Raw genomic sequence first — 139,152 nt, 5'->3', positions numbered from 1 at the left:
ATATGTATTCCACTATAAATACGTTTCCGACATTAACTAGAGAGTAGAAACCAAGAGAGTTCAAAATGCCTACAAAACTCGGGGCGCCTGGGTGGCTCAGTCGTTAAGCGTCTGCCTTAGGCTCAGGGCGTGATCCCGGCGTTCTGGGATCGAGCCCCACATCAGGCTCTTCCGCTGGGAGCCTGCTTCTTCCTCTCCCACTCCCCCTGCTTGTGTTCCCTCTCTCACTAGCTGTCTCTATCTCTGTCAAATAAATAAATAAAATCTTTTTTAAAAAATGCCTACAAAACTAACTTTAATACAAGACCCCTTGCGCCCGCCTCTGCTGGGCAAGCCACACCATTAGCAGGTGCACTTGGCATCTTGGGATCTCGGGGTTTCCCTCCATGCTTCCCACTGTGAAACAGAGACACACATACACGAAGGGGTGTAACACGTCTACGAACAGTGTAGCAAAACCAGAGCTCAAACACACACCCAGGTGAAAAATTAAAAGACCACCAGCACCTGAAACCCGCCCTTGCCCTGATCCCTTGTAGGTCAAACCCCCCTTCTCCTACCGAAGCGACCACTGCCTACTTTTCGTGGCATTTTGCTTGCTCTTCATTCACAGTTTTATCACCTAAGGAAGCGTCCCTACACGACACCGTCGAATTCTGCATGTTTTTTAACTTGACAGAAACTGGAGTCACCAGTGTGTGCGTTTTCTCCGCCTTCTCTGGACACTCTCAGCAGAGGGTGCGGGGACTGAGTTCTAACATTTGCAAAGGTCCCCGACAGGTCACCTAAAGGCATCTCCCAGTTCTCAAAGCCGGATAACGGAGTTTACAGAAACTCTGATTCAACTGCACGGCCAATAACGGCGATCACCTCTAGGGTGGGGGAACTAGCTCAGCGGGAGACAGGCTTTGCTTACCAAGTGCAAGCTGAAGGACAAGTTTTACCATTGGTGCAATGCAAAGAATCATTTTCTGAAAAACAGGGGAAGAGTATCTTTAACACAAATGGCATGACATTAGCACTTTAGAAGCACAGAGAGCTTGATGCATTATCATGCAGGCATTCAACAGATAATGACGAAAGCTATTTTTAGCAGTGTAAAAAGAATGTGCAGTGAAAAGACCAGGCTATGACGTGTATATACACGTTATGAGGATAGCCACGGAAAAAACACATACATGGGAAAAAGGAAATAGAGTTGACCCTCAAGCAACAGGGGGGTGAAGGGCACCAACCCCCGCCCCCCCCACCGTACTGCTGAAAATCTGCATATAACCTCCGACTCCCCAAAAACTTAACTACTAACAGTCTGCTGTTGACTGGAAGCCTCACCGATAATAAAAGGTCAATTAATACATATTTTGTAGATATGTTATATACCTGAACCTTAAATAACCTAGAGAAAAGAAATGTTAAGAAAATCACGAGGAGAACACGTTTACAGCCCCGCGCTGCATTCACCGCACACGGCTGACACTGTGTCGCTCACGAGTCAAGTGCACGCTAAAATGCGGCGGTTGTGTTGAAGGGGTGAAATTACGGGTGAGCTCTCCGTTTCTAGAATGCTCGGACGTGCAGTTACGCACTCTCCTCCAAGTGCCGATTCTCATACAACAGCGCAATGTTACTGGTTTGATTACAGCTCACTCGTAAGACTGGGGTAAACAAGCTTCCCCAGCACAAATCAGTTATGAAAGATCTTCGGGAGACCCACGTAAATGGACCTCTCGGAGACACAGCACCTAACCCACAAGTGTCTCCGGTCCATATCGAGCTTCCCCGGAATTAACCAAGCATCACATAATTTCCCTTCGCGTCTGCTGAGCACACAAACTCCAAACTGGTCAGGAGCCCTCGAACACCCCACCGAACACCTGCTCCACACGCAGAAACGGCCAACGTGCTCTCCTCCGGCAACGCAGCCAACAGAAAGCGTGAAGGGTGGCGTCAGAGTCCCCTGTGAGTCAAACGACAGGACGTGCATCTCGGGCCATCCTTGGCCCCCTGCGCTACAGCGTATTTTCATCCTGACTATTTTAACAAAGAGCATCTACCCTGAAGTCTGGTTATGGTTTTTGAGTGCTTCTATAATAAAAACACACAGAGAGCGAACACACTGCAGTTCTTCAGAGGGTAACAGGATCAGGAGTCACGGTCTCCGCATACCCTGGGGTCCAGGCGTCCTTCCTGTGCCTCCGGCAGGCCCTGCGTCACAGACAGGCCACCCCTCCAGTCTCTCCCCAGCAAGCAGGACGGGCAAACGCCTCTTTTTGTGTTGCCTTTTTCTTAGGAAGGAAGAAATAATACCAAAACAGAATTCCCCCACCCGGAACACATCACTCTCTTGCTAACCACAAATTCTGGCAAAATCTGTTCTACACAATAGTGACTCAGTTAGTTCCTCTTTCTTCAAATTGACACATTTTACCTTGCAAATTGCGTATGTCTGTATGTGAGGGAGAGTTTAAAGACCAATAAAGCAAACTTAAATAATATTTCCACAGCTACCGTTATCAAATTAAAATGGGATACTATCCCTAAAAAAAGTTTCGATAAAAATTCTTTTGAAACATTTAAGCCTTTTCTACAGAGCCGATCCTACTCTAGATCCTGGGAGGTAAAGAAAAATAAGTTTCTGCCTACTGGAAGTTTACAACCAGAACGTGTGTAGTGATGGGGAGGAGGATGGCCAGGAAGAGTTTTTTCCTGAATGCAAACAGCACTCTGAGGTATAATTTAACCCAAATGCACACATCTTACATGACAGCTCAATGAATTCTGACGAACATACGCCCAGAGAAGAAGCAGGCGAGGGGCGGTGGCTGGGGCCGAGAGAGCAAGGAAACCGCCCAGGCATGCAGAGAAGGTGGGGGCCGTCTGCAGGAGCTCAGATGATGAGCAGAGCTCAGCCATGACCCCAGAGAAAACCAGGAGGCAAATGGCCGGGAGCTTCCTAACCAGATGGAATGTATGGAATGCCGTCAAGTGAGCCACTCCAACAGAAGTGAAGCGGATTCTCCCCTGTTCTAAAGACAAGTTTAGGTCCATCGGATTGCGGAAAGCAGGGCCATAATACACCGCGGTTGTTCGTGTGTATCTTTATCAGGGTATGATGCAAGCTCAAAAACTCAAATTACACAGTCAAGCATGCGTCACTCATGCCTTGCCATTCTTACTCCATGTCCCAACTGCTGCGCTTTAGAACCTCAAAACAGGCCCTGAAACGAAATCTCACCCTGCACAGAGAACAGAGTGCTCCCATAGGATACTGTGAGACAGTAATAACGTTAACATAAAATTCCCAAAGGGTCTATGTTCAAATGAAAAAAAGAAATGCGACAAATCAATAAGGAAAAAGACACACTCCTAAGAAAATGGGCAAGAGATATGAACAGTGAGCTCAGAGAGGCCGCACAAGATGAAACTATGATAAGAAAATAAACCCCACTAATACTAGAGGAAACGAAGTCCAAACAAAAATGAAACACTTTCTGAATGTAAGTCCGAAGGGAGTTTATAAGAATGGTAGTTAGCGTCCAGGTTATGAGGAAATAATGTTCTTAATACAGCATGCTGCACTCACAGGAATGCCCCACAGAGCATAAGGTGTGGGTGTCCGCTAAAACAATAGCTGTGCACATCCCATGAGCCAGCCACGCCACTGCCAGGGCAGCTACTTGTGGGAGGCACAGTAACACCCCCCCCCCCCCACCCAGCAGTCCACAACCTAAGCCCTGGAAACTGAATCTGTTGTTTCCATGGTAAAAGGGAACTAAGGTAGCGGATGAAATTCAGGTGGCCAACCAGCAGACCTTAGAACAGGCCACAGGCTAGGGATTATCCAGGTGGACCCAATATAGTCCAGGGATCCTCAGAAGTGGAAGAAGTAAACAAGAAAAGGGGAACCAAAGACATGACAGCATGAGAAAGACGGGACCCATGGCTGCTGGAGAAAGGGGACCATCAGCCAAGGAATGTGAGAGGCGTCTGCAAGCTAGAAAGGCCACAAAATGGATTTTCCCCTAGGGCCTCCAGAAGGAACGCAGCCCTGCCCACACCTGAGACTAGCCCAGGGGAACCTACTTTGGACTACGGACCTCCATTCAGATCCATGAGACAGTAAATGTTCAAGCCGCCACGTTGCAGTGATTTGTCACAGCCCGGCAGAAAACTGATCCACTGCCCTAGGGGAACACGGCGGGCACCTGTGCGCAAGGGGGTACACGTTTCCTAAGCACGCATACATACAAAATAGAAAAACAGGACACACAGAATCCATCCCAAACCAGTAACAATGTCGCCTCTGGTAAAAAGAAGGTGACGGCAATCAGTGTGAGCCTTTCACTCAATTGATAATTTTCTACTTTTTTTTTAAAGAAAACACGTTTGTCCGCATACTGCTTAATTGGAAGTTAAATTTTTAGGGAGTTACCATTCACAGATTAAGCTTCAAAGCATTAGAATGTGAGACTCTTAATGCTGAGAACCAGGGAACACAATTTTCTCTGACAATCCCAAAGGCACTACAAAGACCGAGACCTCACAGTCCCCACAACTAATACCAGGAGCAGGGTCTGCCTGTGCAGACAGAACACCAGAAAAGAAAAACTTCATGCTATATCCCTAAGCACGAACCCTTCATCAAATCAAAATCAGCCTTGGCTAAAGTGTGAGCCAGACGTTCACGGTCTACAGGCAAGATTCAGTCTCAAAACCTTAGGTTTTCTGACTCCAACCCACCCAACCATGACTACCACCTGGACATTCCTCCTTAAAAGTGGGCAACTCACTTGCCTCTGGGTCCTATTTATCCCAGTGTAAAAAAGGTCTGTTCTCGGGCGCCTGGGTGGCTCAGTCGGTTAAGCTTCTGCCCTCAGCTTAGGTCATGATCCCGGGGTCCTGGGATTAAGCCCTGCATCAGGCTCCCTGCTCAGTGGGGAGTCTGTTTCTCCCTCTGCCCCTCACCCTGCTCGTTCTCTCTCTCAAATAAAATCTTAAAAAAAAAAAAAAAAAGTTCTACCACTTCCCCTGCTTCATAGGATGGTCAAAAGGTTTTAAATGGAATGAAATGACAGGCTACATCCCAACAGTCCGTGAACCCCACTTTGAGACTCAGTCTCTGTGAACACAAGTGCTACACTGTCCACATGGTGAGCACGCCTAATAAAATCACCACGACCCCAAAGAAGGCCAACTACCATGGTTATTCGTGGTGAAGTCACAAGGAAGGCAGGCTCAAGAGCTCGTGCCATCCACAAATGGCCAGTGGGTGAGTCCTGCATGACACATCCACCACAGTACCCACGTGTGCAAAGAGACCCCGGAGCCACCAACACATCCAGCGACTGTGAACTGCTTCACAGTCTGAGCGGAAATAAGCCAATGCGGCCTCCCTTGCCCAAGAGTGACCAGCCAAGGGGTCCAGGCTGGGGCGAGGTATGGGTGAGGCTGACTGCCCACGCTGGGCTCAAACGTGTGACCTCGAGAACACAGTGTTCTCATCAACAGCAGAAGCCATCACATGCTTCCCCTTACACAGCTACAAATGAAATGAAAAATAACTAAAAACCAATTCTGGAGGTGGAGGACTTCTTTCTAGACGCAGACTCACCCAGGAGCTTTTATACCAATGAGTCCAGTCCAATGCCCACCCCCCAGCTGCTTCCCTGCCACTCCCCTCCCTTCTCTCCCTAATGAATAAACACTCTGGGAGCGCTCCAGAACTCACTGGAAGCACAGCCCCCTGGGGACACCTCGCCAGACACAACCACCCAGGCGAAGCCGCTCAGCCTTTTGCCCCCCCCCCCCGCCGACCCGCGCCAAGCAGCAGCAGTAACTCCTACCAACACTGCCCCCCAAACTGTTCTCCAGTTAGAGGACTAGAGAAGGGAACTTTTCAAGAGGGAGCATCCTAGAAAAGCCAACACTAGCGCACGCTTTTCCGTGTTTATGCTCATCCACTGGAGCAGAAGCACTGATAGCGAAGTCTGTCCGGTGTGCGGATGAGAACGCACAAGTCCTGGACGGCGCGATTTCTTGTCCGAGCCCCACGCGGCCGGCCGGGGCGGCACCGCGGGGAGCCGAGTCGGGGGACCGGACTCCGCCCCGAGGGGCTTGCACAGGGAGGCGCGGCCAGGACAAACCTGAGCAGGTGCTCGGGTCCCCGGGCTCGCGGCGCGCTCCTCAGCGTGGCAGGGGCGCTCGGGGCGCCAGCCGACAACCAAGGAGGCGAGGGCCGCGGGGTCCCGGGGGAGGGAGGGCGGGCCCGGGGCCGCGCGCGGGAGCAGGGGGACCGCCAGCCGTACCTGCCGCCGGCGGATCCGCCTCCTCGTCAGCCTCCGCCTCAGCTGCCGCCGCGACTGGCGCCGCGCCTGCCTCCCCCGGCAGCCGGTCCATCACGCCGCCAGTCATGTGAGCGCGAGCCACGTGACTTCCTCCGCGCCCGCCCGCCCGCCTCGCCGCGCCCACCTCGGCACGCCCCGCCCGGGCCCGGCCCAGTCACGCCCTCGGCACGCCCCTCGAGCTGCCTAGCCACGCCCACTCCGGGCCTGCCACGCCCCTTACCCGGGCTCGTCACGCCCCTTGCCTGACCTCGCCCCGCCCCGGCCACGCGGCCACTCGGAGGACTAGCCCGCGCTCCCGCCCGCGCTCCGGCTCCCCGCCGCGGGCTCGCCGCCGGCGCCGCTCGCCCACTCATTTAGCCAGTCGCTCGGCCCTTCGTCGTCACACTCACCACCTTGTCCGCTTACTCGGACTTCCGCGTGGGCCGCCCCCGCCCCCCGCGCCCCTCACTCACCCCTCAGCCCTTCCCTTAGGCTCCCCCCCCGCCCCTCACTTACACACCCATCCCCCACTCATTTGTTCCCCCACTCGCCCCTCTCATTCATGCATTTATCCACCCCGCACCCCCACTCACTCACTCACCCCCTCGCTGGCTCGCTCATTCACTCATCCGTCCCCCCCCTTGCTCACTCACCCACACACTCATTCACCCCTTCGCTGGCTCACTCGTTCACTCATCCGTCCCCCCTCCTTGCTCACTCACTCACCCACACACTCACTCATTCACCCCCTCACTGGCTCCCTTGCTCATTCACTCATCCGTCCCCCCCTTGCTCACTCACCCACACACTCATTCACCCCTTCGCTGGCTCGCTCATTCACTCATCCGTCCCCCCTCCTTGCTCACTCACTGACTCACCCACACACTCACTCATTCACCCCCTCGCTGGCTCCCTTGCTCACTCACTCATCCATCCCCCCTCCTTGCTCACTCACTGACTCACCCACACACACACTCACTCATTCACCCCTTCGCTGGCTCGCTCATTCACTCATCCGTCCCCCCTCCTTGCTCACTCACTGACTCACCCACACACTCACTCATTCACCCCCTCGCTGGCTCCCTTGCTCACTCACTCATCCATCCCCCCTCCTTGCTCACTCACTGACTCACCCACACACACACTCACTCATTCACCCCCTCGCTGGCTCCCTTGCTCACTCACTCATCCATCCCCCCTCCTTGCTCACTCACTGACTCACCCACACACACACTCACTCATTCACCCCCTTGCTGGCTCCCTTGCTCACTCATTCATCTGTCCACCCACTCGCTCACCTGCTCTCTCACACTCCCACCTTACCCATTCACCACACCACACTCCCAGGGCCCCTCGTTGCCCAGAGGGCAGGCCGCCCAGTGCTGGAAGCAGAATACCGGGTGCATTTGGTGCCTCCCCAGATCTGGAGTACAGGGCAGTAACTGTCCTGTAAGGCCGTGGAGGCTCAGGGAAGGGATGAAGGGACCCCTGGGGGGGTAGAGCCTGAGCTGATGCCGGGGATAAGGAGCTAAGCAGGAGGAGGCAGTGGCCTCCGGCACAAAGGCTCTGAGGCGTCAAGCCTCTGCAGACGCTGCAGTCCTCCTGGAGCTAAAAGTGTGGGTGCAGAAACGGCAGAAGAGGAAAGCTGCAGCACCAGGAAGGGCTCCATCAGGGAGGGCGTCCTTTCCAAAGCAAGGAGCTGGGACCTCCTGATTCTGATGCGTACCGATGCCCCCTGGGAGCTGGTTACGGTGGTCAAGAGCCCAGCCGCCCCAGCTGCCCCGTCTGGGCCCTTCCCCAGGAAGTCCCTTCAACTTGCTACAGCTACTGGACCCTGCCACGGTCACACGTCACCGCACCAGGATGTCCCTGCGAGCCGACACACAGTCAGAGACGCTCCATCTAGCAAGTGCTAGCCCCTGCTCCACATGGGCTTCCCCCAGTCACAGGGGGACCCTGCAGGATCCTGTGATACACAGCCCCCCTCTGATGCTGCTTCCTTCCGCCACCGGCCTTCCTTTCAGCTGCTCTTGCGTCAACTGATGCGCTCAGCACTTTCCCTGACTCCGCATCTCTCCACCCCCCAAACATACACACTCCCTGCTAACGTCCCCGTATTAGTCAGCACGGATCTCTGCCCCTTGCTAGATGATTCTGGTCTTTACTAAACGTCTAAGAGGTCACTGCACTTTCCAAACCGTAAAGCGTTATGCGAGCACACAGATGTTATCCAAGAATGATAGCATGTATGTATCATTTTAACACCCTTTCACAGGCCCACACAGCCTCTAGTTCAGTTCAGTTCTGGATCTTTGCGGCACTTTCCAATCACCTGGGGAGAGTTCGAATATTCTCAGCCTGGAGCCCACCCCAAGAGGCTCTGATTTAATTCATCTGCGGTGTGGCCTAGACTTGAAATTTTTTTTTTAAACCTCCCCAGGATGACCCTAACGTGAAGACCACTGCTCTATGTTGAAAGTTTTATTCCCACAAACATTGCCTGAGCATTTCCGAGGTACCGAGTTTGGGGGGTGGGGCGGGGGAGCCCAAGGATACAACAGGATTCTCACAGCAGAGCAAAGCAGCTGTTAGGGCTGAAACCTAGGTGTTGTGGGAGGAAAGGGAAACAAGCCGCAGGTTCTGACATGACCATTTCTGAATGCCTCCGGGAAAGGGAGCTCGGTCCTTACGGGCTGTGGGCTCCATTGCCAGATACCTCCAACGGTTAGAAAGTTCTTGGAAATGTGCACTGAAATGTGTCTGCCTGCAACTTCTTCAGATCCTCCGCAAAGAAGATTGCTCCTTACATTATTTCTGTTTCATTCAGGGAACAGCAAACAGAAAACCAGAATTTCTGACTTTTAAAACCTTTCAATTAATGGCAAGAATCCAATTATATTAAGACTGTTCATCTGCTGCTCGAGTCACATTAACCGCTTTCCATTTAGGAAACTGAGAGCTACACAGGCAAACTGACGACTGGGAACACACCGCGGAGTCGGGACTCGGGACTTCACGTCGCAGGTGAACACGCAGAAAGGGGCTATTATCAGCTGTCCTGCCAAAATGCAAGGATTTCCACGTCCTGCTCGGGACCTTTCAAAAGAACTATTAAAATGCTTTGAGTAATGTATCCTCAACTATGCATCCAGCTGACGTCTTTGTCGGGATAAGTGATATTATGCCGCGGTATTTCCGAGACCTGAAATAACAAGGGGATTATGTTCACCATAGTCCCTCGGAAACCCAGGATGATGGAGCGGCCGCCGTCTGGGATCTCTGCCATCGTGCCGAACGGAAAGCGCCCTGGAGGGTCCAGCGTGACACGGAAATGCTCTGGCCCAGAAGTGACCCAACGCTCCGCTCACGACTCCTTGGCCGGAACTAGTGACGTGACTACCCAACTACGAGAGAACCAGGGGGTTGACACCACCATGTACCTGGAGGACAGAAAGCCGGGAATATTTTGCAAACAGCAGTCAGTACTAGCCACACTAACCAAACTAGCATTTCCTGAATGCCTACCAATGATGTACCGGGCAATTTTCTACGTGCTTTTTATTTGGAAACTCACCGACTCCTGACAATAAATCTACAAAATAGTAGTACGATTGTCTCCATTTTCCAGACAAGTTAGGCAGAAAAGTCCAACACGCTGAGATGGCAGAGCTAGTCCATAGAAGAGCCGGAATTTGAACCGGGCTGCCCAGTGCCGGAGACCGTCCTCACAGCCCCTGTGGCATGACCCAATGCCATAAAGCCAGCAGTTGCCCTTCAACACTCTCCCCATGGGAATCCCAGTCCCCCCAGAACCTCTCGTTTGAGGAGGCTTGGGGTGCCAGCGGCCAGTGCCTCTGTAAATCATACTGGGGGGAAGGGGAGGGACTACAAGGCAGGGAAAATGATAACAATGTCATGAATAATATTGATACCCCCAAACATTTATTTATTTATTTATTTATTTATTTATTTATTTTAAGATTTTATTTATTTGACAGAGATAGAGACAGCCAGCGAGAGAGGGAACACAAGCAGAGGGAGTGGGAGAGGAAGAAGCAGGCTCATAGCGGAGGAGCCCGATGTGGGGCTCGATCCCGTAATGCCGGGATCACGCCCTGAGCCGAAGGCAGACGCTTAACCGCTGTGCCACCCAGGCGCCCCCCGAACATTTATTAAACCCTAATATGTGACAGGCAGTGTGCTAAGTGCTGAACCAGTATCATCTCACTTAATACTGTGAAGGTCATGAAATCAAACCCTCCAGGGGCACCTGGGTGGCACAGATGGTTGAGCATCCCACTCTTGATTTGAGCTCAGGTCATGATCTCAGGGTCGTGAGATCGAATCCTGCACCAGGCTCTGCTCAGCGCAGAGTCTGCGTATCCCTGTCCCTCTGCTCCTCCTCCTCTTCCTCTCTCTCAAATAAATAAGTAAAATCTTAAAAAGAAAAATCAAATCCTCCTGTGACACTATAGGATATCTTCCCAAGCACCCATACTAAAATTCCCACCTGAAGTCAAGAGATTTGCTCACATCCTCCATGAGCCCCGGGAAGGTTTAAATATCTCAAAAATGTTGGGTTCTCCTCATTGGACTTCGGACAAGCTCCTTATCTCTCTTGAGCTTCATCGTGCTTGTGTGTGAAGGGGAAGTATCAACATTATTTCAAAGGTTTGCTCCTCAAAGGGTAAGGTTTACATAAGAGACTTCTGTTAGTCTGAACGTGCGTCCTTCCCCAAACATACCGATGTGCTGGCTAAAATTTCTCCCCCCAAAGACGTTTTTAATACGTGGCTGGCATCGAAAGCAGGAAAGCGGACCGGATACAGGGAGGACTCTAAGTTACAGGAATGAACTAAAGCAGAGGCCAGATGACCCACAAAGCTTTCAGACATGATCACAAACTTAGGAGCCCGGGCTCGACGGCAGGAGGGCAAGGCATGGGCCCCCGCGAGGATGGGATATGGCCCGAACTTCCCAGAGAAGGTCAGACTGACGAGGAGCCAACCGGCCCACATTCAGAAGCAGCACGGGAGCTGGCCGTCCACCCCAGACCAAGAGTGCAAAAAGAACGACCCTTGAGGCGACACCACTCCTAGATATTTACGCAAGGGAAATAAAAACATACGCCCACCAAAAAAGGCTCGTTCCTCGAAGGCTCATTCAAACAGCTAAAAACTGGAAATACCCCAAATGTCTGTTCACAACAGCCTGGATGGGCATCTTGCCGTGGAGACACACAATGGCGTTGCCGCACGGCCGCGGAGGAGCACAAAATCCCGGGCACACACAGGGCGGGCTGTGGCTATCACAAGGGCTTCGGAGGTGGGGGATGGGTGGAGACGGGAAGGATTTCGAGAAGCATAAAAGGAAAAGCGTAGACTGCCGTGAACAGATCGTCAGCCGACATGTGCATGTTAACAGGTCGCCTGGGGAGGACTAGGGCATAGAAAATCTGCATCATCTTGGATGGCAACACCCCAACCGCCATAAACACAGAGCTGGCAGAGCTTCGCACGTGACGGGCACTGCAGGGGCGGCCTCAGAAGGAAGCGAGGAACCCGGTGCTGGAAACCGGGGGAGAAGAGGTCCTGCGTGGCTAGACCATGCCCTCCAGGTACACGGAGAAGACCCTATCCAGGTGGCCAACGATCAGCAAGTTAGGGGGCTCTCGGTCAGGGAAGTGTGCGCTGGAGAGAAAGCCCGGGGTGCGTGTGGACCTGGAAGAGGGACAGAAGCCACAAGAGTCCTCACACAGGGAGCTCCCGGGAGAGACTCGGCGTGTGACATTTCAGCAGGAGCGAACACTAGAGACAGAAGACCCGTGCAGGAGCCTGTTTTCTGACGGCGCGCACGGAGGGCCCATACGGTCCCTGAACATCCTGTATCAGCAGAAACGCGCCCAGCTTGGACGGAGAGGGACAGAGGAACATGAAATGAAAGAAAGCTGTCTGCCTCTCAAAACAACGCAGGCAGGAAACAGGCGGAAAATCGGCCTCAGCGGTAGACACGTGCTACCCTTCACGAAAAAGGAAGGAAGACTCCGGGGGGGGGGGGGGGGAGCGGTGGGCCCGGACGCTAGAACTCTGAGCCACAGACAGCCAGCCATTCCCAGACCTTGAAACCTGAGTTTGCTTCACTGGATTTCAAGATTGCTTGGGACGGCAATCCCTCCTCCCTTGCATTGCCTTCCTGTTTACATGGGAAAGTTTGTGCCTATCACACCCTGGTATTTGGGGATTAGGCCATTGGTCCTCTAGGTGCACAGACGGAGACGAATTTTGCCTCAGGATGAATCATACACAGACACTTCCCCATATCTGATTTACCTTATTTGGACGAGGAGATTTGGGATTTTGGGTCGTGCTGTCAAGGGTTGGGACTCTGGGGGATAGCGGGACGGGATGGATGCATTTTGTATATTGGATGCATGTGAATCTGGGAGCCAGAAGGTGGGCTGCGGTAGACACAATACCAGCCCCTCGACGGGCGCCTAGTCCCCAGAACCTGTGAATGTATTACCTTATAAGGAAAAAGGGACTCTGCAGATGAGTCAAGTTAAGGCTCTCTTTTTTATTTTTAAGATTTTATTTATTTATTTATTTATTTATTTATTTATTTATTTATTTATTTGAGATAGAGTGCAAGAGAGTGAACACCAGCTTGGGGCGACGGGGACAAAGGGAGAGGGAGAAGCAGACTCCCCACTGAGCGGGGAGCCCGATGCGGGACTTGATCCCAGGACTCTGAGATCATGACCTGAGCTGAAGGCAGACACTTGACCCACTGAGCCCTCCAGGCGCCCAAGTTAAGGCTCTTGAGATGGGGAGAGAGTCTCCTGAATTATCCGGGTGGGTCTGATGTCATTTCGATGTCATTGCCACTGCCAGCGTTGGGGAGAAGGCCATGTGATGTTGGAGGCAGAGACTGGGGTAATGCAGTCATGAGCCAAGGAATGCCAGCAGCGCTTAGAAGCTGGTAGAGACAGAGAATGGATTCTCCAATGGAGCTTCTAGAAAGAACTATTCCTACCAACACCTGGATTTCAATTCATTTCACACTTGTGACCTCCAGAACTGATAGACAACACATTTTTCTTGTTTTAAGCCACTGAATTTGGGGTGCCTCATGATGTTGAATTTCATACTTAAAAAATGGTTAAGTTGGTAAATGTCATGTATATTTTACCACAATTAAAAAATTATTTTTGGGGCGCCTGGGTAGCTCAGTTGGTTAACCTCCAACTCTTGATCTCAGCTCAGGTCTTGATCTCAGGGTCGTGAGTTTAAACCCCACGTTGGGATCCACGCTGCGTGTGGAGCCTACTTAAAAAAAAATTATTTTCAGTAAAAAAAAAATCACACACAAACACACAGAACTTCCTCACAAAGAAAACTCGTGGTCCGGATGGCTTTACTAGTGAGTACTACTGAACTTCTAAGGAAAACAATAATAGCAATATTATATAAGCAGGAGTGGTGTTGTTTTAACTGGTGGAATAATAATAGCAATATTATATAAGGAGTGGAGTTGTTTTAACTAGTTGAAAAATCAGTGTAACTCACCATGTTAGCAGAAGACCATATGATCATCTCATATGCAGAAAATATAAATTGAAGAAAAAATAAATCATGCAAAAAATGCCCCCCCAAAACGCAGGGGGGAAACGGACAACGTGCCACACCCAACACCCATTTACGATTATAACTTCTTCAAGCTGATAAGCAGTATCTTTGAAAATCTAAAGCTGAGATCATGCTTAACAGCGAGGAACCAAACGTGTCCCCCCCACCCCCGCCCCGTGATTAGCACTAAGGAGAGACATTCACTCTCGCTACTAGACAACACTGCCTGGGAGTCCCAGCCCGCAGACGGGGCAAGGAACGGGTATGTGGAAGTATCTAGGGGAGGCTAAGAAATCTAAAACCCCACCACCAAGCCAGAACTAGAGCCAGTGAATTTACCAAGGTAGCAGGAGACAACACCATATACCTACTCATCTGTGTTTCTGTATCCCAGCAACAGAGAGAAGCAGAATGAAATTTAGAAACAAGCCATTGCCCCCAGGCGTCTAAACCCATGGAATGCACAGCATCCGGAGTGAACCCTATGGAGACTACGGACGGTGAGTGATTCTAATGAGTGAGGGTAGGTTCACTCCTGGTAGTGAGCGCACCATTGTGGTGAGGGATGCTGTAAAGGGGGGCGGGCAATGCGTGTGTGGGGGCGGGGGGATAAGGGGAATCCCTGTACCTCCCTCCTTGTTTGTTGTGAATCTTAAGCTGGGCTAAAAAATCACCCGGAAGAAAAAAAACGAAAAACATTTCCTCAAACTTTTGCTGTAAAAGTCTGATATCCAAATCAAAGACATTAGAAGAAAATCATCTTGATACCCAAATCAGACAAATACGTGGCAAGGAAACTACAGATACGATTCCTCATGAACACAGACACAAGAATCCTTAAAGGGGCACCTGGCTGGCTCAGTCAGGTCAGCGTCGGGCTCAGGTCATGATCTCAGGGTCCTGGGATCAAGTCCCACATTGGGCTCCCTGCTCAGCAGGGAGCCTGCTTCTCCTTCTCCCTCTTCCACACTGCCCCCTGCTTGTGTGCTCGCTCTCTCTCTCACTCTCTCAAATAAATAAAATCTTTTTAAAAAATCCTTAACAAAGTATAAACGAGTCTAACCTAACACATATAAAGTGGATAAAATAGTGTGATTGAGTGAAATGCAAGTTTGGTTTAATGTCACAAAGTCCATTAAGGTAATTCAGCACATGTATTGTTTTTCTAGGACTGGCCACGGAGCACCACAATCTGGGAGCTTAAAACAACGGAAACTTCCTGTCTCAGAGCCCTGGAGGCTTGAAGTCTGAAACTGGTTAGGGGATAAGACTCCCTTGCCTTCTCCTGCTTCTGAGGTTTACTGCCGAGCCTTGGCGCTCCTTGGCTTGTAGACACATCACTCGGACCCCTACCCCTGTGGTAAAACGGTGGTGTCCTCTCCTCATCTGTCCCTGTCTTCCCAGGGCATTTCCTTCTTTTTACAAGGACCCCAGTCACACTGGACGAGGGCCACCCTGACGACCTCATCTCAACTCGATCACATCTGCAAAGACCCTCTTTCCAAAGAAGGTCACGTTCCTAGATACCGAGAGTTAGGACTTCCAACCATCTTTGGGGGGGACACAGTTCAACTCATGATACCATATTGATAGAACAAAGGAGAAAATCCATAAGCCATTTCAATAGATGCCCAGAAGCATCCATTCATGATAAAACTCAGCAGACTACCAATAGAAGGGACCTTTGTCAACCTCATAAAGGCATCTTCAAGAACCAAGAGCTAGCCACCGGGCCAGCATGATAAAACATTGAATGCTTTCAATATTTGAATTAAAATAGTGAACGTCTGGGAACAAGGCCAACAACAAGTACGCTGTCATTGCTCACAGCTGACATTGAATCGGAGGTCCAGCCAGTGCACGACGAGGCAAGAAACAGAAAAAACCACACACAGCCAGGAGAGAAAATCTGGTCTTAAAAAGATGATAGTGTTTATAGTGAATCCTATGGAATCCACAAAGCCACTAGAGTTTGTAAAAAATTTAGCCAGGTACAACATCACATATCAGTATCTATTATATTTCTATATGTTAGCCATGTACGATTGGAAAATAAACTTAAAAAAACCCAAAAGCATAAAAAAGGGAAATATTTATAGATAAATGTTTAAAGATAAGGGCAGAACTCCAATGACAATTATAAAACATTGCTGAGTGTAATTAAAGAAGACCTAAATATTCATACTGACATATTGTCATGTCAGGATGTCAGCTCTTCCCAAATTGGTCTATAGATGTTCATTTCGAGTCGTACAGATAAATTATTGCACAGTCGTATGACAGAATCCTGCCCAGCAATACAATGGAACAGACTATGGACCCAGACAACACCAGGGGTGAATCTCAACAAAGCCAGACATAAACTAGATTTTTTCCAATCGTCAAAAACGCTAGAATAGGAAAAGCGTACGACGATCCAGGGAAAGGAGATTTAATTTGTCATGAAAGAAGGCATGATGGCGGGTCTGTGCCCCGAAGAGTGCATGGGGGAACTGTGTGGGGTGATGGAATGTTCTAGCGTTCCGTAAGGGTATTCGCTGCAGTGGCGTGTGCGTTTGTCACGATTTTTCGATCTCTAATACGTAAGATATGTGCATTCCCTGTGAGTAAATTTCGCCTCAATAAAAGCTGGTAAAAAACCACCAGCTGAGACTCCCCTCTATGTGCAAAAGTATAAAATAATGCATAATGAAATACAGATTATTTGGAGCCGATGATGAAAGTCCTGCTTATCAGAACTCAAGAGAAGCAGACAAAGCCATGTTTAAAGGGAAACGTATAATCTTAAATGCACAAGAGAAAACATGAAAGATGGAATATTAATTAGCTCAAGGGTCACCTCTAGATACTAGAAGAGAGGAAACCCCTCTGTTACTTGGGGAAAAAAGGAAAAAAAGAAGAATTTACACTTGCTTCTATTGGGTACTGAGACAGACCACTAGTCTGAGAAGACCAGTCTGAGACCACTTTGCTTTTGAAGCTCAGGGTTTGAAGACCCCGGGTTTGGACTACAGCTCTTCCCGAGGGCAGGGGTGTAGTCGGGCTCTGAGAGAAGCCTCCTCCCCCAGGGAAGCCCCCCCTGGCCATCTCTGCGAGATCAGCCAGCTTTCCTCTTAATTCCCTACTGTGCTGTCAAAGGTCAGGTTTAATTTTGCTCTCTTCTTGCCCTGGATATATACACAGCCTTTGGGGTCCCAGTTTTAAGGGACAGTGGCTTTCTATTATCTTCGCAGGAGGGTGCAGACCCCGGTCCTCAACCTGCCGTGCACCACCAGTGCATCCTCGGAAGCTCACGGTCACCCAGGCTGGCAAATGTCGTTCGTGCTTTTCCTACCTCACGGGCAGTAATTCTGCATTATCGCCTCACTCTGCTCCATGCTTGTAATGAGCCGGTTTGTACATGTTAGCTAGAATTCACTTGTTTTCGGCAGAATAAACCCAAAGACCCCATCTAGCCATATTCTCAAATTGGGGAGGCACAAGGGACACAAGCAATAAGGACAGCGTTTGATAATTGTAGTGCCAGCGTGACAAAGGTGTGTGATGAAAGACACTGCGAAGAAAGGAAAAAGATTAGCTGCCGGCCGAAAGAAAATACTGGAACTCATGTAATAAGTTTAAAGATTATAAACAGGGGCACCTGGGTGGCTCAGTTGGTGAAGCGTCTGCCTTTGGCTCAGGTCATGATCCCAGGGTCCTGGGATTGAGCCCCGCAGCGGACTCCTTGCTCAGCAGACCGCCTGCTTCTCCCTCTGCCTCTGCCGCTCCCCCCCAGCTCATGCTCTCTCTCTCTCGCTCTCACTCTATCTCAAATACATAAATAAAACCTTTAAAACAATAAAGATTATAAGCAGAGTTTATAAGAGCTCATACAGTCAATATGAGGCAAAAGATATGTATGGATAACTCACTCTGACAAGGAAATCTGAGAGGTCGAAAAACATACAAAAAGACGTTCAGCTTACTACTAATTAGGTATACGGGACATTTGTCATTTTTGGCCATTTGGTGGACAAACTTTCATTCTGTGTTTGAGGAACTCCCTGCTCTGAGAGTCTTTTCCCACAACGTCACGGGCGCCTGGGTGGCTGAGCTGATTAGGGGTTCAACTCTCGGTCTCAGCTCAGGTCTTGATCTCAGGGTCGTGAGTTCAAGCCCCGCATGGGGTTCCACGCTGGGAATGGAGCGTACTTAAAAAAAAAAGAAAAGCAGAAGGTGCGACATCAGGCCCATATTTCCCAGCTGTGCCCAGGTAGGCTTCCCTCAAGAGGCCGTGGGGTCGTAAAGCAGAGCGGCCTCCTGATGGCGGCAGTTCACGGGGGCCGCAGCACCTGCACCCCCACATCTAAGGGGAGGCGGGGCAGTGGACTTCCACCAGAATCCGGGGGCTATTGTCCGTGGTGTTGGGTGCTGACATCTGTGCCTCGGCCACAGCACTGCGTTGGACGGCTCTTGGCCCATCGGCACATTTCCACCTGCCTAGCTTCGAGCCTGCTCTCTCCACTCTCCCGGGGATTTCAGTCGCTTTTAATCATTTCCTGTTCTGCTTTAATCAGGAATTTACTTACATCAGGGAAATGCAAGTTCAAACAGCGATGAGATAGAGACCCTCTTCTGCACAGGAGATGAAGAGAAACAGAAATATTTGGACAGTGCTAGAGGGAGTGTAAATTGGTACAGGCGCTTTGGAGGACAATTTGTGGGTGTCTAATGAAGTGGAATGCAGGTATCTCATGACCCGGAAACTCCACTGCTGGTCACATTCTCTAAAGTATAGCTTGTGGCGACAAGTACAACACTCTTCACTGTAGAGCTATTTATATCACACACACACAAAAAAACCCAAAACCCTACTTTGATGTCAATGTGGAATGAATAATAAATTGCAGTATATTTATACACGGTGTGAACTAGAACAGAACGTACCAAGATGGAGAGATTTTGAGAAGGACGCAAAGCTGCAGAAGGACATGTATAGAGAGTATACTGTTGGTGCTCATTCAAAGACGTAAGGGACAGACATGGATGAGGACAGGTGACAGGAGGGAATCCGAAGATACAGGTGGATTGTGTCAATGACAACATCCTGGTTAGGACAGGACACTACAGCTTTGCCTCATTAGGGGAAGCCCGGCAAACTGTATTCTTTCCTACGGCTGCCTGCAAATCTGCAACTAAATTAATAAAAATTTAATTTAATGCCAAACAATGTATCTATTATTTATAGACACATGACGGCTTCTTCCCAGGAGAGGGGAGAAAATGGAATTTGGGAGAGATAGACAGGGGACCAATCAAATCTTCCCCACCCCCACCCCTTGGAAAGAACATGTTTGAAGGAAATAAGACAAAACATCAACACTTGAAATCTGCATCTGGGTGAATGAGTGTTTGTAAACTACTCCACGCTTCCCTTCGTATTAAAAAAATGCCACCAACAGCAACCTCTACGACATCGGCCAAAGCAAACTTTTTCATGACACATCCCCAAAGGCAAGAGAAACAAAAGATAAAATGAATTTACGGGACTTCATCAAGATTAAAAGTTTCTGCACAGCCAAGGAAACAGTCAGAAAAACTAAGAGGCAGCCCACGGAGTGGGAGAATATATTTGCAAATGACACTACAGATAAAGGGCTGGTATCCAAGATCTACAAAGAACTTCTCAAACTCAATACACGAGAAACAAATAAACAAATCAAAAAATGGGCAGAAGATATGAACAGACACTTTTCCAATGAAGACATACAAATGGCTAACAGACACATGAAACAATGTTCAAAATCATTAGCCATCAAGGAAATTCAAATCAAAACCACACTGAGATACCACCTTACACCAGTTAGAATGGCAAAAATAGACAAGGCAAGAAACAACAATTGCTGGAGAGGATGTGGAGAAAGGGGATCCCTCCTACATTGTTGGTGGGAATGCAAGTTGGTACAGCCACTCTGGAAAACAGTGTGGAGGTCCCTTAAAAAGTTAAAAATTGAGCTACCCTATGACCCAGCCATTGCACTACTGGGTGTTTACCCCAAAGATACAGACGTAGTGAAGAGAAGGGCCATATGCACCCCAATGTTCATAGCAGCAATGTCTACAATAGCTAAATCGTGGAAGGTACCGAGATGCCCTTCAACAGATGACTGGATTAAGAAGATGTGGTCCATATATACAATGGAATATTACTCAGCTATCAGAAAGAACGAGTTCTCAACATTTGCTACAACATGGACAGCACTGGAGGAGATAATGCTTAGTGAAATAAGTCAAGCAGAGAAAGACAACTATCATATGATTTCTCTCATCTATGGAACATAAGAACTAGGATGATCGGTAGGGGAAGAAAGGGATAAAGAAAGGGGGGGTAATCAGAAGGGGGAATGAAACATGAGAGACTATGGACTATGAGAAACAAACTGAGGACTTCAGAGGGGAGGGGGGTGGGGGAATGGGATAGACCGGTGATGGGTAGTAAGGAGGGCACGTATTGCATGGTGCACTGGGTGTTATACACAACTAATGAATCATCGAGCTTTACATCGGAAACCGGGGATGTACTGTATGGTGACTAACATAATATAATAAAAAATCATTAAAAAAATAAAAATTTAAATTTAAAAAAAAAATGCCACCAAGATTAAGCGAGATGACACTTGGAAAGGGGTGAAGGCAGGGCCTGGCTGGCTGTAGGTGCTCCGTAAATCTTAGTGTCCATGAGAATTACTGGTCTATTAGCCAGTGAGCTGCTTGCTCGGCTCCAGCGAAGTATGCTTTCCGTCAGTTCATCCGTCTGTGCCGGGGTTGAGACCTCATCACGAGCTCCACTTTCCGTTCTTGCCAGCCTTCCTCGGGAACAGACACAGAGAAGGCATGGTGTCCAGCAGAGGCTGGCCAACACGATGGAGAGGAGTGGTCCACACACGGGGGCACTAGCCGTCCCTGCCTCCACGGCTGTCCCGAGGACCGCGTGAGCGTGAGCTAACACGTGTTAAGCACGTACAGCACGGCCTGGCAGCTGGGGTCTGGTCAAGCCGCGCGTGGCTGGACCGGGGCAGAAATTCACCCCCCGCCCAGGACCCCCGTGATCGTGTTTCGAGGTCAGCTTCTCAACCCATGTTGCTGTCAGGATCGGGTGCAGAGGAGACAAACGACGTGCCCAAGGCCCCTGGAGCTGAACGGGGACTGATCGCTGACCAGGCCCTGAGTTTAAGCAGGTGCACATCTGAGGCTGGAGGCAGAAGGGGAGCTTGGTCAAATGAGAAGGGGGAAGCGTTTGGAGCATTTGGGGATATTCGACCTCTTGAGCTCCTCTGGGAGCAAAGCAAGTTGAGGCTTCCTAGGATGTTAGGATTTTGAAAAGGAAAGGAATGGACAGCAGCCCCCCCCCCGCCCCCAGCCGCAAAGGGAGGGCCGAGGGCTCCCTCTGCAGGCAAGTGGCTTCTTCTGCGACATCTTCATCCTTCCCGGTACCGACACATAGCGGGGACCCCTGCACACTGCGCCCACGGAAGACCAAGGCTGTCAGCTCCGCGTCCTGTTCAAGGGTACTCAGCCAGCAGCCAGCAGGACTGTCCCAGAAATGGTGCTTTCAATAGTAACGTCTTTTAAAAAAATTTTATTGTGGTAAAGCTTGTACAATATAAAATGTGCCATCTTAACCATTTCCAAGTGTCCAGTTCAGTGGCATTAAAGACATTTACACTGCTGAGCAGCCATAACCACCGTCTGTCTCCAGAACGTTCCATCCCCCCCACACTGAGACCCTACCCTGTCCCTTTTACACGCTGACCCCCCCTTCCCCCAGCCCCCCCCCCCCCGCACCACCATCTATTTTCTGTCTCTGGATTTTGACGACTCCGGGGAGCCCTGAAGAGCGAAGTCCTGCAGTGTCCAACCTTCTGTGTCCGGCTCTCCTCCCTCAGCATCACGTCCTCCAGGTTCACCCTTGTTGCAGCAGGTGCCGGGATTGACTCCTTTTTAAGGCCGAGTACTATGGGGATATGCCACACATCGTTCACCCACCCATGCATCGATGGACACTCGGGGGGCTCCCCCTTTTGGTTGTGAATAGTGCTAGGCATGTGGGGGTGCAAAGTCTGCCTCCCGGTATATTTTTGAATCAACATGTTTTAGAATAACTTCAGATCTACAAAAATGTTGCAAAGATAATCCAGGGAGTTCTCATTAAAAAAAAAAAAATCTGTGGAAAGCTGGTGTCATTGAAACTTTGTACCAAACGTGCCGTAACAATCTTGGGAGACAGGGAACACGATCACCTATGTCTTACAGGTGCAGAAAGTGAAGGGGACGTCACCCCAGCCAAACCCAGGTCCCTGGGGCATCCCTGCCACTGCAGCCGTATCCAGCTGTACCTTTCTCTGGAAAATTGTTCCCAGCTCACGCCTGAGCTCCTGCTCCCCCTCCCGGTAACCCTCGGCCCAGAGCTGACGGCGTGGGGTCCACTCTGGCCCCTGGCCTCCAGCTGCCATTCCGACTAAAGAGCTCCCGGGGAGCCAGGTGAGGCTGGACCTCAGCTCACCTCCATCCCCACCCTCCTCTGCACCCCTCGCTCCTCACCATCCCCTCTGAGAACACCCCCTCATCAGCCACCTGTCCAGGGTTGCCGCTGAGGCCCTGCTTCTGGGGAAGCTGGCCTACGACATTTAGGGAGGCCACTTCCCGTTGCTGCTGAGTGAGAGGCTAGCTCAGCCTTCGGAGGTCTACCCCAGGGGCTGCACTCCCCACTCCTGCTCCTCACCGGCAAACTCAGCCCGAGGGCCGGGACGCGAATCTGAGAGCTGACCTAACACAGTAGTGACCCCAGCGTGGCAGGACCCAGAGGCAAGGCGGCCCCAGGATGCCAGACCAAGCACGGGGCAGTCCATTTTGAAGTTCTGCCACAGATCCAGTCCTTCCACCGAGTTACAGGACGAGCCACTCCAGATGACATGGGACCATCAGGCCTGATGGCCACGAGACTTTTCTAGAAAGTTCTGAGGACCCATGACAGAGATTGGAAAACTCAATAGTAGTTCAAACAGCGCAAAAAACAAAAACAAAAACCCAGAATCCAAAAAAACCCGTGGCTCTTGACTGTACTTATTTTCCATTTTTAAATGTGCTTTTGCTGATTTTGAAAGTTTGATTTTGATTTAACTGTATATGTTAAAGTGATAATATTTGAATACGTTGGGTTAAGTAAAATACTGCTAAAACAGAGTTTACCTTTTCTTTTTATACTTTCAGGGTAGACAATTCTAGTTACACACGTGACATATTTTTATCGGACAGTGCTGATGTCCTGTGTGGTAGGAGCGAGCTGGGCCGTCGTCTGATACCAACCTTCATCAGAAAGGTCAGTATTAACACATGGAGTTCTCCCCAACTGTGGTCCAGCCCACATCTCATACCCTTTATGTAGTTACCCATTTATTCTGTCATTTACTTATTCAATCGCACACTCATGTCAACAGACCTCTGCAAACACCTGTTACCTGCTGGGCCTCTGTCGAGCTCCGGAGCTGCCTAGAAAGGAAATCGCAGCTCTTGCTCCGATCCTCCTGAGTGACTGAGGTTTCCCACCACTTCTGTTCCCCGGCATTACCACGGAAGCCCACGTGCTTCCTCCTGCAAACCGTGTTTATACCTCAGGGTCAGCCGCGTGCATCGTGTCCCTCCACCTCTAAATACCCCCAGACACGTTGCCCCAGAAGAGTGATGCTCTCCTGTGTCCCCTTAGCACGGCCGGCAACTTCAGCAAATGTAACCTGCTTAATAGAGTCTACCGAATCTTCTGTTTGTCTTCAAATTTTGTCAGTTTTGTCGATGCATCTTTCCCTCCTGGACAGGATCCGGCCCAGGTCAGGCACTGGAGGTAGTTGTCTTGTCCCTTTGGTTCCCAGGGTCCTTCGATGCGTCATTTTCTTCCCCATTTCGCAGGTGAGCACACCGCGGTCCACAGAAGCGTAAGGATCCAACCAAGGCCACTCATAGGGTTGGGAGCAGATGTTCTGGTCAGCAACGGGGCTCCAAACTCTTGTGACGTCCAGTACTGAGCCGCAGCCTCCTTACCATTGTTTTAAGTAGACGTCACGCCCACGTGGAGCTTGAACTCATGACCCTGAGATCAAGAGTTGCGGGCTCTACCGACGGAGCCAGCCAGCCAGGCCTCCCCACGCTGCAGCCTCTCAATGACGATATCATTACGAGATTTTCAAATTTATGCACACTGATGGTGGAAGCTTTCTTCTGAGGTCTCCATGGAGATCAGACGACCCTGCCACACGCTTATTTTGGAAAAATATGACATCATCTTATAAAGCTGAAGACACCCTACCCTGGCCCCATCCATTCCAGCCCTAGATGGACACATTCTTCAGGTAAACTCGTGCACACGTGTGAGGACATCCTTCGCAACACTGTTTCCAGAACCAAAAAGCTGACACAACCCAAGTCTCCAAGGGCCAGAGGAGGATAAAGAAACTAGGGTGGGTCTACAGCAGACTGCCGTCCGCAGGGTGTGAGCGAGCTGTGGCTTCGCACGGGAAAATGCATTACTCTCACAAACGCCATGGAAAAAAAGCGCAAATTCCAGGAAAAGACGTATAAATGAGGACCACAAACATGCGTTATGTTCTCTAATATATGGGACACACATACAGTACTAGACATGTTTGTACACTGTATGTGTATTTTTATATTTATGATGTCCTTGCCTTTCTCTATAGATGTACGATTTTACTATATGTGGTATTTTATACTATATGTGGAGTGTAAATAATATATAACTTGCATAATATAGTAGCTTACGCATATTACATATAAATACATACTTACTATACATTTTACTATATATTTATCACTCTATGTATTTACTCTATGTTTACTATAGATAGCATTTTATATATAATTTTGTCTTATAAATAAGTTTAAACACTGTAAATACAATAATATATAAAACATGTCATTTATATAGTAACTTTACTAGTCACGTAATAGATACTGTATAAAACACTATATTTAGATGAAACACTACATACGTTATATATATTTTGTCCATGTATCCCTATGTTACATCATATATAAGTCTATATTATAGATCTGTAATGACAGACAAGGGCGTGATAAACAAACTTTATTGCCCTCCTCGGACTGTTTTAAATGTTTTGCAAACCGGAGTGTCCGGTGCGCGCCGGCCCGGCGTTTGGCCACCCGTGGACTCCTAGCGCTCTGAGCATCGGTGCCCAACGACCGCGGGACAGGCGGCTATCTCAGAATGTACCCGCTGAGGTTCCGTTTTTAACTGGGTAGGAAAATCACAGAGAAAGTGCAAATCCGTTCTAACACCCGGCCTCTCTTCAAATGTACACACAAAGCAATTTTGCAAAAGCAGAAACTTGGAGAGCGCCCTGCTGCTTTTCAATTTTCCCTCATAAGTCACTTGTTTAGTTTTCGTGTTCATTTTCTTTTCCCACCACTTAGCTTCCTCCTCCCCAAAGCAGGGGTGCCTGGGCTGGGCGCAGGGGGGTGGATGAACTGAAGAGGGGCTCAAGGAGCCTGCTGGGAGGGACGAGGGACCGAGGGACAAGACTGTGGCCTCCAGGATATGCAGACCTGTCGGAACTCACCCACCTGCTCTCTCCGGAGGGAAGCTTGCAGATGGGCAGGTCAGCGCCTGCCTGCAGTATGTCCTGGGTGATCGGGGTCGTGCACCTCACAGCACTTCAAACCACACGACGGGGCTGCCCGTCCACAGAGCCGTGTCACGAGGGGAGACCAGAGCCTCTGCCGGGTGGCTCTCCCTCCTCATCCCCTCTGGCACAGACGTCTCATTCCTGCTGTATTAGGGGAACAGGGTCGCTGCCCGCGAGGACACATCCACAGAGTAGGCCGTGGCAATGCCATCGATGCATTTCCCCGGTCCCTCCCCCCTGTGCAGGTGTGGCTCTCACCCAAACCCCACAGCCACGGGACGGCACCCGTGCGGATCGCCCAAATCGCGCCGTCGGAGCGCGGACATGTGCCAAGTGTTGAAGGACAGCTGGAAGGCAGGCAGGACAAGGGGCCTCTGCCCTGAGAGGAAACCACCATTAAACCTTTTTTTAAAGATCTTATTCATTTATGAGAGAGAGAGAGTGCGTACGCATGCAAGGGAGACAGAATGAACTGGGAGCGGCAGAGGGAGAAGCAAACTCCCCGCGGAGCAGGGAGCCTGATGCAGGACTCGATCCCAGGACCCTGAGATCACGACCTGAGCCCAATGCAGACACCGAACCGGCTGAGTCACCCAGGTGCCAAAACCACCCTTTAAAGGATTTTACACCACCCTGGAAGGAGCCTTCCACCCTTTCCCACGTGATAGATAGGTGACAAAAACCTGATTGGATGACAGGCACAGAGAGGGTTAATCAGATTAAAACAGACCCTAAAACCCCCTAGACTTAGAAACTCCAGTGACAACCCTCTTGGTTCCCCTCCCTCCTCGGGAGCTTTGTACTATCACTTTGCTATGGCTCCGTAAACCTTGCTTGGCTGCCCACCCCTCTGTCTGGCCTACCTCCTCATTCTTCGAAGTGGGAGGACCGAGAACCGCAGGCACAGAGAAAGAAATCCCGTAACTCAGGCACTGTTCTTTCACGTACGGAAGACATGCACGAGCATCTCATTTCATTTTTACAAATCACAATAAATCAAGGAACAGGCCTCCACTCACCTGGCTAACACAAAATTCAATTTCACATTTCTTTTTAGGGGTGGTCCTTCAGGCCGCAGAGTTTGGGCCTCGATGCTGACAAAGCAGCCCAGGTAAGCCCGCGGCTGGGAGGAAAGGCGGAAAGGTCGGCGCATAGTGGGTTCCTGAGACCCCGCCTCCACCCTTCAGAACCTGGTCTGCGGTCTTGAAAATACTTCTCATTCTTCTAAGATAAGCCTACAAGAAAACAAAGGTGTGCATTATCCACATTATCCTACAGGAAGCCCTCCCAACCTCCCTCCGAGTGACCTACCATCATCACTCCAGCTTCAGGCAAGGAGACAGGCTCAGTGATGCGCAATGAATTGCCCCACATCACCTCCGGGCCTCCACCCAGGCCTCTCCCACCCAAGCCCCAGGCTTCCCGAGGGGGGACGTGGCAGAACACTTAGCCCATCAAACTTGTGATTTCGTGGGAACTCTAAATTTTGCCTATAAATGAATTTAAGTTTTAAAGTAGGGTTTTGAGGGGCGCCTGGGTGGCTCAGTCGTTGGGCGTCTGCCTTCGGCTCAGGGCGTGATCCCTGCGTTCTGGGATCGAGCCCCACATCAGGCTTTTCCGCTGGGAGCCTGCTTCTTCCTCTCCCACTCCCCCTGCTTGTGTTCCCTCTCCCGCTGGCTGTCTCTCTCTCTGTCAAATAAATAAGTAAATAAATAAAATCTTTAAAAAAACAGTAAGGGGGCGCCTGGGTGGCACAGCGGTTAAGCGTCTGCCTTCGGCTCAGGGCGTGATCCCGGCGATCTGGGATCGAGCTCCACGTCAGGCTCCTCCACTATGAACCTGCTTCTTCCTCTCCCACTCCCCCTGCTTGTGTTCCCTCTCTGGCTGGCTGTCTCTATCTCTGTCGAATAAATAAATAAAATCTTAAATAAATAAATAAATAAATAAATAATTTTAAAAAAGTAGGGTTTTGAGGTGTTGAGAAAACTTTCTGGGCCCAAGATGCACGGAGCCGCTACGGCCCAGGAACCCAGTCTCTGCAGTCCCCACACACCACCCACCCCGGGCTCGGTCCTTTACTTCCCCGTTCCTTCTGACCCCAAACAAGGGTGACTGTGTGGCCTCCACCCATCTGAAACGTTCTGTTTTTCTCTTCTTGTTCTCTTCATTCTATAGAAGCTGCCTGTCTTCCTCCCCATTTCGCGGTTCTCCGAAGGGAGCCGGTCCGCCTTGTAAAGTGTTAAATTAGGTTCGCGTCACCTACATCAGCTCCTGTAATCATTTAGCAGATGAAAATGAGAAGGATACCTCTGTGAGGCAGTGAGCCGCGCTGCCTCGCAGCCCGCCGGCCGGGAGCTGAGCCCCGTCCCGCACTCTGGCCCTGGACTCCAGGTCTCTCTCCAAGTAAACATTCTTCGGCCTTGGTTTCTTGGGAACCATTGTCCATTCACTGTGTCCCTCAAATGAGTCCATTTAACTTGCACGTGGGGAACACTCACACATCCCAGGTCTCCGATCATCCGCTTTGTGGTAAAAAAGGAGGTCATTGGATCAGGGCCCGCGCTAATCCAGTGTGACCTCACCCAACTTGACGACGACGTCTGTGAAGACCCTATTTCCTGTAAGGTCACATTCACAGGTCCTGGGGGCGGGGACCAGAGCGTGTCTTTTCGGGGAACACAACTGAAGCCATGACACTATGCAAACACTGATCAAAAGCAGGCTGGAAGTTAGCTCGGTTCGCATCAGACACAACAGACTCCAGACCGGGACACGTTAGCGGGAAGAAAAAGGAATATTTAAAATGGTAAACGGGGTCAATTCATCAAAAAGGCAAATAACCCTCACTGCGTCTGCACCTGCTCCGAACGTGACAGCCCATGAAGAAAGGGACAAGACAAAGGGGAAACAGACAAACCCATCACTGGAAGTGGAGATTTCGACATCTCTCTCTGAGCAACGGTAGAACCCGGGCGCAGAAAGTCAGAAAGGTTTTCGAAGATTTGCACAGTGCTGTCCACCCACTTGACCTCACACGTAACACTCCCTCCGGCAGCCACAGCACCTTTTCCAAATGTACAAGGACCCTTCACCAAGGTGGGCCACGCTTCGGCCCTGAAACGAATCTCAAATATTGTAAAGGACTGAAATCCTGCAAAGGATGTTCTCTGGCCGCCATGTCATTACACGAGACACTAATTTTGGAAACCTATCTGGAAAATCCTCAAATATTTGGAAATCAATGACACGTTTCCAAATACGCTGCGGGTCCGAGAAGAAATCATCATGGAAATTAGAAACACCATTTTCAACGGAAAGCACCACGTCATTGCGGGGGGTATGACTAAAGCAGTGTGTGGAGGGAGAAGGACAGCCTTCAAACTGGGTGTTGAGATTCGGACCCTCGTCCCTCCCAGGACAGAGTTCCGACACCCTCCCAGGGAAAATTGTTATTTTATAAGGGTCATGAAAGGTCGTTTCTTTAATTTTACTGATCCTTTTGCACTTGGGAGCTGAAATTCTTCTTGATAGAACCAACTATTTTACCTTGAAGTATAAGGTAAAATAAGAAAGGCAAGACTAATTCTTTTTGCTTGAGTCTTTGATTTATTTTCAGAGTCATGACACAACACTCAGCAATATTCATCAGAGATTATACACGGATTTTTTATTCTTTAGAAGCTCACATGGTCCCATCCAGGGGGTGACTCTTGAAGCTGGCTCCTCGGTCTCCCCCGCCCCAACAATTTACTATAAAATGTGCAAACATATAGAAAAGTTGAAAGAACTTTAGCCGGTCACAGACGAACATGGACGCCCACCTTTGGGAAGGTTCGATTCCTGGAACTGTTGCGGCAGGGCGCCCCAGGCCTTCGGGGGTGGTGGGACAACTGGTGGTCTGGGGGCACTCTCTGCAACCCACAGAGATGTCTTCTGCAAACATACAGAGGTTGTTCTGCATCAGGGAGCACATTCACATCACCTACGTTAAAGGACGTGACAAGGCCGGGGGCACTGGGCTGGCTCTGTCTGAAGAACATGGGACTCTTGATCTCGGGGTTGTGAGTTCAAGACCCACGCTGGGCATAAAGATTATATACATAAATAAATTAAAAAATATATATATATATACATATTAAGGGTGCCTCAGTCGGTTAAGCATCTGCCTTCTACCCAGGTCACGATCCCAGGGTCCTGGGATCAAGCTCCAGGCTCCCTGCTCAGCCGGGAGTCTGCTTCTCCCTCTGCCTCTGCCCTTGCTCATGCTCTCTCAAATAAATAAATAAAATCTTTAAATATATATACATGGGAAATTAATAAACACCATGACAAGGCCCCTCCCAGGGAAACAGTAACAAGCAGCCAGTGGCTCCATGCCACAGTGTGTGCCCCAAAAGCATTCCCCAAGACACACGGAGGTGCCCAACTGAGGTCAGCTATTTCTAAGCTTTTCTGTGAGTAGCTGCTGCCTGTTGCTGGATCTGTCACCTTCAGCACTTTCTACAAAAGAAGGGCCGGCAGAGCGCAGATCGATGGATGAAAACCGCGGATGTAACTAGAAATTAGGTGAACTCTGACCTCCAGGGGAAACCGGTCTGCCTGCAGATGGGGAAACTGAGGCAGAGAGGCCACACAGCTGGAAGGAGGACGGTGAGGGTTCAAACCCAGTGTCAGGCAAGCCGAGAATCTTCTGCTTAAAACAAGCCCCGTGTTGTTTCGACCGAGGGAAAATATATCTGACGTTAAATGTAGCTCTGGGGGCTCTTCCGTGCGCAGTGGAGGGGCCCGAGGCACACCGGCGCGGCTGTGTGGCCTTCCCCACAGTGCGTCTCCGGACGTCCCGCGTCCCCAAGCTGAGCCTCGGTCCCCAGTACACACCGATCCCCAACCGACCTCCCCCTTCCCACCGCCGCCAACTAGGCGCCCAACGCAACCCGGCCACACCTAAGAGCGCCGGCCCCGCCCCCGCGGCGTCAGGCCCCGCCCCCGCGGCGTCAGGCCCCGCCCCGCGGCAGCCCACCCCGCGGCGGCAGGCCCCACCCCACGGCGGCAGACCTCGCCCACCCACGTGACCCCCTCCCCAAGGCGCGCTCCAGAGTGTGAGGGCGGAGGCCTCCCGCGGGCCGAACCACGGTGCCCATCGGAATGGGGGAAGGCGGAATTACCGCCGGCGCCGTGGGCTCCGGCGTAAGTGATTCAAGCGAGTTTCCTTCATTTTGGTGTGGCGCCAGACAGGAGTCTTTCCGGCAGTGCTGGCCGTCTCTGGGCCTCCGGGAGTTCCTTTTCTATTTTGGAATCGTCCATTCTTTTGCCCAGTCAGTGGACGAGTCTAAAAGCCCACCCGGAGAGGGGGAACTTACCCCGTCAGCGACAGTATTTGGGGAAAGGCTGAGGCCGCACAACCACGCGTGTTCGCGGAGCCTGTAACTTTTCTAGGGTGTCCTGTAGAGCACTGTGTCCGTGCAGTTTCAGTTAGTAGGCCGGGCGCTCGCCCCCTCCCCGGCCTCAGCAGTGGTTTAGCCCGCGGCGCGGCGCCCGCCGGGAGAAGGCAGGGCGTGGCCGCCATGTTGGACAGAACCACCCGGCAGCACGGACGGGGGGAGCCGCGGCTCCCCGTGAGGCTGTGGACTCAGCCCTGCGAGTGTGCTGCGGGGCTCCAGGCGCGCGCGCATCATGAGCGCGTTGTCGTGGTCCTCGGTGCCCATGCTGGTGACCCCCGGCTCCCTTGGGGCGCGCTGCCAGCATCGGGGCGTGGGCGCCCCCCCTCCCCGAGCCCCGTGGGGCGACCCGCCGCACGCACATGGCCCGGCGGCAGGAGCCGCGCGGTGCGGCCTGGGAGAGTCGGAAGCGCGGCGAGGCCGGGCGAGGCGGCAGCGGCGGCCCCATGCAGGACGCGGAGAACGTGGCGGCGCCTGAGGCGGCCGAGCCCGGGCAGCAGCCGCAGACGGCCGCTGAGCCGCCTCCGGGGGAGGAGCCGCCGCGGTCCACGGGCCCCGGCGCGCAGGAAGCGGCGGGCGGCGAGGACGCGGAGGCTGGGCCGGAGCCCAACGTGCTGGCCAAGTCCGCCGAGCCCGCGGCCAACGGGGAAGAGAGGGCGGCCTCGGTCCCCGGCTCGTCCCCGCCGCCGCCGTCTGAGGAGCCCCTGGCCGCGGGCGAGGCCCCGGCGGAGCAGGCCGGGGACGCGGCGGCCGAGGCCCGTTCCGAGGGGGCGGGTGGGGAGGACTGCGGCGCCGATGAACCCTCCTTCAGCGACCCCGAGGACTTCGTGGACGACGTGAGCGAGGAAGGTGAGGCGACATGGGGGTGGGTGGGCGGCAGGGGCGTCCCCGCGCTGCACTTGTCGTACTGCGCGTACGGACGGCCTTCTGGGGACGTCTGGGTTTTCTTTCCTGTTTCTTTTCTCCACGATAAGGCGGGGGGTGGCGGGCAACTTGGGACAACTTGGGGGTCTCCCGTGTGAACTGGAACTAGGATTGGACGGTGGTGATGGAGGGGCAGCGCTCAAGCCGGAGCCGCGGCCGTGTGTGGCAATTAGGGTCGAGCCAAGCGGGACGCTCCACGTGTCGCACTATTTCGGGTGACAGTTCCTTGTCTGCAGGCCGGGGTGCCCCGAGTGACGAACCACACCTGTCAGAGGCCTGGGACTGACTTCGTGTGGACACCTGTTGGGCTTAGAACAGGTTGCGGCAGAGTTGGGTTCCTCTGCCCCTGCTGCACGAAAGCTTCTGCCTCCGGAGAGTTCCTTCGCAGGACTCCGGAGCTGACTGCCACATTCCTGTTTGGTTCTAAGTGTGTAGTCAGATTACTGTCCTGATGTTGGCAGATGATCTTTTCAGAATTTACTGTCGCGCTGTAGTTTGCTTTACTTTCCTTTCTACCTTGATTCAGTTTACAGGTATTATGTCTGCTTTTGTCCTGAGAGCTTGTCTCCTAAGGACTTCTGTAGGTGGCTAAGCTCATTTGTTTTTGTTCGTTTATGTTTTGTGTTTAGCCGTTTGAACTCTCCGGGCTCTGAGGATGTCAGTGGATTCCTCTACGTTATAGTAAAATAGTAAAGATAAACCATCAGTGAAGTTGTTCAGGCTACACCAAGAACTTAAGATGTCACATAAAGATACGTTTTTTTGAAGTATCATCTCTGATAACACTGAGACTGAGTCAGAATCAAAGAATCTCAAGTAAAACAAAAAACATAAGGAATCAACAGCATTGTCTACTTTTAACTTAAACACAATATTGAAGAGCTAGCTGCTGTTGTCACTTTCCTTACGGTCTGTTTCATAAGAGAGCGTGGTGTGAACAGCAGGAAAAGCTGTACAGCTCAGGAACACTTGGGTCGCTGGTCCAGCCGCAGCCCCTTACCTGCGAGAAAATGTGCTCTTAGTGGTGTGGTGGGTCGCTGAGAATTTACAAGGAGGCGGTGTCACCGGGACCCCCACCACACTCTCCCGCCCTGACCAGCATTCATTTTTACTGCACCAATTTTTCTTATATTTTAAAATCTACGTTTTGAGTTGAAAGTCCATTTTGAGTCCTTGAGTGTTTTACTCTGTAGTTGTTTTTTTAAAAAGTAATTGTTTGAGCACAAGATTACTACCATGAGAATTATTCCCAGAACTGGGCTATGTGACAGTCAGGATGCTAATGTGGGCACAAGCCAGCCAGGCCGAGCGACTGCTGGGAGGGCCTCTGGGGGCCCTTGTGATCCTGATACTTTTGCAGAGTGCCCCAAAAGGCCCATGGTCGTGGGGATCTCAAGCTGAGCACATCGCTGGTGTTTTTGAGTCCGTCTGGTTGTGGTCAGTAGCCCAAGTACAGTTTGTGTTTAATGAGAACTGCCCTGTGGGGTCAGAGCGAGATGCAGAAGGTATGGATGGGTTCTTTTGAAAGTGGACCGGGTGTCAACGAAGAGCCCTCTTGAGGTGCCAGCAGCTCCAGCGTGGTCATCCTGACTCCTGATTCCGAGACGCTAGACTTGCCCACTTGCCGTGTTCCCAAAGTCATCAGTCATCCGTTTAAATTTTCAGCTGCCTTTGATGCTCAGCCAGACAAGTACATGACAAAGTTTTTTGGTTTTTTTTTTAAGATTTTATTTTTATTTATTTGAGAGAGCAAGCAAGTGAGCAGAGGGAGAAGCAGAGACGCCCCCCCCCCCCCCCCGCTGAGCGGGGAGCCCGACGTGGGACTCCATCCGAGGACCCTGAGATCACCATCTGAGCCGAAGGCAGATGCTTAACTGACTGAGCCACCCAGGCACCCCCATGACCAAAGTTCTTAGCTCAAGATGGTTTCTTTTGGGGCCTGTCAAATATTATTTATCTTTACGTTCGGTATTTAGTTTTGAGAATTGCTTCTTCCTGTTTCTCCTGGAGCCAGGTTGGGAATCCATTCGGCAAGAGTAACCAGACGCTTGGGCTGGTGATGATGAAGGCAATGTGTCTCTTCATCGTGCCGTTGCTGTGTTTCCTCACTCACCGTATATGGGCACGTTCTTATAAGCTAGACACTTAGAGATTGTGGGAAGGAGTCCACAGTTTGTATAAAAGCTGAGCTTTTTATTGTAAACCTTGTAAATTCAGATCAGGCTAAACAGGCCATTTAATTGTATGGTAAGTGAGCTTTAAGAATGACCCAGGAGCTGACTCCAGCCTCTCTGGGGAAGGTGTCTCCCATCACAGCAGCGACTCTGGTTGGCCGGTTGGCCGCTTTCCTTCTTTTTGCTCATGGCTTGCTTTCAGTTTTAGCCTCTTTGAAGTTTAAGAGGCAGTTCTTTTTTTAGAGTTATGTTTTCAATATCATTTATGAAAGTATTGAAATTAATTAGAGTTTATAGCAGGGTTTGCTTCTTGAAATTAAAAGATTTTTTTCCTTTTTGAAAGACCTTTTTAACTTTTTTTTTTTCCTTAAGATTTTATTTGACAGAGAGAGCGAGCCAGTGAGAGAGGGAACACAAGCAGGGGGAGTGGGAGAGGAAGAAGCAGGCTCCCAGCGGAGGAGCCTGAGGTGGCGCTCGATCCCAGAACGCTGGGATCACGCCCTGAGCTGAAGGCAGACGCTCAACGACTGAGCCACCCAGGTGCCCTTTTTAACTTTTTATTAGGGGAAATTTGTAGTACAAAAGTGGAGAAAATTCATCTTAACTTGTGGGAATGAAATGCAACAAGGGATATTTTCGGACATGGATCCTGTTTAGCCTGTTGAAATTCTTAAGAGTAGAGTTCAAAACTAGGGGTAGCAGTTAGGTTCCAGGACACACAGCACAGAATTAAAAGCCACCACCATTCCTCAGCTGGACTGTATGCACTGAGGTAGCGTCATCTGACCCTGTGCTTTAATCTGTTTTAGCTCTTCATGTAGCCAGTGCTTTGTAACTTTATAGCTTTCTTAACTAGCTAACTGGGTTGAGGGTTTGTGCAGGATTGGTGTTAGAAAGATCTCCTCCGATACTCTGTGACCGAGGAATGTCCATCTCCAGCAGCAGGCCAGGCGGCTTATTGGTGCTGTAGCCTCATGGTCCAAAGACCTCGAGGCCAGCAGTGGGCCGCAGGTCAGACTGCGGCGGGCCAGCCCCAGGTGGCACTGCATCTCCTGGACAGACTGCGCCCTGTCCGCTCCCACACCTGTGTTCCGTTCCCGGCACGCTGTTTTTCCTGGTCCCCTTTCTCTCATCCAGCCAGTCGCCTTATGGAAAGGAAGCCAACCTAAGACCTTTGAGTATTTAAGATTTGGGCTTAATGATCTTAATTTTTAAAGTAGGTGACATGAACATAATACGTATTCAGTTTTGTTTTGTTTTTACATTTTCAGTTTTTTAGTGTAGTTGTGAAAAATAATGATTCACTCCTACTACTTACTGTGTCCCAAGCACCCTGGGGGGCATTTCATGGCTTCAGGACGCTGTCCGTAGCGAGGGGCATCGCTGTTTGTCCTCAGGAGCTTGTGGATTCTGTCGTCTCCTCGCTTACAAGGTGTTGTAGAGAGCGTTGGCTTCCAGTTGTTTGTTTTGTCTTAAGCTGAGTGGGGAGAAAGTGCATGCTGGTGGGTTTGATTCAGGGCGGGTCAGAGAAGGCTCACATCGAGCGGGTGCCGCCCCGCTTCCCTGGAGCAAGGCCCCGTCCTCTGTGTTGGCATTTTGTTATTAAGTCTTTTTAAAAATTCATTTAAAATCTTCCATTATTTTCAGGAATGAATGGACATATTGATGGACAAAGGGAACATTAAGAGTTAAAATTTTCCTAACTTTTTAAGTTTAAATTTTGATTCAGTTCAGGGCCATGATTTCTTTTGTTCACAGTGAAAGCGTTTATTCATTTTTTTACTTCTTGGAAATTTGTTCAACGTGCTAAACCAACGTATCAGTGTTTTGCTTGGTCCAAAAAAAGTCATTTGTCATATCTTCCACCCGTACAGAACTGCTGGGGGACATTCTCAAGGACCGGCCCCAGGAGGCTGATGGGATCGACTCGGTGATCGTGGTCGACAACGTCCCTCAGGTGGGGCCCGACCGCCTGGAGAAGCTCAAAAATGTCATCCATAAGATCTTTTCCAAGTTTGGGAAAATCACAAATGATTTTTACCCGGAGGAGGATGGAAAGACAAAAGGGTGAGTGGTGTTGGTCCCTCACACGACGCCGTGGTCCCTGCGGACGCCCACTGGGCGCACCTCGCCTCCGGTTCTGCTCTTTGTTGATTCCCCGCCCCCAGCTGAGGGCTCCAGACAGGCAGCCGGAGATCCCTGTGGTTCTTGAATTCGGGTATTGTGGGCCAGCCGCCACAAAAGATTTCGATCTTCTGCCATCAGAGCGGTAATTGACACAAGGTGCATCCTGGATAAAGAGACCGGCAGATAGGAAGCTGGCAGATTTCAGGAAAATTTTACATATGGTATTTTATTGGTTCTGAAATGAGCTTCCCCCCCTCACATTTTCAATCTCTGAGATGGGGACACTTCTTACAGTCGAGGTGAAAGCTGTGTGTCACTGCTTAATTAGCAAGGTTGTCCCCTCCTGTTACCTTAACTAGCACATCTGTTAAAAATGGTACCACGAGGTACGTGTCCTACAGTTTGCTTTTTAAATTCAGCGTGAGGTTTTGTGTGTTGTAAATGTGACTCTGGTTCCTTCATTGTCGGTGCTGTGCTGTTCTCTCCTATCACGCGGCTATTCTAGGAGTTGATGTTTGGCGTTTCACAGTTAGGAACAGTCTTACCCCTTCAGGACAGGTGTGAGCTTTTCCTTGTTGGATGCTTTGAAGTGGAATTGGCTTTGCTCCATCTGCGGTCCCACGAGACAACATCACGTTGTGCTCGGGTGGTTCTAACGGTTTCTGGTCGACCAGCAGAACACGAGTTCTCTCTGCTGCTCCACAAGCTCGTCGGACTTCTCTCTGTTAGAATTTCATGTGGTATCGGTCTCGGGAGAGTACAGGCAAATCGTCTTTTACAGGATAGGAATGAGAAGATGATAACATTTATGCTGTTTTAATTCAGATTTTGAATCTACCTAGGATAGCTTTTAAGAAATCTTTTTTTTTTTTTAACTGCCGAATGCAGGTTATGCCCCTTGCATTTTCTGTCTTAGAAATCAGGTGGTGGAAGGATAATCTCTTTTTGACCAGCAAGCAGTTGCTTGTGTTGTATGTTTTGTTACAAGAAAGCATCCTCTGAAAGCCTTTATGATTTTGCTTTTTATAAAAGATTTATTTATTTGGGGGGGAGGGGCAGAGGGAGAAGGGAGAAAGAGTTCCAAGCAGACTGCGTGCTGAGTGCGTGGAGCCCGACATGGGGCTCCATCCCACGACCCCGAGGTCATGACCTGAGCCAAAACCAGGAGTTGGACGCTTAGCTGACTGCGCCATCCAGGCGCCTCTGTAATTTTCCTTTTAGTACACAGTATCAGACTACGCACGTTCTCAGATTTTTTCAGAGCTTTGTTGCCGTGCAGTATACTTGCGTGGTCTTAAAGTGCGTAACCTCATAAGTTCTGACACGTATGCGTCCGTGAAACCATTACCACGGTGAAGCTAGTAAACGTTTTGGTTTGTTAATTGTCTGATTTGTGGTCATGGCATTAGGGATTTTGGATCTTCTGTCAGGATTTCGTGTGTGTTTAGGGAACCACTCTGCTGGTGACTTGACTCCGGGGATGTGGCAGTAGATGGGTCCCAGGCCTCGACGGTGCTCACAAGTCCTATGGACGGGTCTCGGTGCGTTGAGCGCAGCCCGCCTGGTCTCCCAGTCTGCACTTGTGTGTGTCTCGTTTCAGGTACACGTTCCTGGAGTATGCATCTCCCGCCCACGCGTTGGACGCCGTGAAGAATGCTGACGGCTACAAGCTGGACAAGCAGCACACGTTCAGGGTCAACCTCTTCACGGACTTTGACAAGTAAGTTCCGTCTGGGCGAGAGCCTGGGCCTTCACCGGGCCTGGGAGGCTCCGCGCTTCTGGGGCCGCGCTGCTGGGCTTTCAGGTGGCTCTGTTCTTCAGGCATGCCGCCACGGGACTGTTCCCATCCCAGCCGCTGGCACTCCTGGCCAGTGGCAGCCCTCACCCACCCCCAAGGGGGCAAGGGGCGGCGCCGCACTGACTGTGGCCTAGAGCCCCCAGTGTCGCTGTCCCCCCTTGTCGTCGTGCTGCGTGTTGCTAATCAGTTCTTTGTTTTCCTCCAGGTATATGACTATCAGTGATGAGTGGGATATTCCAGAGAAACAACCTTTCAAAGACTTGGTACGTGGATGGGAAGGCTGGGCAGCCCCTTGGCTTGCGGGGCAAGCCCCTCAGGGGTTGCCGTTGCCAGCCTGTGTCGATCAGACCTCCGGGAGCACGAGGCAGGAATACGGCTTCTGGGATGAAAGTTGATGAGACATACTCTGTCCCTTGCCTTTGGTTCTTTTTCCAGGGAAATTTACGTTACTGGCTTGAAGAGGCGGAATGCAGAGATCAGTACAGTGTCATTTTTGAGAGTGGAGACCGTACTTCCATATTCTGGAACGATGTGAAGGATCCTGTCTCTATCGAAGAGAGAGCGGTGGGTATTCGCTGCCCGTGGGGACTTAATCTGTCTTTCCGCAGCAGGAAACTAGGTACCCGAGCATGGTTTAGTGTCATGTTCTTCCAGACTGCATCCCTGAGAACAACATCCTTTGCTCTTCTGGTTTTGAAATAAGCCATGAGACGTGAGGAGGCTTCTTGTGTTTTCTAGTTAAGAGTCTGAGGAGTCAGCTCCTTACAGAAGGAGGAGTCTTTGTGCTGGTGTTCTGTGGTCATGTTAACACCGGCTACTTTTCCGCAGCGATGGACGGAGACGTATGTGCGCTGGTCTCCCAAGGGCACCTACCTGGCCACGTTCCATCAGCGAGGCATTGCTCTCTGGGGTGGAGAGAAATTCAAACAAATCCAGAGATTCAGCCACCAGGGGGTTCAGCTCATTGACTTCTCACCTTGTGAAAGGTAAGCGGTGAGGAAAGTCAGGTGGAGTCCGTTCTTACTTTGTGCCGGCCTCTGCGTAATTGTACAACTCAGATTTTGCAGTAATTTCAAACCTGATGGAAGTATTGCAGGAGGCGTAGAGGGAGCTCGTGTGTACTCTTTACCCGTGTTCCCCACTTACTAGCACTTTGTGGGGTTCGCTTTATCGTTTCTCCGCTCAGACACACGTGACTTTGTCCTAAGCTGTTGGGCGTAAGTGGAAGCATCGAGTCCCTGTCAGCCCGTGTGCATTTCTAGGGACAGGGAAAGCCCTTCGCCTGTCCACGGTGCCGCCCCGACTGCAGTGTCTGTCTGCTACTTCTTAAGTACCACCGTGTTCCCACATTTCATTCGGTCCAGTAATGGCCTTTGTAAAACTTCCGTCCCCTCAGTTCTGGATCTAGTCCAGGCTTGTGTCTTGCATCTAATGTCATTGTGAATGGCGTTTCCTCATGCGTGAGGCCACAAAGGTTTGTGGGAGCAGGTGCAGGACCAGGAGCTTGAAAGAGCACTTCCAGGGCCAGGCAGGGTCTTCCTGACCGCTCACGATGGCTTCAGAGCCTGACACGCCTCCTGCACCGCTCACGGCTGTCCCCGGGCCTTCCCTGTCGTGTTTCAGCCTCCTACCATTTGGTCTGCCTGCATCGTGGGCTTGTGACGGCCCCTCACGTCCCCAGGCTCCTGAGACGTGGCTCTCCTGCACCTGCTCTGCTTTTGAGTTTTTTGGTATAAAATTTTTCTAACGCTGGGAAAACTAGAGAGAGGACTTCAGTAACGTTTATATGCTAAGTATCTAGTCTTAATGGTTTTTCATTTTGCTGTATTTGTTTCAAAACGGTTTAGGGCGGGGCCGCCTGGGTGGCTCAGTCGGTGAACCATCTGCCTTCAGCTCAGGGATCCAGCCCTGCGTCGGGCTCCCTGCTCAGTGGAGAGTCTGCTTCTCTCTCTGCCTCTGTTCCTCCTCACTGCTGTCTTCCCTTCTCTCTCTTTCTCTCAAATAAATAAGTAAAATCTTAAAAAAAAAAAACCCACAAAAAACTGTTTTGGGCATTTTGAACTAGTGCTGGGTTCCTCTAGGAAATAGGCATCGGTCCAAGTGAAGGTGTTCCTTCTCTGTGGTTACGATTCTTTTCTCCCGCCCGGCAGTCCTGACCAGTTCCCTCAGTGTCTTTTAATGTCCATGCGCACTCAGGTTCCCCAGCTGTCCTGCAGTCGGCATCATTGGTGGCTAGTGTTCAAAGCTGGGTCCGGCCCTACCTAGCGCTCGAGTGTGCGGTCCACCTGTTGCCCTGTGCGCCGGCCCTTCCTGTGTGGTGCTTTGGTGGTGGCTTGTGAGGAAGACAGGGCTGGGGCGACGGGCGGGGGGGGGGGGGGGGCGTCCGGTCCTTCCTCAGGGCATCACGTAACTGGTTCCTTCCATCTTTGTGTTTCCGTAAACCGCGAGTTCTATGTGATGGGCTTTTCCTACTTTTGATAAAGTCGTTTTTCTGGTGTGTGTTCCTGGAGGACTCACGAATTCACAAGCACTTGGCATCTGCTTGGTACAGACGCTTGAGCCGCTTCTTCCAGCAGCCGCGTGTGAAAGCCCGGTGCGCGTGGAGGCTCCTGAACTCTGTGCACAGATGGCATGTGGGGGGGGGGGGCAGTCCGGCTGGCGGGTGGTGCGTGGCTGTCATTTGCGTGTGTCGACCTCTGTCCGCTCACGGTTGGCACCTGGGCCGTCTTACTCATCCTCGTGTCCCCGCTGTCCGCAAGGTGCCTACCACGGGAAACCCTTGCATGTGCGTGAGGCGGCGAGTGCTTGCTTCATGCTGCAAGTTAGTGTGCAGAGTCTGTTTTTCAGATAAGCGCTGGATCAAGCAGTTTCTGTCGTTCAGCGTGGCGACATCAAGTTCACGCGGGCGGACAGGATAGGTCTCTAGAGGGAACTTGGTAACTTGTGCGGGGGTGACGCCGGCCCTCATTGTCAATCAGCGCATCTGATGATTAGGGGGCACCTCGAGTTTGCGTCTGCCTCTCCTGCCTCCGGTTCTGAGAGGACAGCCTGGCTCAGGTGGTAGCGCTCCGTGTTAGCAAAGTGAGCGGGTGCCCTGGGTGTGGACGAGCCAGCATTGTGTGAGCGAGAAGGCCCTGGCACAGAGCTTGGGCTAGATAGAAGTATGCTGGCTTTTGAAACCACGGGGCTATTCCTTTCCCTTTCTCCTCTACCTAAACGTCCGTGACCATCAAGTAGGAGAGTGGCACCGCGCTCCTAGAGCGTACACGCAGACTTCGGCTTGGAGCCTGTTGGGTCTTCCAGCGTCCTGATTTGTGGAGACCCTTTAAGGGGGGACCCCGTGGAATGCCCTGGTGCCGCGGAGGTGGTGCGCTCTGTGGTCGGAGCGGGTTCTGGTGTGAGAGCCTTCCTGGAAGCCGGGGTTTGGAGGCCGTGCTGGCTGCCAGAGTCCTGCTTGTTCTGCCAGCCCCGCTGGGCCTGGCGCAGCCTGGAGCGGAGGCTCGGTGGGTGCATGAGCTCACCTTGTCCGCACACAACACGGCGCTCGGGGAAGAGAAGCTGGGGCAGTGGACAGGATTATCAACAGCATCCCCTCTGTGACAGATACCTGGTGACATTCAGCCCCCTGATGGACACTCAGGATGACCCTCAAGCCATCATCATCTGGGACATCCTGACTGGACAGAAGAAGAGGGGTTTTCACTGCGAAAGCTCAGCCCATTGGCCTATCTTTAAGTGAGTAAGCCACAGTGGCCCACAGCGCACTTGTGGGAGCCTTTCTCCTGACAGAGCCTGGCACTTGTCTTCTTTCTCAGGTGGAGCCACGATGGTAAATTCTTTGCCAGAATGACACTCGATACTCTTAGCATCTATGAAACTCCCGTAAGTGACATGGTTTCCTGAGTGGTGGCCTCACCCGTGGGAGCTGCTGGGGGCGCAGTGCTTCCCTTGTCTCGTGGGCGAGGGGAAGGGAAGAGCAGCGTCCTGTGTGCAGAACAAGGGGAGCTCCGGCCCCAGATATGCTTGTGCTGCTGCCGGCGGTCCGGGACGGGAGGAAACAGAAGGGGCTTTGGAGATGGGTACTTTGCTGCTGCGGGTGAACTATTTCCTTGCTGTGTGTCCCCCGCTAGGCTTACTTGCTGGGCTCATTCTAGAAGCTCTTCTTTCCTTTTTGTGAAAACGTGGGTGTGTTATGGAGACAGTGGCATGATTTAACTCCGTTGTAACCCGTGTTTTTCTGTAGTCTATGGGCCTGTTGGACAAGAAGAGCTTGAAGATCTCCGGCATAAAGTAAGTGAGTGTTTTTACAGGCGGGCGGTAGGAGCTGGCACCCCCTCTTCTAGCACTTGGCTCTTCTGCAGCTGTCCTAACTGTAGCCACAAGGGTGCCACGGCAGGCCCAGGCCCGCCACCGCCGGCCTGCTTGTCGGCACACCGCAGCTCTGCCGGCCTCATGGCCCGCGTTTCCCTCTGTGTAGACCCATCGTGAGGCCACAGGCTCTGTTTTGTGTCCTGCTCCTGCCTTGGGACCAGAGACCCGGGCTGCCGTCTTTGGGGAAGGTGGGGGGCGGAGGTTGAAGGACTCCACTTAGTTGAGAGGCTTCTGTGAGCTCCGCTGACCGAACAGGGGCCTCAGGTGGCCTTTGGTGAATGGCCGAGGCAGGCACACCTGGCTTTCGTGCCGTCTCGAGGGTGGCCTGTCTCTGTAGAGAGGTGCCAGCCGTGCGGGGACACGAATGGTTCTAACTCCTTTTGCATCGAGTTCTCGGGCACAAGGGTGGCTCACGATACAAACTAAACCAGGAATTGGTTCTCCGGCACCGTCACAGTAAAGGTAGTTTTCGTGGTTCGTGAGGGTGCCTGGCCTCTGGGTAACTGCACGGCCCAGGGCGTTGTCCTCGCGCCCTCTGAGGTGTGCTCTCCCCTCTAGTGTCGTAGAGAGTATCGGGCATCCGCCAGGGTCCAGCAGCCACAGGGTGTGGTGGGGGGGAGCCCCACCACCTCCCCTCGCTGGCAGAGTGAGCGCACTGATGCTCCAGGTGGTGGGGGAGCAGACGGGCGGCCACCAGCTCTCAGGGAGGCTGGCTGCTGCCCTGTGGTGTGAAGTGCCACGTCGTGCTGCTTTCCGGCTGGTGAGCCCATTCTCCGCTGCGCTCCCTTCCTGGCAGCGTCTTAGCCAGTCCTTGGCTGACGCTCTGTTCTCTCTGTTCTGCAGGGACTTCTCGTGGTCTCCTGGCGGTAACATCATCGCCTTTTGGGTGCCTGAGGACAAAGATATCCCGGCCAGGGTGACCCTGATGCAACTGCCCACCAGACAAGAGATCAGGGTTAGGAATCTGTTCAACGTGGTGGACTGCAAGCTACATTGGCAGAAAAACGGGGATTACTTGTGTGTTAAAGTGGATAGGACCCCCAAAGGGACCCAGGTGAGTGGATGCCCCGAGCAGAGGCCCCTCCTTCCAGCTCCAGACCCACCCCCAGTTTGAAGGTGTTAGCAGATTATTTGTTCGAGTTTGTGGGTCATCTTCAGACCCGCTGCTTATCGAAAGTGGGTAGCTGGCCTGTCCTAGCTGGAGCTCGTCACCTTCTGGCCGAGGAGTGGGTGATCCATTCACAAGGTTGCGAGGATGGGTCCAGGCATCCGCCTGTCTTCTCACGGAGGGTGAAAACAAAAGGGTTTTTCTCTTAACTTCCTGTTTAAGCACAAAGAGGAGCCTGCTGGACACAGTTCTGCACCCATGTTGTTTTTGTTTGTTTGCATGATTTCATGTTCTACTTATCAAATTGCATGATCTGCTCCTTCTCGTGGAAGTATTCCTCCTCCCTGAGCAAAAGAGACCGTTGAGACGGAGTTCCCATGCCATAGCACGCGGCCTGCAGAGTGCACAGTTCAGTGGCTTTTCGGTCCATTCACAGACCTGTGTGGCCCTCGCCATGATCTTAACTCGAGAGTGTTTTCATCACCCAAAAAGAGCAAGTCCACACCCGTCAGCACTGCAGTGCCCCACTGCCCCGGGCTCCCGACACCCGCTCCTGCACCTCCTCTCTCTCTGTGGGTTCGTCTGTCCGGGACACTTGGTGGCATACAGCGTGTGGCCTATGGTGGCTGGCTCCCCTCACTGAGCACGTTTTCAGGGCTCACCCAGGCCGTGGCAGGTGTCTGCACCTTGTTCTGGGTCAGGGCTGAGTCGTGCTCTACTGGGTGGCTGCGCCCGTCCGCGTCCACTCGCCTTCGGGTGGACCTGCGTGTCATTTCCACCCTGGGCTGTCCGGGACGATGCAGCAGCCTGGTTTCTGTTAAACGCCCGTGTCCGGAAGGTCGCTGCAGGGTGTTCCCCTCCCCGTTGCTGGGCCTCGAGGGCACTGCGGATGGGCAGACAAGCTGCAGTGTGTAGCCCTGAGCTTCTGTGCAGGAGTGTGGCGGGAGGGCGGGGGGGGGGGGGGCCCGCTGTCCTGCACAGAGACAGCACCCGGAGGCGCCTGTGGCGGTGGAGCCTGCCGGGTTGAATTGCGTCATTAGACGCGGTCCCGTCTTCAGGAACCGCGTACACATTCTCCTCCGCCTCCGTCCTGTTACGTTGTCCTTGCGGTGAGTTTCTTCGTGCTTTCAGCTCTTTGTTTCACCCCCTTGTTTTCTCTCCTGAACAGGGTGTTGTCACAAATTTTGAAATTTTCCGAATGAGGGAAAAACAGGTACCTGTCGACGTGGTGGAAATGAAAGGCAAGTTCCGCGTGGTTTTTTGTGGTTGGCGGTCCCCATGTGAGGTCTGTTCGGCCGGGTGCCCCACGCTCCCCACCTGAGCAGGTGGCCACGGCCCTGACCGCGTACTGTCTGCCTCCCGGGCTGCCATGTGGCTCGCCCGCTCCCTCTTCACATGCCTGCACGGCAGAGGAGCAAGGGTCCCCGCCGGTTTCCCGCTGTGAGGGCGCACAGGGAACAGGTTTTCCTGACGCTCGCAGTGACCGGCAACAGAAGGGCTTTTCATGTGACAGACGGGTTCTCGGGTGAGGAGAGCTTTATTCTGGGCCTACAGCCACGCAGGCGCTCGCTGCTCCCTCGAGGTGGGAATGGAGCCTGTGTTGCTGGTTGAGTTTTCTATCTTAGTTTGTGTTCTGGTTTGCAGGGGAGAGGAGGACAGAGAGGAGGGGGAGCACAGAGTGAGAGAGGGTACAGCCTGGCCGCCCTGTGCTCTTATATCCTGGGGGCCATGGAGTCCTGTATCGGTGGCGGGCACCAGCCAGTGGAGCACGTTTACATGGCATTCCTGCCGGGCCGGGGTGGTCTCATCCAGCTCCCCGCACCCTTGTTCCTAGGCTCGCTGTGTGGTCTTTTTAACAAACTTAAGAATTTGGGGCGTTTCCTCTCGTTGAGTAGTGAAGGCTGTGCAGGAATGTTGTTTGATTAGGAACACTATTTCATTAAACGACCAAGAGAACATGGAACTTACTCTTTTTCTTGATTGCAGAAACCATCATAGCCTTTGCCTGGGAGCCAAACGGGAGTAAGTTTGCTGTGCTGCACGGGGAGGCTCCTCGGATATCCGTTTCCTTCTACCACGTGAAGAACAACGGGAAGATTGAGCTTATCAGTAAGTAGCCTTGCCCCGTTGACAGGCACCCGGGAGGGAGGATGGACGGACAGGCAGACGGGCCCTCTGGAGGGTTGCTCCACATGCGTATTCCACTGGCTGGGAGCTGCTGCTCAGGCTGTCCCACAGCCGAGAGGGCCCCGTGGCTCTAGCTTTCCTCGTGGTAGCCACGGGCTGTGGTCCCTCTGTGAGCTCCCACTGGGCCCTTCAGGAGGGGCTCTGAGTGGACGTGCTCTCCCTCTCGTGGCCACAGCTATTGTCTCTGGGCTGGGGGCCCCCCGTGCCTGCCATGCTCTGCTCCTGCAAGGGGCCCCCCCTCGTTCCCTGGCCTCCCTTGGCGACCTGCTCCTGCCCGCAGCAGGCTCCTCTGGGTCGTCCTGTGTCGTTAGCACAGAGCTCAGGGTGCAGTAGGTCCTCGTGCACACTGTGGGGTGAATGCTTGCTTGCTGCGTCATGTGGGGACGGTGGCAACGGACATAGGCCATGTGTCCCTGTACCCGGCGGCTCGGGTGCTGAGCTTGACCCAAGAGAATGCCACGAGCTCCGCTTTTATCTCCTGAGCTCAGCGGTGTTTGCGGGAGACAGGCTGTTACAAAGCCGACTGCACTATTAATTCCCTGCGACGGAGGAGGAAGGAGGGGCTGTTCTAGGCTGCCAGAAGGTTGGCACCATCTGTGGTTAGAAAGCAGGTTTGTAAACAGCCAGCGTAGAAGCACCTTCCACCCGTGAAGGGTTGCCCACCTTGGAAGGATGACTGCGTGTGTCCTGCTGACACATCCGTAGTTGTTCAGGGACATCTTAACGGTTTTTGTCCCACCTTCATCTTGGTCTGAGAATCCTGCCCGGCAGGCCGTGCCACCTTTCCAAATCTCCCTGTCCGTGCCATCCGCTGCAGGCCCAGGTCAGGCTTGGGGGGTTCACTTTGTGCCCTTGACTGGAGACCCAAGGGTGAAGCCTGATCGCTAACTGTCCGCCCTCCGGGGGCCCTGCGGGATCCTCGTAGGATGGAGGCAGTCTGCGTGTTGTGAGAGATGGTGGCTTTCACGTGTTTTTATAACCACGGTGTATGAAAAAGGTGTTTGAGTCCTTAGAAGAATGGATCTTGGGCTTTTTAAAAGGGTCACGCGTCTGCACTTGGTGGGGGTGTGGGTTCCTCACCCTCGTGTGGAGACCCCGCGACCGTGTTTACGGTGAGTCCTCCCTGTGATTTCCCTGGGAAGTAAATTGTTTTGAATATGAACGGTTCCTGCAAACGGTAACGTGGTTTCAGAATGTCTCCTCTCTCTTTTCTTGAAGCGTAGGTCGTGACTTATAAGTGCACTCAGCCCGGGGGTTTTCCACAATTGTCCTTGTGGACCGCAGGCCGGTGTGGGTACTGTGAGGACACACACCCGCAGGGCAGCGTGAGCCCGCCGCCCGTCTTAGCCGAACCCTGCCTCCGCGCCTTCACAGAGACTTAACAGACGCTCTTTGTTTTCAGAAATGTTTGATAAGCAGCAGGCCAATACCATCTTCTGGAGCCCCCAGGGACAGTTCGTCGTGTTGGCTGGTCTGAGGAGGTGGGTTTCTGCCGCCTGCTGCTGTACTGAGCACCACTGTGGGGACCCTGACCTGGGGCCCTGCGGGTCATGGCGGCTCCTCGACACCGTGATGGGGTGTCCTTGCGTGAAAGGACTGTCCCCCTTTTTTTGGTGGTTGGGAATTTATCGTGTTTCCATCTTGCCCAGACTTGGGCTGGAAGCAGTCCCTCGCGAGTGTTTTCAGTCTGTGCCCTGGCAGACGAGTGAGTGTTGTGCTTTCCTCGGGGTTGAGCAAGACCTCTTCCTGGCAGAGCCGTGAGCCTGGCGTGAGACCCCCGTCTTGTGGGAAGGCCGTTGGGGGAGACGGCCGCGAGCCGGTCTCTGCGGCGTGACCAGGAGCGTGGCCGTGTTCACCCTCCTGTGCCCCCCGCTGCCCCAGCCGCGCGTGGGAGCGTGAAGAGCCTGTGTCTGGCTGCGCGTTAGCAGAACGCACAGTCGCCCCCTTTCCTGACCTCACCGGGGATGCTTAACAGTGTTTGTAGAGGTTCTGCCTCGTCTGGCACGCTCGCCATGGCTCTGTTCCCGGCACCCTCAGAAGGTAGAGGGCTCCGATCACGCCGTCCTTGACGGCGAGGCTCCGGCTCCGCGTCTGCCCTGGAGCCTCTAAGGCGCAGGCCGCCAGGAGGGTGTGCGCGCTGACTCTGCTCTGTCTCCCCAGTATGAACGGCGCCTTGGCTTTCGTTGACACCTCGGACTGTACGGTCATGAACATTGCAGAGCACTACATGGCCTCCGACGTGGAGTGGGACCCCACTGGGCGCTACGTTGTCACCTCTGTGTCCTGGTGGAGCCACAAGGTACGGGGCCCCATGTACCTTGGATGCGGTGTGGGATCTGGCTGTGCCGGGCCTGGCGTCCCCAACTCCCCTCCCGGGTCTCCGTGGGGTGGGCACCGGTAGTCGCTCGTCGCTGCCCTGCCCGGCTGCCCCAAAAAGCTCTTCAGTAGCGCCCCTGAGTCAGCCAGATTTTCCGTGAGTCGGTTGGCATTCCTTGATTTCTCTTTCCTGAGTCGGACCGCGTCATAGGCCGGCTTCAGCCTGAGTCCAGGCTTCCTTCCTCTGGTGTAGGAGCCGGGGAGCTTTCTAGGTTGTAGTTTCTCCCGGCAGCTGAAAGCTCACCTGCCCTGGCCTCTGTGGCTCAGAGGCAGGGGGAGGTCGTGCCGTGCTGTATACACGCTTTCCCAGCATGATTATTTTACCGTCAAGAAGTTCTTGGTGTGGACCACCTTTATCTGGAGCCCAGCTCGCTGGGCCCTCTGTGGCGGCCTTTGCTCGTGTGGCACGACCATGCGTGGCCCATGTGTGCGCCTCCCCTGCCCGGAACGTGGTTCCTATGCACGTGGTGCTTCTGCCTCGGGGTGCCGCTCACCGGCCGTGCTCTGTTTTCCCAGTGCTCGGGGGCACGACGGCCCCTCAGCTGTTAGCAGTTTCTTTCTTCCTTTTTCTGCGGGAGCGCAGTGTCATATGGGCAAGGGCCTTTTCTCTGGCCCTCCCTGGCACGTGGTCCTCGTTTAGTCGGGTTGGCTGGGTGAATGCGTGGCACACGGGAGCCACCGGAGAGAGGACTGCATGCCCAAGGGTCTGGGACTCTCCGAAAGGACGTGAAAATGCGTGTGTGTACACATTTCTTCAGTCTCAAACATCCATAACTTGAAAAATGAAAGAAATGCCATACTCCAGAAGTGCGAGAGGCCGTGTGCAAAGCTGGTTCCTTGTGGCATGCGTGTGCGGGCGTGTCTGCCGCGGTGTTGCCACGCTCAGTGCTCCCGGGCTGTTGGTGAGCTCTGGCAAGCCTTTCTTTCATGTTTAGTCTTTCTTGCTGTTGGAGGTGCTGAGACTTGAACCAGCTCGTGCACGTATGCAGAGCCTAAGATACCAAGTTAGGGCGGTTCTGTGTAACAAAGCACGAATGTGCAGGAGTTCAGACTCCACAGATGTCACTGAACACAGTGTCTTGAGAATAGTCTCTGTATTGGGACCTGCGCATGGACCATGCCCAAGTGTGTTTACACATGTTTAAGTGCCGTCTGGTGCTGAAATCCTCTAGACCGTGGGCCGGCGTCAAATGCTGCATGCTCCCGAAGTGCTGGAGTGCCGCAAGATCGCACCGGAACCGCTCCCCTTGTCGGGACAGACGGCGGCCGGGCAAGGCAGTGGTCTCATGGCGTAGTTAGTGGTGCCGAGGCAGGAGCACCCCTTTGCAGGCCGGTGGAGCGGCCGTGCCGTGGGAGCCCATCTGGGCTGCTGCACGTCACCTCTTGTCGGGTTTATGGACCGCATCCCCCTGCCGCGTGCAGGCGCAGCGCACTGTGGTCTCCCAGGTGCCGACAGTGCGGCCACGTGTGGGCGCTCGGCGCGCGTGGCTGAGGCCTGGGGTGTGCTGGGCTCTGGGAGGGTTCAGGTCCCAGGAGCCCACGTCCTGCCGGGGCTCTTGGCAGTGAGAGCGCCTGGGCCTCTGCCTCTCGCAGGTGGACAACGCGTACTGGCTGTGGACTTTCCAAGGTCGCCTTCTGCAGAAGAACAACAAGGACCGCTTCTGTCAGCTGCTGTGGAGACCGCGGCCTCCCACACTCCTGAGCCAGGATCAGATCAAGGTCTGGGGCCCCCGGGGCCGGGGGAACGCGGACGCCCTCGTGGCGCTCACAGAAGAGACCTCTCTGCGCTGTTCTGGGTGCTCTCACCTGAGCAGCGGAAACGGGATGTTTGGGGTCCCGTTTGAAGAGATGCGAAAGCACTGGAGAGACCACGGGGAGGAATGGTTTCAGGATCGTGAACGTGGGTTTGCAGGTTGTGCCCGGCCGTGGCTGTGCCCTTCTAGGACGCTTGCACGGAGCCGAGGGCACGTAAGCCATGCAGGCGGTGCTGGGAGAGGGTGTCCGCCTGTGCACAGTCACGGTGAAGTGCGGCATCAGGGCCAAGCTCGCGGGACGTGGCTCCCGGGAGAGGTGGGTGCTAGCTGCCATGAAACTTGCGGGACAGCCTGGCGCGTGCTCGTGGGCAGCCACGTGCTCACAATGCTGAGGAGTTGCACGTTGGCAACTGTGAAGATGCTTTGAACGTTTAAATCCTGAGTGGTTTGTCTTTGTCTTTATTTCAGCAAATTAAAAAGGATCTGAAGAAATACTCTAAGATCTTTGAGCAGAAGGATCGTCTGAGCCAATCCAAAGCCTCAAAGGTCAGCCTGCTCCCGGGACTGAGGGAAGGGCTGGCGTCAGGCCTGGGGGGATGGCAGCGTCTGCAGCGGGCACGCGCTATGCTGCCCCCGTGCGCACATCTCCGGGTGGCTGGCCATCCAGATGCCGGAGGGGTTGGCCCGAGTGAGGGGAAGGAGGAGGAGAGCACATCTCTCTATTCCCGTCTCGAGAGCCTCTCTAAATAGAGGAGTCCTCACGGTACCCAGTGCGGTGGGCATTACTGCCGGCCTAACCTGCATCTGTCAGCCCCGTGACCTCCCCCAACTCCACGCACAGGAACTGGTGGAGAGAAGACGCACCATGATGGAAGATTTCCGAAAATACCGGAAAATGGCCCAAGAACTCTACATGGAGCAGAAGAGCGAACGTCTGGAGTTGCGAGGAGGTAATTTAGCTGAAGATGCGTGTTTCAGAGTGTGTGTCTACAGAGACGTTTCTCTGTCCTGTCGTGGGAGTTTTCAAGTTAAGTGTCCAGTGTTGCAAAGATCCTTAAATTGTTGAGGAACCGAGTTTCCCACGGTCGTCTGCAGGGGACCTTGCTGTGTTCACCCCAGGCTTTGGGCTGATGCGGGTGTGCGGGTGCACGTGTGTGGGTATCCACGCCGTGTCACCCTCCTCCCCCACTCGCAGGTGTGGACACGGATGAGCTGGACAGCAATGTGGAGGATTGGGAGGAGGAGACCATCGAGTTCTTCGTCACCGAGGAGATCATCCCCTTGGGAAATCAGGAGTGACCCTAGCACTGTGGTAAGATCTCTTTAGATGGGGACGAGTAGGACCCTGACGTGTTGTGTTGTCCCTCGAGTGAGGAAGTTCCCAGGTTCACGTCCTTGGGGTCAGTGTGGCCCTCGTGCGGGAGCTGCAGAGGGCCCGGTGCACATCCCGGCTGTCAGAGCTGGAGCTCTTCCTCTGAGAGCACCGGGGCCTTGAGCCCCAGATTGAGGGCAGGGCGCCTTGTGAGCATGGTCTGGTTGTGGATAAGACACGGGGCTGGGGAGGGGGAAGGAGGCCGGCTGCGGACAGTCTCTGGTGTCTGGCCGAGAGAAGGCCTCTTGGACTGCCCAGGAGCCTTCAGGACCCGGTCAGTCGGGTGAGGCGGGGCACTCCCGCTTCCTCGGTAAGCGTGCGAGGACCCAGAGTCACGCGCACGGGGTGGCTTGCAGGGGAGCGTGGCAGCTCAGGCGCGGCTCTTGGCTGTGGCGGCTGCTCCCCCGGGCCGTCTGCTCCTGCTCGTCTCCGGCATCAGGTTGAAGTGGACCTTGGGGATCCCTTCCAAAGGCCTCCTGAGACGGTGTGGTCGGTGGCCGCCCGCCTGGGCGCGCGTCAGGGGTCGCTGTTGCTAACGTGCCTCTTGTCAAGGCCTGGAGCAGAGAGTGAAGCCCTGCTCCCTTCTTGCAGCGTCCCTGCGTCGTGTGCTGGAACCAGGCCGTCCTTCTGCAGGAAGCCTGCACGATGCCTGAATTCTCATCTGTGCTATCTCTCGCTCTAGACTGTGCGTCCGGATTCCCCCATCGCCACACGTTTCTGTGCCTTTGACCCCTGGTCTCCACCACGGGGGAGGGGCGAAGGCACTACTTTCAATTTTTTCTTGTTTGGAGTTTTTAAAATCACGCCACCAGTGTTCACACTCGTGCACTGCCGCGGTGGCCCCTCACATCTTCCTGAGGGGCCCAGCCTAGCGGTCTGTCCTCAAGGACTCGTCCTGCCCCGTGCGCGGGCCGGCGTGGCAGTGTCCGGGCGCCGCAGGGAAGCTACACCCCGCGGTGTCCTGGTGTCGTTCACATTGTGCTGGCTTCTCCCAGTGGGCTGAGCGTGGGAATAAAAGTAAACCTGTACGGAACCATCGTCTTTCTGCTGTCTTTACACGTACATAGCGGCCTGGCCCCCGAGGGCGACGTGGCGAGGAGGGGGGCCTCCAACCTGGTCGTGTGGCTGTGTGTGTGCAGCTGAGCTCTGTAGAGTAAAGCAGCAGCCCCACCAGTGCAGAAAAAAGGTTTTCAGCTTTTTTTGTTTTCTGAGCTCATTTTACCTGGTGAGAAAAACCCCTCTAGACTTTTCCTTGGAGTTGTACACATTTGACGCTGTCCCTGAGAGTTGTCACTTTAGCCACTATCGTGTGGTCCTCTGAATATCTAACTTGATTCTCCTGAAAAGGGGGCGAACGAGTCCGTGTAACCTCAGCCCCTGTTTATTTGCAATGTCTGCTACGCGTCGGTGCCTTGTCAGCTGCCGCTGCTCCACGTCTATCTGTCCGGGAGCCCAGCGCTTGGTTTGGGAAGCAGCGAAGCATGGGACGGGCACGCCGCAGACGCGTGGCCGGGGCTCGCGTGGACCTGAAACGTTCCAGGATTGGAGGAGCAGCTGTCATCTGTGGGGCCCAGGCCGTCCCTGACACGTGGGGGCCGCGCTGGAGGAGCGGGCAGGTGGTCTGCCGCCACCCCGGGCCCGGCTGCAAGGCACGCTTCGTGCCCCATCCCCGGTTCTCGTCGCCATCCTAGCGGCCCATCGACACACCGGTCCGGTGTCTTGTTTGCGCTCACGTCCTTTAAACCTCAGCATGCCGAGTCCTGGGGTTTACATTTGATGGCAGTAAGAAGGAAGAGGTCCAGGGGCGCCTGGGTAGCGCAGTCGTTAAAGCGTCTGCCTTCGGCTCAGGGCGTGATCCCGGCTCCTCTGCTATGAGCCTGCTTCTTCCTCTCCCACTCCCCCTGCTGTGTTCCCTCTCTCGCTGGCTGTCTCTCTGTCACATAAATAAATAAAATCTTTAAAAAAAAAAAAAAAAAAAAAAAAAAAAAGGAAGAGGTCCAGGCTTTGATCATTTTCACAGATTTTTTAATAGAGCTTTCAAAACATTTTCTTTTGACTGTTTTAAACTTGCTAGTTATAATCGTTTTACATAATTTGTTAATAAAAGAATTTCTGAAATATGTGCCCTTGTTTTGCTCTCTTCTGCTCTAGAAATGGGTTTCCCAGGCCAGGCCCAGGCAGAGATGGCCTGACCCATGCTGTGAGGCCAGGGCCAGGGACGGCCCCTGCGCCCTGGCTTCTGGCTGGGCCATTAGGGTGGGTGTAGCCCCAGACCCCCATGTGGACCTGCCGCCCTGGTCCTGTCTCCAGAGGAGACATTTGCCCTCGTGTGGGAACCAGAGCCTTGGGCACTCCGGCAGCATCCTGGGGGTCACAGGCTGGAGCATTCGTGGAAGGGGGACGTGGGCCTCACGGTGGGTGGCGCTCTCGTCTGATCGTCTTGCGTCATTGGTGGGGCAGGGACGTTCTAGCGTGCAGCACTGACCTGATGCCTGGAAGAGAACGGGCAGACCCGGGGCAGCCGTGCTGACCAGAGGGCGTCACCTGGGCTCAGGCCCGCCCCCGCCGCCGCGGGCTGGCCTCTATGCCTCCGAGCACGCAGCTGCAATCTCCAGGTCCGGTTTCTCGGACGTGAACTTGCCGGATCGCCTCTGTGATTTTTACCAAACGTAGGAGGGACCTGTTCACGCCAGTTGTTCTCATCACGAGGGCACACTCCTTCAGGACCTGGCAGCGGCTTCCCCGGAAGCTGCCGCGGAAAGTGGGGTGCAGCACAGCTCGCCCGCGCAATCGGGCCCAGGGTATTACGCAGATTGGCAGCCGGCCTGGGAAAGGCAGCAAAAAACCATGTCTTGAGCAGAAACCACAAGGTCACTTCAAGGTTGTTATAGAAACATCCATGGCATTCATTGTCGAGATTAGTTTCGTTAAATGTTAGTTGGTGGGATTGGTCCTCTCTTTGGTGGAAACTGGTGGGATCGGCCCCTCTTTGGTGGAAACGCTCCAAGGCCAAGCCTTGTGGCTCTGAGGCTCACCTGTAGACCAGGTGAGGCAATCTAGGAGCTCTGGGGTTACCATGGCAACGGTGAGGGCATAGCCATAAAGGCTGGGCCACGGTCTGGAGCCCGACCCCGTGTGCCCAGCATGCAGCTGGCTTGCGTCCGCCAGGGCCTGGGCCACCCAGCTGCTTGGGGCCTCCCGAACCACGTGTATAGTCCCACGTGTGCGGTCCCACGTGTTCAGACAGTTAAGGACTGGCTGGGCTCCTGGGGCCTGCTGATGTCACCGAGGCGGGGGAGGGGGGGCCACTGCACAGACAGGTCGCCTTACCTTGCCTGCCAGGAGAGCAGGGAGTGCGTCATGCCTGCCGGTCCCGCTGCCGGTCCCGCTGCCGGCCCCACTGCCGGCCCTTCTCTGGCCCAGGGCAGCCCAGCCATGAGAGAGATGGAGCCCAAGGACCAGCAGCTTGTGGTGAGCACCATCCCTCGTGTTCCCAGATGGCCCTACGGCTGCGTGTCCCTGAGGCTGCCTCCTCCTGACCCACCGCCCCTGCTCCCCGCTTGGCACAGGTCAGGTCTCGGGGCTGCTGGCCCTTGTCCAGGACCCTGCCTCTGCTCTCCTGTCTCTACCTCTCCCCACCCCCCGCCCCGCCCCGTGATCTCCCCAACAAGCTCCCGGCCCTGCAAGGGCTGGCCAGACCCGTCTGCTGGGGCACTTGGAACTTCAGCCCACTTGGTGGTGGATGAGCTGAGGCCTGGGCCTTGCTCCATACCCGTCAGTTGGTTATAGAGAGACCCTGTCGTGAAGCAGGGGGCCCCAGGTGCACTGGGAGTGTGGGGAGCAGCCTCAGTGGGGCCCCTGGAAGGCAGCTGCCATGGTGTCCTGCCCACAGGTGGCACTTCGGATCCGCCCGCTCAGTGACTCAGAACTGGAGGAAGGGGCCGCCATCATCGCCCACAAAGTGGGGGACCAGGTGAGACCGCGGGGGCACAGGGCGCATGTCCACGGGGTTGCGACAGTCACTTTCTGCCCGTGCTTCACTGACCTGCTCCCTCCCTCATGGACTGAGTGCTCGCAGTGGCCCAGAGCTGTTCCAGACGCGGGCTGGAGCCAAGAGAGACACAGGACCCATCCCCACCCGTTCCCTTCCTAGTCCGCCCAAGGTTAGGGAGTTCACTGTCACGGAGGACCAAGCAGGGCAAAGGGGGTCACTCTCTAAGAGCTGGGGCAGTGCCCAGAGGAGGTGGGAGGGGGAGATCCAGGCAGAGGGGGAGTCAGCCTGCAAGGCAGGGGCGGGCCTGACTGTTCAGAGGACTTGGGGCAGGAGGGGCAGGGCGGGACAGGCCTTCCGGGACCCCTGCTCCTTGGAAACGCTCAGACGCTTGCTGCGTTGTCAGTGTGGGTTACGGGAGTCACGTAGTAGAAATGCCAAACGTGGGGCAAGACGGATGTTGTCAGACGAATTGGATTTTTTCATTCGTGGTTAGAAAGGCAGCTCTAACGAGGGATGGGATCGAATGTAGTGCCTAGGAGAAGGCTTGCACTAGAGAGGTGAAGGGCCAGCATGTTGGGGAGCCCTGGCTGCTGCTCCCCGCCAGGTGGGGGTCCCCAGTGCTGACTGGGCAGGTTGGAGCTCCCAAGGACGCTGTGGGGAGAGGAAAGGGACAGAGTGTCTCGGCTGTGCAGACACCTCAGGGTGCACTGGGCCGAGGCCGCAGTGAATTCGTGCTGACTTCATGGATCAGTAAGTGGCCCATGGTGATGGTGTTTACGCTGGGGGGACAGTTGTGCAGGAAAGAATTTGGCTCAGGTGTGAAGAGTGTACGTGTTCTCACTCTGGAAGCAGCAGTGATCCCACTGAGTTCATGCTGTGAGTGCCTTGGGGCTCAGACATGCGGCAGGAGACCGAGGCCGGGCCATGTCACGTGGGCACCGGTGGCCGGCCCGAAGCAGGGACTGCCGTGTGCACGGTCAGAGGAGGAAGGGAGTGCCTTTCCCTGTAACTTTGAAGGCAGGATAACAATTTGCTGGAATGGACGGTGGTTCTCAGGACAGCGTCAGTAGTCCCCAGAGCTTGGTGCTGGCCCATCTGGGGCCTGATGGACGTCCTCCCAGGGAGCACCCCCGCTGTCCCCAGTGCCTCCCGTCCTCTCTGGTACTGAAGGTCAGAAGACCCCCTCTTCGTCCTGCTGGCCTCACAGCTGGGAGGTGGCTCCGTGGGCATGAGGGCTGCCCAGGGCTTCCCACAGTTCACGGTGAGAATCTCTCCCACTCCCTGACTTTGAGGGTCTGGTGACTTTAGGAAAACAAGACACTTCTGGATGGTGGGAAGGAAGTGGTGTTTGTGAGTTTGAACTTCACGATTCCCGGGCCGTGGTCCTTGCGAAGCCTCGGACGTCATGACCCGGTTGGTCTGCTCGGCAGAGGTGGGGACGGCCTGTCCCCAGGCCCCCCAGGCTCTCACCGCCCTCCCTTCCCCCACATCCCCACTGCTCTGCCCATCCTTCCATTGCAGAGTCCTTCCAGAGCCCACCTGGGGCCTGGCTCCAAGGCGGCCTTGCTCTGCGCCATAGGAAACACAGCCAGGTTTTTAAAAACTGGAATGGAGTCCTGTAACACTTGGTTCACTGTTTTAAACCGAGCACGTCTGTGGCCGTTAGGACGTGTGGCATTGTGCAGACACCACCTCTGTCTGGTTCGATGTGTTTCCATCTCCCCAGAGGAGCCCCTGCCCCCTCGGAGCGGCCCCATCCCCCCATCCCCGGCTGGTCGGTGTGCCCACCGAAGTCCTGCGGGGCGTGGCATGCCCCTCCCCAGCCTGGGGGTTTTGAGGCTCATCCATGTTCACAGTGCCGTTTAACACCGTGTTTCGATGTGACTTCAGACCAACCGGAGGCGGTGAGACCCGCTAAGAGCTCCTGTGTCATTTGCAGCCACGTTTCCCACGCGGGGGCGCCTGGCCGTGTCTGCTCCCTCTTTCTCTCCCTGTGTGTCCACACTCCTCTTCGCTGGGCTCCTTGAGACATCGTGCCCCTTCGCGCCCAGAGATGTCTGTGTGTGTTCCTCGGAAACAGAGATGTTCTGTGACCCCAGGACAGCCCCCAAAGTCAAGAAGTTAATATTGATATTACCCACTCTGCACGTGTGTTCACGGTCGGCTGATTTCTCTCAATAATGTTACTTATAGCAAAGGAAAAAAATATTCTTTTTTTAAAAGATTTTATTTATTTATTTATTTGATAGAGAGAGAGAGAGCACAAGCAGGGGGAGCAGCAGGCAGAGGGAGAGGGAGACGCAGGCTCCCTGCTGAGCAGGGAGCCCCATGTAGGGCTCAATCCCAGGACCCTGGGATCATGACCTGAGCCGAAGGCAGACACTCATCCGAGTGAGCCACCCAGGCGCCCGAAAAAAATACTCTTTTCGGGTGCAAGAGCCATTGCAGCTGATACTTCTTGGACACTGAGCATGTGATCGCTTGTACCCCTTATGGCCGTGCGTTCTGCTTCCATGTCCGTCTTACAGATGGGAAAACAGAGCCCCGGTTGGTGGGGAAACTTGCCCAAGGCCTCCCCGGTGGTGGGAGCCTGTTCTGAACCCACCCGGTCCCCCGACATTCTGGCTTGGCATAAAGGGCGCTCATCCAGCGGGAACTGGGTGCACAGGGGCTGCCCCCCCCCCCCAGGTCCCTTTCCTGAGATCCTCTCCCCGGCTGGATGGAGAAGAGCATGAAGTTTGAAAATGGTTAGCTTATGTCATGGAAAACGTGCTGGCCTGAAGCCGGGGCAGGCCCCCGGGGGCTCCCGGCCCCGCCTGACTCCCCAGGAACCTCTGGGCAGCCCTTGCCTCCTGAGACCTCTGTTTCCAAAGCTGTGGACCAAGGGAGGGGGTGGCCAGGTGGCTGGACAGGGGGTGGTGACACGGAGCGGCCAGGCTCTTGGTGCCCAGTTGTGCCCCCAGGACTCCCCTGGCGCCCATGACCCCCACCAACCCAGGAGCTCCTCCCGGAGTAAACAGAGCTGATTGGTCTCTAATTGCCCTGCCCCCCCCCCAATCCCCAGAGGCCCTCCTATACTTTGCTTCATAATTACGTATTTGTGTGAGATGGGAGAGGCCCCGGGGAGGGGGCCGCTGTACGCTGGCTTGGAGAAGCAGAGAGGGGCCTGCAGAGCTTGGGGGTAGACAGGTGGGGCACGGACGCACACTCAGGAGGCACGGGGAGGTGAGCATGGAGCCCAACAGCTCCTGCCATCCCTTCTTCCTTCAGTTCATCAAAGGGCCCCGTCCCTGTTGAGTGGGTGCTGGGGGCAGAGCTTAGCAGGCCTGAGGAGTGTAGGAGTGTGGACGGGAAGGGGAGAGGAGGCCTGGGGATGGAGGATCCCCTGCCTGGCTGAGCACAGAGGCCTGCAGCCCTCCTGGGATGCAGACCAAGCCCCCAGGGCATCCTCGAGCAAGGGCCAGACCTGGGGTCCTTTGGGGTGCATGGAGCCCACCCTGATTCTGCGAGCATCCCCTCCTCTGACGCCTCCCTCTCACTGCCCCTAGATGGTGGTGCTCATGGACCCTGGAGAGGACCCCGAGGACACGCTGCGTGCACACCGGTCGCGGGAGAAGACCTTCATCTTTGACACTGTTTTCGACCAGCATGCGTCCCAGGTACCCCGCGCCCCACCACTCCCTGCATCCTCCCACAAGGTCTCACCAGACCCTGGCCCCCTACTTGGTGGCCAGGTGGTCCCGTCCATGACTTGTTGTAGGAGTCTCCCTGCTGAACAAGGAGACTGGCACTTGGGTCGTCCCAGGGGCAGGTAGCAGGAGGCCCCATTCACAGGGTCCCGGGGTTCACACACGTTCTCGTTCATCCATCCTGACAACAAGGCAGGGTCCCCTCTGCCATGTGGCTGGAGCTCGCTCCCCACCCACAGGGGCCCCCATCCAGTGAGGGAGGCGGGTGCTGAGTGAGCACTGTCATGGGGACCAGCCAGGCACAGTGGTGAGCTAGGACCTGGAGGAGGAGCGAGCCAGCCGGGACAGCAGCAGGGGACGGTCCAGGTGCAGGCTTTAGGTGGCCCCGTCCACAGACTGAGGGCAGGAGTTCGGGCCCAGCGTCAGGTCGCACTCACCGGTACGCTTAACCAAGGACAGAAGGCTGTCCAGAACGTCACGAGACCCTCGCCCCAAGCCACAGAGGGGAGCCTGGGGAGCCTGGCAGAGCAGGATTTGAACCTGGGCTTCTGGAGGTGGGATGTCACACCGTCAGGGTGATGATGTCTGGGGGATGTTTGGCCCCGAGACCAACCCAGCCCTGCCCTCCCTGCCCCTGCAGCTGCTGCCCTCTGGGCCCCGGCACGGCTTGTCTCAGACACACTAGCTGCCCAGGGGGCACTGGGAACGTCCCCTCACTCGGGACGCAGCCGTAGTTCTGAAGAGGCCCCCGGGTTTGCTCTGCGTGGCCGACCCGGCTGCTGTCTGAGCGGACACGCGGCTTTTACTCCCGAGATCTTCATGGGGCTGGAGATAGGAGGGAGCTGGTCATCAGCATCTGCCTGCCAAGCGCCGTCCTTGCATGCATGGTCTTGCCAGCCTGTCAGCACGCCTCTGAAACGTCCTGTGACGTCCCCATTACACAGACGGACAAACCTCAGGCTTGTAGCCCGAGGTCACACAGCTGGAGTTGCAGGCCAGGTCTCAGCCCCTGATGGTGTAAGCGCAGAGCTGAGGAAAGCAGCGCCTGTGCTCACATGCTGCCTCTAGCCTCTGTGAGCCGTGTCACCAGCCAGGGCTCCTGGGACAGTTCAGTGACGTGGACAGCAGGGTCCAAATGGGCACCCAGGAAGGGCAGCAGAGGTGGGACTGTTGTTTCTGTCAGGTCCAGCCACACCCACACACCTGGAGGTGTCCTTTCTTGACTACCCCTGTGGGCAGGGAGCTCACTACCACACCTGTTGCTAGGCATTGCTGCCTTACATGGGATTCTGCTGGCCTGAGATGCTCGGGCCTTGGTCCTGGTTTTGTCCCATGAGCAGGAGTCCTAACGCTCTTCCCAGACTTGCAAGTCCTTTGCTGCCTTCCAGTCCCAGGCACTGTGTCTGACCTCTCTCGGCTCTTAACAAGCCCTGGAGAGGCCCCGTCTGCATCCAGCACCAGACGCATGTCAGGCCTCGTGGCGGGAGCTGTCGCACATGCTCTTGTGTTTTTCTCCTGGCGGCTGCTCTGGGGGCCCGGCTCCGTCTCACCCCCCAGGGCGGCACAGTGGCAGGACAGGGAGCAGAGCCCACGCCATGTCTAGACTGGCCTCCTCCTGAAGGTCCCTGGCCACGTGCAGACATCACACGCGTGTCCTCTCCAACAGTCAGTGCCCGACTCAGGCTGGGCCACGCGTCCCACCGTCTGTCCTTCCGTCCATCCATAGGAAGACGTGTATCGTGCCACCACCCAGCACCTAGTGGAAGGTGTCGTTTCTGGATACAATGCGACGGTGTTTGCCTATGGCCCCTCAGGTACCGCCGAGGGCAGGGTCCCAGGAGGGGGCGGGGCTGGTGGCAGCGGAGCTCTCCGTCCTGGCACAAAGCACCTCCATGCGCCAGCGCTGTGCTGGTCTCCCTGCGCCCATTGGCTCCTTCCATCCTCGTGGCGGCTCCCAAGGGCAGGTAGAGCCACCCCCTTGCCACACACGGGAAAGCGGAGCCTCAGAGAGCTCACAATGGCTGGTGAGGGTGCGTGTGGGATCCAGCCGCACCTGCACCTTGCTGCCTGCGAGAACCCACTTCCCCGCGACTAGCAGTTGGGCTCGACAAAGGTCCACAAAGCTGAGGCACCTCGTGTCCTGAAAACTAGGGTCACAGAGGGTCGGGGCGGATGGGGAAATGGAGGCCTGGAAAGTGCCTGGCCCGGAGTCACAGCCTGTGGATGTCTTTCATTCATTCAGTAGACGTTGGCGTGCACCTACTGTGTGCCAGGCTTTGGCAGAGAGGGGGCCGTCTGGTCTTTGGGGAGCAGAGGCGGGGGGAGCGGTGTCCCTGTTGACAGGCATGAGTCGAGTCCAGAGACTGTAGGAACAGCTCCCACGCCTTCCAGAGAATTGGGGGAGGAGCCCGTGCCCGGTGGTCACCCCCCATCATTCGGCCCGCGACTGCGCTTCGGTCCCTGCGCCCCCGCGCCCGCAATCTTTTCAGCAGGGGCGTCACCAGACTCTTGTGGGCTTCCCTGCTGGTTTCCGATACGGAAAACGAGCATGTCTGAGTGTTCAGGGCCGTTCGCCCAAGCTGGCGGAGTGTGAACCGTCTCCTGGTGGCGCGTGTCCAGGCACGGTCCGAGCTGCCTCATGAATCCCCACCTTGGTGGCTGTCCCGCCCGCCCGCAGGCGCAGGGAAGACCTACACCATGCTGGGCATGGACGCAGAGCCCGGCATCTACCTGCAGACCCTCACCGACCTCTTCCGGGCCATCGAGGAGACCCGCGGCCACGCGGACTGCAGCGTGTCCATGTCCTACCTGGAGGTGAGCCTGCCCGCCGGGCTCCTGGGAGACCACGGCCCTCGGGGCGTCGGGGGTTCCTCTGGACCCCTACGACCTGCGCTGCTTTTGCCCCAGAGCTACCGCGTTTCTCGCTGTGCCTCTCCTCCCAGATTTATAACGAGGTGATCCGGGACCTCCTGAACCCATCCTCGGGGTTCCTGGACCTGAGGGAGGATTCTCGGGGCAGCATCCAGATCGCAGGCATCATGGAGGTCTCCACCTCGAACGCCCAGGAGGTGAGGGTCATGGGGGCCCATGGGGGGACGGGGGCCTCGGCCTCCGCGGCCACGCTCACCAGAGCTTGCAGAGCGGAGCTGGACACGCAGCCCCACGTTGTTTCCCGGCTAATGGAGTGGCGAACGGTGCGCTCCCAGTAGATATCGCTGATAGACCACCGTTTTTCCCTCCACGCCCAGACGCGGGCTAGGACCCCCTTCCCACGCGGCGCCTCAGGCAGTCCCAGCCCGCCTGAAATCCCGCACACAGCAGGCGCCCCGCTGAGGCTCGCTGGCACACGAACGGGTTCCAGCCCCCCCCCCACCCCGCCAACCCCAGCGAGCCCATTCACCTTTGGGGTTCTGTGGTGGAAGGTTCTGGGACTGGCCCTGGCTCTGTGGGGAAGACGTGGTAATCCAGTGGCCGGGTCTGCCTGGGGTAGAGGAGGGGGAGGGCGGCACAAGTGTCCACCCTCTGCCATTCCGGCTGGATTGGTCGGCTCCATCAGTCTGTCCCTCTGTGCGCAAACCAGAAGTTGCTTCCACTGGACGAGGTTCTGTTGCGAAGAGCTGCCCGAGAGGCCTCGGGGACCAGCCCTCCTCTCCGGCCTGCCTGGTTCTGGAGGGAGCGTGTGGCCTCGTGGGGGCCCCTGGTCACCCACCGCCTCCCCCTGTGTCCTCAGATCATGCAGCTCCTCACCAGAGGCAACCGGCAGCGCACGCAGGAGCCCACGGCCGCCAACAAGACGTCCTCCCGCTCCCACGCCGTGCTGCAGGTCACCGTCCGCCAGCGCAGCCGCGGTGCGGACGTGCCGGAGGAAGTGCGCGTCGGGAGGCTCTTCATGGTGGACCTGGCGGGCTCGGAGCGGGCGTCACAGGTTCTCTGCCGGCCCCACAGTTACTCCCCTTGCAGTCTGCGAGCGGGGCTGCCATTCCCCGACCAACCACGTCTGCAGCTCCTAGGGCAGCGCTGGGCCCACACAGGCGCCCGCTAGCGAACCAGTTACGGACAGAGTGAGGTCTCAAGTGCCGAGTGGCAAAGCCCACAGAGCCAGTATTTACAGATTTATAATTCCCACGTGGCGGACTCTCCTGATGGTGAACGGCGCCCAGACCCACCCTCAGGGAGCACTGAGCCTCTGGGGGGAAGACGCACGTGTGAGCAGATAATTATGGCTCAGGGAGGCCTGTGCTTGGAGATTCAGGGTCCTCACAGAGGCTGTGGGAGCCCAGAGGAGGGCAGGGTGGTGGCGTGCGGTCTCAGGGCTGAGCCTGAGACGGTCATTAGGAGTTTGGTGAGGTGCAAGGAAGGGCATGTCAGGTGGAGGGAACAGTGTGTGCAAAGCATGGCTGTTGGGAGGACGGCGCCCAGTGTACTCCAGCCCGACATGGCTGTAGGCCCTGACAGTCCTTCCAAGGGTCCCACCTGCCTGCCCCCGAGCTCTTGGCTCACCTGTCCTTGGAGGCACCTGTCGCTGAGAGTGGGGGCTGGGCTTACCTTCTGCTGCCGCAGTGGCCTGAGTGCTCCTTGAGGGCAGGACCCAGCCCAGGGCCGGGCACAGAGCAGGTGTGCACACAGAGGCAGTGTCCACACAGTAACGTTATCACCAAACGACCAGGCTCTTAGCAGGTGTAATCCACGTAATGCCTCCAGCACAGGATAAGGTGGGCAGCAGATGCGGGGCCGGGACCCAGGCGGTGCTGTGACTTGGCCGTGCACGGGTGTGTGGTGCTGGACCCAGGCTTTGCACCTGGGGGTGTCTTGCCCAAATCATGCCATCTGCTGCTGTGGTGACTGTCCCCTGGTTTGCACCAGGTGCTCTGTGTCTTTGGGGTTTGATCACTGAGTCGTCTCATTCGTTCGCTGCCCTGCCCTCAGTGTTCCGGTTGCTGAAGTGAGGGGGGCCGGGCCAGCAGCTGGGGGTAGACCAGTGTGAAATGTCGTGTATTCATAGACAATTTGATGCACAGTAGGGCCAGGAGACCAGGAGATGACCACCATTGGAAAGATAGTCCTATTCACAGTTCCAAGACGAGGGGGCACAGGATGCCACGCGGGGCCATGCAGGGAAGTGCCAGGGCTGGTCAGGAGGCAGAGGGAGGCTGCCCTGGGGGCGAGAGCCCTCTTGTGTTTTCCCCGGGAAGGAGCAGGTGAGGCCGGGGGAGCAGGCTCAGGACAGGCTAATTTGGGTATTCCAGTGGCTCTGGGGTATAATGGCTATTTGTCTAGTCCCTGGCCCTGGGGGGTTAGGACAGGGGGTGGGGGGACAGTGGCCCGGAGGGAGGTGGCCGAGGTGTGGGCTCAGGGCTGGTGGTCTGCATTTGAAAGGTGGTTTCGTATCTCCAGGAATTGGCTAACACTGGGAGGGGCAGGCCCTCCAGGGTCAGCAAGGACTCCAGCTGTCAAAGCATCAGAGCACGGAGAATAAAGGACATGGCTGACCCACAGACAGGTGTGGGTGCAGACAGGTTCATGCAGGGGGACCCCGTGTGACGGAGGTCCGAGACTCTGGCGTGTTCTAGCTGGGCCTGGCTGCGTCCTCGGGACAGGATGGAGAGGGTTGCAGGGAGGGGATCCAGGGCCTGGGTCCTTGCTCTCGCTCTGCTCTGACTTGCTGTGTGCTTTTGGGTAAGCCACTGCCCCTCTCTGGGCCTCGGTTTTGGTAACTGTATTCAAGTGGCCTACGTGGGCTACTTCTGCAATCTGCTTGGCTCTCACAAGCTGTCATTTCTTCATAGTAAATCACTCGTAAAAGAGTTCCAGGGCACGAGGTCTCTGAGAAAGCCCCGAACTCTGTGACACAGACACGTGACGGGAGCGGCTGCCTTGGCTGTGGCCACACCAGCAGCTGCGGTCCTGCCCAGCACCGGCTCCCACGTAATGAAAGTAGTAGCTGACATTTACCGTTGGCTCTGTGGGTCTAGGCCTGAGCTGGCCTGTTGCACATGTTGTGCACTGAATCCTCACTGTAACCCCGTGAAGCTGGGAGATTGCCCCTTTTGGCAAAGAGGAAGCTGGGACACACTGGGAGATCTGTCAGAGATTCTCAAACCATGCTCCAGTTGGCTCCAAAGCCTGTGCCCTGAAAGAGAATTTTTTTTTTCTGATTTCAAATGTATTAAAAACACTGTGCGGAAAATGTGGCCCATATGGAAAGGGGAAGAAAGTTAGAGTCCTTGCTGTGCTAGCAGTCCAAGGTTTTCATCCGGAGGGCATTTGGCTCCTTCATGCGGCCCCTGCTACAGGCTGGGCTCTGGGACATTTGGCCGCCATGGAGCCTGGGATCCAGTGGGGAGTGGGTGGGAAGATGCGGAACACGGCAGAGAGCAAGGCAGCTCCTGGAGAGTCAAGTGGGGGAGGAAATAGGATGGGGGCTGGCTGCCGCAGTCCCTGATTCCGAGAGTGGGGGGGGTGCCCCCGCAGGAGGGGACACTGAGCCACAGCCGAAGGACGGAAAGTTTTGGCATGGGGGGGCTGCCCAGACGAAACCCACACGCCCGTCTGTGTCTCATAAAAGTGGTGCACGGACAGCCCCCTACCCCTTTCTAGTCTCACTTAACGAGGTGCATGTTGTCACCATCAGTACACAGTTCTGCCTCGTCCCCTCCCGTGGCCGCATCGCGCTCCCCCCAGAGTCCTGTCGCCTTGGAGCCCCAGTCAGTGTGGTGCATGTGGTCTGAGCCGCTCAGGCCCAGGTGGGATGGGTCAGTGCACCACCCAGACCTCTCCTCTCCCGCCCAGACCCAGAACCGCGGCAAGAGGATGAAGGAGGGCGCCCACATCAACCGCTCCCTGCTGGCTCTGGGCAACTGCATCAACGCGCTCAGCGAGAAAGGCGGCAGCCGGGCGCAGTACGTGAACTTCCGGGACAGCAAGCTCACGCGCCTGCTGAAGGTACAGCTGTGGGCCCGGCGGCTGCCTGCCTCGTGTGGGAGGCCCAGACCTGGGTCTCAGGGCTCCTCCAAGAACCCCTGAAGGCACGAGAACCCCGTAGAAACCATGGCTGGTCACTGCCTGACTCCTGCTCCATCTGTCTGAGTAGGGGGCCAGCCTGGGCTTGCATACCCCCAGCCACAGGGAGCTCACTACCTTACTGAGGCTGCCTGTCCCATCTTGGACTGCCTGACAGTAAGACATTGCCCTTTATTCTGAGCCAGACACTGTCCTCTCTAGGGTGTAGGTGGACAGACAGGCAAAGTGATCTGTAAACGTCCCCGTAGATTCAGCTTCTCAATCTACTCTGTTCTCAGAGCGGAAGTCCAATGGGGTGGGCCTGGAACAGATCTCACTTCGTCCTAGCGTCCCCTCCCCGAGCACCAAATCCTTGTCCTGGCATCACCTGCCTGTGTCAGGGTTTGGAGCAGGAACCGCAGAGGGCTGGCCCCCGTTCCCCTCACCCCCACCCTGGACCTTCCGCTGAGCAGGACGCCCTGGGAGGGAACAGCCGCACGGTGATGATCGCGCACATCAGCCCGGCCAGCACGTCCTTCGAGGAGTCCCGGACCACGCTGCTGTATGCCGACAGGGCCAAGAACATCAAGACGCGGGTGAGGCCCCACATGCGGAGTCTCACCCAGCGCTCCCCTGGAGCCCCTAGGGGAGGGTCCCTTCCACCCCCAGGCTCCTGGCCGTGCTGGGCGTGCGGTGCCGGACTTCTCTGTCCCTCCCTTCTCTTCTCTGATGAGGAGGACACTGGCCTTGGGTTTCGGGCCCCTCAAATCCAGGAGGGTCTCACCTCAAGATCCCTCCTGACATCTGCAAAGACCCTTTCTCCAAATGAGGCCCTAGTCACAGGGTTTGGGGTGTTTACGGCATGGACTTACCGGTCCTCCAGGCACACGGTGGGCTCTAGATGTCTTGATTTAATTCCTTACCACCCTCTCCCCGGGAGGTGGGGCCTGTTATCATCCCGTCCTGCAGCCGCGGCCGCCCGAGCAGAGCTGGCACTGCAGCGTAGAGCGCCTGGCTCCGGAGGCTGTACCGCTGTGCTCGGTGCAGAGGACGCGCATCGGAAGGCTGGACGTGCGTTCAGGGACACATGTCTTGTGGTTGGCGAGTGGAGGTGTGATCCTCGCCAACAAACCTGGGACGAGCCCTTCCCACCACGCGGCTCTGAGCTCGGCGCCAGGACAGCCTTTGCCCTCAGCCAAACTTTGAGCTTCGCTGGGGGGCGAGGCAGAGGGCAAACACGACCCCCCACAGCTCAGCGTGTCACTTCCAACTGTGGTCAGTGCTCTAAACGGGAGCCACGGGGTGCTGCAAGGGAGAGCGGCCGAGAAGATGGAGTTGAGAGGCTCGGTCGAGGACGCCGGGCCCCGAGTGAGAGAGCGCGGGGGGTGCAGACGCAGGGCGGTCAAGCGCCTCTCTTCAGCCTGAGACCAGCACTTCCACCCTCCAGACCCACCAGAGAGAGACTCGTACCTGGGAGCTCCAGGAGGCACGTCACTCAAAAGCCCCAAAGTGCCCGTCAAAGGGGGTGGGGCGTGCAGACCGGTGCGTCCCTCCCGGGGGCCGCTCTGCAGCTTCGGAGAGAACGGGGCAGACCCGTCTGTGCAGGCGGACGGCCTTCCGGCCACAGCGCTGCATGAGGAGCGCGCGTGAGAGAGGAATAGCTCTGGGGGCGCCCGGCATCTCAGTAGGTCGGGTGGGCGCCTCTCAGGGTCGTGAGTTGGGGCCCCACGTCGGGCTGCAGCCTACTTAAAAAAAAAAAAGAAAGAAAAAATAATAGCCCTGGTCTGACATAATTTACATAAGAAAACCACAGACAAGCCTATACCAGGAAACTCCTGTATGTGTCTCTGCAGATACGTATGTATGCACAGAAGTGCACGGAGGACGGCCCGGAGGGCACAGATCAGTGATCGCAGTGCTTACCCGCGGGCAGGGGTTATAACAAAACTGACAGATCATTTGAAATTTCTTGACTGTGGCAAAATATGCTTGACATAAAATTTGCCGTCTTCACCGTTTCTAAGCGTCCAGTTCAGGGGCACTGAGCACATCCACGTGGCTGTGCGGGCATCCCCCCGCCCGGCTCCAGAACCTTCCATCCCCCACATGGAGACCCTGTGTCCGTGACGCACGGACCCCCACCTGTTCCCTCGGCCCCGTCCCCGCCATCTACTCTCTGTGTCTGTGAGTCTGACGACTCCGGGACCTCATGTGAGTGGGGTCCCCGTGCGTGTCCTTCTGTCTGTCTGGTGTCCCTCCGCCTCCCGTCCTCAGGGCTCGTCCCCGTGGGGGCAGGGGTCTGGTTCCCTCTGTCTTTAAGGCTGAGTTGTATCGATCTGAATTTCCTGACAAAATGTGCTGGCGTCCTCGTAGCCTGAACACATCCCGTGGCGGGCAGTTCCCGTGAGCTCTGACCTTGGCCGTGGGTCCCGCCCACCAGGTGAAGCGCAATCTGCTGAACGTGTCCTACCGCATCGCGCAGTACACGGACGTCATCTCCGACCTGCGCAGGGAGATCCAGCGCCTCAAGTCCAAAATTGAGACGCAGGAGGAGGAGAAGAGAGGTGAACCCGGCGCCCAGAATGCACGAGGTAGAGCTGAGCTCCTGGGGCCTCTGGGGTTTTGCCGCCCCTGCTGGGGGCATGTGGTTGCGGCCGTGGGCGTCAGTCCCAGCCCACCATGCGCTGCCTCCCATTTCCTGGCCTGCCGCACGGGGGGAGCGGCTGTCTTCCCTGCCTCCTCCTGAGCTCCTCCTTTCTGCCTTTCCTCTCCTTCCCACCCTCCCACTTTTTTGTTTTTTCCTTCCTCCCAGATCAGTTTTTACTTAAAAATATAGTCTTCTGTTCCAGAATAATTTTAGATTTATGAAAGAAGCTGCAGACATAGTACAGAGAGTTTTCCACTTCCCCTAATGCCGGCACCTAAATTTGTATTTGTTGACTGAGGCAAAGCTCATGCAACTTAAAATTCACGCGCACAGTTCGGTGGCATTCGTGGCTCGTCCACAGTGCTGTGCGGCCACCACCTCCATCTGGTCCCAGAGCATTCCCGCCTCCCCAGAGCAGACCCCGTGCCCATCACGCGGTTTCCTCCATTCCCCCCTTCTCTCCAAACCAGGCCTAGGTAGGCCTCCCTTAGGGGTGAGCGTATCATAGCTTTTCCAACAATTACAGAACAATTCAGTAAGTTTAAAAGGTCTCCTTAAAAACACCAGTAAGAAAGTCGTGTACATACATGCCTGTGTACCTACATACGGACGTGTTCTTTGGGCTGATTAAGATAAGCTTTGCCACAATAAATAAAGGACTTCTGAAAATCAATAAGAAAGAACCAACAGTCCAGAACTGAGTGAGGAAATGAATAGGGGATTCAGAGAATTCCTAGTGGCCAATGAACATAGGGAAATGTTCTTAATTGCATCAGGAAACAGACACACATAGAAGCCATTTTTGCTTACTGTGTTGGCCAAAGCTACGATGTCAAGTAATAGTATACGGATGTAAGTGGCAGCGTAAAACCCTTCCTGCGCGTGTGACTTACCCTGTGTCTTTGGGAGGCCGGCTTAGCGGCGTCTGCTCAAACTCACAGCGTGTGCGTTCCGTGCCCCAGATGCTCACTCCGGATTTGCCAGGAGGCAGGTGCCCTCCTGTGCCCAGGAGGCTGTGGGACAGTACTGTGCCCCCCAAGGGGGTCCGGACGAGCAAACTGGTGCGTGTCCTCCACCCCCTCGGCGGGTCAGGGAGGGCGGGGCAGGCCCGTCTGTGCTGCCTGACCCCACACAGGCATGTCGCTCACACTTTTTGTTGCGGGAATTTCCAACACTGGCAGAGGAGAAAGGCTGGAATGGCAGACCCCGGCCAGAGCCGCCACTTCTCACCAGGATCACTCGCTCTGTCCTCCCATGCGGCCCCCATCCCATCATCTCAAAGCAAATTCCAGACATGGTATCATTGTATTCAGAAATATGTCAGGATGTCCTCCCTAAGAAACAAAGACTTCACCAATACATAATGACCGTGCCTTTTGCAACCTGAGAAGACGTTTCCACATTTGTTGGTGGCGTCAGACGGTTGGTGGGCAAGCCCATCCGTGTCATCGGGCCACACCTTGAATGTGGTCTCTTCTATTCTGTGGGCAACCCCTCTTCCTCTTTGTGGCTTTCCTTTTGGTTCTTGCTGAAGAAACTGGGTCATTTGTCCCGGGGATTTGCTGACCGCTCTGTGCTCTGAGTTCCTATAGATCAGTAGTTATATCTGAACGCTGGGAAGAGCGGGCGTTCCCTGAGGTTACTGCTGTCCTTTTGACCTGAGCCTGTCTGGACTGTGTTCTGTGCAGCGCCGTGGACACCGGCGTGTCCAGAGAGGGACACGTGGTTTGTGTGCATGTGTGGGGGGGGCAGGGGGTGGACTCTTATGTAAGTGACACCAGCCCATGGCTGTTGGTCTGTTCCTTGTTTTCCTTACCCAGCGGTGTGTCCTGGGGGCCGTCCACCTGCTCGGTGGGTCTGCCCCACTCTCTCTAACAGCCGTGGAGCGTATCTCATCCCCTTTGATGGGCACTTCGGGGTTTTCTAGCTATTCAGGCTTCTTGGGCACATGGGTGCCCGTTTGTCTTAGGTGATTCAGAGGGCTCAGGGTTCTGTTAGAGCAAGAGCATGAAGGGAGTGTTCAAAGAAAAGGGGCTGTTGTTGATGGCAGACTGAGTCCCATGGGGCCAGTGGAGGGCTGGGAGGCCGGTGGGGGTGGAAGATGGGGTTGTTGTAGAGAATTTGCAAAGCTAGGTGGTGACCAGGACCCTTGGGCTTCTTTGGGGTCAGGGGTCAACAGGGATGCGTGCCTCAAGGGCCTTCACCCTGATAGCCTCTTAATTATTGGGACTGGTCCTAGGTGGTCTGTACTGGGGAGGCGGGCAACGTCGTCGTGAGCCCTGAGGGCATGACCGGCTTCCCTTGGGTCCTGCTGTGACATGACTGGGGCTGCTGTGGGACACTGGTGTGCACACCTCTGCCAGGAGCATTATGAGTATTTCCAGGGTACCAAGTACTCCCCCAAAACCTTGTTTTGATGGCTACAGTGGTCCAGTCTCTGGACGCATTGCTCACTTTGCCATCTCAGATCCCTTGGCATTTAAGGAAAATGTGCCCCTTGACCACTGTCCTGCAGACAGGGGAACAGACCGTGCGTGGCCAGGGTGGAGCTACCAGTGGGGCAGTTGGGGAATATCATCAATTAATCACGGACAGCTATTAGGTAGAGCTCACATGGGAAACAAAAAGATAAAGCTGTTTGCTCTATAGAGCTCATATTCTAGCAGGAAAGAGGTGTCAAATGTATCACAAAATGTTTATCAATTATTACTATGCAGAGGACTGTGAAGGAGAAGGCAGGATGTTATCAGAACAAGTGGCAGGTGGACCCAGATTGAGAATCTGGGAGGGTTCCCCTGAGGAAGTAAGGTCTGAGCTCAGATGGCTAGCCCAGCCTCACCCCTCCTTGGATGCCTGAGACTCAAATCCAGGTAATCTGACCCCAAACCAGGCAAAGAGATCATCTAAATCATCCATCCAATTATCTACCCATCCATCCATCCATCCATCCATCCATCTCTCCATCTATCTACTCATCCATCCGTTATTCACCGCCCATTCATCCATCCATCCATCATTTACCCATCCATCTGTTCATCTGTCCATCCATCCATCCATCACACGTCCATCCATCCATCATCTTTCCATCCATCCATCCATCCATCCATCCATCCATTATCCATCCATCCATCCATTATCCATCCATCCATCCATCCATCCATCATCCATCCATCCATCCATTATCCATCCATCCATCCATCATCCATCCATCATTATTCACCCATCCATTATCCATCCATCCATCCATCCATCCATCCATCCATCCATCCTTCACCCACCCATTCATCCATCATCTCCTCATCCATTCATCCATTATCCATTATCCATCCATCCGTCCATCCATTCACCCATCCATCATTCACCTACCCATCCATCCATCCGACATTTATCCAACCATTATCCATCCATCCATCCACCCATCCATCCAGACGTGTGTAGGGTGCCTCCTTGGTGCAGACCCTGGGTTAGTGGGCAAGCATGGAGTTCAACCATGGCTCTCTTCCTGCCCCCAGTCATGATCCCCCCCCATGATGGAGAGGAGGATAGCCGCCTGCAGATGAACAAGATCCGGACACAGCTCATCGGGGCCTTCAAGGAGCAGTTGGAGATGCGGCGCAGCCTGGTGGAGCTGGAGAACGCCAACATAGAGCTGCACGTTGACACGTCCCGCCACCTGCTGACCATTGCCGAGTGAGTGTGCCCACCTGCCATCCCCACGGGCAGGGAAGCCAGCCAGGACATGAGGGGCCACTGGTGGGAGCTCCTTTTGTGCTCTTGTCCAGCTTCTCTCTACTGCCTGCAGGTCCCCAATGGGGACTTCAGTGAAGAGCACCCTCTCTTCCCAGGCAGGACTCCTGACTCAATCCATCCCTGCTCTCCTGCCCCTGTAGCCAAGCTGGGCCAGGTGGGAGAAGGCTTCTGGGTCCCTGTGCTCTTTCTGTCCCAGGCTGGAGTTCAGAGCCAGCCCTGGCAGGTTAGGATCAACCCCACTTCACAGAAGAGGATGTTGAGGCTTAGAGGGGATGTGGGTTTGCACGCCCACCAGGCCAGGCCTCTTCTGCCGTTCCACACGTCCTCGCTATTTGTACCTACTGTGAATAGACTGACCACATATGGAGGGACGGGTGGCGCAGTCTGTCATCCGGAGCGGGACACGTCTGGGGGGGGGCTGTTTACAGTCACACCGGGAGCAGGTGTGTCTGGCTCTGCCCTGTACCACCTGGGAGGCCTGGCAACCCTGCTTGCGGTAACTTACGCTGACCGCTTTCTTCTCCCGTCCCCCAACATTTCTCCTCCTCCTGCTGCTTCCTTTCTGCTTATTTTCTGAGTTATACAAACAGCACGATATCTGCACCGGAGGAATTCTTACGCCAGGAAATGCCCTCCATCCACGTGCCACCCCCAGCCCTGCCGCTTCTGTCCTCCCTTCCTGCTGTTCTCCCCCCACGATGCCCGTGGTGGTTCACACCAGCCTGGCGCCCTGTGGTGCCCCTCTGAGGTTTTGCCCTGAGAGGGGTCATCACGCTAATCATCAGAGCGCTGCTGCACCGTTGCCCTCCGAACCCTGCGGCTGAGGGAGCTGGGCTCAGCGGGGGTGCGTTTGCGTACAGGAGACCCGCGGTCCCCTGGGGCAGAGCCGGGGCCGGAGGCAGAGGAGCCCCGCGCTTAGTCGTCCGTCCGGCGATCCCGCGTGATGTTCACTGCCTCTATTTCCTTCCAGTGTTTGCTCATGCCTTTTTGTGTTTTACGAGTAGAGAAGAGATGAGGCAGCCGACCCGACTCTGCCCAGGCCACAGGTAGACCAGCCCGGGCATGGCTTGCACCCTGACCCCCGACCCTTCTGTTGCGGCTGCAGCTGGGAGCGGGAGAAGACCCACCAGCACGTGCACAGGGACAGGATGCCAGAGAGGGACACAGAGCCGGCAGAGGCTGAGGCGGACGGGGACGAGGGCGAGTCCACGGAGCCGCATGAGGTGGCTCTGGCCAGAGAGGAGGTCAACATGCTTTTGGCCGAGCAGCGGAAAACCTCGGCCCTCAAGGTGGGGGAGGGGGCTGCACGTGCGTGGTCACAGCCGCGGTGTGACCATAGCACACAGGGTCGGGCCCACCACGACCGTCCTATAGATGGGGGCCAGGCTCAGGGAGCTGAGATAAACTGTTCCACATCCCCGGGGGCAGGAGGAGCCGTGGTGGGACGGGACCTGGGCTGATGGCAGAGTCCATGCCCTTCATGCTAGTGACGGCTTCAGGCAGGGGCCGGCAGGGGTCAGCGTGCAGGAGGGGCGGCAAGCGCTTCACGCTGGCCCATGTTTGCTGTCAGCCTTTCGCTCAGTCTTCCCCGAGTCAGGTCTGGGGCACAGGATGGAGGGACAAGGGACACGGCCAGAGGAAGTCAGTCTGGTTCCTCCCTGGAGAAAGGAGACTGTCACGCTCCTTGAGCTGTTGACGTGGCAGCTCATTTTCTCGCGGTCCCGCTTCAGGAAGAGGGCAGAACTGGCGTGGCTGGAGGGCCACAGCGCGGCAGTCACCATGGAGGCATCTGATGAGGCCGCGCTGCTGACAGCAGGCGACACCGTCACCTAAGAGCTCTGTAGCCAAGCCGAGAACTCATACTGTCGCATCTCCCGGAGCGGTCTGGAGATTATGTGATCTCACTTCCAATGTCCTCCCACTTTTAAAAAAAGAAAAATGCCTTTTGCTTAACCCAATAATGTGCATCAGCAGAGAGCATGACTTCAAGAGTCACACATGGGTATCAAGAGGCAGTGTAGCCTGAAAATAGGAGTCCTTTAATTAGTGAGTTAATTAATCCGTGAATACAAAACAAATCGATGTTTTAAGCGTCAGCTGTGTGCCCGGCCTGGGGACGTAAAGATGAAAAAGTCTGTCTCTGTGACTCACACTGCCAGTGTGCTGGGCTCTTCCCACCATCACGGACAGCGTGGTGTCGCAGTAACAGACGTGCGGGCGGGCTGCTGGGGGCTGGCGGAGCCGCTGTTGAATCAGCCGGGGGCAGGGAAGGACCTGGAGAGGAGGACAGTGCTAGGGAGCTGAGCCAAATCCTCCCAAAGTCGCCCCTCCCGATCTCAGGGGAAGAAGTGAAAGGCTGGAGCACGTCGTCCTGGGCTGCACTGGGGGTGTTATCCCACCTGTGCCTGGGACTGGGGCTCGGGGGGTGGGCTCTGGCTGCTGCATTGTTTCCCACCATGGACACAGCAGTGAGGAGTGTCCTGGGGTGTGTCCTAAAGCATTGTGTGTTCATAGACAATTTGAGGCACTGTAGGGCGAACAGACCAGGAGATGACCGCTGTCGAAAATACAGTCCTACTCACAGTTCCAGGAGAAAGGGGCACGGGGTGCCACATGCCAGGGCTGGTCAGGAGGCAGAGGGAGACTGCACTGTGGGCGAGAGACATCTCGTGGTTTCCTTGGGAGAGGGGCGAGGTGGGGCAAGCAGGCTCAGGACCGGCTAGTTTGAGTAATACCAATCGGCTCTGGGCTTAGGGATTAGGACAGGGGGAGGGTGGTCTGGAGCGCGAGAGCCCAGTGCAGGAGGGGTCACTGTGTGGGCTCTGGGTTGGTTGGTCTGCACTTGAGACGTGTGCTCCTGGGTGAGCGATTTGGGATCGTCAGGAACGAGCTCGCCTTGGGACGGGCAGGCCCTCCAGGGTCGGCGAGGCCCCAGGTGTGAGAACATCAGAACCAGAAAACAAAGGGTGTGGTTAGTGCAGGGCGATGGCCCCACGTCCTCGGAGCCCATAGGTCTCCCCGTGTTTCGTGACGACGGAACGCGCCGGCACGGGAGCTCGGGCCACGCACCCGCCCTGACTGTCGGTCTCCCCAGGCTGGGCTGGAGCAGCGGCTGGCAAACGCCAAAAGGAAGGTGTCGCAGCTGGAGAAGCTGCTGCCCGCGCAGGTCACGAGCGAGGACCAGCGGGAGGTGCTGCAGCTGCTGTGCCGGGTGCACGAGCTGGAGGTGGAGAACACGGGGCTGCAGGCAGACAACCTGCGCCAGAGGCACCTGCTGTGTCAGAAGGACTTCGTGATCCAGCGCTTCCAGCAGCACCGGCGGCTCTGCGAGCAGCTGCTCCAGGACCTGTGCCGGCTGATTCAGGGTGAGCCGCCCCGCCGGCCCCACGAGGGGTAGACGGCGCCGCGGGTGCGCAGACAAGTCCCGGTCCCTGAAGGCGTAGAGGGGACGCCCGCGGCCTCTACCCTGCCCTGTCCCGGGTGAAACGCTCTCCACGACGGACAGGTGAGCAAGGGAAGGCCAAGCGCAGCGTGTCAGAAAGCTGCTCACACGCACCCGCAGGGCACAGACCGTCCACGGGGAAGTGCGGGGAACCCCCCCCCCCGGAAGATCCTCCTTTATCGGGTTGGAATATCTGCCTTCAACTTCCAAAAACAGAAGACACTGTCTTACGCATAGGCAGGGATGTCTTGCCCATCTGCCTGCTTTCCCGGATCCTGCAGGTGGCGGTGTCGCGGTGCCGGAGGCCCTGGACCGGCGCCTGGGCCTGTACTGGCGGGAGCTGGGCGCGGGCTCGCTGAACCGCCTGCTGCTGCTGCACTCGGTCATGTCCAGCTCCCTGCGGGTGAGTCCGCCCCGGGGCCCCTCTTGCCACCCCGCCAGCGGACGGACCCTGACACGGGGCAGGACACTCAGGGAGCCCCCCAACCGGGCACCAGAGCCTGCAGTGCTGGGCCAGCCGAGGCAGTGGCTGGGCTTCGGGGAGGTTTCGGGGCGACCCTGAAGGTTTGCGAGGGGGGAGTTCCTGGGCGGGGTCCGGGGCCCGTGTGCCGTTCCCCCCACAGGCCTGTGCCCCTTCACGGCTGCAGATTCCGTAGGGGAGACAGAGGGCAGAGGGGAGGGAAGCCAGAACATGGGGCGGGCCGTGGTGCCTCAGGGTCCCCAGGAGGGGCGTCTTCTGGGGAACCTCAGTCGGTTTTAGTTCTCCTCCAGGGCGTGCCGGTGCATGGTGGGGGGCGTCTGGGGCCCATTCTGGGGGCTCTCCTTGAAAGAGGGCCGGGGAAGGGCCCCGCATCCACTCTTGAGACGACTGCTGTTGTCAGCAGCTCGACCCCTGCCTGCAGCTAGGGCCTGCTCCCCCCCACCCCCCTGCCTCACCTTCTCAGAGCAAAGGAGAGCCCCCAGGCTTCAGGCAGAGCAGACCAGGGGCAGGAGCCCGGAAGTGTGGCACGGGGCAGGGTCCAGGGATCCGAAGGCGTGTGAAACTGCTTCCCGCCCCTGGTTAGAGGTCCCTGATACCCAAGACGTCTGTGCCTTTGGGGGCCATGTGATCTGAGAGCTCCCCGTGTCTGCTGTGGTCAGCAGGGGTTGCTTCCTCATCACAGAACATGGGGCCTCTCCTCCCCACTCCTCCCGTGTGTCCTGTAGCGCGTGTCAGGGTCTCCGAGACCACCCTCAGGCTCACGTCTCTAGACGTGCTCCCGGAACTCAGGAAAGCTGTCATACTGAACCACAACTCTGTCCCCAGGGAGCACGCAGCCCCGGGTACCACCATCTACTCTCTGTCTCTATGGTTTTGATGACCCAGGGACCTGATAGTCTTGTCCTTCTGGGACCGGCTTCCTTCACCGAGCATGACGCCCTTCAGGCCCGTCCCTGCCGGAGCCGGCGTCAGAATGTCCTTCCTTTCTGAGGCCGAGGGATGTTCCACGGTGTGGATGGGCCACCTCGTGTCTGTCCAGCCGTCTGCTGATGGACGTGGGGCACTTGCACTGTGTGGATGTTGGGAATGATGCTGCCCCGAATGTGGGTGTAGGAGCATCCGCTTGGGTCCTGCTTCCAGTTCTTGGGGTATATGCCCAGAGGTGGGATTGCCCGGCCACGCGGTGGCTCTGTGTGGCTTCTCAAGGACCTGTGGGCTGCTGAGGCTGCCCTGACAGTAAGCCCCTGCCCGTGCGCCCCGTTTGCTCAAGGGTCAAGGCTGTGGCCTGGCACTCCCTGGCGCTCACCCTTGCACAGAGCGTCCTTTCTGTCTCTGCTGCTGGGGAGGCGCAGCCGGAAGTGAGCCTCCCCACTGGGCCGTTTCCTTCCAGTGATGGTGGCCAGGAGGGAAGGGACCTTTCCGTGGCTCCTCGGGGGTCTCTGCGTGATGACGCGGCTTGTCTGTGTCCACGGTCCGTGCTGCCTCCCTCAGCCCCTCTCTCTGTCCCCAGGATGGCTCTGTTCTGAACATATCCCCCCCCCCGCCGGACGAGGCCAGCCGAGACCAGCCGGACGACAGGGAGGACCTCCCGTGGGGCGCCCAGTTTGAGCTGCCACCGATGCTGCTGGAGACGGACAGGTACTGGTGCTCTCCCCTCTGCCGCCCGGGCGTGGCCGTGCCCTCGGCTGGCGGGGTGTAGCCCCAGGGATCGCGGCCCGGAGTCTCCTCCGGAAGTCCGTCTAACGTCCCTTCCTCGCAGGGTTGTTTAAGATGAATAAACGTGTCCGGGAGGTGCTCGCCGCACAGGGTGGTTACGGGGCTGGGGAGCTGACCGCTAGAAAGGCCGTTTTCACGTTGTGTGTAGTCCGTTCCCTCCCCGCCGTGCGTCCCACCCTTGATGCATTTCCCCTCTTCTGCTGGCTTTTGTCTTGGCGTCTTCCTGGACCAGAGCAGACCCGTGAAGCGATCGCTCACGGACTCGCCCCCCGGTTTTCACATTACCATTGGCCAGTTTGTGTCCCCGTCTTAGCCGCTCACTCGTCTGCCTGGTAGAATGTCCGGCGGGGGGGCTCACACCCGGTGCTGGAGGCCGGGCGGCCGCAGGGGAGGGGTGGCGGGGTGCACTTCTGGTGGGGAGCCTCTTCCCGGCCTGTGCACGGCCGCGTCTGTGCCACGTGCTCGTGTGCTGGAGAGACCCCACTCCTCCTCTCCGGAAGGACGCAGTCCTGTGCGCTCAGGGCCCCCATGCTGACCTCCCGAAGGCCGCTCCCCAGATCAGTCACGTTAGGGACTTCACAGGAGCTTTGGGGGGATCCAGTTCAGGTCACAGCTGTCCCCTGGGTCACACACCCTGTGACATGTCCCCCCAGAGTGTCAGGATGCGTTTCTACAGCTGGGACACCTCCGTCCGTGACCAGTGTAGTTCGCATCCCCAGCAAAACTATCGGTACTTCAGCATCGTCTCTGATCCTTGCTAGTGTCACATTTCCCCAGTGTGGCCCCAAATTCCTCTGCTGCTGGCCTAATTCAGGTGCAGCGAGGGCCGTGTAGCCTAGGCTCGATCCCTGCCCTTTAGGGGAACAGAAACAACAGGGCTCCAGCCCTGGGGCGTGCATGCACACGTGTGCTTCTTGGTATGCACGTATCTACGTGTGCAAGCGTGTGCATGTATGCAGCGCGTGTGTGTGTTTCACGGGGGTGCGTGTGTATGTTTGGGAATGTGTGTGTGTGCAGATGAGAATGAAGTGCCCCATCCCCCAGTCAGGACTAGATGCCTTTTCCACCTGCTCCTGGGCCCACACCTGCTCCTGGACCCACACCTGCTCCTGGACCCACACCTGCCTGAACCTGCCACTTGACCCATGGGTTAGAGAAGACGGGTGTCGGCCCTGCTCTGACACGGGGCTGATACAGGCCGTTTGCAAAGTGAGCCCTTCACCTCTGGTCCTCAGCGCAGAGAGGAGGGGCTTGCCCTGCAGCTGCCCGGACTGTGGCGACACAGTGGGCCAAGCCACCTGCCCGCTGTGAGCCGGAGTCCATGTTCCAGACGGCACGAGAGGGGCTCTGTCTCCCGGCCACCGGGCTGGGCTGCTGACACCCACTGTCTAACCAACCCCCACCCAAGTGGTATCCAAGCCGGTTCCCATGGCAACGGCTGAGGCCCAGCACAGGAGCCCTAACTGTGTCGAGTCCCTGGGACGCTGCCCATGGGCGATGGGCAGCCAGCCTTTAAGCCAGGCTGACCGTGCTTGAGTCCTGGGTATGCCAGTCCCCTGCACCAGGATCCTGTCAAGCGGCTGGTGGGGTCAGCCATACCCTGTGCAGCGCAGCACATGCCCGCTGTGGTGGGGCCACACTATGCAGAGCTGCCGTTACGAGAGCAACCTCACGTGAGGGGTGGGGGACGGAAGCTGGTCCACCTGCCTCACATGTGAGCAGGACCCCCATACCAGAGTGGGGCCTCTGTCCCCAGATCCCTTCTAGCTTTCCAGATGCTGTTGGTCCTGACTCAGGATGCTTTTGGCTGCAAGTAATAGAATTCTCAATGAGAGTGATCTAATCAACACAGGTGTGTATTGTCTGATGAGAATTTGCAGGATGAGTGGACTGGGGGCCATGATTTAAATGATTTGATGATGCCCATGTCCCTGGCATGTAAATTATGTTTCCCCTTAGGGCCAAAGGGGCTGCCGCAGCTCCACAGATCACACCTCCATATAACCACACCTCAAAGGGAAGGGAGGGCTGGGCTCTCTTTTTCGTCTGGGAGAAAAATCCCTTCCAGAAGCTTCCCCCGTAGATGTCACTAAGTCAGTGAATCAAGTGCTCTCTGCTAGGCCGGTTCTCTGTGGAGAAGGGAAGGGAGGACCGTGACAGGCTTGGGCTGAGTCTGACCATGTGTCAGGGCTGTCCATGTTGTCACGCTGAGTCACACTGGGGCTCGTTACCCTGGCAGAAGGGGTGGCTGCTGGGGGGGCAACCAGAGAATCTGCAAACCTCACTACATGTTCATTGAGGCACCGTGCCAGGCAGTAAGACGTGAACAAGATGGACATGGCCCCTACCCTAGACCCGCTGCCCTGCAGCTACTGGGGCAGGCGAAGATAGGGAGCACTTTGCTCCCGGTCCCCAAGGGGATTCCCAGGGCGAGGTCCTGAGTCTAGAGCCGACATAGGAAACGTTACTGCCCACGTCCGACGCCGCCCTCGGTGGGGGGAAGCTGGGACGCTCCGACGGCTGTGGGGTGCCCCGCACCACGCGCACATGTGGTCTCATTACAGGTGGAGACAGGGCTTGCTTGAGGCTCACCATGAGGAAACGCAGGCCAGGCGTTTGTCTCTAGTTTGACATCCTGGCCATGGCGGGGGGACGGGGGTAGGCTGCCCTGCGCTCTCCTGATAGCACCCCAGAGGCCTCCGCGGTTCGCACGGTGCGTAAGCACCCGTTGTCATTGAGCTAGCAGTGACCTAGGGGTCTTCTAGCAGCTCGGCTTATCACCACTCGGATTTCGTAGATGAGAGAGCAGAGATCAGAGGCGCAAGTCTACTCGTCAGGGAGCCTGGGTGTGACGCATGATGCTTTGTTCTGACGACCTGCCTCAATAGGAGGCCGCTAGAAAACCCTATTCTTGCACAGTAGACCCATAGGACCAGGGGAAGTTCTGGCTGGAAGGTTGCCAGTGGTCCCTTCCCCTCCAATGGCCAAAATCTTCCACACATAGGGTCCTGGGCCAAGTCTGTGTCTCTGTTCCATCCCCCTCTCCTTGCTGTGCCTTGGATGCACCAAGCTGGTCCCTGCCCCAGGGCCTTTGCTTGTGCCTGTGCCATCCCCCAGCACTCAGCACAGCCCTCCCGTGCCATTCTTTGGGCCTCAGCTTAGACGTTTCCTCCTGTTCCGTTTCTCCCGTGGCTGATCTAATGTCACTGGGTGTGCTGCAGCCCGGTTCTGGAACTAACCACCCAGAGTTGGCATAGACCCTACCAGTTAGGGCCTCTGTCCTCTGCAAGATTGCCCCCATGCCACCCGCACTTCTGCCCAGCTGACCACCTCTTCGGGGGTTCCTGTGGCCCCCTGGGGGCTGATAAGGATTCAGAGCTCATGCACGCAGCGCGGCCCCCAGCCTTGCCCTGGCCCAGTGTGGGCCGCGGCGTCCCAGGGTTCAGGCTCTGCTTTCCTCAGCCGGACAAAGGTCCGAGGGGCCCCGGCAGCTGGCTCAGCAGACGCGTCCATGTGTCACCCACAGCAGCGGCTACAGATCGTCACAAGCCACACCGTCGAAAACGCTGGGCAAGCAAGATTCCCTTCTCCCACCACCGTCCCTCCGCATCCTGCTAACCCCTCCAGCTCACGAGGTTGGTGTGCGGCCCTAAGCAGGACCCGGGCTCTGGGGAGGCCTCCCCTGCCCTCGCAGAGCTGTGGGGGCTGGGGGGACAGCAGATGGAGGGGCTTCAGGGAGGGGGAGGCTGTGAATACTCACGCCTTTCCTACGAGCCACCTTTAAGAAGCTTCTAGTATCGTGATTACTAGAAATAGCGTGAGTGAGCGCTCTTACTCTGGGTCACGTGTGAGGATGCCCCCTGCCCCATGGGGAGCCCTCTGCCCTAGCAGGGCTGCTGGGAAGCTCAGGTCCCCTGGGAGAAGCCCCATCCGTGACTCCCCATGTGTAGATGCCCTGGGCCCCTCAGCCCTTGGGAGTGGTGACCCGTGCCTCCAGGGTGTCCTGGGCCCAGGGACTGGCTTCTTCACACACCTTCCTTGGCCTTCCTCCCAACCCACTTGCCTTGAGTCACTGGCCCTGAGTCGGTTTCTGGGGCCCAGCCTGGGGCAGGCCAACCGGGGTGACCCGGTGACATCTGACCTTTGCTGACGCTGGTTCCTACAGCCATCAAGCTCCCTGAACGTGAAGAATTTGGTCTCCAAGCTATGCTCCCCGACTGGCCTGGACCTGGGCACCCCGCGGATGGCAGCAGAGGCCGGCGGTCCAGCCCTGAGCGCTCAGGCCCTCAAGGAGATGGCCGTGAGCACCAAGAGCATTGCCCTCATCGCGGCCACCCGGCGCTCCAAGGCGCAGGACCGCGAGGGTGGCAGCGGCCACTCCTCCCTCCACCTTCCGGAGGAGGTGGCCCTGGACTCCAGGGACCCGAAGGTCAGTGTCACCCCAAACCCGAGCCCAGCAGACCGGAGGCGGTCCCTTGCCAGCCCAGGCAGGGACTGCTCTGCAGAGAGGAAGCCCAGGAGGAAGCGGTCACCCTCCCTCACCTGGAGCGCACAGCCGGTGGGTGGACATTGGCCTCCTAGCCCTGTTGCAGGGTCCAGCTGGGATGGCAGAGAGGGAGGGTCGGGACTGACCCCACCGGTATGGTGGAGGCAGGAGGGCCCCGGTGCGGAGGAGGTGGAGGGAGGACTCCCGCCCCCACCCCCTGTCTAATTGGAAGCCAGGCGTGTTCTCTGTGGCACCTACCTTAACGTTCTTTCATGAATTCTCAGGTGCCCACGTGGTATTGGCATTGAGTATTGGCATTTTGACCCTAAAAAGGTACATCTCTTGGTTCTAGCACACTTGAGCCACACAGTAACCGTGTGAGTTGCGGGGTGCTGCCCACCACGTGGTCCCTTCTCCTGCAGGAACCTGGCACTGGGCCTGGCACTCACGGCCCTCCACTGCCAGGGCTGAGCTCCACGAGCGGTCCCATTGCACGGCCACTGATGGTCGTCTGCTCCCCATTCCGTGGCCAAGTGGGTCGTCTTTCATTTCTGACCACTTAGGCATCCCTCTGTGGGGAGGGGTCTTTGTTTCTAGTTGCCTTCTTGGGACACTGGATGGCGTTGACCTGTGGAAGTCTCCACGACATTTAAGCAAAATCCAGCACACACTCCCTGGCCACACTGATCACTCGCTGACCACACTGATCACTCCCTGGCCACGCTGATCACTCGCTGACTACACTGATCACTCGCTGACCGCGCCGATCACTCCCTGACCGTACTGATCACTCCCTGACTGCACTGGTCACTCCCTGGCCACACTGATCACTTGCTGGCCGCACTTATCATAGTAGTGTGAAGTTATGTTTGCATGGGGGAGAGGGTGGGTTTGGTACGGGTTCCAGTCCATATGGAAATGGTGTTCCCTTGGCGGGGTTCCTTTCCATCCTACACTTGGTTAAATAAACTGGAGGAAGTGAGCAGGCTTCTCTCTGGGCAAGCTGGCTGGTGGCCGGGGGCCTGACAGATGTCATTCCACCTCTGCCAGCCACACAGTGGACATCCGCTGATTCAGACTGAAGGCACTCTAGCAATCACTCAGTAGGATTAAAGATAGGACCGTAGCAGCGGTCAGAGGGTGAGTGTACCGGTCAGGACTCTCCAGACAAATGGAACCAGTAGAATGTGTGTGCATGTGCACGCCACAGATGCTCACGCACTCACACGCGCATACACACTCATATGTACACACTCATGCGTGCACACATACACGAACACACATTCACATGCACACATCCTCACACGCATACATACACGCACACACACACAGAGAAAGGTTTATTATTAGCCGTTGGCTCACGGAATTTATGGAGGCTGACAGATCCCAGCGCCATAGTCGGCAAGCTGGAGACCAGTTTAAGTCCAAAGCCAGGAAAACCCAAAGTCGCAGCTCAGGGCCATCAGGCAGGAGGAGTCCCTCCTAGTCCCAGGACAGTCAGCCCTTTTGTTCTCTCCAGGCCTTCGACTGATTGGACAAGGCCCACCCACACCACAGCAGGCAATCTGCTTTAGTCGGTCGATCTATTTAAATGTTAGCCATTTAAACCCCCTCCATTCTGGGGGCATTGAGAGGAGAACGTGGTGGGGGTGACAGCCAGCAGCCAGGAGGGGATCATTCATTCATTCTCTCATTCATTCCTCTCCGGGGGCTGGAGGGGGCTCTAGCAGTGATCCTGCTTCTGTCCGCTGAGGCGCGTCACGTGCCTGCAGCAGACTGCCACACGGTAGGCCTTTTTCCGTGTGTGGCTTTGGCTCAGAAGGACCTTGACGTGTCACCCCTTCCACGCCCGTGCCCCACGCCCTGCCCTGCTGTGTGCTTGTCCCTGCAGGTGATGGAGCCCGTGGCTGAGAGCCAGTTGCCCTTGGCACTCCCACAGCTGACAAAGTCGTCCGGAAAGAGCTTCTTCCCTGCCGTCCCCACGGCCTCCAAGAGGAAACCCAGCCTGGGTGTCCACGCAGGTACAGGGTCAGAGAGACAAGATGGCACGTTGGGGCTTTGTCAGCTTCTCTGGCCGAGGGTGAATCCTTGGAAAGTGTGACAGTTGTCAGCTCCTTGCTGTTAGTTTCTGGTTTTCGGGGCTGGGAGGGGGCCGAGGCCACTGGCTTCCCGAGAAGCGATGTTCCCAGAGGCACTGGGCTCTGCTTGTGGCCTGCCTGGCACCCCGGCAGAGTTTGGCACGGTGGCTCGAAACACGTGGGCTGCCTGCGTGTTGTCTGTCTCGGTCCGGGTTTGAATTCTGGCTCCTGTGGTTGTTACGGCGGAGGGTGTCCTCGTGGCGAGAACACTGGAACGCAGATAAAATCACAAACGAGAGGAAACCACTCGTATACTCCGCCGTAGGGTGGCCTCGTCCTGGGCGAGCAGCGGTGCGAACACCGGCCCCTGTTGTGGGCGCCCGGGTGTGGCCGGCGTATCACAGGTGCAGACGCACAGTGGGGGCGTCGGTGCTCCTCCAAAGTGCCCACACGCTGCCTGGCCTCCAGCAGGAGGATGTCGAGACCCAGCTTCTAGAAGGCATACCACCACTTGGGATTAATGGCCTGCAGCCTGTCTTTTTAAAAATTTTCCCATTAGTCTTAGTGATTCATCTTTGTCATATTTGTCAAAGGATCAGCCCTGTGAAGGTGGAAAAAACCCACCAGCAGGCCAGTCCTGGCCACGTAATCAGAGCTCACAGTGACGCAGCGCTTCCTCTGTGCTGGGCGCTTGGCGGGTGTCAGCCCACTTGTCCTCACGGCAGTCCTGTCCCTGCAGCACAGAGAAGGAAACCGAGGCACAGAGGTTCAGGGCCTTGTGTGAGGTCACACGGCTGGGAGTGGCAGACCCGATCCCTAGCGCTCCACCAGACTTTTATGCCTTCCCTCACGTCTTGTTTCAGTATCAGAGTACGTGTGGGTCAAGGAGGGAGTGTGTCTTAGGGCCGTGGCCGCAGATGTCGAGGACCATGGCCGCAGTGTGCACAGCCATGCTCCATCTCGCTGGTGCGTGTGCACTTTGCACAACGTGGCTCATATCCGTGCTCTCGAATTCTTCAGAAACCTCAGATCTCGGGACAGAGTTCAGACTTACCTGTGATTTTGCGGTTCGGCTCCTGGAACTGCTGGTGGCGACGCAGGCTTGCGATAGCAGGGCAAGACCTTAGAAACTCAGGTGTTCTTCATCCATATGGGATTTGCCTCTTTTGGAGGTGTTTATTTACTCATCCTCCTGCTTCTATGCTCATAAAACAATCACATGGTCCTGGAGAGTACAGCAGCGTCAGGCGTGCAGAGCCGGGCACGTGTCCACCACCGTCCTCCCAGCAGGCGGCCAGGAGCCCCTGACGCCAGTCCCCAGGCCCTCGCCTGGAGGGGCACCAGGGGGACACCTGCCTGGGGCAGCTCGGGAGAGGCCTGGCTGTCACCGCGTAGCCAAAGCCTCAGGGCTTCTGTGATCACCTGTCCCCTGGAGATAAGCCCCTCCCCACCTGTCTCTACAGGTGATTTAAAAAAGAGTTTGCTTTGCTTCCTATTTCATTATGAAATCGCTAACATACCCAGAAGACGGGACACCAGCACGCTGACCTCGGTGGAAGCTTCTGGCCCCAGCTGCGGCCGTGCTCTGCTGACTCTGCTTCTGCGCTCCCGACGCACATTCCGTCTGCTCGTTCGTGGTTTGCTTTCCTGGAGAGGCGTCGAGAAAATCCCAGAGCGTGACGCTTCCCCCGTGAATCTCTCAAGAGCTTTCCCTCTGCGATGACAGAGTGTTTGTTGCATATCACAGCTCGGCAGTTGAGTGCACTGCCCTATGTCTGTGCGCAGAAGAAACCAGCCGTTTTCAAATAAACCAGAGTGGGCTGTGCTTGGCCCCCTCAGTGGGTGAGAAAGGGGCACAGGCTGAGCCCAAGGCTCACGGGGAGGTGCTGAGCAAAGGCTGGGCCCTCTTCTCTCAGTGGGGCACAGAGGCTCCCCCCTCTGTAGCCACGTGTTTCTGTGAAGGAAGGAGTCAGAGCCCGTTAGCATAGATGGTCCTCCTGGATCCACAGCTGCTGGTTCAAATGGATAAACTGAGTCAAAGTGACGTCTCTAGGCCCACACTGCGTGTGGCTGGTGCAGCCAGGCTCCTGGGCGCCTCCTGCTGTGCCTGGCTGTCTGCTTGGAGAAGGAACACACGTGTCCTTGGCAGGTGTCCAGGAGGCCCTGCAGGCAGCGGGGTTGACCAGGGATCCTGTATCACTGGCGGGGGCAATGCAGGTCCGTGCAGGGAGCCCGAGGACCACCACAGATGGTGTTTGCACAGGCCCGGGCTCCCCTGGGGTAGGCTCGCAGTGTAATCTGACTGCTTGTTCGCAGTTTCGGGCAGTGGCCCTGCGCTCACACCCGATGTGTGTCGTGTCTGGGTGTGCGGCGTCCAGCCACAGCCCCGCGGGCGTCTGAACAGGGAAGAACGGCCATCACCGAGTGGACAGTGGATGGATGCCAGGAGGGAGTTTATCACGCACGGAAACCCTACCATGTAGATGCCCATTTCACAGAACGATAGACGCTCCCAGCGCGGAGGGGGCGGCCCAGGCCCGAGACCCCCAGGCGCTCCTGCACCTTTGCTCTCTTCCACGTCCTGGGCCAAGCGCAGAGTGCATCTTCCCCGTGCTCTCTGCCAGCTCATGCAGGGAGCGCGACACCCGCCCTGAAATCTTCCTGAAATATGGCCGAGTCCTCTAGACGAGGAGCCCCTCCCCCGGTCAGGAGCTGGAGCAGCTGCGGGCGTTCATCCCTACGCACAGACGACAGCCCAACCCAGCGGTTCACGGGCCCTGGAGGAGCCTGGATGGCCGGCACCACACTTTAAAGAAGCGTGAAGTCACTTTGCGCATAAAATGCAGAGGCCCAGCTTCTGCAAGAGGAGGAGAGAGATGGCTCCCTCCCTCCCCGCCTTCAGGGCCTGACTCGGGTTCCGTCAGTGAGGTCTTCCTGACTGTGGCATTTCATTTTTTTTTTTTTAATTTTATTTATTTATTGGACAGAGAGAGACACAGCGAGAGAGGGAACACCAGCAGGGGGAGTGGGAGAGGGAGAAGCAGACTTCCTGCTGAGCAGGGAACCCGATGCGGGGCTTGATCCTAGGACCCTGGGATCAGGACCTGAGCCGAAGGCAGATGCTTAACGACTGAGCCACCCAGGCGCCCCGACTGTGACATTTCAGACCGTGACCACAGCCGCCCGCGACCCCGCCCCAGGGACTGCGTACTGAATACGAGCCTTGGTCCCCCTTTTCCTCCCCCAGCCGTCTACAGGTTCCCTGCGTGTGGGACATTAGGCCCTGTGTGCCCAGTAAATATAGCTTAACAGAGGACGGACGGACAGACGGCCTCCCTACACTGAGGCCACAGGTTCGGTCGCATTGGCTGCCCGGCTCACTGGTCTCCGGCCTCCCTCCCTAGTTGCGTCTCCTGACGAGCTTGTGTGCGCCTCCCTCTGCGGGTCCGCAGTGTTCTCAAGTCTGACCCCTGTTCTTTTAACACGGCAGTAAAAGTCACACACACACAACTCAGCATTTTAAAGCGTGCAACACCGTGGTATTTAGTGTGTTTACAGTGTTGTGCGTCCACACCACTGGGTGGTTCCAGAACATTCCATCACCCCAAAAGGAGACCCTGAACCCCATTCCCGCCCCCCCCCCAGCCCCTGGCAGCCACTGATGTACGTCCCGTCTCTACGGGTTGGCCCGTTCTGGGCATTTCCTGCACATGGACTCTCACGATGTGCGGCTGTGGGTCTGGCTGCTCGCGCGGGGCGTCTCTGGGCTGTGGCAGCATCGGGGTTCATGCCCTGTTAAGGCCGAGTACTATCCCGTCACCTGCAGGCCACGTGTTTGTACCACTGTCAGTGGTTCCCACCTCCTGGCCATCGTGAGTCTGCCCAGGTGTTTGCTTAAACATCTGTTTGCGGGTCTCTGGCTGATACCTGAGAGTGGGTCTGTGTGTCCCAAGGTTGTTGGACTTCCCGGGGAACCGCCACCCCGTCTCCCACCAGGGCCACACTGTGGCGCATCCCCACCAGCAGTCCCAAGTCTCCATCCCACTCCGCGAGCTCAGTCCTGTCACCTCTCCTGTGCCGAGACCTCTTGACTCCCCGTTCCTTCCCCGACTCGCCGGCAGCAGTGGGCCCGGCCCTGGTTAAGCATCAGGCATGCTCTGGGCTGTGGGGGACGGCAGCCCGAGAACAGAACAGCCCCCCCTCTCATGCGGACATGTGTGCTGGGTGGAAGCAGGTGTTGGGAGAACAAAGTGACCAGGGCGGACTGCAGGGCTGGGGATCTGAGCTCAGACTGTCAGGTGGCGTCTGCATGGGGGCGCCCAGCCGTGTCTGGGGGAGACACCCTCTCCCTTGCTGCTTCCTCTTCTGTCTGATTAAACTCTGCTCAGTAACCCCGGGGAACCCTCCTGTGGCCAGGTCATCAGAGCAAACAGGGGAAGGAGAGGGAAAGAGAGAGAAGAGAGCGTGGCTGCCGGGGGAGGGAAAGGAATCAAAGCCAGAGGGGGGAGCGTTCCGGAAGGGACCGGGCTGTGGGGAGTGCAGACAAGGTGGCCTCAGTAAAGAGCCTGTGGGCACATGGTAGGTGCTCAACGCGCTGCGTCGAGGGTTCGTCATTTCCTCTCATCCCAGGACCCCGGGGCGGCCCCTAAGCTCATGTCCTCTCCTCTCCTGTTCACCGTGTAGACGAGAAGATGCCCCCGGTGCCTGAGGTCAGCTTCACCTTCCCCAGCGCCACGTGGCACAGCAGCCCGGGCCCGGGCAAGGCCCCGCTCCTGCCCCGGGACATCCGAGGTCAGTGCCCGCGCGAACCCACGGCTCCCGCTCCCCACGCGCCCCTGCCATGCATGCGGCGGCCGCGCCTCCCCGTGGCTACTTGAAGGGACGGCCGGGTCTAGAACGTGAGCGGAAGCGCCACGCCAGCCCAGAAACAACGATGCGTGTGTCGTGTAATTGCGGGTTCACACCACCTCCCAGAGGGTTGTGCTAAGTTTGCAGTTTTGCCCACGGCGTTGTGAACGCGCCAGTTTGACCGTGACACCGCCAGGCCTGAGCGTGAACCTCAAAACACGGAGGACACGTCCCATTCCTCCTCTGCTCCTGTGTCTCAAAGACACGAAGGCTGCACATCCCGGAGGCGGTTTAAGCCGTGTTAGCATCTGCGTCCATGTAATCCTCACCCCAGCCTGGGAGGCGGGTGCTGCCTGAACCCTTTCCGGGGTGGGACACTCCCTCTGACAGCATTCGCCTCCCCACCCCCAAACCAACACACAGCCGAGCCGTGGGGAAGGACGGGTATAAATCATCGATAGGCCTGAAGCCCACCAGGGAGGGAAGTTCTTCCTTCTGTCTAACCTCAGTCCCTCTTACTGTACCTTTAACCTCCACCTTCCTGTTATCATTTCAGAACAGGACAAGAACTTCTCGGTGTTATGCTCTTCTTTCCACGGGTTCTTGGGGAGAGGGTCTCAAAGATGTTTGCTGGCTATGCCCTTGGGGGGAGGCGCAGGCCAGTTTAAACAGTGAGGGAGATGGGAAACGGTCCACGAGGACTCCCCCACCCTAATTGCATGTGTCCCCCTGCAGTGGAGAAAGGGACTGAGGGGGGGGTCTCAGGAACAGAACTGTGTCACGAGAGCGTGTGGGGAAACGGGGCCCCAGGCTGGGGAGGTGCAGTCCCACAGGGCGCGGGCGGAGCTGGAGGAGGGAGGCGTGCCCACACGGGTCCTGAACCGAGTTTGGCCGGCGGCTGGGGCCAGGACATCCGCACCAGGGACCCAGCCGTGGGGACTCCGGCTTTGCTGGAGTCGGCCTCGACCACAGACTAGAGTCTCCCCACCCCTCCAGGGTCTACAGATAGCGGAGGCCGGCACCACAGCCCACTGCCCCCCAGTGCCCCCCGCAAGCCCCGGGGCAGCGCCAAGCTGCCACGAAGGCCACAGTGAGGATGTCAGCCTGCAGGCCAGGCACGCGGGGGCAGGCCAGAGAGGCTGGCCCCAGCCACAGGGCTCTCTCTGCCTGGGTTTGCGAGACGGATCCCTGGCAGGGACCCTTCGGGGGCAGCCAGCCAGCTTTCTGCAGCTCTCTGTGCCGGCGGCTGCCTCGCCAACCCCCTTCAGAGGGAGGCCCTTGATGGAATGTCAGAGCCCCTCTCAAGGATGCCTCAGGAGCAGCCTCAGACCTCATCTGGGTCATTCGCAGTCGTGGGTGCTCGTCTAGGATCCCTCCACCCTGCCATTTCTGCTCCAGGGGAACGCTGCCGCTCTTCCCCTGGTTGGGCGAGGCCCACCCGCGCTGTGGAGGGTCCTCTGGCGGACCCGAAGTCTCCTTGCTGGTAGAGATGTTAATCTCGTCTGAAGAACACCTTCGCAGCACCATTTACACTGGTGTTTGACCTGACCCCTGGATGCCGTGGCCCGGCCAAGTTGATGCTCAAATTAACCCTCACGCCCCACGAGGCCCAGCAGATGGCGGCGTCCCATCGCAGCCCGCGTCGGGGACAAGAGCACCCTCCATTCCCGTGACCCCCGCACCCCCCACCGTGTTCTCACGGCCCTTCCCACATGCCGTGCAGCAGACACTGCAGCCAGCAGTTGGGAGACAGCCATGTGCACTGCGAGCCCAGGAACCAAGGTTCTACCGTCTCATCGGGATAGAAAAGTCTGGGAAAGCCCGAGCCCCGTCCGTGGGCGCCCGGGCGTCGCTTCCTCCCGCTCTGCTCTCGGCGCTTGCTGTGGCTGTCAATCCACTGCCCACGTGACAGGCTCTCAGGGGCACCGTGTGGAGGCCGTGGGACTGGAGCCACCTCCCTCGTGGCAGGAGCCATGCTACGTGTAGCCCGTGGTGGAATCGATGGGTGGGGAGTCAGCTTGTAGCACGTCCGGGGGAGGTGGTGCTGTGGCCTCGTGGACTGAGTGGAAAGCGGGTTGTCTCGGATCCGTGGGTGCCTGGCACTGGGTCGACACCCCATACGTGTTGTGCAAACTGCACGGCTGGGCGCCACAGCCCGGCTCCCTTCTCGTCGTAAGACCCGCCATCAGGGAGGACCCGCTGGGGACTTGTCCTTTCGGGGCCTTCTGGAGGAGTGCGTGGAGGTGGGAGGTCAGTCCCCCATTTACCTTTGGGGGTTCTGCTGCCTTGTGTGCAGGCCTGCCAGGGGCCCTCTGATGCCCACCTCCTACCCCGGGGCAGTGCTGAGCCTGGGCGCCCTCTGATGCCCACCTCCTACCCCGGGGCAGTGCTGAGCCTGGGTGCCCTCTGACGCCCACCTCCTACCCCGGGGCAGTGCTGAGCCTGGGTGCCCTCTGATGCCCACCTCCTACCCCAGGGCAGTGCTGAGCCTGGGTGCCCTCTGATGCCCACCTCCCCTTCCCCGGGGGACAGTGCTGAGCCTGGGCGCCCTCTGATGCCCACCTCCCCTTCCCCGGGGGACAGTGCTGAGCCTGGGCGCCCTCTGATGCCCACCTCCCCTTCCCCGGGGGACAGTGCTGAGCCTGGGCGCCCTCTGATGCCCACCTCCCCTTCCCCGGGGGACAGTGCTGAGCCTGGGCGCCCTCTGATGCCCATCTCCCCTTCCCCGGGGGACAGTGCTGAGCCTGAGCGCCCTCTGATGCCCACCTCCCCTTCCCGGGGCAGTGCTGAGCCTCAGGGCAGGGATGACTTCTGCTTTCCCGTCCTGGCCTCAGATCCTGGGTAGGGCAAGAGTTACTGGTTGCCCCCTATATCTGCTCACTTTCTTCCAGGATAATAGAACCCCCAATTTTTAGCTAGTCACATGGCTCCCCAAATAAGGACTGTACCTCCCAGCCTCTTTGGCGGCTGCATATGGCCGCATGACTGAGTTCTGACAGATAGGATATAAGCCAGAAGCAGCTGCTTCCAGGCACTTTCACCACAAAGGATCATTCGGGTGTTCTTCATGCCTCTTTCCTCCTTCACTTCCTCAATCCTACTACCTGGAATGTGAATGTGATGGCTGGAGCTCTAGCCACCACTTTGAGGCCTTGAGGACAAAGGCCACGCCCTCAGGAGGATGGGGTGGGCAGCTGAAAGGAGCAGAGATGCCTCTCACCATTATTACATCCTACCCCCAGATGCGAACTTGAGAGAGGAGTGAGTGCACCTCATCTTAACTGATAGGGAGGGGAAGCCCAGGCAGCTGCCAGTTGTGGCTGGAGAAGTCCCTGGTACTTTTGTGGAGTGACGTCAACAGATTAGAAACGACAGCATGGCGGGACGAGACGTGGGGTCAGGCATAGCCCCCAAGTTGTTCGTAGGCTGGCGTGAGCGTACAGGAGGAACTCCTGGGCTTTCTACACCCCGTCTCGAGCTGGGTGGAAAAGAGAGCCATGGACTGGAAGCCTGTGGACCAGCCCATGCACCTGAGAAAGGGCTGAGAAGGTACTTAAATGGGGGAGGGGGGTCCCCAGCCTCACGGGGGTGTATTAGTCAGGGTTTTCCAGCAAAACAGAACTACGAGGGTGTGCGTGTGCGGAGACACTTAGTTTAGGGAATTGGCTTGTGCGATTGCGAAGGCTTGGCAAGTCCACGGTCTGTGGGGTGGGCCAGCAGGGGAGGCCCCGGGAAGCACTGTCTGCTCAGGGAAGGTCAGCCTTTTGTTCTGTTCTGGCCTTCGGATGATGGAATGTGGCCCACCCACATTACGGAGGGCCGTCTGCTTTACTGAACACCTGCTGATTTGCATGTTAATCTCACCCCAATACACCCCCACAGAAACATCCAGAGTAGTGTTTGACCACCTATGTGGGTGCCGCGGCCCAGCCAAGTGGTCACGTGAAATTCGCCATCGTGGGGTGGGGGGACACAGGACCAGGAAGAGCCAGGGTGGAGAGGTTCACACCCACTCCATGCCAGCCTGTGACAGCCGCGGCGGCCCCTGAGCTCAGGGTCAACCCAGGTGAGGGAAGCTGGGGGAGGATCTTGAATTTGGCTTCAAACTCATCTTGAGTTTGAACCCAAAATGACTGAGGAAAGTTGCACAAGCGTCTGAGTGTCCCCAGGGGTTGTCTTTGGGCCCATCGGTTTCAGGTGACTGCAGATTTGCACCTGTGACATCAAGGTCACACTGTGATCTCACCACTTTAAAAAGACAGGAAATTATATAAAGGGAACGATAAAAACATCCACCCCTACCCGTGCCTCCTCGGAGCTAAGTCCTCTTCCGTGACTGGGTGCATGCTCTTCCCAGTTTTCCCACGAATCGTCCAAATTAAGTGTCTCACCTTAGGTCCCCACAGTGGCAGAGGCTGTCACAAGACTAGGGTGCAGGTGGCTTCTTTGGGAGGGGATGCTAGGGGGCGGAGAGGCCAGGGCACGTGAGACTGGGAGGAAGGGAAAGCCACCAGGCTTGGCACCACTGTGGAGCTGCCGTAGGCAGCGGGAGGCGCGGTCTGCCAGGACCCCGGGCTTCCAAGCAAGCCTCTGGAATAGACCCCCGAGCGCCAGGGGTGGGGACCCTGGGGTACAGTGGCCCTGCATTAGGCTGTGCTCGCAAGTGGCCCAAGTATTCTCGCCCCATCCCCAGGAGTAGAGGAACCCCAGGGCAGAGAATGGAAACTGGTGCAAAACTCAGAGCAAAGTGCATTTCGACACCATCCACAGGCTGCAGCTGAAGGCCCAGGCGAGGCCTGGGGGCCAAAGGCACCTGGGACAAAGAAACACGCACACGCACATGCACACACCCAGGCACCCGTCTCCCGCCCCCCTCCCTGCTGTGGCTCACACTGTCCCCTCTGCTTGGAAGCCCTCCCCACCCTCCCCACCAGCTTCTGGTCCTCACCCAGGAGGCCTCTCTCCTTACCTGCTGGCCCAGGGACTCAGGGTCTCCTCTGTCACTGCCCTTACACACCATGTGACGACTGTCTTTCCCCCGCTCACCTTCAGCACCTCGGACCAGGCCCTGCCTTACATCTCTGCGTCCTCCCTGGTCCGAAGCAGGTGCCCGGGGCATGGCTGTGGAATGAAGGGGTGAGTGAGTGAGCGGTGCGGGCAGGCACTGCACTCAGAGTTGGAGGTGCAGGGCGGGGGCCGTGGCCTGGGGCATGTCTGTGCTGGGAAGCTGGTCCCTCCACAGCCAGCGTGGCGTGCTGGGAGACGTGCAAAGGGGCACACGTGCAGCTGCCATCCAGGGGCTTCACTGTGCCCGTGCCGGGACCCAGCTGAGGCAAGGGAACACAGGCACCAAAACGAACATCTGTCAAGGAAGGGAGAGGGTAAAACTTTATCGCTGCAAGTCTCTGGGGGCTGTCATCGGCCTGGGGACGTGGAGCGCTGGGTACTTGTGACTAAGTGGCTGAGCTGGATTTGAACCCAGGGTGTGCGGCCTCTTCCCTTGTCACCCCTGGAAGCCAGGCCAGATATGCTGGGCAATAGGGAGCCACAGCATGTTCCTGAGCGAGGGAGAAACCTGAGCACGTCTCACTGTTGCATGGAGCCTGGCGCCTCGCAGCTGTTGGGTGACGGTGGGCTGAAAGCTGATGGACGAGGAATGGGAATGTTGGGAGTCCTTTAACGTTTGCAAACTGGGTAAGATCCTGTGGGTGCTGTATACACAGCATGCACACACCTGGGAGTCTGCACTCACCTGTGTGTGCTGTGTGGAACAGCCGTGGAGGGAAATCCTAGAAACGGGGCACAGGGAGGGGCTTAGAGGGCACGTGGGCAGCAGACCCCTTTCCACTGCGTCTGTTTTCTACCCGTTTGGATTTTTACCGTGTTCCTGTATGACTTACTGTGAAAAAGAAAAAAAAAAGAAATTATTTTTAAAACAGCCATGGTTCCATTATATGCTGGTGTGGGCAGCTCTCTGAAATACACCAACTGAAAAAAAATAGAGGATAGAACAGTATGTATGATATGCTTTTATGTCGATATGAAATTATATAACATATGCAAATGTGGCAGATGTGAATTAGTTCTCGAAGAATTCCCGAGACACAGAGACAGAAACCGGTGCTTTGTCTGCAAGGCCCAAGCCACTGATGAGAGGGCGGGCGGGGCTGGGAGGAAGGGGTAGGACCTCACCTTCGGAAAGGGTTCTTTGTTCCTCAGACAGATTGTCCCCAAGTTTCTGGGGCTCTGCGTCCCCAGTTAGAGCCCTTGTCAGTGCTGCCTGTGTGCTGCGTGGGGAGCAGGCCAGCCCCGGTCGCTTCCACGGGGCCCCTCCCAGGAAGGGAGGGAGCTCTGTGCCACCCTTGACTTTGTTAAAGCTCTTCCTGCAAGGTTTGCTCTGAGGCTCAGAGAGTCAGCTTTCTCCTCTGCCTGTGACCCGAGGTCCAGGAGGTGCAAAGGTGCCAGGCGGGTCAGGGAGGGAAACGGAATCCAGGGGGGCCCGAGGCCGGGGGCCAAATGGAGCCCCAGCCAGCACTATGTGCCAAGGACACAGCAGCCACTGGACAGACACATACCCTCCCTCACGGGGCCCACATTCTAGAGAAGGTCGGGGCAGAGAATGAACGGGAAGCACTGTGATGAAAACCAGCTACAGGGACGGAGTGCTGGGTGGGCTACTTTGGAGAGGCTGGTCAAGGAAGGCCCCAGGTGGGGAGCAGAGCAAGGGCAAAGGCCCTGGGGCAGATGGGTGGTGCTGGCTCTGATAAGGTAATGCAGTAAACCTCAGAGGCCCTGAGCAAGACTCAGGAGGTGCTATGGCCTCAATGTTTGTGTCCCCCCAAAATTCCTGTTTTGAAATCCTGACCCCCAACGATGATGGTGGGACCAGTGCCCTCCCCAGTCCCCTCCCCCACATGAGGACACAACGAGAGGGTGCTGGCCACGGATGGGACGAGGGCCTTCCCCAGAAAGTGGCCATGTGGCGCCTTGATCTTGGACTTCCAGCCTGCAGGACGGTGAGCGATAAATGTGTGTTGTTTCTAAGCCTCCCGGTCTGCGGGATCTTGTTACAGCAGCCCGAACGGACTGAGATAGGAGAGCAGCAAAGGAGGGCTCTGGGCGGACCTGTGGGTATTCGAGCAACTTTAAGAGAACCAGCAGGTCCTGCGGAGGACTAGAGCTCTGACAGAGGACACATGAAGACTTCTGAATTGCCCCCACCTGCTGCTGTGCAGACGCTGTCCCGTGACCTCACCCGGGGTCCTGGCGTCCTCTACAGGACAGAGGCTGAACCTGCAAACTCTTCTGGAAACATCCCGTGTTCGGCACCGTCTTGTTCCGAGCCTTTGCTGCAGGAGGAGAGGGACAGGGGCAGGGGGGCGGGGCGGGGAGCCGATTCCAGAATCCAGCCCAGGGAAAGATGGGCAGGGAAGCGGCTGCCACGGGGGAATGGTGGTGTATTTTCCTGCAGAGGACGGTGTGAAGTCTGGGCTGCCCAGAGGAGTGAGCTTGCAGGTGTGCAAGCAGGGACAAGCCGCTGATCACACTGGTGACAGAAGTCATCAGGTGGCCGGACGTTTAAGCGCTCTCATGCTTCCTCCTAAAAACGGGTCACGCATTCCCTGAGCTGGCTTGTGCTTTCGGAGTTTGTATGGGTCAGCCTGTGTGTGGATCACGAGGGCTTGCATATGACTCGGCTAGTGGCTTCTCCTCCCTCCAGGGTCCCCAGGCTTCCTGTCCATACCCCAGGGCAGCCTTAGCAGGTGGGACTGGGGGGCTGGGTTTCACTCTGACAGTGCTCCTCCGGCTTCATGAGCCTCACCATGGCCTCGCCCTGGCCCTCCTGGGGGCCCCCTTGCCTTCCAACTGGGGGCTTCTGCTGCCCCTTGAATGAAATGGAGCGTCGGTCATTTGTCCCCTACTGGCCATTCCAGCAACCAGGAGGGTGAAGCAGAAGGCAGCGGAGAGGGTTTGCCAGGACTGGGTTTGGGGTGAGGTGCATGGGGCTTGGCCAGACCTCTGGGGTGCTGCCAGTCACTGAGGTCGCTTCTGATGCTCCCATCTCCAGCCAGCACCCCTTTTCCCTGAGTTCAAGAAGCAAGCATCCTTCTGTCTCCCCGACAGGTATGCATTTCTCGCTCTGCACGCACAGCACCAAGTTCACAAGGCTTGTGCCCCTAGACTGTTCTCCAGTGTTTCCTACCTCTGTTGGTGGCACACCCTTGACTCCTCTGCCCCCTCCGCCCATCAGCCAGTCCTAAGCCTGCCCTCATCCCCCGGTCCTCTTCCCCCACCCCCTCCCCTACACCCCCACCATGCTGCAGCGGGCCCCACAGTGCCTCCCGGCTGGTCTCCCTGCTCAAATGCCCAGCTCTCTGCACACACTGACTCTCTCATGCGTAACTTCTGCGGGAGGTGAGCGTTATCATTTCCAGCATCATCCAGGTAAGGACATGGGGGCTCAGAGAGGCTAGAAGACCCGCTAAAGTGGCACAGGTGCTGGGAAATCGCCCCAGCATCCAGGACCAGGGCCCTGCCACCCAGTAAGCAATTGGAAAGCAACACTGCAGTGAGCCCGGTGGGGCAAGGGTGCACGTGCGCAGACGCATCCGCTCTCTGGGGGTTTTCCTCTCGCCTGCAAAGATATCCTCACACCTCCGCTTTGTTTTTTCATTTCTCCCTCATTGACGTTCGCACTGATCGGGCCCCCGTGAGCACTCAGAATCTCGCCACTGCCTCGATCACAGGCAGATGACACTTCCTGGCCCGAGCCACAGCCACTTCTCTCTTGTTCCTGTGGCAATGCTGGTTATGAAACCAGAAATAGTTGCAGGCGGCATGGGACATCAAGGTAACTTAGGCCAAAACACCGGGACTGAGCCAGGCTGTGTCAGCCTGGGGAGGGAGCAGCCTTTGCACTGGGGCCCAGGGCCCCCGAAGGCGGGCCACTGCCAACCAAGTTACTGTGGAGACACAGACAGACAGACAGCTGGGGTCCGCCAGCTTGAAGGCGCCCAGGGCCTGGAGGAGTGGGAGATGAACGTCACCTCCAGAGCGGAGCTGGCCTGCTCACAGGTCCCTCCTAGCAGGTGCCCCCCGGAGCCTCTGGAGCCCTGACTCTGCCACTTACACTGCTGTGTGTCTCTGGCTAGTGGCTTCACCTCTCTGAGCCTCTGCTACCTCGTCTGTGAACGAGGAGAGAATACGTAGCTCTGTCCGAGGGGGTAAGAATGTAGGTCAGAGCAAAGGTTAAGAATTGGGTTTGGGGTTGGCTTGCTTTTTTTAATCGAGGTGAAACTGACATAAGACAAAAACCAACCATTTTCAGTGAACACCTGAGCGGCATTCCACACGTTCATGGTGCTCGGCCACCGCGACCTGCAGCTGGTTCTAGCCCACGTCATCACCTCCAGAGGGGACCTGGCCACATTCCGCTGCTGCTCCCCTTTTCTCCTCCCCCGCAAGGGAAGGGCTGGTTGCATCTCAGCTCTGGGTCCTGTCAGCTGAGACCCTCGCCCCACTTCCCGAGCCTGAGTCCTGGCGCTCACCAAATGGCCTGGGAGCTTTGTTCAAATTCCCAGCGAGGCTTTGCTGTGTGAGATCGTGGTTCCTGGGCATCTGAATCTCCATTTAATCCAAACAAACCTTTACCGACCCTCCCAGATGCAGGGCAGCTCCAGGGGAAATCCCTGAAACTCCACAACCTGCTGTATCCTGGCCAGAGGTCTGAGAAGTCTGGCCGTGATTAAACATTTTAACTTTCATTTCCTGGGCCCACTCTTATTTGACCGGGGGACACCTTTATCTTATCGCGGGGGCGCCCATAACCCCCACTGTAGGCAACTGTTTCCAGACATAGCTGGGGAATTGCTCGCCTAGAGGAAATACTCATCAGGCACCTCTGAACACAGGGTCCCTGGTTCAATGATTTCATCTTCAGGGGCGCCTGGGTGGCACAGCGGTTAAGCGTCTGCCTTCGGCTCAGGGCATGATCCCGGCGTTCTGGGATCGAGCCCCACATCGGGCTCCTCCGCTATGATCCTGCTTCTTCCTCTCCCACTCCCCCTGCTTGTGTTCCCTCTCTCACTGGCTGTCTCTATCTCTGTCGAATAAATAAATAAAATCTTTAAAAAAATGATTTCATCTTCATCGTGCACCACTTCTTCATAATTAGGAAAACCTTGGCTGGGAGAAAATTACATTTAAGAAGGTGTTTTAAATGAAGATATTTAACTTACACGTCACAACATTTATCCTTTGGAATGGGAAGTTTTACAGGTTTTGACAAACATAGCCATCTAACCACCAGCACCGCAATCGAGATCTGGAACAGTGTCATCAGCCCCAAAGCCTCCCCCAGCCTCCCCCTGTCCCCGTGTAGTCACCCCTCCCCCAACCCCAAGCCCCAGAAGGCACCTGTCCCTATAGTTTTGCCTCGTCCAGAACATCATCTAAGTGGAATCACGGGGTATGCGCTGTTCTGAGGTGGGCTCCACGCGTGGCACGCTGGGGTTCATCTGTGTGCGTGGTTTTCTGTGGCTGAGTTAGTAACCCAGCGTGTGGATGGCCCACGGTTTATCTGATCGTTTGCTGGTTGAAGGAGTTTTGGGTTGTTTCCGGTTTGGAGCAATTACGAATAAGCCACTAAAAATACTCGTGTGCAGCTTTTGTGCAAATAGAAGTCTTCATCTCTCTTAGGTAAATACCTAGGAGTGGGTTTGCTGGCTTGCGTGGTGGACTTATGTTTTCACTTTTTACAAAACCGCCCAACCGTTTTCCAAGGGGCCGGGCCATTTTACCTTCCTCCCAGCCGTGTAGGAGAGCTCCCGGGCTCTGCATTTTCATCAGCACTGGGCATTGTCACGTCTTAAAATTTTAACTATTCTTATCAATATTTAAAAGGAAATAACATTTTAAAACAGTTTATTATTATATAGTTTTTGATAAATACTGTTATGGACTAAATTGTGTTCTCACCAAAAAAGGCCATGTTGGATTACTAACCGCTAGAACCTCCAACGTGAACTTATTTGAAGATAGGACCTTTAAGAAGGAAATCAAGTTAACATGAGGTCATTAGGGTGGGCCCTCATCCAATGTGACTGTGCCCTTACAGAAGAGGAAGTGTGGACACAAAGGCAGAGGGAAGTAATGTGAAGAGACACAGAGAAGATGGCCAACAAGCCCAAGAGAGAGGCCTGGGACGGACTGCCGCTCGCAGCCCCAGAAGGAAGCAGCCCTCCTACTTCCAGCCTCCAGAACTGAGAGAGATTCCGTTTCTGGGGATTAAGTCTCCCAGCCTGTGGTGCTTTGTAACGACCGCCTGAGCAGCTAAGACACATACAAAACAGGTGAAATAAATACCTTAAATTTTGAATCCTGCTAGTAAAATGACCTTTCCATCATCTACCACCAACTTAAGAACTAGAATGTAACCACTACCTTCTCATCTCCCTGTGTGCACCTGCCCTATGTCATCCTGCCCCATGTGGACCTGCCCTGTGCCATCCCACCCCATGCCATCCCGCCCTGCCTGCGCCTGCCCCGTGTGCACCTGCCCCGTGTGCACCTGCTCTGTGCCATTCCGCCCCCCCCGCACCTGCCCCATGTGCACTTGTCCCGTGTGCACCTGCCCTATGTCATCCTGCCCCATGTGCACCAGCCCTGTGCCATCCCGCCCCATGCCATTCCACCCCGCCTGCTCCTGCCCCGTGTGCACCTGCTCTGTGCCATTCCGCCCCCCTGCACCTGCCCCATGTGCACTTGCCCCGTGTGCACCCGCCCTATGTCATCCTGCCCCGTGTGCACCTGCCCTGTGCCATCCCACCCCATGCCATTCCGCCCCGCCTGCGCCTGCCCCGTGTGCACCTGCCCCGTGTGCACCTGCTCTGTGCCATTCCGCCCCCCCGCACCTGCCCCATGTGCACTTGTCCCGTGTGCATCTGCCCTATGTCATCCTGCCCCGTGTGCACCAGCCCTGTGCCATCCCGCCCCATGCCATTCCACCCCGCCTGCTCCTGCCCCGTGTGCACCTGCTCTGTGCCATTCCACCCCCCCGCACCTGCCCCATGTGCACTTGCCCCGTGTGCACCCGCCCTATGTCATCCTGCCCTGTGTGCACCTGCTCTGTGCCATTCCGCCCACCCCCGCACCTGCCCCGTGTGCACTTGTCCTGTGTGCACCCGCCCTATGTCATCCTGCCCCGTGTGCACCAGCCCTGTGCCATCCCACCCCATGCCATTCTGCCCCGCCTGCGCCTGCCCCGTGTGCACCTGCCCCGTGTGCACCTGCTCTGTGCCATTCCGCCCCCCCCCCCCGCACCTGCCCCATGTGCACCTGCCCTGTGCCATCCCACCCCATGCCATCCCACCCTGTGCCAGCCCTCCCTGTGTGGACCTGCCTCGCACTAGCACCGCCTGCCTGCTGGAGGGGACCTCTTCCCAGGGCGTGGAGTGAACGGGACGTAGGGAAACTGGAGGCTGTGTAGAGAGACCCACTGCTTTGAGGTGTTAGCTGAGAAGGTGATAGCTGGAGGGGGTAAAGGGTACTGGTTTTGTTTTTGTTTTTAAGCAGGGAGAGGCCTGACCACGGTTGACACGGAGGGGACGATCCAATGGAAGGGAGCAGTTGGTGGACGTGTTAGCTAGAAGAGCCGCTCCGGGAGGGCTGGGCCTTGCTGTGTCTCAGGACCCAGCAGGTGGGGACTCCGTGCTGACTGGCCGCTGGGCAAGGAGTGAGGACAGAGCCTCTGCTCCGAAGGCAACCACGGTCCACTGCGAGGAACCAGAGAAACCATCACGGATTGGAAAAATTCTGGGGGTGGCTGGTGGAGATGGCTGCACAAATGTGAATGTGCATGAAACATAGTTAAGGCGGTGAATTTTATCATATGCGTATTTCACCCCCGTTGAAGAAAACCCATCGATGCTAACTAATAAAAAGGGTCATTTCGTGGAGCGCTTCGCTACCTGCCCGCAAGGTGAAGGCACCACCCTCTGGACAGACCTGGGACAACCTCGGAGAGGTTCGGTCACCCGCCCCAGGCCGCGGCCGGGGAGCGTCGCGATCCTCTGCCAGCGGTCGGGGGGATCGCGAACGAGCGGGGCAAACAGCAGGCGCTCGGTAAGTGCAGGTTAGTGGGACGGCGCCGGGCTCCAAGCCGCATCCCGCGCACGCCTCGCGCGGACTCGCTGGAGGAGGAGCCAACGCCGCGGCTCGCAGAACCGGATTGGCTGCTGGGAAAGGGGGCGGGCTCCTGGCGCCGGGGGGCGGGGCCGATCGCGGGTCGTAAATACGGCGCCACATGGCACTGGCTGGGGAGGGCGGGGGCGGGGTGCGGAGAGCGCAGGCGCGTTGAGGGCGGGCGCCCCTCGGCCTCCTTGGCCCCTCCGTGGGCCGCGACTTCTCGCGAGACGTGGAGAGGGAGGCGGGGCTCCGAGCGCCGGGGGCGGGGCCGGCGGAGGAGGGGGGCCTCGGGAGGGTCGGCGGGCGGCGGCGGCGGCGGCGGCGACGAAGAAGACGACGAGGTGAGGTGAGGTGAATAGAGGCGCGCGAGGCGCGGGGCGGCGCGCGGGACAGGGCGCGGGCGGCGGGCGGGTCCCGGCTCCCTCCCTCAGCCCGCCGGTAGGTCCGCCGCGGCCCCGGGCCGAGCCCCCGTGCCGGCCGCTGTGTGACCTTGGCCCGGCTCGCACCCTCTCTGAGTCCCAGGGCTCCCGGCGCTGGAGGGCGGCGGCGGCGGGTGGGGCGCCCCGCAGGCGCGCTCCCGGTCTCCTTGTGGGGTGCCGCGGGCGCGGGGACGCGAGCTCCGCGGTGCTCGGAGCCGGTCCCCACGCCGCAGTGCTCCGAGGGCCCTGCGGGGAACCCCGGGCTTGGCGGGCGTCCCCACCCCTCCGCCCACCCCCGCCCTCCCGGAGGGCTGTGGGCACCTCCCGCCGGCTTGCGCTGCGCGGCCCCGCCCCGGGGGACCCCAGGCCGGCCGCTGCGGGGCCGCGAGGCCTGAAGGGGTGGCCCTCCAGGGATCCTCTAATCAGAAACTGCGGGACAGCCTCTCCCGCGCGAGGAAGCCGTGCACTGGCCACTAACAGAGGTACCTCCATCTCCCTCTCGGGCTCCTGGCCACCGGGCATCATTGGCGAGCCATTGGCGCAAGCAGAGGTTCCGCTGGCGCGGAGCACAACAAGCCACAGTGTGTCCGCGATTTATTAAATTATTTACCCAATGCTTGCACTTGGACCGGCTCCGGAGGCCCGGGATGAACGGGGGCATGCAGACGCACCTTTAGAAGTACTGCCCCCCAAAGTGTGGGTGCGGGCGGCGGGGAACCGGCTTAGCGGGCCCTCGCCTGCCCCCGCGCAGGACACAGTGCAACCCTTTCTCCGTGAGCACCTGGCGTGGGGCGTGTGAGTCAGGGCTGCGGTCTGGGGGGAGAAGGAGAGCACACAGGGATGTCAGGACATTGTTTTCAGTTGAAGTAGAGTTGACACACATTGTGTAGGATGGAGGTGTTACAAGGGCGGGTTTGATGCACTTGCATGTTGCAATCTGCGCACCGCAATAGCGTTAGCCCACACCTAGCTCATTGCTACGGGAAGGCTGCGCTCCTGTGCGTTCAGACCGCATCTGCATGGAATTGCTTGGTGGTTCGTTTTCTTACAGATTAGTTTATAGGACTTTGGGCTTTTATTTGCAGGCCCACAATACTGCTCGCTGTTACTGTGTGCTGGCTTCGTCAGTTCAGCAACCACTGAGCCTCTGATCATTTGCAAGATGTCAAGTCGGGCTAGCTGCCGGTCATAAGGTTAGGCTGATTATAACGCAGCGTGACTGGAGCATCTAGACAATTATTTACAATAAAGAAAGGGGGGGAAGAGTGAAGTTTATTTCTTGGTGTTGGAGTTTTCCATGGTGGAGACGACGGACGGATTTGGGGACCTTAGAGGACGAGTAAAGGTTGGAGAGAACATTCCAAGTGGAGGCCGCAGGGCATGTGGAGACATGGAAGTGAATGGGATGTTGGGGGGGGGGGCAGCAAGTCTCTGGATCATTGCCAGGGGGGGTTTGAGGATTGAGGCTGAAGCTAAGGCCAGAAAGAGGTTTCTTATCGAAGGGCTAGAGTTTGGGCTGTTGTCCTGATTTTCAGTGAGGGGTTGGTCAAGATTTTGGGTGGGATGTGATAAGTCCGTGTTTCAGAAAAGTATCACTAGGGACAACAGGGAATGTGGGTTCAGGGTGTGAGGAGCTGGAGACCGAGGTGAGTGCCGTTGTAGGGAGAATGGCTTCGGGACGGAGGCCGAGAGAGTGGTGGGGTCATCAGATTAGAGCAAGCAGGGGAGCCCACAGTGTGTGGCACTCTGTGGGGTGTGGCGAAGGGGAAAGGAAAAACACTAGAGTAACCAAGGTTTCTCACTCGGCTGCTTGAAGGACAGAGCCGGTGCCTGTGATGAAAAGTGCTAGAGTGGGTGTGGAGGGGCGTTTGGGTTTTAGGCTTGTAGAGTTCATGGTGTTCTGGGCCATCCGGGATGAGACACCCTGTCGTAGACAGAGTGGCTGGGGTAGAAGCCCGGGGAATACCAGCTAGGAAGGGATAGGTCATGGAAGAGAAGCGTGTCTCATGGCCGACACCGGGCCTGCAGTTTATGGCCATTACTGCATATCACCACAGCTGGGGTTGATTGTCTTCTAGAAAGGTCTCGAGGCTCGAGTGTGCTTGTGTAGGAGAGACCGGTTAATGATACTGCTGAAGCAGATGCAGCTAGTTTATCATTAAAAAAACCCACAACTTACATCTTCTTTTTGATTTTTTAATTGTCTCTTTCTTTTCAGAAGCTAGCAGTTGGTTTCACACCTACTTAGTGTGGCTGCGGCTGTGGCCAGGGCTGCTGGTTCTTCAGCCACTTGCCAGTAGATGGGCCTCCTGATAGCTGACACAGCAGCTCCGTCCTTCCTGCAGTTAGCCAAGGTGGCGGTTTCTGTGACTGTTTAGAGAACTTGACAAATATTTCAGAGAGGAGTGGGAAATGCCAGGCATAGTTGGGTCGGGGAGAGGGGCGGCTGCTAGGCCTAACACAGGGGGATGCAGTGAGCAGAGTCGGTGGCTCCCAGAACACCACCAGCTGGCACTTCTCTCTTCAGGCAGGAGAGTGGAAGAGTCTTTGGGGAGTGTGAGTAGCTCAGAAGAAAGGACCTAAAAATAGTGACATCGGGGGGTCCCCAGCAAGGAGGCTCAGGTGGATCCCTCACTAATGAAGCTCATACTTAATAACATCCCCCCAAGGTTCAAAGCTTCCAAGTTCTTCCGGTGCCCTACCACTAGATAGAAACAGAAAACCAAGGACAGGTGAAGACACCTCTAATTTGGAAAGTAAAGACTTTAGCGCACACTTGTGGGCCGTGGAGGGTGTGCAGGAAGAGGACTGAACAAGCAGACCCTCACTAAGATACACACACAGAGAGAAGGAACTGCTGTATGCAAGAGACAAGAGCGGCCTGCTGTATTAAAAAAAAAAAAAAAGTGGGGGGAATACTTGAAGAACCAAAAAGAGAACTCTTGGATATAAAAAACACAATGGCAGAAATAAAAAGCCCAGTTGGTGGGTGAAAGATACAGTCGAGTGGCTGGGGGAGGTGCACCTAAATGCAAAGATGGGAAGTGAGAGAAAAAAGGAAAGGAAAGGATCAGATCAGGAGGCTGACAGCTGAATAATGTGTTTCAGTAAAAACGAAGAGAGAAAATAGGATGAGGCAGTCCAAAAAATAATGCAAGAGAATTTCCTAGAGCCAAAACTTTGTGTGCAAGGGGCCCCCCAGGTGGCCGGCCCTGCGGGTGAAGAGGCAGGTGTCCTTTGCTCTCCCTGTCTGTTCAGCTCCCGGTGTGGGTCCTTGCCGTGTGGGGAGCAGGTTTGCACAGTGAGGGATGCCGAGTTTCCACAGTAACGAGTGAGAGTTTGGGAAACAAGGGATTTATTTGGAAATGCATGTGAGGCCATCGGTTTCAGAATTTGGGTAGTGAGAGTGCGGATGGAGAGAGAGTTGTGCACACCCACTCCAAGGCACATTGTTGTGAAATCTCAGAACTCTGGGACAAGGAAGATTGTGCTAGCTTCTAGAAAAAGAATAAAAACAGGCCACCGGCAGGTCATCACAGAACAGAGCAGAATGCCTTGGAGACCTGTCCACAGCAACTCTGGAAGGTGGAAGGCAAGAGAGCGTGGCTTTCAGAATTCTGAAGGAAAATATCTCCCACCTCAAACTCTATACTCACGCAAAGGAGAGTAGAATAAAGATATTTTCAGACATGCTCCAAAAGTTCACGTCTCACGTACTTTAAGGAAGTGACTGACAGGCTTGCTCTCCCGAAATGAGGTGATGAATCTAGAAGGACAGAGCCAGAGGAGATGGGGTTTTCCTGAGAGGAGGTAGGGAGGCCAGCGTGCTCACCTGTCCGGGGCAGATCCCCCCGGGAGAGAGTTCTTGGGGAAGGTGAAGTTGACAGGACACCTGATGGGCTGGAACATCTGGAGAGGAGATGTGGACAGCTGGCAGGGCTGCGGCTGGATTAGTGATGAGTTCATGCAGCACAAAGCAAATGAGAGCATAAGACTGTTATTAGTTCCAGGGAAAATGGACCGTTGTGCAGGAAAAGAGAAATAATTACGGTGTTCTGCAAGGCTCAGCTGTGAACAGCCTTTGCACGATGATAATAATTTATGTAAACATCGAATATTGCTCTAATGGAAACGATGGTGTGCCTGTCTGGAGACGGTGTGGGGGTGAGCGGGGCATGGGTGTGTGAGGGGCCGGGGGAGGGAGGAGACACCACGCTTCCACCTGCCCCCGAGGGGGAGGCCCATACCTAGAGCCAGTCCATTGGTGGCTCGGAAGCCTGTTCTTCAGAGGGGGCGGGGAGCACCCACGATTCAGCCGACAGGGTGGGAGGGGGTGGCGGGAAGGGACAGGGGCTGCTGTGGTTTGTGGTAAACTGCCCAGCATGATTTCGTCCTTTCACATCTACACGTGTGTGCATAACGTCGGTAAAGATAAAGGCAGTCGCACCGCGCGTCCGGCTCCCCTGGAAGAGGAGCCCCGAATCTCGCCCGTGTTTGGTGCTCGGTCTCACTCACGGGCCCTTTTCCTCAGCCCGGAGAGTTGACTCGTTCATTTCCTCTTCATTATTGTCATTGTTCTCTGTATCCTGTCTCCTGGCTGCGGTCACATAGCAGAGTGTGGGTGCTTTCTCGAGCTATTTTATTTTTCTTTCAACTTACTATAAAGGGATTTTAAAGCATATTCAAAAGTAGAAAGAGGACTGTTGTGAACTCTTCGTTCCCCGTCACTGAGTTTCGGAAATTATAAAATCAGGGTCAGTTGTGTTTATCTGTTTTTTGTTATGGTAACAGCTCTTTATTGAGTACCTACTGTATACCAAGACTGTACTAAGCCTTGAGGCCACCTGCCTTCTCAAGTTTATATTTTAGTGCAGACAGACAGTGACCAAGTAAGCCCAAGAACGTGTAATATTGGAGGTGATGACACACGCCACAGAGGAAAAGCAGGTCTGGATGATGGGGAGTGCAGGTGGAGTGACCAGGGAAGCCTCGCCAATGAGGTGAGCTCTGAGCAGAGATCAGAAGCAAGTGCAGGGTTGAGCCACCGGACTTCCCCCGGTGTGCACGTCTAGGCAGAGGACAGTGGATGCGGGCCAGGCAGTGGGAGCCAATGAACAGCAAGGGGGCCATTGCAGCTGGAGTGGGGCAAGAGACTGGGGCAATGGAAGAAATGAGAGTGTGGGGTCCCATCAGGTAGGGCTTGTCAGCAGCCACTGTAAGAACTGGAAATGAGTCCAGCGATCAGAGGATTTTGAGCAGAGAAGTGGCATGGTCTGACTTAGGAAATACCTGTGGCTGCCATGTTGAACATGGGTTGTACGGGCTCAAGCACAGAGGGCAGGTTGGAGACAGCTGTAGTCATGCAGGTGAGAGCCCATGCCAGCTGGGCCAGGGTGCGGGGGAGGGGTGGGCACTAGAGGGACTGGAAGAGGTTAGAGTCTGGTCATATTTCGGAGGTAAAGCTCCATGCAGGTTTTTTAACTAATTGTGGTGAAATTTGTCATCATTTATTTTCCCTTGAAATAGTTTATTCAGATTAACTCAACTCTGAGAAATGAGCGCTCGTTTGGACTCCAGAGTCAAATGCCATGCCGCAAATTCTTGAGTCTTGTGAGGAAGGTAGAAGGTACAAGAGATATGTTCCCTGTCTTCTAAGAATTTGAAGTTTGAGAACACGGGACTGGTATGTGTGCCCTAAGAGCCCATCTACATGGAGATATCAGTGGGGCTTAGGGACCAGGGGCCAAGAGACCAGTGTGAGCGGATAGCCCTCCATGCCCTGGGCCCAGCTCCAGGGGGGAAGTTCCTTTACTTCAAAGGCCAACTTTGGGCTCAATTTTCATTCAGGTCTCCCGGGATGCACATTAACCTTCTGTTTCAGCCACGTGACCGTGTATTACTTCTTTTTATGTGGATATGTCAGATGTCGTTCTCGGGGTTAACTGATTACAAATGAACTAATTCTATAGACAGATGAACGCTAGTGCTGGTGGCGTCAGGCGAAAGTCTGTTTTGCCGCGGGGGTTTTAATCCAGCTCTGAAGAGGCAGACACGGCGCAGAGTAAGTGTTGAGACCACTCACAGAAACTTTCCAAATTTCTGTTGACTACAGTGATGGGAACTGCAGTGAATTCTTTGCTTTATATAGTGTTTGCAAAGCTGGAAAAGAAGTGGGTAGTTTCTGGTCTTTTTGCCAGTCGCATAAATAAATAAAACTGGAAACATTCTTGGACTTCTTAATGAAGTCCGTGTCACTTGATTTAATGCTCAGAAGTTGGTCATTCGGACAAGAAGAAGCAAATTCTCTCAGAAATAAAGTAATAAAAATCTGAGTGTCTACCAAAACCCAAGCAACTGTGCGTGAATATCTCCTCTAGAGGCTGCCAGGGGCTGGCTGTCGGAGAGTGGGCTCTTCAATCAGTTGCCTGGGCTGAAACGCCAGCTCTTCACAGGCACTTGCTATGTGGACTTGGGCAAGTTGCCTGAAGGTTTTGCCCCAATTTTATCACAGTTAGTGTGAGGATTAAATAAATTAATATACGTAAGACCTTACGCTATCACTTTTGAAAACATATTAGCCATTGTTGTAATTATGATAAAATCAGTTGAAAGCATAGAGACTTCTTTGGTGATAATTGGCGGTTGGTAGAAAGTATGAGTAATAAGAAATAACGTCGTATTAATAGAATACAAATATTTGAGGGCCCAATAAAGATGGGAAAATAAATAAGGCCAGTGGCCTAGTCCAAAGAGAGTGGCTTAATATTTTACCAAATAGTTCATATGTTATCGTGTTCATGTTCTCAGTAGCTCTGGTTAGCAGAGAGACCTCGGTCGGTGGGGTTTTGTGGGCGAGGAGCTGAGACTGAGACTTGAGGTGATGTCTCAGGCCACTCAGCAGAGACTGGACTGGGCCCCAGAATGCCGTCCCTCTTCCTCCCGCGCTGTAAATGTCTGTAGGACTTCTGGGGCTGACGTTTGCATCCTGTATTGTGGAAACTGGTGAGAGCTAGGTCGTGGTGTTCACATTGGAAAGATTTAGCTTCTGGAGATGGACTTAATAAGGCTGCTGACATTTTTTTTTCTCGAAATCATATATATTGAAGCATAATTTACATGCAGTAAAGTGCACACTTTTTAAATGTAGGTTGACAAATGTGGACAAATACATCCACCTGTGTAACCACCGTTGCTGTCAAAACAACCGAATATCTCCATCACCCAGTTTCCTCCTGTCCCTGTTTCTGTCTTTTGAAAACTTCCTGTAAGTGGAGTCACGTGGAATGTACTCTTCTGTGTCTGGGTTCTTTTGTTCGCCGCAGTATCTGAGAGACTCATCGGTGTTCATGCACCGATTCATGAATCAGTGGCTCAGTCTGCTTTACTGCCGGGTAGTTTTCCGCTGAGCGAGGACACCACGGTTCGTGTGTTCATGCCCTTGTTGAAGGACCTCTGGGTTGTTTTCAGTTTGTAGCTGCTCCGAACAGAGCTGCAGTGAGCATTCGCGTACCCGTCTTCGTGTGGACAGTCACTGCGCTCATGGGTCAAGTCTTCCGTGCTGTATCTAAAAGGCATCGCCACCCCCAAGGTCATCCGGGCTCTCTCCTATGATCTTCTAGGGGTTTTATAGTTTTGAACCGTACATTTAGGTCCGTGATCCACTTTGAGGTAATTTCTTTTTAAGATTTTATTTATTTATTTGACAGAGCGAGAGACAGCGAGAGAGGGAACACAAGCAGTGGCAGAGGGAGAGGGAGAAACGGGCTTCCCATGGAGCAGGGAGCCTGATGCGGGGCTCAATCCCAGGACCCAGGGATCATGACCTGAGCTGAAGGCAGACGCTTAATGACTGAGCCACCCAGGCGCCCCCGCTTTGAGTTAATTTTTGTGAAGGCAGTAAGGACTGTGTCAGGATTCTTCTCCGTGTTTATCTCTGCGTGTAGCTGTCCGGTTGTCCCGGCACTCGTAATTGAGGCAGGCTGTCTTTGCTGCATTGCATTGCTTTTGCTACAGCCCAGTCGACTGTATTTATGGGGGGTCTATTTCTGGGCTCTCTGTTCTTTTCCACTGATCTTTTCTCTGTTCTCTTGCCAATACCACATACTCTTGATTACTGTGGCTTTGTGATAAGTCTTGAAGTCGGGTAGTCAGTCCTCCAGCTTTATTCTTCAGTATTGTGGTGTCTATTCTGGGTCTTTTCCCTCACGTACAAACTTTAGAAACTGTTGAAAATAACAAAATAACTTCCTGGGATTTTGATTGGGATTGCACTGAATCTGTAGATTAAGCTGGGAGGATCTGGTATCTTGACAAACATGGAGTCTTTCTGTCCACACACACGGAGTAGTTTTCCATACAGATTGCACAGATTTTGTTATTTATACCTAAATATTTTATTTTGGGGAGTTCTAATATAAATGGAATTGTGTTTTTAATTTCAAATTCCACTTGCTCATTGCTGGTATATAGGAAACTAGTTGATTTCTGTGTATTAACTTTGTATCCTGCAAACTTTCTATAATCCCTTGAGCCCTTAAAATTTTGTAATTGAAAAATCATCAGTAATCTAAGATTTGTATATCATATTTTAATGATTGGTTTGATTGGTCTTTAAATAGAGTCCCTGAGCATTATTGTAGCGTATCTACTTTTATGGTTCTTGTAGAACCTTCTAGGAACTGAAAAAATCTGCTTGATGTTTTTTTTTTTTTAAGATTTTTTAAATTTATTTATGTGACAGAGAGACAGCCAGCGAGAGAGGGAACACAGCAGGGGGAGTGGGAGAGGAAGAAGCAGGCTCATAGCGGAGGAGCCTGATGTGGGGCTCGATCCCATAACGCCGGGATCACGCCCTGAGCCGAAGGCAGACGCTTTAACGACTGCGCTACCCAGGCGCCCCTGCTTGATGTTTTTTAATACCAACTTTTCTGACTTTTAAAAAGTCTTAGCATAAAAAAAGAATCTGATCTGTATGCAAACAGAGTTGATACCAGCTTTATTCACAGTGGTCAAAAAAGAGAACCAACCCAAAAGTCCATCAGTTGGTAGATGGATAAACAGTGGTATACCCATGTAACGGAATACTACTCAGCCATAAAAAAGGAACTCACTACTGACGTGAGCAACAACCCGGACCAATCTTAGAAGCGTCTTGAGAACGGGAGAGCCTGCGTCCTACGTGGTTTCCTGTAGGTGACATTGTAGGAAAGGCAGAACCAACACACAAAACAGATTGGTGGTTGCCTAGAGCTGCGTGTTGGGGAAGGAGGAGGGAACGTGAGAGTGATGGAAATGTTCTGGATCTTAACTGTAGTGTTTCTTAATAGTGGTGTACATTTGCCAGCTCATCAGACTCTACAGTCATAAAGCCTGAGTTTTCTTGTATGTAAATCAGACCTCAGTAAACCTGATTAAAAAAGAAAAGGAGAAGCAGAGGTGCCAAAGTGATTTAATCAGGAAAGAACGGTCTTTTAAACAAATGGTGCTCGAACAGCTGGGTATCTATATGGGGAAACAATTAACCTCAACCCCTCCCTCTGGAATACTCATATTGGGTAGTGGCTGTAATCCTGTGCTTTTGACATTCCTTTCCACCATGGCAACTAACTTTATATCCATTTCTTAACACTTTTTAAAAAGATTTATTTATTTATTTTTAGAGAGAGAGAGAGAGAGAGAGCGCATGCACACGAGTCAGGGGAGGGGCAGAGGGGGAGAGAGAGAATCTCCAGCAGACTCCATGCTGAGCACAGAGCCTGACACGGGGCCCGATCCCACGACCCTGAGATCATGACCCGAGCCGAAACCAAGAGTCAGGCCTTCGACTGACGGAGTCACCCAGGTGCCCTCCGTTTCTTAACACTTTCTCTTTAGTTCTCACTGGTTCAATCACTCCTGTCTATAATGTATAGTAAACACACACACACACACACACACACATACACACACACACCCCAGTCCAAGTGACAAAGCAAATATATGTATTAGGGTTCTCCAGGGAACAGAATCGTAGGGTGTGTGTAAAGAGATTTATTTTAAGGAATTGGCTCGTGTGATTATAGAGGCCGAGAAGTTCAGACCGAGGAAGAGCTGATGGTATGTTCCAGCCCGAGTCCAAGTCTGAGGGCAGGAGACTTCTGTCGCAGCTCAAAGACTGTCAGGCAGAGAGGAAATTCTGTCTCCTTCACCTGTTTGTTCTATTCAGGCCATCAGCCGATGGAGCGAGGCCCAACCAGGCTGGGAAGGGCCGTCTGCCTGACTCAGTCTACTGAATCGGAGGTCAGTTTCAACCAAGAACACCCTCACAGACCCTCCGAATGCTGTGTGACCAGTGAAGGGGACGCAGAAGCAACCAGCACATACCTCCTGACCTTATTGTCGTGTAAGGTCATCAGTCTGTTACAGACTGTGTGGAAAGCGCCCCCGCATAGGTCCTCACGCGGGCCTGGCTACGTGGCCCACTCTTCCCGGTAATGGCACATGCCGGAACGGGGGGGGGGGGGGGGCGGGGAGGGAGCTCAGCCCCCTGGCTGCTGCAGACCGCCCTTCGTGGCCCTGAAGGGCAGCCGGTGTGGGGCCCCTGCCGCCGTGTCCGGGTGAAGAGGCGTGTTTAGCAGCCCCTCCCCGAGCTGAGGCCGCCTTGTTTGGGGCGAGCGCTAACGTGAGGGCTGACTGTTCCATCAGCGCTCACAGGGCACCGACAGACGGAAGCTGCTGGAGGAGACCTTGCTGTCGCGTCTCGTGCTGGAGGCAGAAGCCTGGGACTGGCGCGGCCAGCCCACCGTCAGTCGCTCCTCCGCAGAGCCCCTTCGGGCTTCGCTGCTTCGGAAGCAAGAGGCTTTTTGGGGATGGCTTTTTGAAGTCGTGGGGGATTCGTGTTTGGAGATACCGCCCTTCCTTTTTGAATGAATGCTACTGGGAGGTCAGTGGTGTTCCCTGACTTGCTTCTGCGTCTGCAGGCTCCCGGCTTCAGTTCTCAGCTGGCTCGTGCCAGGTGCCGCCCTCCTCCCCAGAAGGCCGCGGAGTGTTCCCTGGAACCTTCCCCGGCTCCTGCTGCCTCCGTGCCTGGGCCAGGCTCGCGCACGCCCTGCTGCATTTTAGCAAGTACAGCTTGTTGGCGGAGCTGCGCGGTCGTGCTCGTGTCTCTGCTCTCTCTTGGCGGCCCGAGGGGCTGTGGCGCGTGTTTGAGCAGCACAGCCCCTTCCTCTCCAGGCACTGTTCGCACAACCCGTTCGTCTCCACAACTGCTGTTTATGCGGCTTGTTTGAGGTTAGAGAGGACAACACCCAGGCCTGCCCTTGTTCCCTGACGTGAAACACGACCCGTGGCCTCAGCCTCATCGGCAAGCGCTGCCTCAGCTTGGGGTTGAGGTGCTCATCACCTCGGTCTGGAAAGGCCTAGAAGGGTTTGCCCCGCAGGCAGTCTGGTTCTGGGGCAGGACTCCAGGGCGAGACGAGGCTCCCAGGACCGGTGTCACCGGTGAAGAGCCAGACGCACAGGGTTTGGGTGTCCCAGAGGGAAGGCTTGTCTTGTTGTCATGCACCCACCCCCTCATCGTACGTTTCTAAAACTTTTAACATTTGTTTGATGAACAAATTGCAGGTAAAGTCAGCCCGTTGAGCTTTTGTGCAGGGTTGTGAGGTGAAGCTGTGGCGCTCGGTTTATAGCCTTTGTTCCTTATACCTCTCCCTACTGAAGGCGTCCTTGTCTTTGTACATTTTATTTACTTGGATTCGTGCGTTTATTTTGTGCACACTGTCCTGCATTTTGCTTTATTTATTCAACAATACCTCTCGTCCGTTCCTCCAGGTCCACTGTTGTAGCTCTAATTCATTCTTTTCCAATTTTTCTATTGCGGTAAAGTACACATAACATAAATGTCGTCATCTTAACCATTTTTAAGCATACAGTAGCATGGAGCACATCCTCACTGTGCAACCGTCACGCCCTCCGTCTCTAGAACTCATCTCAGCTTCCCAAACCGATCCTCTGTCCCTGTTGAACACTTGACCGTCCCATCCCCTCCCCGCCCCCTGGTAACCTCCAGTCTGTCTCAGGGAATGTAATGCCTCTAGGGACCTCATAGGGGCGGAATCACACGGCATCTGTCCTTCGTGACTCAGCAGCAGGTCCTGTAGGTTCGTGCACGTCATAGCGGCTGCCAGAATTTCCTTCCTTTTGGAGGCTGAGTGATACTCGGTTGTACGTGTGTGTGTGTGCGTACCACACTTTGTTACCACTCACCCTTCCGTGCACGCTGGCATGCTTCCACCTGTTAACTGTCGTGAAGTGTGCTGCCGTGAACACAGCTGTACAAAGACCGCTTTGAGACCCTGCTTTTAGTTCTTTTGAATATAGACCCAGAAGTAGAATTGTTGGATCGTGTGGTCATTTTATATGGTCATTCGATTTTTAATATTTTGAGGAGCCTCCGTCCTGCTTGCCACAGTGCCTGCACCCGTTTGCAGTCCCATTAATAGGGCCAGGGGGTTCCAGTTTCTCCGCATCCTGGCCAACACTTACTTTCTGGTTTTGTTTTTGTTTTGTTGTTAAGTAAGCTCTACACCCCGTGTGGGGCTCGAACTCCTAACCCCGAGATAAGGACTTGCACGCTGCACAGGCTGCGCCAGCCAGGCGCCCGTCTTGTTTTGTTGTTGATTGGAACCATCCCGATGGGTGTGAGGCGGTGCTTCACCGTGATCTTGATTTGCGTTTCGCTGAGGACGAGTGACGGGGAGCATCTTTTCACGCGCCCGTGGCCATTTGCAGGTCTTCAGGGAAACGTCTGTTCAAGTTGTTTGCTTTTTCTTGAATTGGGTTGTTTGATGTTTTTTTTCTTTTGAGCATTATGAGTTCTCCATTTATTTGGGATATTAAGCCCTCATTAGATAATTGATTTGCAAACATTTTCTCCCATTCTGCAGAAATCTTCCCTGTGGATAGTGCCTTTGGTTGCGCAAAAGTTTCTAATTTGTATGACGTTCAATTGGCTGATTTTTTTCTTTCAGTGTTTTAATGCCTTAATTTTGTATTGCTGTGTGTCTTTTGTAAAAGGAAAAATGTTTGTTTTTTCTCATAGTAAAAACCAATCAATGCCCAGTGTAAACAGAAACAAATACAGAAAGCCATGAAGCAGTGGGTCCGAATCACCCAGACGCCCGCTGCGTAGGGAGGTTTGCCGACACTGTCTTGGGGCTGGTGGTGGTGGTGGGGCCCTCTTCTGCGTGTGCAGTCCCTGCTTACTGATGGCCGGCCCCTAAGCCGGGAACGCTCCCTGCAACGATCCACAGGCCCGCTGAGTGGTCTAGTCTGCGTGAAGCAAGGTATGAGCCTCATTATAAATCAGTTAGTTGACGCGCTGTTTACGATATAAGCTGTAGGTTCACTGCGTGGATGAGAAGAGCCCCCTGGGGGCTGCCCCGTGACCTGCTGCTGGTCCAGGGCCGGGCGGTGAGAAATTCGGGACCTGAACGGGGCTCCTCGCTCCTTAGCTGGAGCGCTTCACCGTGCCCAGTGCTACTTACGTAGGTCATTTATGGACTCAGAACAAAACTTCAGACGTTGAGCTTATGAAAGACTAAAAGATGATAACGGTTGGTGCTAATACACAAATAAGGAAAAAATCAGAGCGACTTAAGAGAAGACAAGCTTTCTTTGAACTTAGAGAACCACGTTCGGGACAGGCAACAGAGGAACGTCAGACGCGTCTGCTTCCCCTCTGCTGGGTGACGGACTCACCCGACGGGAGACGGAGGGCTCGCTGCAGGCTGACGGCGGCTCACTCCGCTGTGACCTCTGCCTCCAGCACCAGCGCCTCCGCATCTGTTGGGTCAGAGAAGCCAGGAAACACGCGCCCGTGCGTGACAGACACGCACCTGTTGGCACTGAGCTTCTCAGGAAGCGCGATCCTTCTAAGCCCCTTCTGTTCCGCAGCTTGGACTTGGACTAAGAAGACACTTGCTCGTGTGACTTCAGTCCCTGGGGGGGGAGGGGGGTGGATGTGTGTGAGCCTGTGTCGTAGCAGGACTGCCGTATGTAAATGCTTCCTACAGCAGAGTACCACGCAGATCCAGAAAAAAGGAGCTGTGGATCTGTATAACCACGCGGATGACTCTCAAAGCTCATCCTGTGTGATTCCATTTATAGAACACTCTAGAAAATGCGAACTAATTTATAGTGACAGAAAACAGAGGAGTGGCTGGAGGGGAGGGATGAGCTGGGGAGAAGGATGTGAAGGGGCAGGAATGAGCTCGGGGGGTCGATGGAGGGGTTCACTCTCTGACCGTGGTGATGGCGTCGCGGGCGCATGTGTGCATCCAGGGCATCAGACTACCCATGAAGCGTGACGTTGGTGCACGCGCTTGTGCGCCACTTACACCGCACAGAGCGGTTCAGAAGAACGAGGACATGCAGCAGCAGAGCCGCGGGAGCGTGTGGGGGGCTTGACTTTTGGCGTGAGGCTTGAATCCAGATGTTGATGTGACACCTCTGGGCCTCAGGCTCCTCAGCTGTCAGGGGGTCGTGCTGCCCGCCCTCAGGTCACGTGCAGAGGGGCCTGAAGGAACGTACGAGGGCAGCGCGCTCCTCCGAGCGCCCGGCACTTGGTGGTACGAGCCCTTTAAGGGGCAGCTTCTCTATTAAAAAGGTATTATCTGTACATATCATATGATCCTAAAAACAATCGGCCGTGCCTTTTCCTTGCAATTGAACTGAAGTCATAGGAAATGATTAGTACAGAGTCCGTTGTGGGCCCTGGCGTTGTCAGCGTGCGTGTGCTGCTGCGTGCCTGAGAAACAAGCACAGGGCGTTGCTTATATATCATGCGCTGTAATTTTAGATTCTTCCTTGTAACTGCATAATTCACTTACCTGGCTCTTGGCATTCTCGGTATGCACATGGAGGCGCGGTCCCTGACGTGTGGCTGGTGCCTGTGCCCACGGACGGGACTCGGGGACTCTGCACCCGTCCATGGTGCTGTGAGTCTTGATCTTAAAACTGGAAGCCGAGCTCTCAAATCACGTGACCTCTCAGTCACTTTTTCCCTTTGCCGCTTTCTCAGCCTTCGGCAAAACTTAAAAAAATTTTTTTTAATTTATTTTTTTAAAGATTTTATTTATTTTGAGAGAGAGAGAGACAGAGCACAAGCAGGGAGGAGAGGGAGAGGGAGAAGCAGACTCCCTGCTGGGCCAGGAGCCTGATGTGGGGCTCGATCCCAGGATCATGAGATCATGACCTGAGCTGAAGGCAGACGTTCAACCACCTGAGCCACCCAGGCGCCCCTGTTTTTTTGTTTTTTGATTTGGTTGCACCTTCATCTCTAGAAAGCACTCAGCCTTTTACACCCTCCAGAGGGGATGGTCTTGAAAACTTCAGTGGCACGTGCTTATGATCTAATTTTACAGACAGGCTGTGACATTGTGTGATTATAAGCATTCTTCCACGCACACCTGTGACGCCCTCAAAGGGAGCTCGCCGACCTCTGGCAGCAGCCGTGTAAGACACGAGCACCTCTGCTTCTCATGGTTTTCACGGCGCAGTGACTGCCTTCGTCCCGTGTGATAGTGCGCGAAGCTGTGGGCTGCCACGGGGTGGGGTCGGCCAGGCTTCTCCGTGCCCCCGGCTGGGTTGCCTTTTCTGTAGGGGTGCGCTGAGAGTGCTGGGGGCTCGGGAAGGACTGATGAAGGTGACATGACCAGAATGTCCTTTTTTCTCTGTCACTTGTCTGTTTCAGCACCTTTCGTATAAAAGCCCACACTACCCTTTGTATGCCGACCTTTGTACCGGGAGCGCGTGTTACTACTTTCTCCATTAAAAACCAAAATGAACTGAGCATAAACGTCAGCTGCACAGGTGGGTGGAGATTGCTTCCAGATTTCGGCCTTGTGAAGTTTTAGGTTCATTTAGTGAAAATGCATCAGGTCCCAGGTACATAGTCAAATGCATTCAAGGAATACAGACTCGGAGAGGTTCGGATAGGAAGAAGTCAGAGAGCGTGTGCGATGGGGGCTGTCCCTGGAGCACCCCAAGACGTGCTCCGTCCGTGTCTGCTCTGGTGCCCGCACTGACAGAGCTCCCAGTATGCCTTAAAAACGGACATTCTAGGTTCGGGCCACCTGGTAGGAGTGCATCCATTCTTTCGTTAGGCTGGACCCGTGTCTGAGTTTTGTCTTCTGCAGCCACACAGGATAAGCCTGCTCCCCGCCCACGGGTGGAAGCTTGACGTTCATCCTAGTCTCAGTGTCCAGCTCTGATTTTCAACTTCTCTTTCCAGCTTATTTGTTCATCTTTCTGAATCTAGGTTCTGCTCTCGCTGCTGACAGGGCGGGCCAGCTCTGCTGGTGGCTTGGGGGACTGCCACCTGGGGGAGAGGTAAGCAGAGTCACACACTGGGGGATCTGGCAGCAGACCAAGGGGTAGGCTGACCCTGGCAGGTGGCCCTCAGTGGCTAACCTCTGTTGATTAATATGTGACACATGTTTTCCATCCTGGTGGGACAGGAAGCAGAGTGCCAGCTAACACCACCTCCTACCACATCCGTCCATCCCAGTGATGATGGCCCGGTGTGGAGGTGGAGGTCAGCTCCCCGCCGGGCCCTCCTGTTGTAAGGCGAGGGGAGTCCAAGTGCGACGACCCCGCTTTGCACCATCTTCTTCGGCCTGTTGGTGCCCAGTGGGGGAGATCGGCTCCCTGCCAGGCCCTGCCGAACTGTGACGGTGGGGGTGGCTTTTCCACTGGTGTCTGGCCTAAGTAAAGCAGGTGTTTCCAAACAGATGTTTCTGTTGTTAGGTCACCGTAAGGTTAGGAACAGTTCTGAAGACCTTCTCAGTCCTCACACCAATACTAAATGGGGAGTGGGGTCCCAAGACCCCCCTCAGGTTGGATAATTCACTGGAAGGACACGCGGAGCTCACGGGAAGGTATTGTACTCACCGTTACGGTTCATCACAGCAAAGGATTCAGCTTACAAGCCAGCAGAAGAGACGCAGGGGAAGAGTTGTCCCCTCCCAGGGGAGGTCTGGACAACACCGACTCCAGCTTCCACTGATGAGGGACCGCGTGCGTGGAGTCCTCCCCCCACGTCTTCGTGTCCAGCCTCTCCTGGGGCTTTGTCATCAAACGGTTGACTCCCCACAGGGCTGACCTCAACCTCCAGCCCCTCTGAGGTCGGGCTGACACTGGGACCCAAAGCCCCTCCAGCCGCCAATCACATTGTTAGCCTAAGGCCCCCAGTAAACACTCCTGTCAGGCAGGGCCTGGAGGCATGGGCAGGGTGGGCAAGGTTCAGTCCTTTACCGCAGCCACTCTTGCCTGTCTTTCGCCTGGGCTCTTCTTCAGAGGCTCTTCTTGGAGCTTTTTCCTGTGCCTGTTGGTCCTTGAGGGTTGGAGGCAGCGCCCTCTGGGACATGGGACAGGCAGTAAGGAACCTCGCAAGCTTGTGTCCCTGTTGCTCCTTGAGCAGCCAGGTCCCTGGACTGTCCTTTCCGAGCCTTCCTGTGCCTGTTGGTTGTGTCACATCTCTCGTTGTTTCGTTGTGAGTGGGCAGATCTGTAATGGAGCGGCCCCCTCCAGGTGGAACTAGGAGCGGAACCAGGGAGTCACACCTGGAGGCGTGACTGCGTCCTCCCCTCTTCGGGCGAGCGTCCCCACCTGGGGTTACCTACAGCCCAAGCAGCCTGTCCGTCCCAGCACTCGATCAGACGCCGCGTCTTCCCTGTGGTGTCCCTAGCCCTTCGCCAAGTGCCCGAGGCAGAACTGGTGCTCAGCATATTGGTCCGACAGGACTGGCCCAAGGATGGGCTCCTCTGGCGTTTCTCGTATTGACCTTGGCTGTGGTCAAGGACAGCCTTCAGCGGAAGTTGTAAGGGAGCCACAGATGCGTCGTCCGGCCTGCATCTCCCCACGCGTGAGCCAGTGGGCCTGCTGGTCGACCTCTCCAGGGTGCGGACCAGGCACCCGCTGACATTCACAGCTGCCACTCTGCACCTGCCCTCCCTTAGCCCTCCCACCACCCTTTTGTTTCTGAAGATCAGGCAGCCTTTCCCCATCTCCGGCCGGGGCTCTGCTGCTGTGTGGCTCTTCTGTGGGGGCACCAACAGTGCTCTTAGAGTCTGGAAAGCTCTTGCATGGGCCCCCTTTCAGCTGCCCGGTGGACCGTCCCTGTCCCCCCTCCGACCTCAAGTGCGCTCCACCCCTTCCACATAGAGGGGGCAGAGACGGTGCACGGTGCCCAGCACGCATCAGCCACACACAGCAGCTTGTTCTCCGATGTGGTTATTTGCATTAAACGTGCACAGCAAAAGGTTTTCTCAGGGGCTGGGACGTCTTTAGCATTTTTGTAAGTTGTCGTATGCATTCAACTTTAACCTTGTGTTTTTGTTTCGCTGACCGCCTCTCCTTCCTCGGCACCTGCTGCCCACGAGGGTCTGTGTCCCTGCCCGAGCCTGGTCTGTCAGCTCCCCCTCGTCAGTTCGGTGACAAAGGATCTCCAGCAACCTCGCCAGCCACAGCGTCCTTCTGGGCCCTTCGAAGCCGCGTTAGAAGCAGCGTTAGTCCTGTTACACGGAGGGGCGGCAGCCTCACAGAGCCTAAGTCATGGAGGATGGAGGTGTGAGGGGCAGGGCAGGGACACGGACCACGACGGGAGGTCCGAGACATCAGCCAGCCCCGTTGGCCGGAGTCAGACTGCAAGAGGACACCCTAGCTGGACCATAGTCTTTAACGTAGCTCTGTGTTACCTTTCCAGGGTCCTGAGAGCAGTGTCCCGGCTCCATGAAGCTGACGTGACAGCATCCAGGAGAAAGGGTCTCCCCACCCCGTCCGCGGACAGAATGACCCAAACCCGGCTCTTCCGCCTGTGGCTGGTCTTGGGGTCCGTCTTCATGGTCCTTCTGATCATAGTGTACTGGGACAACGTGGGCACCGCCCACTTCTACCTGCACACTTCCTTCCCCAGGCCACACCCCCTGGAGCCACTGCCCACCCCCCTGCACGGGCCACAGAAGGAGTTCGCGTCAGACGTGGACGTGTTTTTGCAGAAGCTGCTTGGCGGGGGCCTGAAGCAGAACGCCCTTTCTGGTAAAAGGACGGAGCAGCCCTCCGTGCCGGCCTCCAGCAGGCCCGTGCTGAGCAACGCGGAGGAGAGCGTGAGGGGCTACGACTGGTCCACCCGCGACGCCCAGCAGGGCCCGGACCCGGGCGGGCAGCAAGCCGAGCGGAGGAGCGTGCTCAGGGGGCTCTGTGCCAACGCCAGCTTTGTGTTCCCCGCCAAGGAGCGCTCCTTCGATGACATTCCCAACTATGAGCTCAACCACCTCATCGTGGATGACCGGCACGGGGTCATCTACTGCTACGTGCCCAAGGTGGCCTGCACCAACTGGAAGCGTGTGATGATCGTGCTGAGCGAGAGCCTGCTGGACCGGGGCGCCCCCTACCGCGACCCCCTGGACATCCCCCGGGAGTACGTGCACAACTCCAGCACGCACCTGACCTTCAACAAGTTCTGGCGTCGCTACGGCAAGTTCTCCCGCCACCTGATGAAGATCAAGCTGAAGAAGTACACCAAGTTCCTGTTCGTGCGCGACCCCTTCGTCCGCCTCATCTCGGCCTTCCGCAGCAAGTTCCAGCTGGAGAACGAGGAGTTCTACCGCAAGTTCGCGGTGCCCATGCTGAAGATGTACGCCAACCACACCGGCCTGCCCGCGTCCGTCAGCGAGGCCTTCAGCGCGGGCCTCAAGGTGTCCTTCGCCAACTTCATCCAGTACCTGCTGGACCCGCGCACCGAGAAGCTGGCGCCCTTCAACGAGCACTGGCGGCAGGTGCACCGCCTCTGCCACCCCTGCCAGATCGACTACGACTTCGTGGGGAAGCTGGAGACCCTGGAGCAGGACGCCGCCCAGCTCCTGCGGCTCCTGAAGGTGGACAAGCTCCTTCACTTCCCGCCAAGTTACCGGAACAGGACTGCCAGCAGCTGGGAGGAGCACTGGTTTGCCACCATTCCCCTGGCCTGGAGGCAGCAGCTCTACAAACTCTACGAGGCCGACTTCGTCCTCTTCGGCTACCCCAAGCCCGAAAACCTGCTTAGAGACTGAAGGCGTCAGGGGACAGGCCCAGACACCAAAGCACACGGGGCCGGTGGTGTTTCTTCAAACTGGACAAAGGGTCTGCCGTCCCACGACCTTCCTCCCGAGGACGGGGCGGCGTGTTGCCACATATATTTTTTTATGGCTTTGTTTCCCTCCCAGTCTGACCCGTGGCGCAGTTCCACAATGGTCCGTTGACGAGGCAGCTGGAGACGCCCGGCATCGACCATACCCACACTCCGGTTTTTAAAACCACCTACGATTTTGCAATCTGGACTTACTGTTTACTCCACTGCCTATATTCCTTGAGTACTGTGTTAATATTGTTTTTTAAGATTAATATATTTCAGATATTTAATATGAAAAGTGGAGGAGAGGATGGAGTAAAGGTTACACCTGCTTCTGCCGCCTGCTTTCGTGGTTATTCTGGTAGAGTGCCAGGTGCTTGGTACGGGGCCCTGAGGGATTTGACCTCAGACACTCGGGGGAAGGCAGGGAATGTTCATGGTCATCTTCAGCAAAAAGGAGGAACCGACGTTTGAAATCAGGCCTCACGTGTGTTTTTAAAAGGGTAGCGGACAGATCCTGCACGAGCGTGAGCTCTCTGACTGTCCGATATTTCTGAGAAGGGAAAGCGGTTAGAAAGGGGTTTCTGCTTGAGGCCGTACCTCAGGCCCCAGTCGCAGAAGCAGGACGTTAGCCGCGGCTGTTGCTAGAAGGTTATGAATCACGGATGTGCTGTCACAGGGATGGTGTGAGTAGGAGTCTGTTCTGAGACTCTGTTCCCTGCCGTCAGCAAGGTGAGGCTCGGTGGGATTGTCGTAGACTGGCTGGGGGATTCAGCTCCGGTAACCTTCCCCCTCGAGGACGTGACTGAACCTGGGGTCCTCACGTTTGGTGCTCCCGACTCGGTAGAGGGGTCCGTGGGCTGGTCCCGGAAGGCTCTCTCCAAACATCAGGGTCAGACTGATCGGCAGTTTGGGCTGTGGCCCTGTAGTGGTGGGAAATGTGCAGTCGTTCTGCGGTGTGTGGGCCTCAGGTGTGACCTTGTCTCCTTAATCTGGAGCGTCTGGTCCTCGAGGCCCAGTTCCCAAGGAGCTGGCCGCACACAAAGTCCTCCCGCCAGCTCTCCTTGGTGTGTGGTGTCCTTGCTCTGCTGGCTTCAAGATGGCACTGAGGTTTGAGCCCGTGGCCTCTGGGTGCCCGCCTCGCAGACCCGGGCTCCACGGGGCCAGAAACCACCCGCTTTCCCTTCTGTAAGTTCCCCTTTTTATAAAAGAGTTGGCAGCAAAGATGCCCAAACTTGAGTCCGGTTTTAGAGTCACTGAAGAGCCATCACGTTGGGGACGTCCTGGGACACCTGCTCCCCCCGTAGTTGGCCGTGGCACTGCAAGCACCAGGCAGACGGGATGGCTCTGCCTTTGGGGAACCATGTGACCCTACGGTGTGAGACGAGAGCAGGGACCCCCCGGCCCCAGGCCAGCAGGCCGAAGGCCTTACGAGGACAGAGCGTCAGGAGGTGAGGTGAGGTGAAGGTGGACGTCCTGAGGAAGGCAGCGTGTGAGCCTGGCCTCAAGGATGGGGTGCGGCTCGAACGTCCGTGGTAGAGCGCGTGACGTCAGCACGGGTGCAGGGCGTGTCCGGAGACAGGAGGTACTGAGCACTGGCGTTCATTGCCACATGGGTTCGCGTGTCATTCCACGTCCCCTCGGTTCTTGTCTCTGGTGAGGACGCTGTGCGGCAGAGGTCAGGAGGAGTCGGGATCTGGACCCAGTGGCTTCACCGCCACCCGCAGGGATGGGGATGGGCTGTGAGTGTGGCGTCTGGCGGCCTGCACTGTGAGGCCCCGGAGTTGAGCTACCACTTCTGCAGCAATGAGCCATGGTGGATGTTTGAGGATAGAGGAATTTGGGTTCTTCGGGGTCAGTGTGGCATCGGGGTGAGGGGTGGAGGTCCGGGAGACCGGTTGGCAGGCGGCAGCAGCCACCCCGTGCAGAAGGAGCCTGCGCAGGGATAGTGGGGTGACGGAGACGGGAGGAGTGACGGTGTTCGGAGAGGAGAGGTTTCTCACGGTGCCTCGCAGCACGGGTCCCCGCTTGCGCCGCTGTTACTCTTGTATGCGATGAAGGAGAAGCGGGGAGAATTCAGGAGAGCACAGCACAGACCTTTCCTCTGACCTGGTAACATCCCCCGCCGGTATTTTTATCGTGGTCAAATACATAGAACATAAAATTTATCATCTGAACACTTAAGTGTCTGTTTCAGGGGCATTAAGGCCATCACACCGTTGTGCAGCCATCGGGCTCTGGAACTTTCTCACCTCCCCAGAGTGAAACCCTGCACCCATTCCTCCCTCCCCCGCCCGTGGTGCCCACCCTCCTACTCGCTGTGTCTGTGACTCTGACGACTCCAGGGTCCTCATAGAGGTGGGATCCTACAATGTCTGTCCCTTGGCCTCTGGCTTCTATTGCTCAGCCTACTGTCCTCGAGGCCCATCCCTGTGGCAGCCAGTGGCAGCACGTCCTTCCGTGTCGAGGCGGGGGGATATTCTGCGGGGTGGAGGGGCCACGTTGTGTCGTCCGTGCATCCATCAGTGAACTCTAGTCCCCTTCTACCTCTTGGCTGTTGTGGGCAATGTTGCCGTGAACATGGGTGTGCAAGTATCTGTTTGAGTCACTGCTCTCGGTTCCTTTGGTAAGTACCCAGAAGTGGATCGCTGAGTCATACCTGACCTGGTCACTTTCTATAAACTGAATCAGTGTGGGGACCCACGCGAAGTCCGTGTCGCGGTGCTAGGGGTGAGTTGGGAGAACGTCCTGGGAAAACAAGACGGTGTTTGGGACAGTCTCAAATCCCCTTCAGGTGTGTTAAGTGCACCGCGGGTTTCAATCCTATGCTGTGGTTTTGAGTAACTGCTTTTCACCGAAACGAGCCGCAGCGTTGAAACAACGGTTCTGAAATGCCTCTCCAGTCACCATCAGCATGGTGCTCGGCGTCTGCCTGTCATGGTAGTTCCCCCACTGAAATGTGTTTATTTCGAGAATGTTCAGACAAATGTCCAAGTTCACTGGGTGCTGGGCTCATTAAGAGCAGGGCCCACCTCTGCATTTCTTTATTCTTGGTTCTGCGCGTAATTACACTGCAGTCAGTGTCCGTGGCTGTCGGGCGTGTTTGCAGAGACTGTGGGAGCGGGTTCCTGTGGCGGCCACACGCCCGTTTAGATTCCGCTGCCGCCAGCTGGGCCCAACCTGGGGGCCACCTGGGGGATGACTCAGGGTGTGATGGCAGAGAAGGTCCTCGTCGGTTGTCGGCCGCCTCCTTCCACGGGCTGTGGGAACAGAGAGGGTCCCTACCTCCTCCCTTTCTGGGGTGCCTCTTACTCTTTGCCATTTCCCTGACCCACAGAATTGCATCCTGTAAAGAAATTAGGCTCCGTTTTTTGTGTGTGTGTGTGTGCTAAGACACTATAATAATGTTTAAATTGATATTGCAATTAGATATTTAACCAATTTAACCAAACGATTCCGTAAACCTGATTCTTTAACTCTGTTTATCTCTCACCTCCAGCTGTTGCCAACACATTTGCCCACTGTCCTGATAACACCGTGGTCTGTGGTACGGAATCCTCTCCATGTTGTCACAGCCCCCAGCACGGCCACCAGGGCACTGTGCCTGTTCACGGTCGGGGAGAGTGGTGTGGGAGGGACTCACCTAACGCCCGAGGCACCCAACGCCCGAGGCGTGCGTGTGTGTGTGTGTGTGTGTGCACGCGCGCGGGCGTGTACGTGTGGGAGACACCGTCAGTCCTCATTCTTTTGAAAACGATACACGTTTTCACGCGTCGACGTGGACTACCCACTTACAGCTTCTAATGCACACTTAGGGGGCCTTGTGTTGCTTTCACCCTCTCTTGAAGGATTTTCCGTAATCAGAAGAACTTAAGTCTGTTTTCAGCAAGGTAAGGCTCTCACCTCCTCTTCCCGGTGCGGTTAGCATGAACCCGTGCACCTGCCCCCGGAGTTGGTGCAGGTGGGTCTTTCCCCCAGCTCTGTCGCTGATGGGGGGCAGTTTGAGGAGTGGCGCCTGCCTCAGGGTGCCCCCTGCCCCCAGTGCAGCAGGGGACGCATTCCCACCCCTGGGCTGTGACAGGAGCCTGAGCGGGGGAGGCGGAAGCCATGAGGAGCGAGGCTGTCTAACCTGCCTGTCCCCTGAAGCTCCATTTCAGAGCACACACGGAGCCCCCCGGGGTTTCCAGGACCCCCGTCCCATGCTTGTATTTGCAGCTGAGTCCCTGCACTCAGGCGTGGGCAGGGACAGCTCCAGCTCCAGTCGGAGTCTACCTCCATGCGCCCGCACCTGGAGCAGGGCTTGGCATGCCGTGAGCACGCGGTCAGTGGGGAGGGAGGGAGGGAACAAAGGGGTGGGGCCCCTGAGCCTTACTCCGAACCGGTGGGGAGGGCTGCCACTATCCTCCCGGGTGTTTGTAAGGTCACCACGGCTCATGGAGGTTCAATGACCAGCCCTGAGTGGACTTAGAGCTCACTGTTTCTGACTTCTGGCACTTTCTAAGCACCGTGGGGTCTGTGGGTCCGGAAGCGCGGCTTGCATTGTTCCTGGAGAAGTTAGCTGTCCCCCGTTTCGGAAAGGAACACGTGTCTTCATTCCCTTCCTCTGTTCTCTCCCCTGAAAGAGGCTGTAACTTCGCTTCCGTCTTCCCGAGAGAGTGAGGACTACTGTATCCGTGCTCACCTCCCAAGCCATCCGCCAGGGAGGCCTGCGGGCATCAGGAGCGGCCCAGCCGCCCTCTCCCTCCCCTGCCCTCTAGAGCCTGGAGCGGAGGATGCAGGCGGGCCGATCTGGCCCTGGCGGATGGATGGCTCCGAGCCCCACGGGTGACGTGTTTGGTGACTATGCTGGTCCCCCTTCCCCAGCGGACCCTTCAGAGCTGCCCCAGGCACCACCTCGGCTGCACTGTGAGGGGGCCTAGCTCTGGACCAGCAGTACCGCCCGGTTTGTAACACGTAGTACCAGACGGGCTCCTGGTAGCAGGACTTTGGGGGCCACACGGACGTCCCCAGAGCCTTCTCCTTCAGTTTCTCTGGGGGGAAGCTTGGTTTCTGGTGGGATTTTTCTCCTCTCTGTATTCTCCTGGCTTGCATGGGGTTGCCGCTCAGAGGGGCAGTGTGACTCTCCTGGCGGACAGCTCGGGGCGGTCTGTTCTCCTTGGTGGTCTAGCCCTGCGGGGAGCAGGTCTGCTCACCCAAGCAAGTTCTCTGGCGGTAATTATTGCTCATTTATTTATAAACTACACATCCTTTTCTGCCCACCCCTTAAAACTTGGGTAGCATAGACCATCAATCTGAAACTGCTCGGAAGAATGACCCCTCGTGGTAGACACCCGTTGTTTTTGCTGACACACATTCCTCCTGCTCGAAGAGCCTGTCTCCCTCCTTCCCTCTTAGCCGGGAGAGTTGGGCAGTCCGTCCCACCCCACGTGGACCTGGCTCTGGTCGGGTGTCCACGTGCTTGATAGAGTCGGGCCTCACACCCGCATGTGGACCCATCAGACCCAGGGCCCGCGGCTGGAAGTCTTCGGAGAGGCACTTGGCCGGGCTGGTGGGACGGGACGGCTCTGCTGTTCCTAGGGGAGCCGTGTGGAGTCAGCCCCCACGGAGCTGGGCCCCCCTGCGCCTCGCCACACCTGTAGCTATGGGCCCGACCCGCTTCCGCTTCCTGAAGCTCCTTTGAGCTGGATCTCTGGAGTTTCACATGCACCGTGGAGTCACTACGTGGCGTCATAAAGTCGGGTAACAGCTGCTCCGTTAACAGAGAAGCCCTGTGACCTCTGAGCGTGTGGGTTAGGGTTCGTGGAGGGGTGAGCAATCACATGATGAAACCATGTCTTCTTATTCCACCAAGACCCCGGGACGAGAGGTCCCCTACTGGGACACCAGTTGAAACCAGCGGAGAGGTTCATTTGGGACTGTGGGCTCTTTCCTCCTTCAGGAAGCATCTCTTCATGCATCGTCCAGGGGGAGCTCACGGGGAGCGGCACCGGGTTTGAACTCGTCTCTGTGCATGTCCTCCGGTGCGTCTGACTCATGCTGCGTGTCGGTCCTCAGGCCCGCTGCAGATGACTCCGCGTGGCTGTCCTGGGCGCCGTCTGGATGGCTTTGCTCGTGGTGATGGCGGTGTCACGCTGTGTGTCACGGACTGTGGGGGGACCTTGTGGGTGATGAATGAACACAGCCCGTCTGCCTGCTGGCCGCACTTTGTGGATCTCAGGGTCCGAGCTTGCAGTCCTGCTTGGAGCCTGCGGGCAGGCGGGACCGGGAGCCCGTGTGTTTGCAGAGGAGGGGCCGACACGTACCGCTCTCTGGGGAGGAGGTGTTTGACCTGAGCTCAGACTGAGAGGCTGGGCATCCGAAACCGTCTTGGCACTTAGGGGATGGGGCACACTTGGGCTGGGTGCGGGTTTGAGGGGGTGCAGTGCTGAGCTTTAAAGAGAAGGAAGCTTCATTGGGCGGGGTGGGGGGGTCAGCCCGATGGCTAGCAAGGGCGCCCACAGCAAAGGGGTCTGCAGGCTGGTCTGTGGGTCGCCTTCTTAGAGCCTCCTTCTGTTTCTGCGTGGTACACATCGTCACACAAGTAAAAGGTTTTCCATACACTCGGGACTCGAAAGAAGAGCACCGCTACCCCAGTACATCTGGTAGAATGAGCCGTTCGGTAAGGAGCTGCGAAGCGAGCTCCGCTCTGCATCTGGTTCTGGAAGCTCTTGGGCTGGGGAGCCCAACAAGACGTCTGGTGCCTGTGTTTCTGGGCCGGGCACCATCACCACAGGACAAGCCGTAATAAGTCTGTTGAAATGCACTTTGAAATTCTCACATGAGCGACGGTGACGTGTTGTCTGGGCACCTTCTGGGACAGCCGCCCTTTCCAGTCTTGGGGCAATCTTCTGCCTATAATGTTTCAAAGAGCTTCAGAGCGTGAGGGCCCATGCTCGGCGGGTGCCCTGACCTGTCCGTGGAGATGGCCCAGCCATGCTCAGCTCAGTAATTCCCACAGGCCCTGGAGGGAGGCCCAGGGCGGGGAAGGAGCCACGCCCAGCTGTTCGGTGCAGGTCGCCTGGGTGACACCCCCCCTCCCTGGGTGCGAGGGGCCAGACCCGGGGAGCTGCATCCAGGGAGTGGGTCAGGGGGCCGGGCAGTGACTTCCAGCCTCGGAGTTCCTGCTCTGGCCTGGAGTCCATTTCTTATGTGAACCTGGAGTGGGAACCCTGAACATGCTTTTTTCAGCCGGTAAAGCAGTTTATCATCTGGCCATCTTGTTTAGGAGAATGGGTTTCTCACAATTAAAAAAAAAAAAAAAAAAAAAAAAAGTTGACCTCATGGATACGTTTTCTTGGAAGAACTGGGGGTGGCGCTGGTGAAAATAACTTCAGTTCTTTTTAAAACGGTGGCAGATTATACACAACATGAAACTCATGGGCCCGACCATCTTTCAGTGCACAGGCCAGTACTATCGAGAACATCTGTGTTGTGCGGCTGTCACCACCGTCCCGCCCCAGAGACCTCAACCCCCGTGTTGTTCAAGGGTCACCTGTCCCTGCCCTCTGGGGCTGGCCTGTTTCACCAAGCATCGCGTCCTCAAGCTTCGTCCATGTCGGAGCACGTGCTGGAATTCCCTTCCTTTTTAACATTCCAGTGTGCGAATCCGTCACGTTTTGTTTTCCCGTTCGCCGGTGGACACGAGTAGCTGTCCTCTTGGCTGTGTGGATAAGTCTGCCGTGGGCACAGGGGTGCACGTGTCTCTCTTCAGGACCCTGCTGGCAGTTCTTGGGGCCCAGACCCGGGAGTGGGACTGCTGGCTCATGTGGTAATTCCAGATTTAATTTCTTGCATAATTGAATTCCAGTTCTCTTGATGGCCGGAAGTGCCTGCCGACGATGACGCGTGAACGTAGCGCACGGTCGGTGTTCCCCGGTGTGTGTGCTTCCTTAACCTGGCACGCAGTTCCCATAATGAAGGCGGAGCTGCTGCCGCCCCCCGACCCCAGCGTGTGCTTGCTATGGCGGCCCCATGCCCACTGCCTCGGTGGGCAGGCGTGGTGAGGGAGACACGGTCCTCCAACCCCAGACCAGGGGCCACGCAGAGATATCCTCTCCCACCTGTCACATCATATGGGGTGCATCCCCTGCGGAGGACCCAGCACCCTCCCTCCCTGATTGGGCACAAGCCACTTCTGACCCGCGGCTTGGGAGACCCGTCTTGGGTGACGCTGCCATCAGGCCGGCAGCCACCGGCACCTCGGCCATCTCCCAGTAAACGGGGAGGTCACTGCCCTCGGGAAAGCTCCATCACTGAAAACCATAAGCAGAGCCATGTAACTCAGGACCCTCGACCCACCCCTGCCACCTCCAAGCCCAGGGCTCCCACGCGGCCCGAGCGTGTCCGTGTGACCCACACCGCTCCTCTGCACCAGGAGTCCAGGCTGGTGCGACAGGGACCTGTCCCCATGTGCATACACGGTGGTGCCTCACGGGGCCTGTCGGAGCACCGAGGGCGGGAAAGGTGAGAAGTCAATGGACCCCAGACCCGCATGTGGGAGGCAGGGTTCTAAGCACTGTCTGCTTGCCCGCCCGCGTCCTGTGGTCACCAGTCCTGTCACTGTGTGCCGACTCGGACACGGGAAGGGGTGACGAGGCTCGGAAGAGCTTCGGGCCTGGCCGTGGCCGATCCTGATGCGGGCTTTTGGGTGGGCCACTGGAGGACAGCAGTGTCTGGAGGAGGGGAGAGTCCGGAGAGGGTCCCGGGCCAAGGCTTGGGAGAGAGCAGTGGGATCCAAGCTGCTCTGAGCTGTGGACACGGCTGTCTCCCCATGGCGTGTGTGCTTGTGGAGCCAGCACTTCTGGGCGCCCGGTGCGAACACCTGAGCTCCTTCCCGGGACGGTTCCAGGAAGCTGCCACCGACAAAGCCTGGGGGCTCGAAAACAATCTGGACGGAACTGTTTTTGCCCTTTCAGTTGGTTTTCTTCCAGACTATCTTGCTTCCGGGAGGTTTCCAGAATACTTTGGTTTTAGCACTTTGGGGCACAGATTCCCAAAATGGATTTGAAAGTGTCAGGTTTCCAAATAGGTTGGCTTCGATAGTGGTCCGGGCTTCTAAAAGGTTTGGTTGAAGAATGTTTTGGTTCTAAAATGTTCCAAAAATGTGTCCCCAAGCACAGAGCGCCCGCAGTGCTCCGGGAAGGGGCTGGGGCCGAGCGCGGGGTGAGGAGAGGAAGCGCGTCTGTCGCGGTCGGTGGACTGGGGTGGGCAGGGCAGGCGGGCAGGGCCATCCCCGCCTTGGGGGGGGGGTCTGTGTGCTCCGTCCTCCGTCAGGAGGTGGGGGCTTGGCTCACGTCTGGCTCGCAGGACTGTGTTTGTGTCCTCAGAAACCAGTTCCCGCCCTTTCTCCCCCGCCGGCCCTGCGGGGCTTTCTGCTGATGGGTCCTCGGCTCTTTGTGAGGGGCCTTGTTCGTCCCGACCTCAGTCCGCACACCTGGCTCCTGGGTTCTGTCCACAGGCATCCGACTCCAGGGAGAAGGCTGACTGGAGACTGACTATTACTTTCAAGAAAGGAGATTTGTATGGGAAAAGGCACATGAGTGGGAACTCGGGGCTTTGTGCAAGGTTCTTGTAAAGTCACGGGCTGAGCCAGGACTATCGGTCCCGTTTTCTGGATAGGGAAATCGAGGCCCAGAAAGGCTGCGTAACCTGCTCTGATCCCACCACTACTCCAGGATCCACATGTTCTGACCCCAAACCCCTGCTTTTCCCAAACCTTTCAAAAGCCCCCTTAGGAGCCCTGCCTGCCGTCAGGGCATTTGAGCCAGGGCCCTCCCACAGCCCGTCCGAGTCTGCATGTGTCGGCCCCGGGGTCTGTGGTGCCAGGCCCAGCCTTGAGAGGAGCCAACCTAAGCCTGGACCGTGGCTGGAAGTGACTGGCATGGCCTCGGGTGCCTTGGCGCCCACACTGTTGACGGTGGAACATGGGGAGTCGTTGGGAAGAGCGCATAGCTGACAGCCAGCTGCGTGTCCTGGGGTGGAGTGATGTGGGTGACCCAGAGTGTTGGCAGAGAGGAGGAGAGAGGAAAAATCCAGCACTTAGGAAAAACATGGCCAGCCGAGGGCGTGGCTGGACATGAGCACCAGCACACCCGGGGCGCGGCCCCACCCTGGGCGCAGCGCCCATCCAGGGAGCCAAGACGATCTCTCCTGAAATGTGTCAATTAATTTTGGGGCCACTTCCCGCCCGGCGGAGCTCATACCACTTGGGTGGCAGCCAGGGAGGGCTGGGCATGCCTGCGTCCAGGGCTGCTGGCTCCTTATCTGCCAAGGATGTCTGAGACCTCCTGCTCTAACTGGCCACGAGCTCCTCTGGCGCCAGTTCCGATGCCCCTCTGGGGAGGGATCTCACGGACATAATGCAAAGGAATCCGTCCTGGTACAAGGTACCGTGGAGCACCAGCCCAGCGGGGTGGTGAATGCCCGGCTGCGGTCTCCCCCATTCTTACGTCTTCCCGGGAGGTGGGAGCCCTGTGCCCACGGCCAGTGAGAAAGCAGGCAGCCCTGGCTCTCCGTCCCCGCCCTCCCCCCCCCCAGCCGGGACTGCTCGCTGCCTGCTGCTGATCCGCACTCATGCTGCTTACCTGGCCTGGCCTGGAGATGGGCCCCGGTGCCGGATGGAGGGGGGACAGCAGCTTTGAGCCAGTCAGCGAAGCCCAGAATCACGGACTTCCAGTTCCTCCAGGTTCCGGCCATGGGTTCAAATTGAGCGAGCACAAGAGGGTCCTCATGGAGCCTCCCGGCCCTGGCCTGACATGCTGGGGGTTTGGGGCTTGGTGCTGGGGCCCGCCTCCCCAGGGATCAGCTGGCTCCTAGGGCCCCGCCGAGGGCCTCTCTGCTGTTGCTGTCTGCCCGTCCGTGCACGGACGCTGTGCAGATGTGCTGGAAGGACTTGAACAGCATCTGGGGTAGCCGCAGGGAGGTCGGTGGGCATCGAGGTGGGTGCCATGTCTTCCCATAGAACTGGATGTAGGCTCCTGTGGGCAGGGCTGCCCTCTATGGGTCGCTTTCCTCAGGCCGGTGTCTGTCCCACGTGGCCAGCTTCCCTCCTTTCTCTTGCCTGCCTGGGTCCTGAAGGCATTTGGGTTGGCTGCTCTGACAGCCCAAGACCCCCTCTGGAGAGATCGAACCCGAGGTGCAGACGGGGACAGACTTGCCAAGGTCATAGAGAGGGCTGAAGTCAACCCCTGGCCAGGCTCCCTTTACTTGCTCCTGCCCTCAAGGCACAGTGACCGCATTGCCCTGTGGTGGCCGCCATGGGTTCTCCTGAGCGTGTGGTGTCCTCAGGTGGGAGCACATGGGGGCTCCAGGGGACCAGGGGCAGAGGAAGGAGGACAGCAGGAGGCCTCCTGACGAGAGGTCTTAGCCCTTCAGCGCACTGCACGGTTCCCACCATAGCAGGCCCCCCTATGTGCAAGGCTGTCCGTGGCCCACCATGCTATCTGGTGGAGGCCAGCCTCAGGCTGCACCGCCACCACCGGGCGAGGCTAGCAGCTTCCTCACGGCCTCCCCTCGCCACTTCTAACCCATCCTTCCCCTGACCACACCTTCAGGCCATAAAGGCCACGGGCTTTCTCTGAAGTCCCCTCTCTCTTGCATCTCCCCACCCACGGAAGGTCCACGTGGGAGCACAGAGGGTATTTTGCAGGACTTCCCTGAGAGGTGGCTTTTTTGGTGTTCCCACTGCCCCACTCAACAGTCGTCTGTCGAGAGAGTGAACACATTTAACATCCGTACAGATGAAGGAAATATTTGAGTTGGAGGAGGTCTTGGTGTCACCATGGAGTCCACAGCAGCCTTGCCTTGCACACCTGCCATGGCAGGGGGCTCACCACCTCACTGCCCCTCCTTCGTCGGACACTCGACCGTTTACATTCTCCGACGAATGTTGAGCCAGATCTGCCTCCTCTGAAGTTGGGAGCTGCACAGAACAAAACAGCGGCCTCATCCACGTGAGATGTGTGTAGATCTTGGAAGACTGCTGCTGCGTCTTGTCTCCCTCAGTTTTCCCCAAGAACTACTGGCATGAAGCTGGCAAGAGCGGAAGTCAGAGCCTGGCCGCCGACCCATCACCGCTTCGGGGGAATCCGCAACCCCGCCCCTCAGCCTCTGCCCCCACCTCCTGAAGAACTTTCTAGCTGGGCAAACAAGAGGTGGCCTTTCTGTCGGGGGTCTGAGCCCATCTGAGTCCCTCAGCCAGCGAAAGCGCTGAAGTCTGCTCTGCTCAGCACACTGCATGTTTTGAGAAAATGTGTTCTGTCTTGTCCAACACTCATGTATTATATAAGAATTGGCCACTGGAAGCTGTTTTCCTAGCCTTTCCTGAGCTCTGTGCACTGGGAGGGTGAGAAAACAGCAGCTGGGCATGCAGCCTGACCACAAAACTCAGGAGTGTGTGTGCGCACGTGTGCACATAGGTGAACATGTGTGTGCATGTATGCACCCACATGTGTGCACGATGCATGTCCACGTGTGTGCACATGTGTGTGCGTGCATGCATAGGTGACTGTGTGCTCACACGTGTGCGTGCAAGTGTACTGCGTGCCTATGTGCATGCGTGTGTGTGTGTGCTCCAGCTAGACAGAGTTGCAGTTGCGGGACCACCTAGAAGTGCAAGAAAAGGCAACCCCAGGTGTCAACTGTGCCTTACACGGCTTGTGATCAGGGAAGCAGAGAGAGAGAGAGCAAGCAGACCCTCCCCTCAGGCACATGGACGGAGGCTTGCAGCAGACCGTGTGCCAAGGAGAGTGTGCAGCGTCACACGCACGGCCAACGGCGTGAAAAGGCACCCACAGACGGGGGACGATGCTTGCAGCTCGTAGATCTGATAAGGGAGGAGTTTACAGAATAGAGAGAGACCTGATGTCCAAGAGAAAAACAGGCCCTTTCAGAAATGGGCAAAGGACTTGAATGGACATGTCTCCAGAGAAGACGGGAGCGGTCCATAGGCACAAGGAAAGCTGCTCGACATCGGCGATTCGTCAGGGAACTGCAAACTGAGACCTCAGTGAGCCATCCCCTGTCCCCCAGCAGGACGGCTGTGGTCAGACCGGCAGGCGCTGGCGAGGGTGTGCAGTGGGGCCCTTGGGCACCGTGGGCGGGCATGTCCGAGGGGGCTGAGCCCAGCAGCCTGGCGTGCAGGGCTTGGGGAGGTGGGCGTCCTCTGAGCCCCTCGGTCAGAGAGGATGTTCATCTCTGGCTTCCCCCGTGCCCGGCCCCCTCTGAATCGTCTGGGGGGCTCGGCTAGCGGGAACAGGTCAGGGAGCCTGGAGGAGGGTCTTATCCATGCAGGCCTGTCTACAGAAGCTTGAGGTGTGTGTGGGAGAGGGGTTCCCAGGGCCGCCCGCTGGTCACGTTCTCCGGAACGGGGATGTCGTCGCCAGGCTGGCCGTGCTCATGTTTCACAGGGACGTTGCCGTGTGTGATGAAGGCCCGGTGTCACTGACGGGGCTGGAGCAGAGCCAGCGGGTACAGGACCTCCCTCTCACGGAGGCCACGTGGCCTTGAGGTGTGCCCAGCCCTCCCTGCTTCCCCTGGCCACAGCCCTGCCGCTGACCCACAGGGTCCAAGCAGGCACGTCTTCCTCAACTGGTGACTTTGATCCAAGTTTTGTTAAAAAAAATGTTTTTTTGTGAAAAGAAGCACAATTACGGAACAGAATGCAAAATTACAATGAGTTTTTTCAGATGTTGGTAACGATAGGATTGGCCACCCTTTGTCAAGGTTTACTGATCGAATCCTCCAGAACCCTTTGAGCCACGTGGTGATTTAAAATTTGGGGGAGGGGGTGAGGAACTGCCTTAAAAAGCAGAAAGCAAGAGGTGAAATTAATTTTGATAACGTACTTGACCCGATATATCCTAAATATTGTTCCAACTTGTGAGTCGCATCAGAACTATTTGTGAGATAGTTCATGTTCTGGGTGGTCGGGGGTTTTTTGCACCAAGTCCCGGAGGTCCGGGTGCATATCACACTTGTAGCGTGTCCCCAGTAGGACCATGTTCTACGTGCTCAGTGGCCGCCGTGATGGGCTGCAGGGCTCTGGGGAGTGGGGCCCTGGAGCTGTTCCCATTTTATGCATGAGGAGACTGAGGCTCAAGGTCACACATCGAGGCCACTGTGCGGCAACCCTCCAGGATCTTGCCCCTTTCCAGGCCGGGAACTTCCCAGGGACATTGTCCTGGTCCCTTTGATTTCCCTGGAGTGACCCCCAGTGCTTCCACAGGGCCGATGCCCCCTCTCCTGCTGGCCGCTGCGGACCCTGCAGCCTTGTGCACAAGGGAACATGAAGAGCAGGGGCCCCCTGAACCGGGGGCGGGGGGGGGAGGGGGAGCAGCAGCCCAGGCGGCCTGGGTCCTCAGAGGGGCCGTGTGGAGCTGGGCCGGCCTGATCCCCAGCGCCTCCCACCAGGGGGCAGCCTCGGGTCAGAAATGTGGCTTGTCGGGGGCTCTGCTGGGGTCTCCCAGGGCGCTCCCACAGCGAGCCTGCACGAGCCTCTCTGGTCAAGTGCTGGGCAGTTGCACTTCCTGGTGAATCTTTCTGGAATGATGGGCCCAGGGCCTTAAGACTGCTGTGGGCAGAGAGCCTCTGTTGGGGGTGAGTGGGACATGCCCAGCCTGGCCCAGAAGCTGGGTTGTGAATACCAGAGGCCTGGGTGGCCGAGCGAGGACGGCCCACTCGGAGGGCAGGGGGCCGGTCACCCCGACCTTGAACGTCCTCATATCCCCCATCTTTACAGTGGGTGTCCCCAGGCCCCTTACCCAGAGCAGGAAGCAAGCAGGAGCTAGCGTGGCCCAGGCCAACCCAGCCAGTGAGGGTACGGTGGGGGGGGGGGGGCGGCTAACCACCCGGGTTCACCTGCTCCCTCACTTGTCATCCCTGAGGAAGGGCACTGTCCTCCCTGGGCTCCTCATGGGGAGTCCGGGAGATGTGTGGCTCGCCACCCCCAGGCCCTGAAGTCCTGTAGATGTGCCCCCTGGACCACCAGGCCCGAGCCTGTGTTTGAGCCTTCTCCATCCTGGAAGTGGCCCGGGGTCATCCTGACACACACACATACAGACGTTTGCAGTGTCCACGATGCTGCCCGAGTGTGGCAGGACCCAGCCCCTGCCCTCCAGCACGTACTTGTCCACGTGGGGGGCCCCCAGGGGCAGGCGCTGGTGTCCCTTCCCACAAGTTGCTGCCTCTGCCTGGGACTCGGACCCTCAAATCCCATTTTCAGGCCCCAAGGAGCCCGCTGCTGGGAGCCCCCTTTGGGGGATCCCTTAGATAAAGCGGAGGGTCCTTTTGCTGGGAGACAAAGGCCTGTCCCAGCTTCCTGGGGCAGGGTCCTGCTGCATTTCAGAGCCGTGGTCTTGGTGTGGATCCATCAGTTGCACTCAAGCAACGTCTTGTCTCTAGGATGTTCTGTCCCTGTCGCTCCTGGGGCTTCTGCCCACTGGCTCCCAGCCTGCTTTGCTTTCTCCCAGCCAGGGGTCCTCTCCAGGCCCCTCCTCCAGGCAGCCTTCCCTGACCACCTCTAAACTCCTGCTGCCCTTGAACTTGGAGCAATGGCTCTCCCCACCCCACCTGAATTGAAATTCTGATCACCTCTTCCCTGGGACATTTGTAGTATTGTCCTCACTCTCAGTTGTGAGGGATCATATATACACAGTTCAGCACAGAAACCCCAAGTGCACAGTCTGATAAGTTTTCACATACGTGTGTCCTGTGTAAGCACCACGCAGACCAGGACCCAGAACGTTCCCAGCTCCTGGGTGGTGGGGGTCTCCCTGCTGGGGTCTCCTGCCTCCTTTCCCTCCCCTCTGCGTCCCTCTCCCTGTAGCTGGGCTCTGAACACGTTTTCCTCAGATTTGCAGAGACTCCCGGGGGCCTACAGAGCCCCTGACATCCTCAGCCTGATTGCAAAGGCCTGCCCCAGTAACGCCCGCACCAGTCATCTCTGCCTATGCTGTCGCTGTC

General features: G+C 56.1%; 4 protein-coding genes across 13 annotated transcripts in view; 3 read left to right on the top strand and 1 right to left on the bottom strand.

Moving 5' to 3' along the window:
* Nucleotides 1-6,425, bottom strand: part of SNX8 (sorting nexin 8) — a 39,789-nt gene extending 33,364 nt beyond the window's left edge. For both annotated transcript variants that reach the window (XM_026489000.4, XM_026489001.4), the window contains exon 1: nucleotides 6,306-6,425. In XM_026489000.4, coding sequence (XP_026344785.1) covers nucleotides 6,306-6,411 — 106 coding nt within the window. In that variant the 5' untranslated portion in view covers nucleotides 6,412-6,425. The remainder of the gene's footprint in view (nucleotides 1-6,305) is intronic.
* A 25,037-nt stretch (nucleotides 6,426-31,462) lies between these two features.
* EIF3B (eukaryotic translation initiation factor 3 subunit B) lies at nucleotides 31,463-52,306 on the top strand. Of its 2 annotated transcripts, XM_026489015.4 has the most exons (19): nucleotides 31,465-31,931; nucleotides 36,055-36,247; nucleotides 37,908-38,027; nucleotides 38,311-38,368; nucleotides 38,541-38,669; nucleotides 38,934-39,091; nucleotides 41,709-41,840; nucleotides 41,921-41,987; nucleotides 42,349-42,395; nucleotides 43,320-43,530; nucleotides 44,753-44,825; nucleotides 45,571-45,693; nucleotides 47,174-47,252; nucleotides 47,932-48,070; nucleotides 49,741-49,866; nucleotides 50,370-50,447; nucleotides 50,743-50,851; nucleotides 51,097-51,213; nucleotides 51,865-52,306. In XM_026489015.4, exons 1-18 carry the CDS (start codon nucleotides 31,529-31,531, stop codon nucleotides 51,198-51,200), a joined length of 2,349 nt encoding a protein of 782 aa, XP_026344800.3. In that variant the 5' UTR covers nucleotides 31,465-31,528; the 3' UTR covers nucleotides 51,201-51,213; nucleotides 51,865-52,306. The 2 variants fall into 2 exon arrangements, with proteins under 2 accessions (XP_057171258.1, XP_026344800.3); XM_057315275.1 differs by having other exon boundaries at nucleotides 31,463-31,931; nucleotides 50,743-52,306.
* A 2,402-nt stretch (nucleotides 52,307-54,708) lies between these two features.
* LOC113247733 (kinesin-like protein KIF19) lies at nucleotides 54,709-90,380 on the top strand. Its single transcript, XM_048224491.2, has 23 exons — nucleotides 54,709-54,744; nucleotides 55,166-55,246; nucleotides 58,816-58,926; nucleotides 60,683-60,770; nucleotides 61,634-61,770; nucleotides 61,899-62,024; nucleotides 62,687-62,881; nucleotides 65,746-65,898; nucleotides 66,429-66,551; nucleotides 68,396-68,546; nucleotides 72,115-72,292; nucleotides 73,458-73,641; nucleotides 74,057-74,176; nucleotides 75,447-75,717; nucleotides 76,076-76,197; nucleotides 77,786-77,913; nucleotides 79,544-79,664; nucleotides 82,157-82,420; nucleotides 84,369-84,498; nucleotides 85,419-85,521; nucleotides 88,509-88,678; nucleotides 89,239-89,346; nucleotides 90,139-90,380. The coding sequence occupies exons 1-23, from the start codon at nucleotides 54,709-54,711 to the stop codon at nucleotides 90,378-90,380; spliced, it is 3,342 nt and encodes a 1,113-aa protein (XP_048080448.2).
* A 12,484-nt stretch (nucleotides 90,381-102,864) lies between these two features.
* On the top strand, nucleotides 102,865-123,493 carry CHST12 (carbohydrate sulfotransferase 12). Of its 8 annotated transcripts, XM_057315252.1 has the most exons (6): nucleotides 102,865-102,934; nucleotides 113,212-113,476; nucleotides 113,691-113,928; nucleotides 118,738-118,856; nucleotides 119,305-121,551; nucleotides 121,750-123,493. In XM_057315252.1, exon 6 carries the CDS (start codon nucleotides 121,835-121,837, stop codon nucleotides 123,092-123,094), a length of 1,260 nt encoding a protein of 419 aa, XP_057171235.1. In that variant the 5' UTR covers nucleotides 102,865-102,934; nucleotides 113,212-113,476; nucleotides 113,691-113,928; nucleotides 118,738-118,856; nucleotides 119,305-121,551; nucleotides 121,750-121,834; the 3' UTR covers nucleotides 123,095-123,493. The 8 variants fall into 8 exon arrangements, with proteins under 8 accessions (XP_057171235.1, XP_044236223.1, XP_026344822.1 ...); XM_057315253.1 differs by lacking the exon at nucleotides 113,691-113,928 and having other exon boundaries at nucleotides 102,878-102,934; XM_057315254.1 differs by lacking the exon at nucleotides 113,691-113,928 and having other exon boundaries at nucleotides 102,878-102,934; nucleotides 119,305-121,611.
* Nucleotides 123,494-139,152: the final 15,659 nt, after the last annotated feature.

Source organism: Ursus arctos, unplaced genomic scaffold (genome assembly GCF_023065955.2).
Source record: "Ursus arctos isolate Adak ecotype North America unplaced genomic scaffold, UrsArc2.0 scaffold_2, whole genome shotgun sequence".
NCBI lineage: Eukaryota > Metazoa > Chordata > Mammalia > Carnivora > Ursidae > Ursus > Ursus arctos.
Note: the sequence above shows the minus strand (reverse complement) of the source record. Positions and strands in the feature narration are given on the sequence as shown.

Excerpts from the sequence above, each read along its gene's own strand:
- EIF3B (XM_057315275.1), top strand. The coding sequence starts at position 31,529 with ATGCAGGACGCGGAGAACGTGGCGGCGCCTGAGGCGGCCGAGCCCGGG. Across the intron at positions 38,670-38,933 it reads TCTCTATCGAAGAGAGAGCG|CGATGGACGGAGACGTATGT; the intron begins GTGGGTATTCGC and ends ACTTTTCCGCAG. Across the intron at positions 49,867-50,369 it reads TGAGCCAGGATCAGATCAAG|CAAATTAAAAAGGATCTGAA; the intron begins GTCTGGGGCCCC and ends TCTTTATTTCAG.
- CHST12 (XM_044380288.3), top strand. The coding sequence starts at position 121,835 with ATGACCCAAACCCGGCTCTTCCGCCTGTGGCTGGTCTTGGGGTCCGTC.
- LOC113247733 (XM_048224491.2), top strand. The coding sequence starts at position 54,709 with ATGAGAGAGATGGAGCCCAAGGACCAGCAGCTTGTG. Across the intron at positions 73,642-74,056 it reads GGAAAACCTCGGCCCTCAAG|CTCATTTTCTCGCGGTCCCG; the intron begins GTGGGGGAGGGG and ends TTGACGTGGCAG. Across the intron at positions 76,198-77,785 it reads TCATGTCCAGCTCCCTGCGG|GATGGCTCTGTTCTGAACAT; the intron begins GTGAGTCCGCCC and ends CTCTGTCCCCAG.